We start from the raw sequence: 144,179 nt of genomic DNA on the forward strand, positions 1-144,179 counted from the left end.
TTATAAAGTTTATATTGTTTTTTTCCTATTAAAATCAACCTCAATAGTAATTGCATAGGTATTTTGGACTTTTTTCATCCCTCTCCTCTTGTAAGAGGATTCTAACACAGGGGGTCTACTTGCATCTATGTCAGAAAGTTAAAGATCAGGGGAGATGATTATAATTACCAATCTTCAGGGGAGGTTTCAGCAACAATCAAAAATATCACGGGAGATTTTAGCAACAATCAAAAACTTCAGGGGATGTTTCAGAAATTTATCCAAAAAATTATGCCAATCTATAGGTTGGGCCCGTGCCTCCCTCCCTGCTCTGGCTTCTGGGGTGTTATGGGTATAGAGGACCGATTTGGGTGGCTTGTTGCCGTTGGTATGTTATCTGGTTCGCTCCAGCATTGATGTGGAATTGGATCCCGCAACCACCTATTTGGGGAAAACAGTGATGTGTCCCCCCCCCCTTGATCCAGGCTCGGGCCTTAAGCCCAAATTTTAGGACTGGGCTGACCATAAACCCGGCCCATTCCACCCGACTTGCACCCCTAACCAGCAAGCCCAGTTGTCTTGGGCCAAGAAACAACCAGACCCATTTCCATCACCAACCAAGTGAATGAGATGAGAGTTCCAAGTCCAGATCTGCTGACCACAAGATGCAGGCCACAATATACATCGGGAATATCTCTCCTATTTTAAGTTGTCATTCATATATGTTCTCATATGTACGGCTGTAGTGTCTAATGGTCAGGATGGTGTTTGGATCCGCTGACCACAAAATGCTCACTATATCTTGTGCACAACACACTACAGCAGCACATTGGGAACATCTCCATGCTTTGTGGTCAGCATACGGGACATGAGAATCCACCAATTGGGAGTTGAAGAGCACAGCATCCTCGATGGAAAAATTGTGGGTCCCACTATACCAGTCACGTCACGAAAGGTCTTCACTTCATTTTTCCTATGAAACTGTCTCTGCAAATCTGCTATCTCTTAGCTTATCTTTGGATTTTTTTGGGGGATTATTGCTGATAAAGAACAATTTTTGGGTCTTATTATCAATAAAAATAATCTTTTTAATATAACTTCTAGAATAAGATAATTTTTTTAAAAAAATATCAAATAATGGTATAAATACTGTTCATCTCCTTCCTCCTTCAGACCACTGAATAAATCTCCCTATACCAAGTACAAGAATTTTAGTTGATTTAAAAGTTTTTAAACACCAAAAACTGAAAAAAACCTCAATACCAACTACTCAATGATGGAGCCAACTTTGTTTAGCATGGCTACACAAAGGTCCGAGTCCAGCCCAAAATGGTCCAAATTATTTATCGAATTGGACCTGATCCATCTATAATTGATTCATATAGGACTAGTTTGGATTGGACCAAATCCGGTCCAATTGACACCCCTAGTAAGAACAAGGTTATTTGTTTGGAAAGATAAGGCAGGAAGCAAATTGCTGTGGTGCTCGTTGGTATGTTAGCCGGTTCGTTCCAGTATTGATGTAGAATTGATTCTTGCAACCACTGATTTGGGGAAAGAAGGGATTATTAGTGGTGCGTGACAAAAAAAAAAAAAAAAGAAAAGAAAAAATTAATGTCACATTTGAGAGTGCTTATATTAAACTCTTATTGGACTTGTTGCTTATTAGAAGCCAAAAACATCCAGAAATGCCCGAATTTACTCAGTGCAGTTTTTAATCTAAAGTTCTAAACTTGATCTAACAACGCATATAGTCTGAGATGTTGACCATACCTGAGACAATGTACTAATGTGGTATTTTGCATTATATTGAGATAAAGATTCCATCAATCTTATTTCCTATCCAAATGTTGTATTAATATAACCATGGCTTGTGAACATGGGCCAAGTCGGGTTCTGGTAGAGGCGTAAAATGAGCCGTGCCTGGTATGGCACGGCCTCCAAGGCTGGGCTGGGCTGGGCTGGGCCAAGGGTTTTTGGCCCATGGGCCATGTTCATGTTTGAATATAATTTTTATTTTCAATTTTATTGTAATTTTTTCAACTTCATTTTATTATTTCAGACAAACAATTGTATACATCAATAAAATTTTAAATTATTGTCTATCTTGTTAATTTATTTTAATTTTTCATTATTTTTTTTCTATTTTTTCTTAAAAAGATCATGTTGGCCTGTGACTTGACCTGCAGCCCAGCCCAACCTACAGCCCACTAGGCCCAGGCCCTGCCCGTGCGGGGCTTCCCTCTTAGGGAATTTGTACCAGGCAAGCACAGTTTGCCAGGCCCATGGATCAGCCCGACATGACCCACATTACACCTCAAGGTTCTGGGCTTATGACTTATTCTTTAAATTTAAATTAGGGTTCGACTATGATATTAGAAATATATGATGGTATTCATCAAAATGTATTTCTAGTATTATAGATTTGAATATATAACAATATTAATATTATAAAACATATGATGTATGTATAAAATCTATGTTATACATTATGTGGGCCTGGTCAGGCTATAAATGATCACCCCTACTTTTACATAAAAGCATGCTTGAGAGTTGAGATTTTATATTGCATTGATGTGAAGACAATTGACATATGGTCTATAGAGATAACTCCTGAGCCACTATGTTTTCCATAGTACTTGCTTGAAATGGAAGGGCCTTTTTTTTTTGTGTGTAGTTGGCTAATGGGATTTCGTTTCTATACTCATGTTCTTTTTTCCAGATTTATGTGAGTTTTATAGAAAATTTATTTTCCCTGTACTCGGATAAGTGATACCCATCTCCCAGGTGGACTCACATGGGGGGAAAGTTGACAACACAGATGGGAAAGAATTGTATCTTTTAATAATGGTTTTTTATTGCTAAATTGATAATTTTCTTATTTTCCTAAGAAATAAAAGAACATGGGTAAATGCACTTGCCAGATAAATATTTCCTAAGAAACACTTGCTCAGATAAATAACTTCCCAAAAAGCAAATGGGGTCATAAAATCCATTAAAACATGCATATAGTGTTTTTATGTGTATCTTAATTTTTTCACCATTTCTAAAATGTGTCCCAATGTCTTTAAAAACTGCCTTTCTGATATTCTTTGCGTTTTTAATATGTTCAACCATGCTGAAGGAATTGGATTATGGATGCAATATGGGTGGGTAACTACAAATAGGTATAAAACAATACAAAATATAAGGTTTTGCACTCTACATATTTGTATTTGTACTCTTCCCAAACAGAGCCTTAAGGATGCGCTCTCTTCTGTCCATACGTTGATTTTGATCTTCCATAGGATCTTATTCTTCTCCTTTGATAACTATTGCTTCTCTTCCTGCCATTGTTTCTCCTATACGACCCATGGTCCTTGGCTACTTCCTATCTGTTTTGTCAATTGCAGATTATTTCCTTTACACAATGCATGAAAGTTGATTTCGAGTTTCGACGATAGGGGTGTTTGATGACATTGTTATTTTTGTTTTTAAAAATAAAAGCAACTGCCACATCAGCAAAATTATATTGTTTTTGCCAATATGGCAATTGTTTTTATTTTCAAAAACAAAACCAACCATGTTGTCAAACACCCCTAGATGTCGAGTTAGATTCTATCTCATTGCGATTTCCTTCACATGCTTCGTCATCCTCTGTCATTCTTGAAGCCAAAAACTTGATTTGGTGTTTTCTTATGCAACACCAAGTTATTACTCCTATGCTTCCAAAAGCCCATTTCATGAAACTCAAGACAGATCAAGCACAATTTACCTTATGAGAAGGGACCTGAAACTTTCAAAGTTTTGCTGTCACTAGGGTTTATTTAGAGCCTAGAGTGATGCTATCATGGATAGCAGGTTCTCATTAGAACTGTCAATGGGTCAGGCCTGGTTTGTGACAGGGTTTACCAGTCCCGAATCAATTATTAATCAATTCCATAAGACAGACCCAAAACCGGAACCAATTATTAATCGAGATAATTGGGTCCGACCCGATTATACCTTTTTTTTTATGAAAATAAAAATTACCATTCAACCACAAAAAAGGATAACAAAGTTCTCAAAAAAGGACTGCCCAACCAACAAGCCTCTTCAGCAAAAAACTTACCCCGACACAAAGAGATTCTTCGATCTAGGAATAAGAAGTTTAAACTTTAAAGCTACTAAAGAGTCTGAGAAGACAACAATATTGCCGGGCCAAGTCTGATCCGGTTATACTTGACATCTATAATACAACCTTAATAAAATTAATTGACAGTAAAATAAAACTGTTTATATTTTGATAAAACAAGTGTTTTTAACCAAAATCATCATATGTACTGTATGAAATTTATCCTTTTAGACAAAATATACAACAAGAAAAGTAGAAGACCTTATATATTATTAACTATATACTCGGTTCGGGTCTTAATCCATTCAGAACGAAACGAACCGGTCCGGGTCCTGACTCAATTATTAATGAGGACAAAACCACAGACACAACGCAACATAATCATTTTAGTCGGTCCGGTTCTATTGAGTAGACCCAACCCATTGACAGCCCTAGTTCTCATGTATACCAAAACCCACTCATTCTCAACTCTCAACAACGTTATTCATTGAATGTGGGCCTGGTTAGAGCATCCTAGGCCCGTTCCCAGACCTTAGTAACTGGGACAAGCTCTGTACAAAAATGTACTGAGGGCAGGACACAGTGATGCACGAGAGCAACTGGGCCAGCCTGGGGCTACAGTAGATGTACATGGGCAGCATGACACATCCTAAGCCGAGCCTGGATCTTTCAGCAAAGAGTAGTCCAGAGCTGGACCTGTCACATGTTGCCAGAGGCTGAGACTGCCCTCCAGATACTGACCACCCTAAATCAAATCAACTATGGCTTGTTTGTTTCTTGTCACTTCACTTCAACTTAAGTGGACCTCACTTTTATATTGGATTCCAAAAACATAGCCCCATAACGGCCCATGGGCTCCTTCCCCCACATAAGCCCAATAAGACTTCCATGGCCTTATCCCTCAGTTGGTTTTCTTTTTCTTTTGTTCTTTAGTGACTTCAGTTTGTCTGTCTTCCCACAAAAACAATTGTCAAATCCATACCAGAAAAGGCCCAATATTAGCACTTGGCTGCTCCTTCTCCTGGAATACCTGATCAGCTTTAAGTGGGTTGAGGCCCACACTTCTCAGGTGGGCCCTGTGGTACTGCAAATCGTGGGCTTCTTCTTCACTTCTTTCCCCCATGATAAAACAATCATACCCGAATGATTATGCCCGTCAGATTGGGAGACTCCTTTTGATATTATTTTAATTTAGGTGTGTTAATGGAGGGAGAATCCACCATTAATGCGACAGATCAGGTGGTTACCATCATTAAATAGAACCCAATTTTGGAATAAAAGATCGCCTTTTTAGATAGAGTATGAATGGTCCCACCCGACTGCTGTACTCCATCTATCCATGCAGAAATTGTGACCGTTTGCTGCCAGCTTTCAGCATTGGGACCCACATTTCGCCTACTCTTTCACTCTTTTAATTGTGAAAACCATCATGCAATAGATGATGGATCAGTGGAGTTGTCAATGGGTCGGAGCTGATTCGTCCCGAACCGATTATTAATTGGTTCCGGGCCCATAACCATCCCATTTTTTATTTGAACAACCCGATTAAACCCTACATTATATTTGAGATCTATAATTACCTTGATAATAACAACCAAAAATTTTACTTTTTACAATATAACTTTAATAAAAATACTTGTAAAATAGTAAATTATATATACTGATAAACCAAATATTCTTAATCAAAATTATCTCATATATTATTTGTTAAATCTACCCTTTTAGACATAAAATATAATCAAAATTACAAAAAAACTAAAGAACCTTTGCCTTTCAATGACTATATAATTGGTTCAAATCTGAATCGGTTTGGAAAAGCAATAATCGTTCTCAAACTAATTGTTAATCAGAACAAAACTATAAAAGCAGAATCAATATAAATTATAATCAATTTGGTCAATTGGTTTGTGCTGGATAGACCTGACCCGTTACCATCCCTAGTTCAGGGATCCATTATCTTCCATAGAACTTCTATACACGTGGCACCCACCAACTGGATGGCCACCATTGGGAGTAGCTTTTGACCCGAACCGTATGCCCGCCAGATAGATACGGGTTATTTCTGTGCTGTTTGGTTGGTAACTCTCAGTAGCCACCCGCCATGGCTTCACCATTTAATCTGGTTTTTGAAGTGACCCGACCCGAGTTGTTTGCTTCGGTAACACGGTCCGAACCAAAATATCGCGCTCGCCGAGATAAGCGTGATATCTTTGCACCGGGGAGCCCGCCATTTCTCCCTCCCGCGCTTAATATCCCATCATCACCGTCATCATCATGATCACATAATTGAAAGACGTGGTCCCACTGGAATTCATCCAATAAGATAAGAACACGTATCAATCCTGTCAGCAGCCGAAGAAGTCCACGTGGGCCTGTCCCCTATGGATGGGACCCACACCAGTAACCTCGAAAAGGGTCCCTTCAGAAGGTCTGGGCCCCAGCGGAGGGAAAACGAGACCGTACGCCGAGCATTAAATTCGAGCACGTGGCGGTGCCTGCGGCGTACGATGAGCGGGCGATCGCAGCCGTCGATCTGGAGGAGTGTGAAGACCGATGCAGCGACGTGGTTTGACTCGCGACGCAGGGCTGTCAAATTAAATGGCAATCGAGGGGTTGGCAGTGGAGAGGGTTCGAAGCGTCGACGTCGCCGATTTAATCGTTCCCTCGTTACTCGGGCTCTCCTCGTTTCCCGATCCTCCGCTCCCGCTGACACCGACACTACCGGTCTCCGGGCCTCCTCATCTCACCGTCTATTTGTTATGCTTCAACGGCCCAGATCTGTCTATTCCTAAATCGCCGTCTTCTCCTAGACGTGTTTCACGGAAGACCCTGTTACCTCGATAGATCTCACCCAAACAAGAAGAAAGCTTGCAACGAAAAGGAGGCGCGGGAGGATAAATAAAAAAAATAAGGATACTGAAATTTTAAATAAATACATGTTCCCTATATTGCCCATAAATCAAGTATTGTCCAAACAAAGAATGGGCAGACACTATGATATTAGTTTTAGGGTTTTGAGTTGTGACCAATTCAAGAGTATAATCACAATTCTCCCCAAACATTTTTTTTGGTGAAACTCCCCCAACATTTAACATCTTTATCCCGTATCGGCCGATATGTATCGTATCAGGAGCCTCCTAATACGTCCCTACAGAGGATATATTGGGGTTCTAACCGGTTCAGGGGGTGGAGGTGTCTTAAACCATCCCTAAACCGATTTTAAAAAAATAAAATAAATAAAAAGTAATATCAATACCACCCGATACACCCTTACCGGCGTATCAGGCATATTGATATTTAGAACCTTGAATCCTTGTATTGGTTTTAGTGAAAGTCATAAAAATTAAATTTGATCATGTAATGTTTGTTTATATTTTACTTTTTATTCGTAGACATGCATAGCACATGCCCTTACACTATATTTAGAAAAAAAATAATGTCATTCACAAGGAATTGATCGATCGACAAGTATGTTATATTAAAATAACTCATGAAACCTTACAAAATATTGCATTCATAATTTGTTGGTTTGAAATTTTAGACAATAAGAGAAATTGTAAGTTTTTTGTTTTGATTTTTGAGCCAACGGGTGATTATACACAAGGGATTCTCATTGTTTGGGTATGGTTAATTATCAACAAAAAAAAAAAGATATATGAAAATTTACTTGAGATCCTGATTATTTAAGAAAGGGAGAACAAATGTAAGGTTAATGTGAATTGGGAAATTGGTTAATTGGCCAATTTGGGGGGTGTTCGACAATATGGTTGGTTTTGCTTTTGAAAACAAAAACAACTGCTACATCAGAAAATTATATTGCTTTTGCTAAAGTAGAAGTTGATTTTGTTTTCAAAAATAAAACCAACCACAAACACCCCCTTAGATGTTCCCTTATCTAATGGTTACCCATGTTGGACCCTATCAACATTAATTTGCAATTAATGGCTAAAATAAAGTGGTTGTTCAATGAGGACATGTGGATTATTCTAAGGGGTAGAGCTTGAAGAATTTGAGGGATACAAAGCTTACATATCACTAAACATTAGGCATCATCTATTAGGACTGGAACTGCCCATGATGTGTGTAGGGAACCCTCTAGACTTGGCTGGATTTTCAATTGTCCAGTCCACATCAGCAATGTAACCCTCTTGTTTCAGCTCGTGGTTTCACCAACAAATATTCTCCATTAAAAGTTTAACTTTTCAATATAAAACTTGAGCCCACAAAAAGTGTTCAATTTGAACAAATGGCAAGAGCTTTTAGAAAAAAAGTAAGCAGACCATGAATATACAGTGGAGAAGGAATAAATGAGTACTCTTGAGCTCCAAATTAATATGCCACATGGAAGATTCTTGGTTCATTTAAGGAAGCTCACTAAATGATCCAACCAACAGACCCCATGCAGATAAACCCCCATAGGGTGGGACACACAGTATTGCATTTGTTACCATTTGAGAGTGGAATCAGACATAAAGAGAGAATGGGAGAGAAATGGTGGTCTGTTGTAACTGTTTTACTGTTTTTCTTTTTCAAAGGTTTTAATTATTGTTCATTACATTTACAAAATTAGCCCTGTCTACCTAATCTTAGGCCCTCTTTAAGTATGGGTAATTAATGAAAAACAGAAGACAAATATGAGGCAGACCTCACCAACATTCTAGGAGTGTCACTTCACTTATATAGTAATAATAGAAAAGATATATGAATTTTATATTGTCACCAATTTCCATTAGCATTTTCAACTTGATATTTATTATTTTTCCAATTGTTATCTCATCAAAGCCAATACTGTTAAAAAAAGTTTTTTTTAGCTACAGTCAGCATTTGTTGTTTTGTGCTTTGTTATCTAGATTTAGGAGATTCGTGACAATTAGACAGACACCAGCGCCTAATTGTATTAATTAGTTCAAGCAGCTAGCTAATATGAGCTGGACATGTGAATTCACATAATGTGATTGTCTTCATCTGTTCAGTACAGATCATGCTCCTAATTACATTATAGGATTAAGGGTTCAAGAAGGATGAGCTCTTAACTTGAAGACAGATAATATAGAAGCATCTGAGACCAAGGAACTAGTTATCTATCAAACCCATATACATCCCCACAAAACAAAAATGAAAAAAGAAAAGAAAATTTTGGACCTAAAACCCAGCATTACAATTGAGATAAAAATGTGATATTCTCTATATAATTCCAATAAAAGCATCTTAGAGTACTAATTAAGCACTGAGTAATATTAATCTATCAAATCTATACATCCTACCAAAAGAAACAGAAAAGTTGGACCTAAAACCCAGTACAGTATTCCAATTGAAACTACAAGAAAAAAAATGTGATAGGCCTATTAATTCTTCTCTCCATCCTTCCAATTCTATGAGGTGTTTTGGAAAAACCTTCTGCTACAATAAAACAAAATGATCAAACCTAGACATATTATAATTAAAAAGAAAAAACTAGACCCTTGATGTCCATATAGCTGGTTCCCATAATATTAATTAGGTTTTAAAGGTGAAAAAATAAAAATAAAAAAGAATTTCTTTTTTTTTTTGGGGGGGGGGAGGGGGTCACAACTTCACATTCACCGTGGTGAGACAGGGCTTGGTGGTCAACCGTACGAGGGAATTTAAAGCAGGGAGGGAGAGGCTAAAAATAATAAGGTAATGATGATAGAATCATAAAGATGGGTGGTGAGCTGTTCAAAAACTTTTGGATTTGTCATGTTGTGGTGAGCGTGTGAGAGATATTGTTAACGGGAGTAGCAGGTAAGAGGTCGGTGGTTGACCGGCAGCAACAGGTGTGAGTGGATGACGACCTGGGAAATGAAAGAAAACATTCAGATAGGGTTAGGAGCTGAGGGACTGCCTACTACTGTGCTTAGGGTTTAGGTTAGTTTTAGTAAGCTAATTTTAAGGGTCTAAATTCTGAAATGGAGAACACCCCCCTTCACTCAAATATTAAATCCCACTTACTGATTGTGTTGTGTGTGTGAGTGAGATGTCTTTCTTCAAAACGAGGTCTCAACCCTTCTACTCTCTCTCTCCCCTTGGAGAGTCTATAAAGCTTTCTGGGTTAGGGTTTTATAGAGGGAAAAAGGGTTGTTCTTGGTGTTGTTGCTGCTGTTGAGGGGAATGTTGGCTGGCTCGAGGCTTTCAGTTTCAGGGGTAGCTCTCTGAAGAGAGGTGAAGGCGTCGGACCAGGCTTCATTCCCCTCAACCATGATTATGTGTTGGTTCTGCTAGCTGTTACGCCCTCTTCAGCCTCTTCATGGTGTCTCACTCTCTCTCTCTCTTGTGCAGTAGAGATTAGAGATGTTTCGTTTAGGTTGGGTTGAGGGGAATGTTGTCTGGCTCGAGGTCACGTAGGTGATTTTGTAGATTTTCCTATAGTTTTTCTTTAGAGTTCTATGGAAAGTTTGGATTCAATCCCTAAGTGACCTCGGACCAGGCTTCATCCCCGTCAACCAACATATGCTATCTTCTCTTTTCCATCTATCTCTGTCTCTCTCATGTTTTCTCTCAAGGTGAGAACACATCAAACTTGTAATCACAAATTCTCTCTCTCTCTCTCTCTCTAAAGCTTTGAATTTACAGGAATTTTCTTTGATTATGAATTGTTGATTTGTTTGATTCTGGCTTGCAGTGAATACCATTAACAAGGTCACTAGTGCTCATCATTGACTTTGTGTTCTTATTGCATATTTCAAAGTAAATCTTTCTTATGGGTGTCTTCATTCTACCAACTGGACTACATGCATACAGCTCTCTCTCCCTCAAGGTAAGAAGTTGCAGAAATTATGATTTTTTATTCTAATTTGCTGTGAATACTACGAACAAGGTCACTACTGCTCATTGACTTTGCTCTTGCATCTTTCTTTTTATTCTTTTTATGGGCTTGCTCGTTTTATCCACTGGAATACATGCACAATGATCTCTCTCTCTCTCTCTCTCTCTCTCTCTCTCAAGGTAAGAATTTTTGGAAATTTTCTTTGATTATGAATTGTTGATTTGTTTGATTCTGACTTGCTGTGAATACTATGAACAAGGTCATTAGTGCTCATTGACTTAGTGTTGTTGCATCTTTCTTATAAGTAAATCTTTTTTATGGGTTTATTCTATCAAATGGACTACATGCTTGCAGATCTCCTCTCTCTCTCTCCCCCAATCAGAGAAAGCAATTCTTCTTTCCTACTCGAATGTAAATTATGATTTTTCTTTTATTAGCTACCATGGTTTTCTCTTGATGACTTAAATATCCATTTATCTGGACAAGATGCACGGTTCAGTAAGACCTGATAGATTGAAACTCTCTAGCCTGCATGCTACCATAGGTTTGTAGGCTTCTAAGGCTTTACAACAGTGACGCTATTCTTCTAGCTAGCCTGTTGGGTATCAGCTTTTCATATTTACCCATTTATCACCACAGACTACACCCAGGTAAATACTAAGCTCTCTCTCTCTCTCTTCTCTCTCTCTCTCTCTCTTTCTCTCTCTCTCTCTCTCTCTCTCTCTCTCTCTCTCTCTCTCTCTCTCTCTCTCTCTCTCTCTCTCTCATCTAGACACTCAACAAGCCACCAGTGGGAAGACACACGATCGACTTCTGATCTATGGAACCAGTCATTGGAAGAGAAGTCTGATCTGATGAATGAACATTAAACAGACAATACCAGCAGGCATGATGAAACCCTTGATCGGTAAACATTTATTTTCATTGAATATGGTATTTGATGCATTTGATATCTTTACATATTTAGACTATTCCTGTCCTGATTTGCAAACTGTGATTGTTAAATTTGGACTATACTTTCCATTCTGAGTTGTTAAACTTCCAATGAAGGTGCTGATGACCACGGGATATGGAAACTAAACTGTTGAATTTACTTGTTTTTTTTTGTTATGATATTGTGACTTGGGAGCATTTAAGTCCCCAAAGTCATGTGGAGTCAATGAATGAAAGAGATGCCATAGATAGATTTTAACGATAAAAGAAGCGAGTTTCGCGGTTACCAGATTTTGGGTCTTCCTCCTTTTCTACTTGCTGCATCTCATGACGAATCATCAGCCCGGCCATGACTCTGTCTGATGATGCCAACCCAAGTACCCAACCCAACAAGAGAGAAAGAGAGAGAGAATGGTGCATTAATGAGGATTGTAAGAGGTTGAAGCCTGTAGGCTTTAGTTTCCCAGTTTCCTTCCGTAGAAAAGCTCCTGATCAGCAATGGCAGTTCTCACAGTACTGATGTGGCCTTTGAAAAACCAACATCAACAGTTGAATACATCAGTTTTGAGAGAGAGAGAGAGAGAGTCTTGTCTTCTTGACTTGTGTTTATTATTTTTTTTTTCTTTCTTTTCTTTGAATTAATAAATGACGAAGATCTGACGTTTCTTGGAAAATGAGACAGAAGTCACAGAACGCAAGACTGGGTATCGTCCATGACAACAATCTTCGAGAAGAAGACCATCACCTTTTCTCTGGACAACTTGGCCATCCATTTATTATATCAAACTCCATATAAAAATACATTTGAAATCTTATCTTCAAGCTCACCAATGAATTTAGTACATTTTTTACATCCTCCGTGACATGAAATGATCTTTGTTTGCATGTTTGCCGTACTCTCGAGTAGTTGTATTGTTTAATAGATTAGAAGGAGAAGAGAGACAAACAGAGAGAGTCACGAGCATGTATTGCCTAAGGCAAGCAGCCTACGTGTGATAAACGTTAGATGCTTTGTACTCTTGTCTTATTCATTTGGGTTGAGACTGCTTCACTGTAACTTGTTCTTTCCAACTACTCTTGCTTACTGTGGCTGATACTTCATTCACTGTTCATGAGTTCATCATCTCTCCTGCTGTCTGTATTTCTTCTTCCTTCCCTCTCCTTCTTCTTCTTCTTCTTCTCCTCCTATTGTATGGATGAAACTGATGATGAAGTATGTAGGTACGAGTCAACAGATAATTGACTGCACGGTACGTTTATAAGTTACCCTAAATTTGGTGGAAAATGCCAAGAAATCGGACTACTCAAGCTGATGATTTAAGATCATCAATATTGGTAAAGTGGGTCCTACCCACATACTCTACTTACTATGCCAGTATGCCACACAGACCAACTCATTGATCCTGACCTTTCATCCGTTGCCTCTCCTTGGGCCCACTGGGGTGCTGCAGCACTGCATGGTCCCCACTCCCCCATCCCACCACTCGTACATATTTATCTTACTGTGTAAAAATAGAAACAACTTGAGATGCTTTCGGAAGTCTCAGTCGAAACTGGAAACAAGGAGAGAGCCAGAGAGGTGGGTTGATGATTACTAGGCTTATTGGGACTACGTGACGACTATTTCTTTTCATCTCTGTAAAGATTCGATGATATTTAGTGCACACACAGAAAAGCTTTTTTGATATTCATCTCATCATCATTTCGCTTTTATCATCAGTGATCGAGAGATTTTATAATTTATACAGTAAGTAGACAAAAGAACTTCACTACTGAGCTAGTAGTGACGGAACTGACAACAAGAGAGACTACTGCATGATAGAATTAAGAATTCTTTGGCCCAGCTTTACTTGGGTGTGTCACCGTGTTATATATGGTACAGTCAGAAGCTTTATGTTAGGTTTTTGACTCAACGTTTTACTTATTGGCTTCAACTATAGTTCTTTTTTCTTTTTGTTTTTTGTTTTTTGTTTTACTTTACGCCAGCTTCATCTAGAGTTAACTTTCATTAATTTAGAAAATACCCATAATATAATGTAATTAAAAATTCAAGTATTAAATTTATTTTGCATTTTACCTGTTTTTTTTCTGTCTAATTGAATCATCAGAGACCTTTTATTCAATACTTGTGGTATATATATTAACAAATTTCCACTACTTTGGAGATAAAACAAGACCAGAATACAAAGAGATCAAGCTATGTCTTTACTCAACTATATAAGAAAGTTTTGAATCATCAAGACCTAATTGTTTTATGGAAATGTGATTGTACAGGACCAATGGGGCCACAGCAAGAATTTGAAAAATAGAAAAGAGAAAACTACAAACAGAACATAAAGATCATGTAGTTTATGGAAGACATGAAAAACAACATAAAGCACTAATGTCCATAGAGTAGAATGAAAAATTCAAATTATTAAAAAATCCAAAGAAAACGTGTCTTCCCAAGAATAAGACTTCCTCAAAATCACTTTCTTAATTACCAAGAGAAACACTTTTTGATTCTTTCCATCTCATAGAAGGATCCCTATAGTAGTAGTACCAGAAAAAGCCATGAATTACAAACCTATGTAGAACCACTAACCCAATAATAATTATTGGCTCTTACCTGGTCTGAAGGAATTGTGTCCAACCAAGTGCATTTTTCAGTTAAAAGTTAGGGTTTAAGATTTAGGGGTTTAGGGTTTGTGGTTTAAAATTTAAGGTTTTTATATAAAAATCAAGAGGTTGTTGGGTGAAACTTGAAAGCATCCGACCATTTCTCCCCAATAACCAAGTAAAACATCAACAAAAAGATATCCAAAAGCATGTATTTATAGATGCAGAAGAAGTTTTCCATCCTATAAGAAAACTCCAACAAAAGGTGATAATAGTTTTCATAAATTGTCCAAAAAATTAAAGACTTATTGGGTTGTCTTGGAATTCAATGCACAAAATTCTAACGATTTTCACATTGAATTTCATCAAGTTACTAAAATAACTCCAATAAAATGTAATCTTAGACAGTTGCAGGGAAATCATAGCAATCTTCTTTTTCTTGGATCATCGATTATATTAATACCCGGCATAGACTTCAATGGACCACTGGATTTGATGAAACTATATTTTTTCTTAAACCAAAATAACTCTTTCATCAACTTCTCCAGCCCAAATCTGTTGGTAAATCTTTCGTATCACACCTAAACTCAAGATCTAAATTAGACCCTAAACCTATTAGTTTGAAGCCACTTGTGGAAAATATAATTATATATGATAGATGACACCACAAGAACAAATAGAAAAAGAAAATGACAACGAAAAACAAGAATTTACATGCTTTTTTCATGATTATGGTCAGAAACAAATAAAATAAATCACTAATATCCAAGGAGACTGTAATAAAAATCCAAACCTATAAAAGTCAAAGAAAACTCTCTTCCCAATAACAATGCATCCTTCTCAAAGCTACATATTATAACACTTATCTCATCTCACAAAAAGGAAATTACCCAAAGAAAAAAAAAATAAGAATCTAAAACACAGGATGCAACTTGTGTAGAATCCCTAATAATAAATGAAGAACCCTCAGTGAGGAACTAAAGTCTCACACCAAAAAGATATCCCACAGCATGTACAAGGACCATTTTTCTTATACCAAACAAAATACCAAGAAAAAAATGGTATTAATTCCAAATAGGAAAACTACCCAAAAAGACTTAATGACTTTCATTGGAATTCAAAGCACAAAATCCTAACAATAACTTCACTCTTTCATTCACAATCACAAAATCATTAGACTACAATATATTAAATGCACACAACAAGCAGCAGAAGTAATCTCAAAAAGTAAATCAGTTTTTCTATTTAATACTCAATATCAAGAATATATTCATTTGTAAATTCCTTCTAAACTAATAGCTCAGAATCTTTCAATAAACACAAAGCTCTTTCAAATTTTATTTTTATTGCAAAGAGTAATTACACAATAAATTTATTTATACAAAAATAGATGGCAGGTAACTATGATCCTGGAAAGACTAAAAACAAGCACAACATTAAACAAAAATAGAGATGAGCTTCAGTCAGTGCAAGACCCATTAGAACACCGTTCAAATTAACAGTCTTTAATTATAGCCTTACATTGAGAATATCTCCGTACTAATGTGCTTTATTTTATGGGGAGATATTCCCAATGCAAGGCTACAAAGGCTGCTTGAACGGGCCTTTGCACTGACTGAATCCAGTTTCACAAAAATATGCTTAAAGTGATCATATATGTCATTTTCTTTCCATTTAGCAGTTTTTTAGGGATCATAAGGTTTTAAAAGTTAAAATCGTGATGAGTTAGATGACATAGAAGATGATATGGCAAATTTGATTACTGATAGTTACATGCATTTTACTGATATAATTTCTTTTTTTTTAAAGAAAAGGATAAATTTCACTGTCTCCCCTATGTTTTCAGAAAACTTTCAACCATGCACTTCCCTTATTTCTCAAAAAAAACAAAAAGATGTTCTTCACCTCCTATGTCCCATGAAAGGGAAGTGTTCAAATAGAAATACCTTAAACTCAGTTGGCAAAAAAAAAAAAAAAGATCACTATAAATGCCATTTTTATAGTTGAGTCAATACAGCACAACTTGTATTGTGATAAAAACTAAATTAATGAAATCACAATGCACTCATCACAATAAAAAAAAAAATCAATTGGTTCAAGGTTGATTTAGTTTGAATTTTAGGTAGTTTTTCAATAGTATAAGCACTTTGGAGTCATTTTCATCATTATGATAAGCCCAAACAATACTTGGTTCATGCAAAATTGATACATTAAATTGCTCTATACTGTTTATGTCCATGACTAATTTCAGTGCTCTCTCTAGATTCAAATCAATGGGTGTCAATGGATGCATTATTGTTTGGGTGGCTTATGTATTTGACTTTGGTATATATGAAGAAGAAATTGAGCAGAGCTACTAAAGTGCAATTTATCCTAAATACTTATTTTGTACAGCTATTGAAAGGTATCTGTCACGTTTGGTCTTAGGGAAATATTTAAACAGTTTATAGTAATAAATTATGGTTATAATCAGGATCTTGTACATGCATATTTTCCCTGCAATCAATATTTAATGAATAAAGAACTATAATCTATTAAAATTTTCAGAAACCACCTTGGTTCCATGGTTTATATATGACTATTAAATTTAGGGTTCGAGTATGATATACTGAGAAGGCATAATATCAGAAAAACTTGTAACCAATCAACCCGTATCATAAAAATGGTAACCAACCATGGTATTTATCAAAATTCACCAGGGGTGGGATTGATTAATCAAAGCTTTTCCAGTATTACCTCTTTCTAGCAGCATAGATTTTCCATTAATATCTACTAAATAATAATTTTATTTAATTGTGTGTTGCAAGTTGAAGGACCTAGAAGGGATGGGGGTAAATCAAAAAGGACATGGGTTGAAGTAGTAAGAAATGAATTAAGTGCCCATAATTAACAAAGGATATGGCATTCAACAGAACGAAACGGCAAAACAAGATTCATGTATGCTGTAACTGACCCCAAATAGTTGGTATAAGGCTTGGATGATGGTGGTGAGCTAATTATGTGTGTAGCATTATATATAATAAATCAACCATTAAAATAAGGACCATTGTTAGATGTTTATTTCGGCTCGATCCATTTGAACAGAAAACTTTTCAATCTGAATGAATATTTTAGCTATATATATTCCTGCGTCTTTTATGGAGAAAACAAACTCTGCCACCAGCTTTACATGGAAACATAGAGTTGAGACTTAAGATATCAAAGATAACATAATTAACATCTTTGGATTGAGGAGATGGAAAGATATTCTTACAATCAAATGAATATAATAAAAGGGTCCCCATAGCCTGAGTACTTCATGTTTTATCCATCAAGAGTCAAGACCCTCTTACCAATGTGATCCATTTGGAAGATTATCAATCTTTATGCTATTCTGATGAAAGGAAAATATATATATATTTTGGAACAGAGTGAAGCTAAATAAATGTAATAATTTATTGAAACTTTCCTTTTTATTCATTTACTTTGTATCTTTAACTTCTAAAATAAAGTGAAAACTTTAGTGCTTTCCCATTTCAGAGGGTCAAGATGTACCTGACAGGACTTTGATAATTTCATTTTCTCTTTTTTCTTTTTTTTTATACAAACTGATAATAATTTGATTGATGAAATCCAAAATCCCCACGTACCATATTTGGACTCTAATCAGATCGACAAGACAAGGACCTGATATGGGATCAAGTTATGAGTAATATCACCACCAATCGATTTGACAAGATAAGTCATTACATATTACAAAGGAAATTGATTCAGTGAGCCTTTTTGCTGGTTTGGATTGAAATTTGAATAAAAAGTAGTTAAACATTTTTTTTTTCAATTAATAACCTCTTAGGTGGGACCCATCTCCTGGTGCTCATATAACAAAGCAAAATCAACAATATTTAGGTCTAAAGGCGACCTATGACTATGAGGCTAACAGTACTACCATCATTTAGGTCAACCTTATTGCAATAATTTTCACCAAATAAAAACCTTTATGCAGTAATTAATCTCCCTTTTGGATGATGTGTGGGTTCATTTAATATTGACTCTAGCATTTTATCAAACGGTTATGATAGTGTTTTAAGATCCATTTATTGGCCAGGTCTGGTCCTCCTGTCCTACATCGACAGCTTTAATTTGGTTAGAGAAACCTTGGGCACAGGGGAATGTCCGAAGGTAAGTATTGAGAGCTTGAGCATCTTGAGCACACAGGCATGAACAAATGATGTGCAGTGCAACGCATGCGCCAGCATTGTCATGATAAACTATTGATCACTTAAATCTAGGTATGCCGTCTATTGATTAATTAATACTTGTTTGGTAAAAGGAATTAATATTGATGCTTCAAGCTTTTAAAGCCTACTGTTACAGGATTTTCAGCATTTAAGGGCTAAAATTAATGGCAGATAGATTATAGACCATCAGTCTGATGGGGTTTCTGTCTATATATGTAAGTTGTTCTATGGTTTCCTTGCTTAACATCATGAGCACTATATACCGCACTTGAATTATATTGCATCTTTTTCTTCCTCCCTTTTTGATCTCAATCCTTCAAAACTGTAATGGCTAGACCTGATGTGGAAACAAACATGGACACCCATTTTAAGCTGTCACTAACTGCCACTTGTATCTGCTGCATCCTTCATATATAGCAAACTCTTTTTAAATTTTGATTTAGCATATTAATTAGTTTCATTTTTACTTGTTATAATCAATGTTTTGTTAACATAAATCAAAAGAATATCAAAAACCCATCATTAATTAAATACTCTAAAGTAAACAGGAGGATCATATATACTCACTTTGGTTGCTGTGAATCCTCATCATGAAACAATCAAAATTTTTGTACCACTGCCATTGATTGCTTTAGTGAATTGGGAATTGGGTGATCTTTTTAATTAATTAGTGTCTACTGTCGCCTCTTAATGTCCTTGCTATTTGAGACCATCATTTTTTGAACAGTTAGAGAGCTGAGTGAGTTGTATCAAATATCTTCATTTTTAAAGTTGGTGTTCACCATTAATTATTATGTCTATCATCATGTACAACCTTATGAGTTTGATCTGATATCAATTTATAGAAGAGTAATGTTAGCCAGTTCTGGGGTCCATGTTAAGCCCAATTGCATCACAATGTGATGGATGTACAACTCAATGAACCACAAACTAGTAAACAAATAGGATTAAAGAGCTTGGTGGCTATTTTCTTTCTCTCCTTATATCACTCTTAGATTATATTCTTAACTTAGTCCATATATAAGTAGTGCAAATATCTATAGCCATACCAGTTGGGTAAGTGTGAAATCTATATATACCCCGTGATCGATCAGCAAGCAATAGAAGACAACAACCCAGAAAGCAAATAGAAGTGATTCACCAAATTAAAGTTGATATCAAGGAGGTAGAGAGCAAACTTATCGGAGAACCAATCAACCAATAAAGGTTCTAAAAACTTTAAATGGAGCGCTCTCCAAATATTGCAAAAGATTATTAGTTCTCATTCGACTAGTCCAAAACCAAAAGCAAAAATCTTTTCTGGCATTATATATAGTAGTCTTCTTAAATGTAACTAAAGAACTTTACCAAAAAAAAAAAGTGAAGAAACTATGTGAAGATCAAAATATATCTTAAGGAGAAGCACATAAAATTCTTTTCTATAACAAATTTTATCATAAAAAACAACAATTAATCGTTGTTGAAAAAGGGTGCAATGGCTGCCTTCTGGATGTTTTGGTCAAAAGGATTAGGCATTGATTTACTATTTCGTTTTCTTATTTATAACATCAAAGGCTCTCTGTATTAAGCTTTGAATGATTTACAGCCCGCCCCCTGAAAAACAATTAGCAAATAAGATGGCTTTCTCGTAGCTAGAGTACTGAATAAAACTCGGAAACAGTCTTTCCAAAAAACCCCCAAAGAAACAACTTTCTCAGGACCTAATTAAATAAGTTCCTTACTAGAATAATCCGTGCTGACAGGCTTAATTAAGTCGTTACTCTTATTTATTGCACTCACATCCATATCCTCCCAAAGTGCTTTCTGTCCTATGATCCTTAATGCATGCCTTCAAAATTAAAAGGAGGATCAAGTCTGATTGACTAATTAGTATTTAATTGGACGAGAGAAACCACATTTGTTAAGACTGAAATTGCCTATTATAAGGTTTACTGGGTGCTTTAAATTCCGGCCGGTGAAAGATGGATGATAGCTAGGCTTGTACTGCTGAAACTTGTTTTTACATCCACCTAGCTACCAAATAATCGCCAACTGTAGTTCTGTGGGCTACAATATAAAGCCCTAGACAAATCAATCAAGCGTTCTCTCACTGAGATTCCTTAACTCATAATAAACTACTAGTGTCTAGATGGGGACCAACCATGCATTTCTGTTCAATGGAAGCTTGAAAACAATTTTACCTTAATAATTAAGCTTTGCTAGCTATTATGCTTTTGGATGTACATGCCCACAGCAAACTCATAAAGATTACTATATTCATATAGCTTCTTTTTTTTTCTTTTCTTTTTTTTTTGTAAACTATATCTATACTCATATAGCTTCTAGTTAAGAGGTTTGTTTAATTTGGATGAACTTGCTGTCTCTCCATTTCTTTTGTTGAAATGAGGGAAAGTAACCTTGACACTTATTATTGAACAAAGAAAACTTTGGCAAATATTGGTTTCCATGCATATGAACCAATATGAAGAAAAAAGCCTTCCAAAGAAAATGCAAATGCATGGTAATTAAGTCAAGAGGGAGGAAGGCAAGTCACAGAACAAGTGAGACCACCTAGCTACCTAACCTACTATACTGTGTCAATTTTGATGGTTCTCATCTAATAATGCGCATGGTTTATCTGATATGGTAGTCTAAGAAAATAAGTTATGTACTGTAGACTGTAGAACACATAGTACTGAAATTAGAGAGAGAGAGAGAGAGAGAGAGAGAAGCAAGAGTATACCAGCAGCAGCAGCTAGATGCAGACCCCCATCAACGTATTGCATGGGTTTCATTTCATGAAGCTACGATAGCAGCTTATAAGGCGGATTGTTTCAGACTACCTGATTTTAAATGCAGCCATATATCCATGTGGGTTAGCAAAGAATTGTTGATCATGCACCCGTTTAAAGTTTAGACCACCTTTGTCGTCCTTCTGATGCTTGGCTTACGAAGGCAGGCCAGAATGAAAACCGGTGTGGTGTAGTCTTGTAGCAATTGGCCCTCTCTGCGTCAGCATTATTGCTGTGGAGATTGCCCTTAGGTCATTCTTTAGCCAGCCTGCGCTTTTAATTAGAACGATAGGTCATGCATGTTCACCAAGAATGATCTCAAATTTGATCTTGTTCTTTTGAGATTGGTCCTTTTAATGACATTTGAGGATGACTTCCAGAGCATTTGCATTGGAGATTAAAGAGGAAAATATCAGAATTCGTTAACTGGCCTAAGAAGATATGGGTGTCAACTAGATTTCAATCTCTCTCTCTCTCTCTCTCTCTCTCTCTGTTTTCAAAAACAAAAAATCAATCTCATTTCTTTTTTTTTTTTAAATTATTAGATCCCAATCTTATGACTCAATATTGCCTCTTATCTGAAAGACCTTCACTGAATCAAACTCCCACTTGAACACACTAGGCAGGATTTTTAACTTTTTCCCCTTTTTCTTTCCCTTCGGGTCATTTAGCCGGTTGGGACTTGAGCCTCCCTTGGTTGGGTGCTGTAGAAAACTAGGAATTTCAGGAAATAGGAAAGCTATACCAAAACCTACTGAGTACTGACTCCCTCTCTTCTGGGTCATACAGCTCCATGTATTGACCAAAATTCTCAGAAGGAGAGGAAGCTACTGGCTAGTAGTGACTTCATTTCATCAAGTCCGCTTTAGAGACTGTACTGGAGGCTGCATCCTCTTGCCCGTTTGTTAAAGGCATGTAACTCTGACATGACTAAAGCCAGAGAAGGCTCTCCTCGGTGCCTACACATCTTGACTATTTTCAATCATTTCTTAGGTGATAAGCCATTTATAAGGAAAAAAGCAATTTCTGAGTTGTCATAACATATGATACAGGTAATTATAGATTAGAAGGCACAACACTGAATGAAAGATCTTTATGAATAATATTAAATAAATAAAGCAAACGGAAACCACAAATGCAGAACAGTGAAGTAGCAGAATCCTCATCTTGACTTCTTGAGCTCCAAGCAAGCCCACTATGCATGGACATAATGTCAGATTGGTAGTTTGGTACCTCTCTCTCTCTCTCTCTCTTCTTTCTTGTTTAATATATCTTTAGTGCATAGTTAATACTTAGAATACAAGGCATCTAACACAACAATGTATTCACGCGTCTAATCATCATCATCATCTGAAAAGATATACACATGGTCGGGACTGCGAGTAGGATGTCCATCAACAGATACCAAGTACTCCACCTCAGAATTATGTGGAAAGCTATACATTTAATGATCAGTTGATAGTAATGGGATGTTAGATCTCTGGGTATTTAGAATTATGATGATAATCAGTTGTTAATGGAGAGCAAGAGGAGCGTCTTTGGTTACCATCTGCAACTGCTTCTTTCAGAAAGGGATATAGAGCAGAAGGGTATTGGCTATTGGGGATCGTATATAATCCCTCCACTCTTTCATTGGAAATGAATGCCTTGTCTCCTTTAAACAGGTGAAGGGAGCACCAGAAGTAGCACTGGCAAGCCTGTGGACTAGACAGACCTGCTCCTGTTTCCTTCTGTAAGCAAATTATATGGAGGCCTGCCATCATCTCCTATGGAAGATGAATTATTCAATACCATGTAAATTTCCTTCTTACTACTGTTGTCTGGTGAAAATGATGCAATTATACTACTTGAATATTATGATTTTTTTTTGTTTTATTTAAAACATGCTTATATAGTACCACAATATGATAACAATTTTAGAAAGAATATATTGTTCATGATTGGCTAAAGATAAATGGTATGATCTTTTTTTCCCTTGATATTTGTTCTGGAAAGACTACTGAATTCATTATTCATTGTTCATGAGACCATATGGTGGAAATTTGACCCTGTAAATAAAGTGATGGAGATTAGATTGGAAGGAAAAGGATCAACATCAATATTTCATGGCTAGAATGCCTGGTTGTTGCAATTGAACATATCCAATCGAAAAAGAAAATACAGATAAATGATTAACAATCGAACATATCCACTGATGATCTCGAACTCGAACCTCTACTGTTTTCTAGTCTAGCAATACCTTGGTGTAGATTGTTTGTTTAGATGTTGATGGTTTTCCCCCCTTCAACCAAGATGAACTGTTAATGGCGTCTACTACAAGTTTTGGACAACATTACAACTAAATCACAAAATGACAAAAATATGCATACATCACCCCTTAACTTTCCATATTTACTCAAAATTCCTATCGTCCCTTGCAATTCGATCCACCCATGACCCATATACAAGACCAATGAATTGTTCCTTTTTTTATTTCAAATTCACTGTTACTAGTTTTTTCTCTACCACGCGAAATCCTTGTTCACCTTTTCAGGTAAATTGTCCTCGCAAAAACCAAAAGAAAAATGTAGACATATGTTTCTTCTGCTTCTAACATTTTAGCTCCTAGATAATTTAAACAGTCTACCAAACAAAAAAGTAACTTAAATGCAACTTCTTGGAACTTGTCACAGGCCATTTGGTCTTCATGCTACATGACTGTAACTCTCAAGGCAACTACCCGACATGTTATTTCTGAGATAATTTAAACACTTACAAACCTTGTTGATTTGTTATAGACCATCCGGTCCCCTTTTTCATATGCTACATGTACGTTTGCTCATATAAAACCTCTTTGTTTAAGAAGGGGAAGTGATAGAACTGCGTATAGTCCATATTAAAGAAACATTAATTGGCTTGACATCAATAAATAATACCTCTGGAGAACATTAAAAAACAATGATGATACTCGTGATTACATTGGAATGGAGGGCTAAACCAAATAACTGCCCAAGAAATTTGTTCATTCAATATCTTAACAGCAATATATATACAAAAGCTTTGCTTGGAGAGGGTTAAAGGCAAAATTACATCCATGGATGGGAAGGTACCATTCCCAGTACCTCTTTTCTTCAGTCTTGGCATCTGGGATTTTAGGATCTACCCATAACAGGGTCAATGACCAAAGTTCACTAAGTTTATTCCAGCATCCTTCATTTCTCCAAACAGGAGTTATTGTTAGCTGACCTCCATGTCCAGTGTTGCTTTGCCATAGTGGCCATATTGAGCCAACAATGACAAATCTTCAGGAGATAATGTGAAATCACAAGTACTCAAGTAGTGCCGAGCAGCCCGGGCCCTGTGAATAAAGATGAGTCAGCATCCAACGATGTTTTGGCATGTAAGATTTTGTTTAACAAGAACATACCTGCGGCTTTTTGTCCTATTGTTTTGTGATGAACGAGAAGCTCCTAACCTCGAAATCTGACCCAGGGAAGACATGTACTCATGGAGCGCATCACTTTTCAGAACCGAGTAAGATCTTGGAGGAATCATTGATTGAATTGTATTATGGAGATGCAACATTATTTTGCTGCATTACAAATGCAGACAAAAGGTAAATTACTGGATGACAATAAATCACACATTCAAAACAAAACCCCCAAGTAAGAAGAGCAGATGCTGAGAAAAAATTATGCCCATTTGTAGAGCTCCCATGCACCACAATAGTGCTAAACAAACACTTGATCATTGGATATGGCATTTTTATCTGGAGATCATCTCATTAACAGGAACATCTCTATGATTGATGGCCATCCATGTCAACCTTTTCTATGCTTTCTTGTTGTCAGGAAGGGTAGCGGAGCATAGTTATGGATCACAACTAGATCTTTCTAAACTCAAAAAGATTAGCTCTTTACCTTGTCGCAGAAACTTTACTTGGTCGCCCAATTTCCCAAAGCCGCCTGCTACATGAAGTCTGATTTGTGCTTATATCCTGTCTGACCAGCTTACCCAAAGCCATTGTGTTAGTTGCACATGTTAACATCTCCCAGGACAAATCCAATCTGTGCTCAGAACCTAAATTAGATTCCACAGCAGCATTTTCCTTCTCAAAAAAGCAAAGGCCATGTTCTGCAATTGTTGATGTCATATCCAGTTGGTCATGGCACCAGCAGAATGCATCAGGTTCCACACAAGGCACCATTGGTGGAGCCAAAGAATCCTGCAGAAATGGCTCATTAGCAGGGTGACCAAAAGTCAACACTATTTAGAAAAGTCCACCACCACCACCGAAAAAAAAAATTAAAGTTATCCTAACACAAAATTTTGAGAAGCTAAAGATCCCTTACACTAATAAGCAGTTGGCAGTGACGAAGCAGTATGTCAGCTTCAGAAAATAGATTGGTCAATCCAGATGCAAGTTTTACAATCTGATATACATGATTATGTTCTGACGTAACATAGGGTTTCAGCTCTTCACGACAGCTACGTAATTTTTTCCATGCCTCCTTGACTGGATCAGATGCAAACCTAAAACTTTTTATGAATGTGGTACCCTTGTAGAAATCCATTCGGCTACACTCATCCATGACTTGATATCCTCTGCTTACAGTTGCCACATCTTCATTTTGAGAATCCCCTATCTCCTCATCTCCTTGAACAGACACTGCGTCTACATCAGAGATATTTCTCAATAGGGTTTCTACATTCTTATCTAATTTAGCTGTAGTATCTTCTATGTTTTCAACACCCATCAAGGACATGCTTTGAATTGACCTGGCATTACTTGTAGAATCTGCTTCTGCCATTACAGTAACATTACCACAAGATACCGTCCCACACAATAATCCCCCTCCACTGATTTCTGTTTCAGGAACAAATGAAGATTCCGGTACACATGAAACATCAATTGATTTGCATGTATCTTGTTGATCACTTATTTCTAAACATTTATGGAGATTTTGTTCTGATATTTCCCCTTCAGAATGATGTAATTGACAAGTGGCAGATGGGTCTAAGTAATTATGAGTTGCTGCTACATGAGAAGGGGACCTAGCAAAGCTACCTGGTAAGACTTCAACTCTTGGATCTTCTGACACCTCTGGAAGTTCCCCATCTAAGCACTCATCTCCAGATGGGGAAGACATTATTGCATTGTGTCCCTGCCTCACAATTCGCCGAGTGAACGTAACTGGGGAGCCAGATGAATCGGAGTCACAAATCCCATTGAATTGAGTCGTAAATATATTTTCATCATGAATGGAGCAATTTCTGAGCATCACTTCCTTCTTTGCCTTGATACTGTCTATTTCGTTGTTGCCCACCCCAAAGGCATCCTCAACTTCCTTGAGTGCTTCTTCCTCCACATCCATTAAGCCTTCATTTTCCTTCATCATGGACAATGACTTGGTGATCTCATTCTCCACTAGCTTTGATAATTGAGAAGAAAATTGCCAAGGGATTATCTTTGGCAAAATCCAATGCCCAGCCTCAAGATCAAATGGCAGTTCTCCATATGCACAGTGCACTTTATTGCCTGAACAGTTCAAAAGACTAAATTACAAATCTCAGCAGTGAAATATAAATAGCAAAAGGAATGAAATTTTAATCAAAGAAATGACTGAATGTACATTCATATGTGACAGATGCCCATAGTCTATCCATAAAAAGATCATCGCCAAATAAATCCACTCAACCATCTTTCAGTTTGTACTTTTGGGTTTACTAATATAAGGAAAGAATTTCTGTATTCTTTATGGTCTTAGGCTCTTAGTAACAGCAATAGATCTTCCATTTTCCACCCTACATGAATAAATAAACACCAATGTTTTAAAACATGGAGGCGTGACGCGAGGCGTTCCACTACCTAGAGGCGTGAGGCGTAGTTCAGAACGCAAGAGGCGTAAGCCTCCCAAACACAAGGAGGCGTAAGCCTCCTTAAGGGGGGGGTTAGGAGGAGGATGAAGAGGAAGGGGGGATCTCATTTTTTCTTTATTTTTAATAAAAATCTTTTACATTAAGAAGAATAAAGATGCATTTCGACAAGACCCCCCCCCTAACTCAAAAAAAACAAATTGGGCTGCATCGAAAAGGGGGAGGGGGGGTAGCCCCCCAGCCGAAGGGGCAGGTGGCAAACCACTTTCTTTCCCCTTATCTTTTCTTCCCTTCCCTTTCCTTTCCTTTTCTCTTTTTTTCTTCTCTTTCTTTTTCTTTCCCTTCCCTTTCTTTTCCTTTCCTTTTTTTTCTGTCTTTTTATATCAGATGTCCATGAGGCGTACGCCTCAGAGGTGTCAGCTCCTCTGCCATACGCCTCAGGGCGTTTTGGGAGCACCTCCATGCGTACGCCTCCCACGCCTTTTAAAACACTGATAAACACAAAGTGCTTGCTACTTTGCTTCAATCAAAATCAACATGACATTTTCCCAAATCAAAAGTCTGTTCACTCTATATTTATAATAGTAAAGCCTGTTACTTTGCATCACAAACCCAAAAATACTGAGGCATATATTCTTTGTTAAATCTGATTAAACATTTCAAGAGAAAAATGCAAAATGACTCCATATTTTGTATTTGTCTCAGTAACAGGAATCCCATGATTGTGATCTGCAAGGAAAAATATTCTAATTATGAAACTAATAGTTAAAACATTTTCATGTGCATGACTGGCAAAGTAGAGGGGCAAAAAGATGACAATAGTTGAGCTTCTATAGGTTTTTAAAGTAACATGTATTTATTTCTCTCTAGTCATTAACCTTGTTGATGTCTTTTTCCCTGGCACCAGAACTGGAGCAGCAGCATGGTTTTCCGAATATCACCTTGGCAGCATTCAATAAACCTCTCTATTAGTTGTGGTTGAACATCAGCTTTTTCTGCAGTACAAACCTACAGAGCATTTAAAAGATATGAATCCCAAAAACAGGGTGGAGAATTCCATATGAAAGATGCTGAGAAAAAGCATAGAAAGCTCTGAAAGTTTTTACCATGTATATGTGAGAAAACAGTTCCTTCGGTGATGGAATTGTAAAAGACACCTCTAGTCTATCCAAATGATCTGGCAGGAGAGGATCCTCACCTGCAATTGACCAAATTAGCATTCTGAATAACAAAAGGTAGAAATCTAGAATGTGACTCAATCTTAAAGTTCCTAATTGGCCAGAACTCTTACAATTGCTTGTTAGTATAATTGGACGCCTTGCTTTTTCAGCAAATTGTTGTATTGCAGAAACAAAACCACGATCTTCATCAAAAACGATATCTACATCCTCAAAAAGGACCAATGTCTTTCTTCCACCATGAGTAGATGCAGTCCCATTCTCCTTATAACCATTTGCATTATTTGCAGACTCAATCATTGTATTCTCCGCTTCTTCCTCATCTGTTGAGTTCAGTTCAATTACCTCACTGTCAAGCTCTTGGGATGCTCTGCTATGTAGTGGAGCTGAGGAAAGTCCCAAGATAGGATTCTTCAATGAGCCCATAGAATTCTTTGTTGACCTGAAGAAGTGTGAGTCATTTCATCAACAAAGAAGAGAACAAAGTTTCTTCAGGAATTAAGTATATGTTCTATAATGTTTCACAACTTACTCAGGTCACATAGCACTACAATTTGAACTCAGAATAGGAACCCAAAAATATATGGCAGGCAAGATAATATTTATGTCTTTACATCTCAACAAATATGTGCCTCCCTGCTTCTTCTATCTTCTGTTTTTTATGTATTCTGTATTTTTTTACTAGTCACCCAAAACCATTACATCTGAATCCCCCCATCAATCTTCCCACAAATCCTTCCCAAATAGAGCAGACTTCAAGCTATATATCTCTTCAGTCAATCCAGTGATTTAAGAACACAAGACACACAAAAAAAAAAGCACAAAGGGCATTTTGCACCCAAGGCACGAGGCAAAAGGCAAGGCACAAAGTAAAAAAAAGATCAAAAATTGCAAAAAAAAATGTAAAATTAAAAATAAATTATGAAAATGTTAAAATAGGCATTAATTAGAAATGCAAACTTTAATTTTAAACTAAATATTTAAAAAAAATGTATTAGCTCAAATTAAAAATGCAAATAATAAAATCAAATATAGCATATAAAACATATTCACGTATGTCAAACTTTCAACTTCATCATTTCTTTCCAAATTGCACTATTTCAAATAGGCAATATGATGTTAAACATATCTTATTCCTAATTCTACAAGCTTCTTTTGTGCCAAGCCCTTTAGAGGCAAGCCCAAACAAATCCATGTTATGGTCTAATTTCTTAATCCCTACAAAAAAAATGGTTTTATAATTTTTATTATCTTTTACTAGGAAGAATGAATGAATAACATTAGCAAGTTCGGATAGAAATAAAGAGTGTCATTGTTAAAACAAAACAAACAGATGTGTCTGAATGTATTTATAGTTTTCATAGTGTCATTAGCAAGTTGAATTCATAGTTCTCATTAAAACAAATGAACAAACAAATTAAACAGATGTGTCTGAATGTATTTATGCATGTGTTGAGATAGTATCATATACCATGTCATTGTTATGTAGCTATTTATTATGCAGCTCGAAAAATAAAGAGTCCCATGTCCCATAATATTCACCTTAGAACATAAAAACACATATAGCATTACCGTGTTTTCAGGAAAAAATTGTTCAATACCCAAAAGCATTCATAAGTAAATATTCGATCTGATCAAGTGGTCAGAAGTGTTCAAGCTGGTTGACAAAAGGTTCAATTGAACATTTTGACATAGTCTATACCACTTCAAACATAGGTAAGAGGAAAAGGCTTTAGAGCTGAAAAGCATGTAAACAACTTAAGTACAGCCAATAAGAAATCATTAGCCCAAGAGAGTACATTGCAAGCTTTAGAACACACATTCATTATGGAATGTTTTGCTATACCATTTAAATCTATGGGATTCTACTGCCTCTTTGAACTTTTCCTTCATAAGAGCTCCATTTCGCCAATCAGATGCACTGACCTAGCAAAGCAACAGGTATCATTTTTCATCAATACTATACTTATTAAATTATGGTTAAATTGTTAAACCTTTAAAATATTCAAGTTTGAATTATCAGAAACTGAAAAAATCACATCACAGATGAAGTAATGTCATTATGAACAATTCAATTAGTACCTAAGGTCCATGAATCAGGCCCTAAAATAATTTAAAACAAAAAACAATGCATCTCAGCTAAATGTCTAACATCATAAATGGTAACAAGACTGCTAGATAGAAATAGAATCTCAATTCTAGTTAGAATAGGTAACTCAACCACGGCTAAGCTAATATCTCTTACATGGAGGTCCCGAAATTCAGTATCTATGGTTTATAGGACACTTAAAATTTAGGAGGAATTCATCCAGAGGAAATCATCTACCAAATCAGAGTTTAGATTTTCAGCATCCAGAGGAAACTCCTTGTTCCATTGGATTCCTAGGTGAGCCAATTCCATTTTCTTTCAAGAAGGTTTTGAGGATTAAGCTATATTGGGGCTTTTCATTACTGAAATAAGGGTTTTTGTACATATTCTTAAGTGACCCAATTGAAGGTACAAGTATTTTTGGGTTTTATTGTACTGAATGTTGGGAACTGGAACTTTGAACTTGCATATACCCACCATTTTCTATACCAGTGTAATAATACTTTCACTGTTATTATTATTAATTGGGGGGACAGAGGGATTTGGTGAATCTAGTTACATTGGTATTCCAGTTAATTAGAAAGAACCAGAAGAATGAAAACAAAGATAAAAGACATGGTGCAACACTGGGTGGCCTCATCTGTGATCTGACACCATAATAAAGGTACAATTGGATTCATAGTACAAGGATAGGTAGTAAACAGGTAAATTTGACAGGCATTCTAAAACCAAGTTATTTTCCCATCCTTGAAAAGTTGGTATTTCTCCTGCTTTGATAACTTCCAAACCTCCCCCTCAAGCTTTTTTAATAGGAAGTGTCTGAAGCAACATTTGTTAGGCTCAGAGAAAATAATCTTTTGAGAAACAAACCCTGAATCTACTCCACCTTAGGAGAAAGCCATCTTATGGATCAAGTAGTCGACAAACTCCCATGATAAATGGTTGTAGAATTTAAAAAGAAAAATCTATCTTGCACATAGTGATATGAAATTTGATCAATGTCATGAGGGAAGATAGGGCAGGGTTAATAATGGACTTGAGGGTAGGGAGGAGGAAGTGGCAACTCATTTGCTGTTTGAGAATGATATCCTTCTTTTTTGCAAAGATGATCAAATGCTTTTGTTGAAGTTTGACCTGCCATAGAATTCTGTCTTGTTCGTTGACTGTAGAGTAAAGTAGACAGCAAGAAGTAGGAGAGGAAAGAAGAAAAGAGAGAAGAGAGAGAAGAGAGAAAGGCTGGTTCGAATTAGGGAAAAAAGTGAATCCCTTGATTCGGCCAGACCTGTTATTATATTATTAACTTATTGGAAAAGACTTGAGTGCCCTTCTTTAAGTAAGAGGCACTCGAACTAATATAACAGTACACATCAGCATTCTCAACAAGTACAAAGACTGAAATACCCCTTCACTAACACCACTAACACTCCCCCTCAAACTGGTGAGTATATATCATATAATCCCAGCTTGTTACATATGTAGTCCACTCTCCCCCGACTCAAGCCTTTTGTAAACAAGTCTGCCCACTGGTTTCCCGTACTAACATATGCAGTTTCTATCACCCCATTCAGCACCTTCTCTCTCACAAAATGACAATCAACTTCGATGTGCTTGGTTCTTTCATGAAACACTGGATTGGAAGAGATATGAACCGCTGCCTGATTGTCACAATAGAGCTTCATTGGAGTACTGATGTCATATCCTATCTCCTGTAGAAGGTTCCTCAGCCACACTAGTTCACAAGCAGTATGTGCCATGGCCCTATATTCTGCTTCTGCACTGCTTCTTGCCACAACTGTTTGCTTCTTACTTTTCCATGTTACCAGGTTACCCCCCAGAAAGGTGCAATAGCCTGTGGTAGATCGTCTATCAGACATAGAACCTGCCCAATCAGCATCGGTGTATCCTTCTACTACCAGTTTTCCACCACTTCTGTACAGCAAACCACGACCAGGAGCTCCTTTCAGATACCTCACAATCCTTAGCACTGCATTCCAATGTGGGACCAAAGGTTTCTGCATGAACTGACTCACCACACTAACCGCAAATGAAATATCTGGCCGAGTAATGGTTAGATAGTTTAGTTTGCCTACAAGTCGTCGGTATCTGCCAGGCTCTTCAAACACTTCACCTATATCACTGCTCAGCCTCGTATTTGTTTCCATAGGTGTCTCAGCCGGTTTAGTACCCAACAATCCTGTTTCTTCCAGTAAATCAAGCACATATTTCCTCTGGCACAAATTAATGCCATGCTTAGATCTTGCTACCTCTATGCCCAAAAAGTATTTCAACTTGCCAAGGTCCTTTGTCTGAAAGTGTTCCTGTAGGAATGCCTTCAATCTATCAATGCCCATTTTATCATTCCCAGTCACAACGATATCATCCACATACACCACCAATATTATTTTACCTGTCGAAGAGTCAAGACTGAAGACAGAGTGATCAACTTGGCACTGTTTCATACCAAACTTCTTGACCACCTCACTGAACCTACCAAACCATGCTCGAGGGGACTGTTTAAGTCCATAAATAGCCTTCTTAAGTCTGCATACCTTACCATCCTCCCCCTGAGCAACAAACCCGGGTGGTTGCCCCATGTAGACCTCCTCGAGCAAATCCCCATGCAAAAAGGCATTTTTGATATCGAGCTGATGGAGAGGCCAACCAGACATAGCTGCAAGAGAGATGACGACACGAACTGACCCTATCTTAGCAATCGGGGAGAACGTCTTCGTGTAGTCAATGCCATAGGTTTGGGAGTACCCTTTGGCAACCAGCCGCGCCTTCAGGCGCTCAACACGACCATCTGGCAAGTACTTAACACTATACACCCACTTACAACCGACAGCCTGCTTCCTAGGAGGAAGAGCGGTGAGATCCCAAGTGTGATTATGATGCAAAGCAGAGAGCTCTTCTTCCATAGCACGGCACCACTCTGGAGAGGTAAGGGCTTCCTGGACATCCTTAGGAACAACCACGGAGGATAACAAAGATATGAACTAGCGATGGGAAGCGGAGAGGTGGGTAAGTGAAACAAAATTGGAAATAGGGTGAAGGGTGCAAGTACGCTTACCTTTCCGTAAGGCAACAGGAAGATCTAGGTCGGAGGCTGGTGTCGGAGCTGGAGCTGGATCTGTCGACGGTGATGAAGCTGGAGGAGCTGCAGCCGGTACACGTGGGCGATGTGTATACACGTGACGGATGGGTGGACGGTCAACCAATGGTGGCACCGGAGGCAAGGACGTAGGCATGACTGGAACCAGAGGAGGTGGATCAGCCACAGGAAGAGGAAGAGGAGGTGGTGATGTGGGGGAAGCAGCAGCACTGGACCCCACGAAGAACGGAGTAGACTCGAAGAATGTAACATCAGCACATACCAAGGAACGACGAGAACTAGGATGATAACACTTGTACCCTTTCTGAGTTCGGGAATAACCAAGGAAGATACACTTCACGGAACGTGCATCTAACTTGTCAGTCCCGGGACTCAGATTATGAACGAAGCAGACACACCCAAATACCCGAGGAGAAAGCGGAAACGAAGACATTTTGGGGAATAAGACACTAAAAGGAGAACGACCATCAAGGATAGACGTGGGCATCCGATTAATTAAGAAACAAGAGGTGAGCATTGCATCGCTCCAAAAAGTTTTGGGAACATTCATGTGGTGCATGAGGGAGCATGCCGTTTCTACAAGATGGCGGTTCTTTCTCTCAGCAACCCCATTTTGTTGCGGAGTATAGGTACATGAAGTTTGGTGTATAATGCCATGTTGATCCAAGTATTCTCGAAAAGATGAAGACAAGTATTCACGACCATTATCAGAACGGAAAATTTTGATGTGAACACCAAATTGATTGCGGATCTCAGCATAAAATTTCTGGAATATGGAAAATAATTCACTTCTTTCTTTCATTAAATAGAGCCACGTCATTCTTGAACAGTCATCAACAAAAATAACAAAATATCGGTATCCATTATATGACATCACTTTATAAGGACCCCAAACATCTGAATGAATTAAAGAAAAAAGACTCGACACACGGTTATCGACCCTAGAACGAAAGGGAACACGATGGTGTTTCCCAAATTGACAAGACTCACAATCTAAAACAGAAAGTTGACTCAATGAAGGGACTAAGGACTGCAACACTTTCAGCGAAGGATGACCAAATCTACAGTGCCACTGGAGAGGAGAAATGGATGGCTGAAGAGCCGTTGACGTTCGTCCACCACCATCAAGATAATACAGTCCACCGGCTTCATGCCCTCCACCAATCTTCATCCCCGTCTTGAGATCCTGAAAAACACACATAGAAGGGTAAAAAGTGATGGAGCACTTAAGGGACTTGGTCAGCTTACTAACAGACATAAGATTAAATGGAAGCTTAGGTACATATAAAACAGAGGATAGGGATACAGGGTCTAGGTCAACATTACCAACACCACAGATAGATGACGTGGAGCCATTAGCAAGGGTAACAGATTGTGATGTTGAGCAATGAGTGAGAGATGAAAACACACCTGGAGTTCCCGTCATGTGATCGGAGGCTCCAGAGTCAATAATCCAGGGGTTGGGTGTGGATGCCAAACAAGCCATACCTGAGTGTGCAAAGGAAGCTGTGTTCTGCTGCAACTTGGATTGAACAAACCTCTCATACTCATCACGAGGAACACTCACCATCTCCTTGCCTAGACCATCTGAGGGAATAGAAGGCATCGGGTCAGCTGACCGTTTCTCCTGTGTAGAGCTAAAACTGGTGTCACTAGTCATGGCATGGTTGGCCCACGTCGAGGGAGGACCATGTAAGTCATAGCAGTAGTTAATGGTATGTCCATCCAAACCACAGTGAGTACACTTCCGTGGACCCGAGCCACGTCCTCTACCACGAGCTCCCCCTGAATCTCTGCCTCCAGTACGACCACCACCACGGATATGTGTAGATCCACCACTACCACTCCTGCCAGGCTGGGTTCCTCGAGTCCCACTTCTGCCACCTCGGCCTCTTGACACTGCAAATGCTGATTTATCGGAGACATTAGAGTCCATAGATCCAATGGAAGCCCTCCGAAGACGAGCAAACACCTCCTCTAAAGATGGAAGAGCAGATCCCCCTAGTATCTGGGCTCGTACAGGTTCATACTCAGACTTCAGCCCCACCAGAAACCGTGTCACATCAAGCTGCTCTCGCTGTTGCTGTTGAACTTTGACATCTGAAGTGAGAGGATGATAGACATTTAACTCATTACGGATATTCCTCACATTGGCATAGTACTCCTCAAGGCTCTGATTTCCCTATTGCAGATTGAAGTATTCCTGATACAGTTGATATACCCTAGTGGTATTATCCTGCCCTGAATACAGTTTCTTAGCATGATCCCACACCTCTTTGGCTGTGTCAAGAAACATGAAGTTCACACTGATTTTGGGTTCCATACTGTTCCACAACCATGTAATGATCTGTGCATCTTCCTGTTCCTAGTCTTCATACTCCTGAGAATTAGCGGGGGGTTTCTCCTCTCTTATATGCTTCACTTTCTTCTTCGCCTTCAGAAAAACCTCTACAAACTTGGCCCAAGGGACATAATTCTCTCCATTCAGTTTAATGGAGGTCATTTGGACATTCAGGTAGTCAGTAGATATCATGACACTAGGTTTACTATCACTGTTATCTGCCATTGCCGAACTCCCTTAATTCTGAGCACTGAGTTAGGAGCACTACACACTGCACACTACACACAGACACTTCACCGAAATCTGCACACTGATTTCAACAGCTGAGAACTGCAACACCACAAACCCTACTCACCGAAATCTATACACTGATTTCAGCAGTATTAAATGCTGAAAACTACAACACCACAACCCTTACTCACCGAGGTCTACACACTGATTTCAGCGATATCAAAAGCTGAAAACCACACTTGTAACACCACCAACATTAATCCACAACTATAGGAAGCTTCACCATTCAGTAGACACTATTGCCATTCGAATCACACACAAACCAGAATAAACCCTAGCATAAACCCTAGCATACTGCAATCTGAAAACCCATCATGCGAACTGTACTACACCTCTCATGTATTCCAAAAAAAAATATATAAAAAAAACTTTACCTCATCACCTGAAGGCCAACCATATGAAGGGCTGAGACACCACTGCACCACACATACCAGCCCTAACTAGGGCTTAGAAACCACAGCAACCAATCACCAACGACACAATCGGAGGCATAGAGACCTCCTAGGGAAGAGGGCGATCACTCCTTTTCAGCCCTTTTCCCAGTCTCCAACTCACAACTGAGAACCCCAAGTGAAACCCTAATTCGAATGCGCAGAAGGCAGAATTCTAGCAAGTCTGATTTGGTGAACCTAGCTCTGATACCATGTTGAAGTTTGACCTGCCATAGAATTCTGTCTTGTTCGTTGACTGTAGAGTAAAGTAGACAGCAAGAAGTAGGAGAGGAAAGAAGAAAAGAGAGAAGAGAGAAAGGCTAGTTCGAATTAGGGAAAAAAGTTAATCCCTTGATTCGGCCAGACCTGTTATTATATTATTAACTTATTGGAAAAGACTTGAGTGCCCTTCTTTAAGTAAGAGGCACTCGAACTAATATAACAGTACACATCAGCATTCTCAACAAGTACAAAGACTGAAATACCCCTTCACTAACACCACTAACAGCTTTGAAAGAATTTCAGGAGGAAAAATCCTTTGATATAGGTAGGCTGTAGGGTATCTAAATGGCCAATGAAATATTTAGGCTCCTTTGGGTGGGAACCCTAGGACCACCAATTTTTGAAATCCAGTGGTTAACAGGATAACCAAGAAATTAGATTCATGGAAGAAAAACTATATTTCCCTAAGGGGCATCGTTATTCTTATTAAATCCACGCTGGCAAACCTCCCCATCTATTTCTTCTCAGTATTTAAAACTCCAATATCAGTGGCAAAGAAATTAAAAAAGTTAAATGAGAGATTTCCTTAAGGAACCTGGGGATACCAAGAGGGACCGTCTCATCAAATAGGACCTAATCTGCAAAAATAAGAGAGAAAGGGGGTTGGGAATTGATAGATTGGTGCATAAAAATTCAGCTCTCCTTAGTAAATGGCTTTGAGATTCCCACTCAAGCAAGACAACCTAATGGTACAAAATAACTGGCACTATTCATGGCCAGATTGTTAGTGGCTGGGATGCCAAGGCAACCGTTGACCTATAGAGCAACCCATGCTTCTCCTTGGAAAGACATCCCTTTGATGTATCCTTCATTCCTTCAGCATGTTCACTATGACTTTTCCAATGGCAACAAAGTGAAATTCTAGGAAGACCTTTGATGAGGAGACAAACCTTTGAGAAAGCTTTCACCTACTATCTATGCCCTATCCTCGTTCAAGAATAAACCCATTTCCCACTGTGCCCCCTTTTCTAGATTGGATCTTTCTTGGAACTTGGGTCTTAGAAGGCGCTTTAGGCACTTTGAAGAGTCTCAAGTTATTGACTTCACTACTCATTTAGAGGGAGTTCTCCTTGATCTCTCAAAACCCAATTCCAGAATTTGGACTCTTTCTACCTTGACTTCCTACCATTGCTCCTCTAGTTTTTTGGTCTTGCAACCACCCCTCTTGCATGCTTTTCCAGATAGGTCCATTTGGCTTGGACCATCTACTAACCTCCTTCCCTTCACTTCTAAAATATGGGAGAGGTTGTTTGCTCTTTTCAGTTGTAGGTGGTCTCATCCAGGTGATGATTAAAGCCACTTCAGGACCCCTTTCTTCAACCCATCCAAGAAAAGAGAAAAGATTATGTGGAGATGCACTAGGGGAGCAATCCTTTGGTCTGTATGAGAGGCAAGAATGTGAGAGCTTTCAAAGATTTAAAGTCAATTTTAGGGCCAACCATGGAAAATATCTCTATAAAAGTGGTCAATTAGATAAAACATTGGAGCTGTTTGCAGCTTTCACCAAGGATGGCATCCTTAGAGAATGGCAGATGGTGGCTAATTCTTCTTCCTACATTGAGGCTGGTTTGGACTGCCTAATATTATACCAAGTGAAGCTTAATTTCGATGGCTGTAGCATGAAGAACCAAGGAAATTCAGATATAGGAGCTTTTAGAGATAGTCAAGGAACTTTTTAGCCCTCTATTCTGGACCTGTTGGCATTGGAAATTCCACCAGGGCTGAACTGCTTTCCCTGTTGCAAGGGCTTAGGCTAGGCTACCAAAAAAGAAGATTAAACTTGAGTAACTTGATAATTAAAGGGGTTCCTAAGGTAGTAATTGGATGGTTGAGAAATGACAGGCAGAGAACATGGCATCACCAGCACGATTTGAAAGAAATCAAGTGCCTAGGAAGGGAAATGGTTATCTCCATTCTATGGGTACATTAATCTGCAAACAGCATAATTGATTCACCGGAAAAACAGAGTATTAAGGGGGAACAGCTTTTTTGGGGGGTGACATAGTTTTACTAGAACAAAACTTTGGGATAGGTGACATATGCAAGCCTATAAAAACACCAACTAATATCATTCTACATATTATTCTTTTATCACAATTAATAATGTTCAAGTTACCAATCCAAAAAAAATGGTCAACATCATGAATCAATGGATTCATTGGCAAAAAAAGTACTCCAAGAATATGCCACCCCTCAACAAAACCCCTTGGAAACATTTATCCAAAAAAAAACAAAACCCCTTGGAAAGGTGAGCCAATCCCCCTAAAACTTTCCACAAGCTTCCTGCTAAGACTTACCAAAACGTTTTTAGGAACTTCCTAGAAGACTTATCAATTTGCCAATTTGTAACATGATCTCCTCCATACCACCCTTGATATGACAGTAATAAATTTGGTGTTGAAACGCCACCAAAGAAATGCATCTCTGCAGAAATCCTATACTGCTTCCATGAAAAACTTCCTACAATGGGTGCTCTTATTTAACCCATCATGAAGTCATCCTTCTCCAGGATTTTATAACTCCACATATGACCAACAAGCCTGGAAGGCAATAAGCTACTCAACCCAATTGCAATCCACATCTGGAACTCAATTAAAGCAGATGGCCAAACATTTACTATGGTCAGAAGATTAGTTTAGGTTACTTAATAGAGAAATTGGATTATCTTCAATTTTTTCAATCCCTTATGCTATGTTTGGTTTGAAGGAAAAAGTAGGGAAAGGAAGGGAAATGTAGGGAAACCTATACATGATTTGTAAAGGTTTCCCTACTTTTTCCTTTAAACCAAACACAGCCTTAATGCATGAATATGGAATGTCACCACAAAATTTGTCTATGAATCAGATCCTTCCATAAGTTCTTCAGTACAAATAACCACAGACCTGTAAGAAATGCAAGACTAAGGAGAATTTGTCATCAAGCAATTCCATGGGTCTTTACTACAGATTTAGGAAAGTGTAACAAGCCTTCTAAGTCTGACTTCTATGATTTATGGTCGCATAGCAGATCTGGGTATTATAACATATTTTGGAGTTATCAATATGAGAAGTTGAAGAAAGAAGCTTCAGTACAAGTGTTGAAGTTTTCAATGGTGACTGGATCTTCAAGGAAGCTCTTCTATTAATTTAGGGTCATTAACTAAGATCCTAGAAGTAGTAGCAGCCTTTTAATTAATTTGAGTCCTAATCTAATTAAGATTGCTTGTAGGTTATTTTAGTTTTTATTTGTCATTTATTTTGTTTTATAATTATATTGTAGTTAGGAGTCCAAAATTAGAGTTAAAATTGCTATACATGTCAGATTAAGATTATAATAGATGCATAGGTAGATCTTATGTGTTGTTTTTTTTTTTTTTTTTGCTCTGAGTTGTGTAATTGGACTTTTTTTTAATTAATAAAGAGGAGTTCTCTTTTCAGATAAGAGTTCTGATCTCAAAACTCACACATTTTTCCCCTTCATATTATTTTATTTATTGCTCCACAGTGATGTAAACAGTACACATGAACAGCATCATGTTCAATAATACTTGATTCAGCTTCAATTTTCTTCCATGTTTAATTTTCAGTAGCTCTTACATTTTATCTTCATTACTAAAATTATCCAGATGAATTAAACTACAATTTATTTAACAAACGTAAGCTTGGCCTCAAACAACCCAAATGAGTTGTTAACTTCTAAAACAACTCAAGTGTAGTTGTTCACTTCTAAACCTATCAAAAATATAAAAAACGAAAAAAGACATTACCCAATGTTGGTTCCAGATATCTGGGTTCTTGGGAGGGGTAGACTGCATATAGTCCTAACCTTTGGCAATGTTTGTCGTAAAGTGGCTGCCCTCAGAATCAAATCCACATTCTCATGCTTGCCAGCTCAAAATGTTACCATAACACCAAGTAATGGCCCCTATCTATCAAAAAATCTACAATCCAAAAATTAATAATAATAATAATAATAATAATAATAATAATAGTAAGGAATCTTTTGTTTTTCTAGGGTTTCTTTATTTTGGCATTTGAAATAGATGACTTGACCAAGATTTCTTCATTTCAGCAAAAACTGATAAATTTATCATAAACGAAGTTCAATATACAGGCTCTCAAAGGGGCAAAAGGAAGGAGGAGACATCAATCCAAATGAGATGTTGGAAACATGTTGAGTAGAAGGAGAGAAAATAGAAGATAGATAAGGCAGCTATGGTAACTAGTTTGCTGTTACCTGTGGTGGACGTGGATCAGATATTTGAATGCCTTGATTTGGTGGTGTGTTTCTTGTTCTGTTTTAGTTCTCTTGAGATCAGTAAGTATTCTGTGGGTTGAAAGTATTATTGTAGTGTTTGTGCGGTGCCAGCTGGTTTTTGCGTTGGGCCACAAAGTCTACAATATACAGGTTTTTTCTTTATTTTAATATATCTTACTTACTATCAAACAAAGTTCAATCTTTAATAATGCCCACCAAAGCATTGATATTGCCTATAGTTGCATTGACATATCAACAATATTCCATGGACATCATGCAACTCCAGGGATTTTTATTGGTAACTAAGAGAATACTTTAAGGATCAAGGATACAAAAATGATTCAAACAAACAGACCAAAGAAACAAGGGAAGCAAAGAAAAGATAGGAAAACAAGATGAGAAAAATAGAAGCCACAAGGTTAGTGACCTGCATATGATGAACATACTATAATGCTCTCTAAGAAAGCAGCACATATGACGAAAATAAATCCAGCTCCACAAACTTATGTCCCTTAACACCCAGTACTAAAACTAACCCAGAAACCAAAAAATTCCAAATCACAGATTCCCTACTAATCACAAAGAGAATATTTTACTTCTGCCTTGTATCTATCTTTTGACATTTCCCCTCCCCCAACAGCTGCACAGTCTAGAACAGCTAATTTAGTGAAAGCAAAATCAGATTTTTAATCGACTTCATCATAATTGTCTCATTAAACATCACCATCCTACAAGACAAGCTCTATCTTCTGGTTTCAATTTCTCTGTCTTCATCTTCTGAACAGCCATGCAGTAATACTAAAAGCACTCAACCGCTTTTAGTGACCTCCAGATATACAAAAAAAAAACTAATTTTATACTCAAATTGCTTAGTGATAAATTGATTCCATGTGTTGGAGAGTAAACTCCAGTGAGGCAATGGTCAGTCCTCCAAAGGTCCAAGGCAATGGCAGTGTGAGATCATGAAAAAGATGAGAGAAGGGAAATTGGAACAGTAGCAGGAGAATGAGGAGAGGAGGAAAGAAGGAATATGGGTTCTCCCCTCCTAATGGGTCTGATTGGTGTTTTATTAATGGATCACCCTGTTTAGATATGGGGACCCAATTTATAATATTTTGGGTCTCTCATATTGTAGAATTCTCCTACATTTTGTCTTTTTTCCATTTTACCCTTTAATTACTATTCTGGAATGTTCTAACACTTAGCTAATGCAAATGGCCCTCAATTAGATAAATAATTGGTCTAAAACAGTCCGCTCTGACCCAGGTTCAACACTGGGTCAGCCAGGTCAAAGTACTTTTGTAACCCCATTGTCTTACACCATGATATATATATATAAAAGCAAAAACTGGTCTTTTACTCAAATTGCTGAGTGATTAATTGATTCAATCATCTGATCAGTTTTGTGGTCAACCACTGTAAACCTACTTGGCCCCATTTTTGCATCACGCATCAGTGCTATGTCCTTATCTGAAGAAAACTGTTTATTTCTATCTTCAATCCCCAACATACCATCACCCAAGGAGAAAAATCATAAAACCAGTTACCAAAGTATGAAGATTACCAAGACCTCCCTCTAAGCCACCTCATTCAATAGATATCCCCTCCACTGGCCAAAAAAAATAAATAAATAAATACTTCAAGGATTATGTTTCTCCAGTCTCTTCGGAGACATCTGATAAAATTGGAACGATACAGAGAAGATTAGCATGGCCCCTGCACAAGGATGACACGCACAAATCGAGAAATGGTCCAAATTTATTCATCAAAAAAAAAGGATTATGTTTCTCCAAGTGCAAACAATAAAAAAAAGTATAGGTGGGAGACACAGCTTCAAATTAAATGGTAGATTTGGTGGCAAATGAAATCTCAGTATACTTCAAGGAAAGCCTGATATTTGAGTCTCCCAAACAGATAATTCAAGGATGACGCCATGGTATAACATTAAACAGGAAAATGCATGTATATTGGCATGGGAATAGCTTCTTGGCTTCTACAGTGTACTCAAGGATGGCATGGTGAAATGATATTTAATACTAAACATTTAACTGATGCATAATCATGATTGTCCAAATACATGCATGTAAACAGGTGTACACAGACATATATGCTTATATATGTGTGGCAATGTTTAAATGCATCTTAAAGTATTTGAAATAAATCAAATAATAAATGACCTAAAATCCCAACAATAAACTCAAGTTGTACCAACAATAGTATGTGTTGCTTTAAGTTTCAAAACTACCTCAATTACTTGAAACCCTTGTTCTTCAGCACAGGCATAGATAGCAGCAGATTTCCCACACTGCAGAAACAAAAAGTGATAAAACATAAAATAAACAACCAATACAAACCAGTAACATTAAAGGATGAATCGATAGTGTCTCAATTGCAGTACAATAAATACAACAACGAAAAGACAAGCAACAACTACATAACTTTTACACGGTGCAATGTTTCTTTTAAACTAGCAGCAGCTTTAATGTTGAGATGAGGCAAAGCTAGAGGCTGATTTATGCAAGCTAGGTATGATTGACATCTTTACCCAGCTTGATGGGGAATGTTGAGATGATTTGTTTTGTTTTATTCTTGCTTACTTATTGATTGTTGTTTTTATTTTTAATTCTTTATGTATTGGCAGCAAATGGTCTTTATTATGACTTTTTAATGTAATTGGATAGAAACATTGCTAGCAAAATGACTTATTGGGTGAAATCCCTGAAGGCCTTTAAGGACTTCTCGGTTGACAACATCATGAGAAATTAGAAACTTGTAGCCAGCTCTTCCAGAATAAGGAACACTATTAGCATACTGCATACCATGGTCTCCTCCAGCCCTCAATTCCATCAAATTAAACTTTGATTATTGCAGTTCGGGAAACTTGGGAGCCTCTAGAATTGGGGGAGTTTTCACAGATGCTAATAACAGCATACTTGCCCAGTTTTTAGGACCTGTAGACCATGGTGACTATTATACTCAGACTGAACTCATAGCGGTCAGCCAAGGGATAAGACAACCCTTAACAAATCTTGTGGTGGAAGGAGACATGAATGTAATTGTGGGGTAGCTATGTTGAGAATAGGTATTTGGCCAGGGGCATTATTGTCTTTGCATCCTATTTGTATTTGGGTGCCCATATAAGGGCACAAATATAATTGTTCTTCATTGATATAAAAAGAACTTTTGGGTGTGAACAGTAACACACCCTCTTCTCCCATAACTCTCTTATTCCTCTTCTCTTCTCTATTCCTCTTCTTCTGTTTATCTCTTCCTCCCTTACTCTTACAACTTGGTATCAGAGCGGGAAGGAATCTTGGAAGAGCCTTTTTTGTCAACACTCGAACTCAGGAAGACCTGCTGATGTTAGACTGCCGCTGGATGACATCAGCAGTCCGTACAGGCTCTGACAGCAACTCTTGAAACTAGCTCAGTTTGCTGTGCCCTGATTTTAGGGATTTTTTGGTATGGTAATCATCTTCATTTGATGCTCCTATGATTTTTTCCAGTTTTTACAATCAAAAATTACAGAAAAATACTGGTTTGATGTTTGGATTTTTTTCCCCTCCATTTGAGGTTGGTGCTTGCTTGAAACCTGTTGTTCTTGGGTCGTTTGACCCTTCTGGAGGTATAGGAAGTGGTTCCACATTTTTCTGAGCCCTAGTTTTTTGGGAGACTTTATTCTCCTCATATATTGCCATCAATTCAATTTTCGGCCTCCTATTGGACTCCAACCAAGTGTTGCCCTGTTTTAGTGGGTCTAGTGTGTGTCAGTTTGTTGTTGCCTTGCTGGAGTTTTGTAGAGCTGTCAAGAAACCTATCCAAGTCAAATGGAATTGCCTAAGAGAGCAAAGATTGTTTCCAAGTGCTCTCGGGCAATGTTGATGTCTCTAGTGGTATGATAACCACAGTGAAACTTGGTGGAACCAACTTCCTAGAGTGGTCTCAATCAACCAAGCTTAATATCGAAGGTAGGGGTAAGCTAGGATTCATTATTGGCAAGGAGGGGAAGCAGAAACCTGATGACCCCAAGTTTGCCAAATGGGAACAGGATAAATCTTTGGTTATGTCATGGCTGGTGTGTTTGATGCAGCCTTATATTGCCCATAGCTACATGTTCCTCTCCACTACCAAGGATGTTTAGGATCGTGTTACAGCCATGTACTCCCAGGCAAAAATTGCAGCTTGAGACTACCAACTCTAGAGAGAAGCCTATAATATGCGTTAGGGGAGAAAATTGTAGCCATGTATTTCTCTTCCTTGCAATCTCAATGGGAAGAAATGGACCATCTGGAGGCCTTGGAATGGAAGAATCCCAAGGATGGTGAACAATATCGAAAGCATGTTGTAAAGAACCAAGTGTTTGATTTCCTGGCAGAGTTGAATGCTGAGTATGATTTTACCTGACAGCATACCTTAAGTGCAAATATCGTTTCTCTTGCTATGCATAATCCTTGGTACAAATAGAGGAGAGTAGAAGGGGTGCAATGGTGCAAACTTAAGTGGTGGACCATTTTGCTTACATGTCCTCCAAACCCAAGCAAAGTGTAAGAAAACAGGGTGTTAATGAGTAAGCCTGATGAAGTGGTATGTGAATATTGCAAGAAGCCAAAACACACCAACGACAGGTTTTGGAAACTAAACCCACATTTGAAGCCTGAAAAATTTAAAACAAAGAAGGGAAATGCTCATCTTGCTACTGTTGGAGTTGATTGTCTTCCTAGTGTACAGGCTCCTACACATGATCCCTCTGATGTGATGGAGAAGATCAAGATCCTATTGACTCAACTTAAGAAGTTTGGGTCCTCTACCTTTGCTGATTCTAGTAATCCTTCCGATGCTTTTGTGAAAACAGGTACTGCACTTGCTTGTCAATCTTCTTCTGCTAGCTCCTGGATTGTGGACTCTAGAGCTAGTGCACATATGACTAGTATGCCTTCCCACTTCACCTCTTATAACTTGGCCCTAGGGGAAGGCAAAATCATTGTAGTTGATGGATCTCAGACTCCAATTTCTAGTATGGATGTGAAGTCAAGCTTACTCATGATCTTTCCCTAAGCTCTATTCCTCATGTTCCTCAATTGTACAAAAAACCTTTTATCTATTAGCTCTCTTACCAAATCTCATAATTGTTAAGTGGCCTTTTTTCCCTTCTCACTATGTTTTTCAAGACTTGAAAATGGGCAGGGTAATTAGAATTGGACATGAAGCCAATGGAGTTTACCTTTTTAATCAAATCTCTGAGCAAAGATTACTATGCTAGACCAAGTCATGTCAAAAGGAAAATCTAAATCTTTTGAAGTTGTGACATTGTCACCTCGGTTATGTGTCTTTCAAGTCCATTAAATTTTTGTTTTCAAACTTGTGTCATTATATATTCAATTTAAGTAATAAATGTGAATGAAGTCTATCATCTCTCAAAACAATGTGGAACTACATATCTTGCAAGTAATAGAAAGAATGATGTTGCTTTCAGCTTAATGCACACTAATGTTTGGGCCCATACTCCATTCCTTGTATGGATGGCTATAAATATTTTATATTGTTCATTGATGATTACTCTAAATATACTTGGCTATACCTAATGAAGAGTAGAGATGAAGTTCCTTCCATTGTTCAAAACTTCTTTAAAATATGGAAAAGCAATTTGAGATGAACATCAAGATGATAAGGTCTAACAATGCTAAGGAGTATTTTGAAAAGCATCTATGTTTCTTACTTAAAGAAAAGGGGGCAATTCATCAAAGCTCATGCTCCCATACTCTACAGCAAAATGGTGTAGTTGAGATAAAAAACAGACATGTTGAAGCTGCCAAAGGGCTACTCTTCCATATGCATGTGCTAACCCGCTTCTGGGAGATGCAATTGAAGCAACTATGTATTTCATTAGCAGACTTCCTTCACGAACACTTCGCCTTCAATCTCCTCATCAACTTCTTTTCCTTAAAGATCCCATTTTTCGTCTACCTTGTTTATGACATGAGTCCTCATCTCAAACTTGACTATAAATCTATCAAGTGCATTTTTTTTGGGCTACACTCCAATCCAAAAGGGGTACAAATGCTTTGATCTCCCACTCTAGTTGACGGTATGTATCTAAGGATGTTATGTTCCTTGAGTCTACTCCGTATTTCTAGCTCACTCGTCCTCTTAAAGAAGACAGTGTTAGTGAAGATTAGAATCCCCTTTTGTTTTCCTGTTCCTACCTCTATGAATATTCCTGGTCCATCTTCCTCCCTTCCCACTTTAAGTAACAGCATTCCTACTCCTATTCCTCCACAACGGTCCTAGCAACAATAGTTCATAAGGCGTAAAAGGAATGATACTCCTACGGCTGAATGTCCACAACAATCTAATCACCCACCTCCAGGTAATTCTAAAAACAACCCTTAACTTCTTATTCCTGCTGTTATTGAGCTTGATATCTCACAGTCTAACCTTGACCTTCCCATTACAATTCAAAAAGGAAAAAAAAAAAAAATCACTACTTACCCCATCACTATGTTTCTTATGATGCTCGTTCAGCTTCCTATATTCTTATATTTCTACTATCTCCTTTGTTTCCATTCCCTATAATGTTTCAAATGCAATGCAGTCCCTTAGTGGAAGGATGATATGAACCAAGAAATGGAGGCTCTCATAAAAAACCACACTTGGGAGTATGTTCCTCTTCTTGAGGGTAAAGTCCCAATTGGCTACAAGTGAGTGTATACTGTTAAACATCAAGCTAATGGATCAATTAAAAGATACAAATCTAGGTTGGTAGCAAAAGGGTACACCCAAACATATAGGATTAACTATCAAGAGACTTTTGCTCCTATAGCCAAAATGTATTACATTTGAGTCATTATGTCTCTTGTTGCACATTATCCATGGCCTCTATACCAAATGGATGTGAAGAATGCCTTCCTCAATGGAGATGAGGATGTCTATATGGATCTTCCCCTAGGGGTAAGCTTCAAGAGGATGTCTATATGCCTTCCTTTTGCAGTCTCCTAGAGATTGGTTTGACAGATTCAGAAAAGTTGTTCTTAGAATCGGGTTCACTCAATCACAAGCAAATCATACTCTGTTCATAAGAAGGGCTAATGGCCTAGTAACTCTACTTATAGTGTACATTGATGATATTTTTGTCAATGGAGATGATTACTCTGGGATAGACCAACTAAAGTCAATTCTTGCTTCTAAATTTGAGATCAAAGATCTCGGGAATCTTAGATACTTTCTTGGAATTGAAATGGCAACGTCAAAGGGAGGGATCTTCACTTCACAAAGAAAGTATGCCCTCAATCTCCTTCATGAGATCGAGAAAATGGGGTGCAGCTTGTTAAAACTCCCATTGACCCCAATCATAAACTGAGTGTTGATGATGGAGATATTCTTCCAAGCAAGGGTGTCTACTAGAGACTTGTTGGTCGGCTTCCTTACATGTGTTTGACCCAGCCTAATATATCCTATGTTGTAAGCAAGGTGAGCTAGTATATGCATAACCATAGAACTTCACATATGCAAGTTGTCAACAAGATTCTTGCTTACCTAAAGGGATGCCCAGGCAAAGGAATGTTGTACTCCAACTAGGGACATCTCAAGGTCTAGGCTTATACTAATGCTGATTGGGCATGTTCTATGGGTGATAGAAAATCCACCTTTGGTTATTGTGCTTTGGTGGAGGTAATGTTGTATCTTGGAGAAATAAAAAACAATTTGTTATTGCTTGATCTAATGCTAAAGTTGAATATAGAGCTATGGCTCATGGTGTATCAAAATTACTATGGCTAAAGACCTTGTTATCTAAGATTGGGATCCAAGTTGAAGCCCCAATGAGACTATATAGTGATAACTAAGCTACTATAAACATTGCTCGTAATGTTGTCCAACATTACCACACAAAGCACATTGAGATATACACTTCATTAGAGAAAAGATAACCAATAGAGTGTTAGACAATTGTATGCCCTTAGCTTCAATCAGAGATATGTACATTATGAATTTATTGTAAATGAATTAAAGTACACATTTGATTCATGTTCCTGTGGTGTGTTTCTGTGTAATACCCTTAAACTGGACACTTAATGAGACTTGTGTTAGTTTAGAATGTTCACAGCCATTGGGTAAGTCTAGGGAGATTTATCTTGCCAATGACACTGGTGTGCTGCCAACTGTTGGGGTGGCTTGTCTCAGCTACCAGGGTGAGACCCAAAGCACATGCGGTGTAGGATTAATAGAACCTTTGAACCGGACCAGATTTCCAGTATTGCCCTGGACCTTGGAGATAGATGAGCAAAACTAGAAAGTTACACCTAACCCCTAGACTCGATTATGATACTGCACTAGGTGTCGGATTGGGCTGTCTTTGATGTACCAATTAGTGAGATCCTTAGCGGGGATCAAAACCTAGGTATGTTGGGACAGTCCGAGAATTCATCTGAGTGGGTGATCATAGTGATAGGATCAGCCCCTTTGTCGGACAAAGGTAATGATCGGGGATGCACTCTCTCTAATGGAAACCAAGACTGCCGGCAGCCGATTTCAATTGTTGAGATTTTGTTTTGCAAAATATATATATATATATATATATATATATGTTATGGTTTCGAAATGATTTGCAAAAGGTTTTAATTCCCGGGATCCATGTAAGCAGAGAGTGCAACACTGTTCCTTGCAGTCGAGGGAGAGGTTCTCCCTCGTCGGGCAGTGTTTGATCATTATGGGCTGAGAGGTTAAGTGTAAGACCATTGAGGATAATACCTGATGGGCTAATCTTGCATCTGCCCACAGTCCCTGGGTGTTACAAGGTGGCTTGGCCCAGGGACCACTTAGGGTAAGTGTTGGGCCCATAGAGCCCATAAGATGGGTTTCAAGGGTGTACTGTCCATAACAGTGTATTCGGCCAGGCCTTGTGACAAAGGCTGGGCTGAACCCATGTGGCTGATGTGTAGATCAATGTTTGGGTCCCACGCCTTACAAGGAAGCCCAACTGGGCAGCAGTTTGGAAGGCTAAGTGAGTACATAACCTTAAATGGGCCTTAAGCCCATTTCGAACTAGGTTGATTTGATCAATCAATTAAAATGGGTGAATTCTGAGATGGATCAGCTGATAGGATTGGGCCTAGACCCTATCCACTTACAGAGTCCAAGATCTAAATGAGATTTAGATCTGGAAGCCTCCTAATTGGATTAGGAGATGGCTGATCTGATCTGCAGATAAGATAAGGGTTATCCCTTATCACTTAAAGAGACTTCTAATCCAAATATGATTTGGATCAGCAACTCCTAATAGAATTAGGAACTGATCCCTTTAAGATTATGAAAGGAGAAAGGGGCGGCAACCTTTTTGGATTGATGTTCAATTCTCTTCAGAGTTAAAAACACAAAAAGAGAGAATTCTGCACCCTGCAAATACTCTTGCCGCCTCCTTACTGCCGCCACCATTACCTTTAGCTCGATCTCTAGTTCTTGGGAGAAATCAAGATCTGATCTTGATACCAATCTTTTGGGAAAAGATTGATTAGAGCTGTACTCACAAGCCATCCAGTTGATTCTTGCGAAGGGTCAAGTTCTTTTGGAAGAACATTGTTGATTATGCTTCACCCTGCACTGCGCCATCTTCAGTGGGAGCATACTTTGGATCCTTCCTTGGGCGTGAACACCTCCATTGGGAGATACTGTTTCTCCGTATCAGGTACATCCTCCCTCCTACTCCTTTTGGTTCAGATCTGGTTTGGTTCATGGTTCAAGATTGATCCTTGAAAAATATGTTTTTCTAAAATAGGGAATTCGATTCCCTGCAAAGATGGGAGAAAATTTTTGAAATTCGCCCAGTCAATTCCGCAAGACTTGGGCGTCCATGTGATGGATATCCCATCCCTTCATAGAGAAATATGTGTGCCTTTTGTCAAGTCAAAATATCAACTTGCTAATTGTCTACCAAGGGTCTCCACAAGCTGAAACATGATAGAAGCCTAAGCAAGTTGGGCATGATAGATATCTATGCTCAGCTTGAGGGGGAGTGTCAAGAATATGCATTTGGCCAAGGGCATTAGTGTCTTTCCATCCTATTTGTATTTGGGTGCTCATATAGGGGAACAAATTTAATATTTCTTCTTTGATAGAAAAAGACCTTTTGGGTGTGAACAGTAACACACCCTCTTCACCCGTAACTCTCTTCTTCTCTCCTCTTCTTCCTCTTCTTCTCTTCCTCCCACATTCTTACAACTTGTATCAAAGCGGGAAGGAATCTTGGAAGAAACAGTCAGCTGATTGAAGAGTTGCAAGTGGTTTATAGGTGGACCCCAAGGTTTCCCAATTCTGATGGGCTGGCAAAAGGGGGAGCAACTAGAAATCATTCATTTTGGGGATTGATATGCCTAAGAAGCGGTATTTTAATTGTATTTATTGTAATTGTGTACAGATAGGGCCATCTGAGGCTAGTGGTTAAAAAGGGTGATGAGCATACTTATTTTATTGCATTCTTTCTAAAAAAAGTTATAACAAGGTACTTTGCTAGTTGTCAATCAGGAAAAAAAAAAAACAGAAAAAAGAAAGAAATGGTTAGTGAACCTAAGAATGAAATAAGATACTTGGAGTTGTTTTGTTTATATTATCCTCTTATCTTGTTAAATTTGAATTGAACTTTGTCCATCTTTTTGTTTAATGTAATATTATTTGTTCAACAAAAATAAATAAAATTCAACAGAATCCAGTCTATATAGAATGCATTGGTGAAGGCAATTAAAACCAGAACACATTTATCAATTTTAAATAGATATCATTGAAAATGCAGTAACTCTAATTTTCTTCAAATAGAAGTACACAACTAAAAACATTACCCCAACTGGTCCCAGAACTAAAAGAACATTTTTGAGAGCATCGCCTTCTTCCATGGATTCAGTATCCGAATCATCTTCAAACCAGCCATGATCACTGTCTTTACTAGAACATTCATCTTGACTAGTAGAAGTTTTATTGGTTTGAAGATCTCTTTCATGCCACAAATGCAGCCATTCACTAAGAAACTTTACAGATTCACTATTTCCACATACCTGTTTGACCAAAAGAGGAAAAAACTATCATAATGTTACATTTTGTTATATGCTTAAACACAATAAACAAAAGAAAAAGTAAATCTAGGATCTGATGTGACCTCAGCAGCCTTTCTTGGCTGGTACTTAGTTGTCCATAAATTACCATCAGGCAGTTTGCCACAATCCAGGTAGTATGATGCCATCCTGTGTATGCAACAATATAACCAAAAAAAAAAAAAAACAATTGTAAAATTAGAATGGAAACAGCTTCTTGTTCAAGAATAACAACTGGTACAACCTTTAAAAAGGACTATGTAGAACAGAAAGAAGTAGATAAAGTATGACAGACACCTAATTAAGTAAAGGAAAAAATGGAACAGCACACCCAATAAATGTGTGACAGAGACGAGAACTGACAGGAGAGGTTGGGTATGCAAATTAGATGTGGAGAAGGCATGTGATCATGTGGGCCAGTCATACCTAGATGACATATTGGAGAGATGTGGGTTTGGGGTAAGATGGTGAAAATGAATTAAAGGATGTACACAAACAATTCCTTTTTTTTGGTAGAGAGTACACAAGCAATTCACTACTCTATCATGGTGAGAAGCTGATAAACATTCAACTCATTCCGTAGATTTTCCAAGGTAGCATAATACTCCTCTACACTCTTATTACCTTGTTGAAGAGAAAAATGATCTTGATATAGTTGATAGATCCTCGCCACATTGTCCTGCCCGGTAATACAGCTATCGGGCATGTTCCCAAATTTCTTTTGTCATGTCCAGAAACATGAGAATGAGATTAACACTAATGTTGTTTTCCATACTATTCCATAAGGCAGTCACAATCTGAGAATTTTTCTATACCCATTCACTGTACCCCTCATACCCACTCTTGGGATGATCTTCCTTAACATATTTCAACTATCCTCTTGCAATTAAGGAATTTTCCACAAATTTGGCCCATGGTACATACTTAGTACCATTGATCTTAATAGTAGTTAACTAAGTGTTGATAAAATCAGATTGCACTACTACAGCAGACTAGGAGCTACTACTAGAGGTAGCCATAAGGAGGATAAGACAACAATCAGCAAGAAGCAACAACTATGATCACCAACAACAAGAGGAAATAGGCACTACAACAACGTTAAGCCCAAAAAGGTTATTACAGTACCTTGCTACAGTGGTTTGTAGCCCTAGAGACCAAGAAAAAATCTCAGATGAGCACTTGTAGGATATCAAACACTTCACGCACCATAGGAAATAAGTTCCCAAACCACAACACACCAAACTAAACACCAAACACTATCAAAAAATAACTACACTCAATACACATACTTGTACTTACGTCTAGGGCAGTAGCAAAGAAGGGCTTAGTACACCATCAAAAGCACCTTAAACCAACCAACTCATGGCACTAAAACCTCTTTACCTAAGGGACGACCAGTCTTTTTAAGTCCCTTTCTGTTGTTTGTCTCAAAAAGAAAGAGTTCTCAACTCCTAAAGCGCAAAAAGGACGTGTGAGCAGTGACAGTTGAGTTCACTACTTTGATACCATCTTACAACTTGAGAATAAAGGTGGAAAAGAGAAGAAAAAGAAAGGTAAAAGATAGAGAAGGCTGTCTTCTACAGAAGAGAACAAGAAGAAAGTGAAAAAGGGTCTCCAGGTGCAGTGTTTTAAAAGCGCATGGTGCAAAAAAAAAAGTGTGAGGCAATTTCAGGCACAAGGCGCGCACCTTTTTGAAGCAAAGCGTAAAAATACAAAAAATGCCAAATTTTTCAAAAAAAATCAAACAATATTAAATAAAAAATATAAACATAAACTTTAAAATAAATGTTTTAAAAAACCTATTATCTAAAATTAAAATACATAAACATAACATGTAAAGCATATTCAAATGAAATATTAAAAATAAAATCAAACATAAAATACATTTTCAAGCATGTAAAATTCACAATCTCTTTTTTTCTTCAATTGCATTACTTCAAATAGCTAATGTGATGTAAAACATCTTGCATACCTGACTCTATGAGCCACCTTTTTTCTTTATCAGTAACAAGAAACTTTATTAATGATGTGAAACTATGTGAAACTTTAAGTACAACAAGAGTGGGGAGGTAAAATGTCTTAACTCCACACCAACAGAATACATTGGAAGAAAGTTAAAAATTAACCCAAAATATAGATTCCCTATTCACCCCTTGCTTGGCTAACCCATCAGCAACTGAGTTAGCAGTCCTTTTCACCCAGCTGTATTGCATTACCAAACCCCTACTCAGCCATTAGAATTTTTTCCTCTCATTGTTATACCTCCACAGACCACTGTCTTCTTCTTTTAGCCACCTAATCACCACCTCCGAGTCACCTTCAAGGACCAAACATCTGATGTTCAAATCTTTCACTCTTTGGATACCTTCCAGGGCTGCAAGAATCTCAGACCCTAAGAGAGTCTCCCTTCTCCAATTGGGCCTGAGAACATGGCAGTAATAACCCCATCCTCACTCCTGAACACTCCCCCAATCCCAGAAGGCCCTGAATTCCTTAAGCAACTACCATTTTTTATGAGTAAAGACATAAAATTCATTAATAGAGAATTAATGCAATTACAAGCTTCCCATGGAGAGGCACGAGCTGTGTCCTCTCCTAATAGCAGGAAGAAAGACAAAAGAAAACAGATAACAGAAAACAGATACCAGAAAACAGAAAACAGAAACCAGAAAACAGGAAACAGATTAAATCTACAATTGAGCACAATATAAGCTTTCCCTGTTTACCCCTTGCTTTGCAAGACCATCAGCCATAGAGTTTGCAGATCTCCCCACCCATTGTATTCTCACTGTCAAGCTCCTTGTCAAGCAGTTGAGTTTTTTAATTTCATTCTTAAAACACCACACTATAGAGTCCAGTTTCCTTAAGCAACTACCATCAATATTCAGTTTTATGAACCCAGAGGGAGGAGGGGTCCAAGAAGGGCTACAAGTCCTCTTACATAGGGCAGAGGTGGCTATCTCTTTCCAATTGCTTACCAAATCAGACTCAATGAGCCACCTTTGTACGAAGCCCCTCGAGGCAAGCCCAAACAAGTCCATGTTAGGGTCTTAAATTCTTAATCCTCACACAAAAAATAATGATTTTATAATTTTAACTGCTTTTTAAGAAGATACTTTATTAGGATTCATAGTTGTCAAGGCAACAAGGCACCTTTGGAGGCTTGCCTCGCCTAATCGCCAAGCAATTTTGTATGTTGTGTTAAAAAATATTTTTATATTCTTAATTTTTTAAGATTATAATTATAAAATAGACATTTTTTATAAATGAATTATGAAATAGACATTATTAAACTAAAATATTCATTTTGTCTGTTTATATATTAATTCCTTTTTATTATTTTCTTATTTGTTAGGGTTTAATCAACATAAACATTGCTAACTGTTGTATTGAACCCTCAAAGACTTCAAAACCTGAACCAATAAGGAATAACTTAAAATTTTGTCTAATCAACACATCTTTCATCTTTTCTTTTCTATTTTTCTATAACAAAAATAGGGGTTCAGCCCTATATTTTTTGAATTTTCTTTTCTTCTTTTTCTTCTCATGAATATGTTGATTTTCTATACTTTAACATGAATTGTATACTTTTCTTATGAAAATCATGGATAATTATTAAGGAAATACGGTTATGGAACCTACCCTAGGATTTACTTAAAAAAAAATCCATTAGGTAGGCGCCTAGGCAACTAGGCAACAAGGCGCCCCCTATTACCTACCCTCGTGTTGGCGCCATGAAAACTATGTTATGATTAATGAATGAACAACATTAGCTGATTTGCAATATGGATTCCTTGTAGTGCAGCAAGCAGTTCAGTCCTTGTAGAATCTCCTTCCCCCACCAGTCCCAAGAAAAGTGCCAAAATAATACCATCCTTGCCTCTCACCACCCCTCCTACTCCAGAGGGGCCTGGGTTGCCATGACTATTACCATCAAAACTCAACTTGAAAAAAGTTTCCAGAGGTGGTGCCCAAGTTAAACTTGCCCTATCCTTCTTGGAGCTGCCATTGGCCACCGTAGCCCAGTTTCTCCAAATATCATTAAAAGAAAACTGATGAAAGCAATCCACTGGTTTTAGCATTTAAGAGACTGGTTTTAGCATTATTACATGTACAAGAACAAATTTATGGTGCTTTAGGAGTACTATACTTATACTACACTTGGAAAACCTAACATTGTTAATACATATAATCATGGACGCATACAAACATGCATTCATACATACATATGAACACATGTCTGCTCAGGTCAGGTCATGTGCTCATGTTGGAGTAAGCCTAACTCAAACTTCAATCAACACAACCGTACCCAACAGACTAACCCAAGACAAGTTGTACCCAACAGACTAACCCAAGACAACTTCAAAAAGTTCTCTGGGAAGATATACCAATTCAGGAAGGGTATGTCAGGTTGGTGCTAATGTATTTTTTACCTTTCTTTTTTTCTGTTTTTTTTCACTTATTTCCAGTGTAGGGAGCAGTGTTCAGAGAACTAGACCGAACCAGCCAGTCCAACCCAGAAAAGCATGAACCAGTCCATCGACCAGTTCATTCAGGCCCTACAAACTGGGGGTGATAAGAACCAGCCAAACACCCATTCCAACCAGTGAACTGGTCCTGGTTGATAAAACCAGCTGGTTTTTCTTCATTTTTTAGCATCTATCCTAACTTCTAGAGGCCATAATTTTGCGTTCGCCTCAATCATCCAATTGGGGTGATCTTTTCTTTTGATGTTGGGTAACTTTTAGTGATCTATGCATCCCAAGGGCTGAAGGTGCCTTGCCCTATATTTTTGCCAAAAAATGCCTTTTTGGCCTCAAATCTTAATTTTAATTTTTAGTATTAAAACAAAGGGTTGACCAATTCGATCCAGCCAGTTGAACCAGTGACCCATGACCAATAGACTTCTAAAACAACATAAAGTTCAAATCCTAATGTCAATCAAAAGGAAACACAATTTTTCGGCAGAAAAAACATGTTTTGCTCTGAAAGGCTAGACACTGAGTGTATTTAAACCAAATAAGACACAAATGTAGGTTCTAGATTTTAAATATGACAAAAGAATGCAACCATTTAAGAAAGAGGTTTTGGAAACATTTTATTGAGAACAAAAAATAGAACTTGTAGGAACACAAATGTTAAAATAGCCATAGGACAGGGAAACTAAAGCATATCTGAACACCATGAACTAGTTCAGGAGACTACTAACCTCCCCTGGAGGGACTTGTTCTGCAGTTCCATATCCGAGTTACTGAGACAACCATTATTTGCAGTGGAGAACCCAATATCATCCTTTCCATAAGCCTGCAGATATGCATGTTGGAGGACTAAATGTTGTTATCCAAGGACACAATCACACACAAAGGTTTATATGATCATAGTAAATTCTTAAGAGAGAGAGAGAGAATGATAAATAAGTAAGTAAAATCATGCATATACTGCTAATACAGATAAAACACACCAACAAGTATACCACTTCCAAGTACTTTGACAGTTCATAATGTGCCACTTTCCCATTAACAGATATAGAAATTGTCACTGACATCGCAGGCATATTTTTTTCTTGATTAATAGATTTATCCAATTGTAGCTCATTCTGAAGAAATGATGTTCCACCATAATCCGAAATAGGAAGAAAATTATCAAACTTTAATGGCTTGATAGAGCCTTCAAACACCGATGAGCATTCATGTTCAGGAGAACAACTGCTACAGGGCTCACAAAATGTCCAATTTTTCCAATCAAGTAAAACTTGATCATCCTGTACAAAAACACATTTAGAAAGAAAAGAATATTAGCCATACATGGAAGATGAATCAACATATTAATTTTTGAGTTCACCATATAATGCAAACTACATAAGGTTATAGGTCATAGTAATCAGATTATAATAATATCATTATATATAGGTAACACAAAAAATGCTGTACCTGAAGCATGTCAAACACATGAATAGGACCACAAGTAATGCTTTCATCATTTTGCAGAATGCAACACCCCTTACTCTCCACAACTGATGTATCCACATTTTCCTGAAATTTTTTACCTGCTTTCCATGATGAGAAAAATGGATGTATTTGCTTTCCAGAAAATAACCGTGCATTTTCCTGAGAAAAGAGTAACAAAAGATGGAATAAATAAGTAAATAAATAAAAACAAATAAATATGTGGTGACAAGACCAATTATCAAAATATATATATATATATATATATATTTGGTGACAAGACAAAAGTTAACAAAAGGATAGTAAAAATATTCCCCTGCAAAATAAAGTAAATATATAATAGAACATGACCAATAAATACCAATATGTCGAGGATGGTTACACCTCCATAAAATGGAAAAAAAAAAAGAAAAACTCACTATGGTCATTTAAAAGGGAAAAGGAAGTGGATAATCAACTTCTATTTCTTTTTTGATAGGTAATGATCATATTTTTATTATTATTCATGAGAAAGGAGGAAGAACCCCCAAAGTCTTTCAAGACTAAGGCCAAGAAAATAACAGGTATTCAATCTTCCAATAACTGATTCAAATGGGAAATCCTTCCAATCAAAACTCTGACAGCTTTTTTCCTTTCAAAGGCACCAACATACTGAAAATGAAAATAGGTTCCACAAGATCCTTCCATGAGAACAAAATCCCCTAAGAGATCATCTAGGCACCAACATTTGAAGATCTTTGGGAATGACCAACATCCAATTGAAGAGGCTTCTAAAGATCTTCCACATATTATAAGAGAATTTTCAATGCAGCATCAGGTATGGGTTCAATTCCTTTGAGGATTCAATGACCCGCATAGGACTCAATTACTATCAAGTATCAAGAACTTGGATGCTAAAATAAGGTGGTACCAAGATTTTGTAATGATTAGCTATCCAGAAAGGATACTTTGAATGGCACATTTGCTTCTTGTATCCACTTCCAAGAGAAAGCAATTTCCCACCAGGCCAATGAGAGAGCAATGGACTAACCTAGAAGAGGCCCTACAAGTTCGAAATCCTAGCATCCTCCATGCTGGCCCTTAAACAATTATATGGAAAGTGACACGGGAACCTGAATCAGACACACGGGGAGATGGCACAGAAAGAAGAAAAGACAGTGATTCCAGCACTTTTATAGAAAAGTATAAATTGTTAAAATAGTTTGTACGACTGTATCTTATGAATTCTAACAATATATACCTACAGAAAAATGTCTGAAAGTTTATATTTGTTACTTAATAACATTTTATATGAAAAATTGCATTAATTGTGTGCATTAACCATTCATTTATGTCAAATAAGCAAGGAAAGGAAAATGTGAGATGGAAGTATCCCTATAGAAGCCATGAAAAGTTGGGAATTGTCTGACATGAACACTCCATCCGTCTAGGAGAGTCAATGCAGCACTCCTTAAAGGTGTTTGGTTAAGTCAAGCAATCCCAGACATTATATATCACATGATTAAAAAGTACAAAGGCATACATGCTCCAAGTTAAAAAGTCCCAGGGCTACACAACTCACAAATCTCATAAGCAAACTATACAGGGAAAAAGGAAAGAAAGAGAAAAGAGTAAGAACAAACCTAAATATGGTAATGATTGCAGGTCAATCTACTTGTGGAACTCTTGGCTCGAAATTCAAAACAAATCAAGTGATGATAAATGTAAACAATGAAGATGAGAGAGTTTGGGACCCAATTCTAGGGTTCTTTCCACTCAAAAGTCAAAAATTGACTCTTATTGGAGGCAAGAATATGTGCTTTCAATAGCATTTAATTACATCACTTAAGACATTGTCCAAGCACACTTTTTTTTTCTCATGTGGATCAAATGTGGATAAGACTTTTACACAAATCATATAATTTCAAGGGGAAGTGATACAGAAAACCACCTGTGCTTTATGCAACACTAAATGGGTGCTGTTGTCTCACCTACTTCAACATTGTGATGCTCAAAGAATTAGTCACATTTTGTTAAACATTTTAGATTAAAATGGATTACTCCTTGTAAAATCCTCTTTTATTGATGCTTAGCCAATAAAATATATAGTAATAAGGGCCATGCCTTAGGATTCATCTCTGCCAATCAAAGTGGAACAATTGGTCTTCTTATGATCAATATTGATTAGGTTCCAGGGTTTGATTTTCAACTACTTCTACAACAACTGGAATCACCTTATTTTTGAAGTTTCAAATTGTGCATAGTTGTATATGGTGCAAATGAAATCATTTTGAACAGACCATTTGATCTTTCTGTAATCTGTACAGTGTTTTGGCCCTTTTGATACTTTTTACCATCAATATGACCATAATCTATCCTTAGCTATCAAAGTGGTAATACTAAGTTGGAAAGTTGAATACATCTGGTATTGATCAAACAGTAGGTTGAATGCATCTGGTCCCTTCATCAAAATCTTCAATCACCTTGTTTTTTCAATGAACATAGCTTTGCAATCAAGGCCATCCGTATCGGTCCGATATGGATGTATCGGTCCGATACGCCACCGTAGCGGCATGTATCATATAGTATCAACCGATACATGCCAGAAGTGTATCGACCAGCGTCTCACAAAAAAAAAACGGGGGGAGCGTGACTCGAACCCAAGTGAATGTCGACTACCCAAGCGTGCATGTACATTAACCACAAAGCCATTTGTTATTTCATGTTAATACATGTACTAAAATAACTTTTATTAAACTTATTGTTTACATGAAAATAAAAAACAACATACATTTATTTTCAAAGACTTCAACTATAAATTAAAAAGAACAATATTCAAAATTAGTATTTTATAAACCAATGGAATAAATAATTTATAAAATCCACATATATATATCAAAAATGAATATTAATTTCAAAAATTTATACAAATAAAATATTCATAATAGAAAAATTATTTTAATACTTAAATTTTATAAATTTGCATATGGTATATATATATATATATATATATATATATGTATCTTAAATTTTTATAAATTATTAATTTATATTTTAATTTGCATTAAAGAACAACGTATTTATTATTTACAAAAATAAAAGTATTGTTTACAAAGTATTTGAAAATCTAATATAAATTGAATCTATCAAATTCCTTAATCTACATTTTATATAAAAAATAATTTTTAACTTCAAAATTTTATAAAAATAAAATATTAATAATGGAATAATTATTTTAGTAATTAAAATTTATGAATTTTCATATGATATGCATTTTCAAAATTTTAATAAATTTGATATATTTTAAGTTAACATCATATATTTTTACAAATTATTAATTGATATTTTAATTTACATTTTATAATAACATATTTATTGTTTACAAAAATATAAATATTATTTATCAAACATTTAAGAATTTTGGTTGAATTTTTTGTTAATGTTAAAAAATAAAAATAGAAAAAAAATGATATAATAATTCAAATATAATAGTTGCATATGCTTTATGCCTTACACTTTAATAGATAATAAAATAATATTGACTTTGCCATGTATTAATTTGTAAAAATCTATATAACATTTGTATCCATGTGTTTCCCAAGTGTATTTGTATCTGTATCCGTATCCAAATTGTTCGATACCGATACTTTAATCCTTGGGAGAACATTGAGCTTATATTATTAGAGAATTTTTTAAGATCAGAGGGAGAAAATTAGGGATACCATATTCTACATGGAGAAGAAACAACATTGAAGGAGGATCACAAATAAGGTAGAAAATATTCAAGATTTTTCTGCCATGAACCATGCAATAATGGACAACTCCAAAAGTAGCATGCAAAATTATCCTCTGAGGCAGAAATAAAGTATAAAGTTTTCAAAGCGAAAGGTGAGAAGAATGCATTAGAATGACTAGTACAAATGCGGAATGAGTAAAGTAAGAAACATGGAATGTAATTGCATCTAACAAAATGCAGAGTGCTGCTGGTTTCTCAAAATTGTATATGGTGTCGAAGGCAACCAACCTCGGCTGTTATTTTTGCCTCCAATCGCAGATCAATTACTGGTTGTGGTGTATGTGGACTCTGTATATCTCTATCCTCTGCACCATCAGACTTGTGATTTATTGGTAGCTGTCCCCTCGAGTGACCAGGTGATAGGCCTTCACAGGGTATGCTATTCCTCTGCTGCTGCTGCTTCTTCAACTGCCTAGGGCTTCTCTTACCTTTTAAAAAGATATAGAGATCAAAATTCAAATATCATTTTTCTCTCAAGAAATAAGAGGAAATGAATCCAGTATAAAAGTAGAAGGAACCAGAAGAAAAAAGAGACAATTCAATGATTTTGGTATGCACAATATAGAAAAGAAGTTCAGGTTTCATAATATTCTGTATGGCAGGTTATACTAATCATCATTCATCAAGCAAGGTGCCAACCAGCTGGTTGGTAAGGTCTCCGGCTGTGTAGCCCTTCAGAAGATATCAAAAAAAAATCATCATTCATCAAGTACAATAAATTATTCCAATTAGGTTTTCTGCACATCCATGTGTTTGGTTCTCATTTCTGAGATTTTAGGGCTAGGTATCATTTAAGACATCTTAAATTTAAGTTCTAGCTAAAGAGCTCAAATTTCAGGTTCATTCTCCATAAATTGGCAAACTTATTTTGACCATAGCTAACCAGTAAGAGTGATCATGGGCTGAGCTTAGGGGTAATCATTTCTAGCCCTGCCCAGAAATTTCTGAGCCAGCCTGGGCCAAGTACTTTAGGTCCAGTCAGCAACATGTATTATATATAGCATATATTTACACATATATGTGTGTGTTATTTTATAATATATTTTATTATATATAAATGTTATACATATGATATATATGTTATATAATATAAGATAATATATAATATTTAATACATAAAGGCATAGGCCCAAAGCCAAAGTTCAGGTCTTACCCGAACTGAACTTCAGGCCTACATGGGCCGGGGCTGGACAAAGATTATGGGCCTAAACCTTAAATGTATATATATATATATATATATATATATATATATATAGTCGGGTAGTGAGATGCACAGGTGTTGTTGACAAAATTGTCGCAAGAGCCTTATGACAATATCAAATGGAGCGACAGGATTCTCTGCAAGCAAAAACTCTGCACACATTGTAAAAGGATGGGAATCCAGCCACACATTGGGAACACCTCCCAATGAGTTTAACATACACGTACAGAAGATGTTCCCAACGTGCGGCTAGATGTTATGTGAGCAGAGTTTTTGCTTGTAGGAGATTCAGACTCTCAATCAGGCCAAGTGGTACCAAGTCCAACCCAAACTATTATTGGGATGAATGCCATTAGATAAATTTGTGTTAACTTTTATTATTTATCTTAATTTTTACAATTTCTATTACATTTTATTAGTTTTATTACTATTGAATGTGATGCATAGGCTTTGTTAAGTGACATTTAGACAGGAGTCTTAGGACATTCACAATTGGCCCAAGCTGAACCTTATCCATTTTAGCATTATTCTAGGGTTATGTATTGTCTAATAAATTTTAATAAAAACAAAAATCTAGAAGGTATTAAGGAAGGGGAGAGTTTTTTATTATGTTAATTTTAAAAACTATTTTTATTTTAATTAAATTATGTTTTGATTAGTTTGTACCAATTTTAACTAATAAAATATAGTTTTCTAAGTCTATTGACGATTTTTTATTGTTTTTATTAATGATTTAAAATTTATTTTTTATAATTTTTTATAAAATTAATTTTACTAATTGTAGAGTAAGTTTTTTTTTATGAATGATAATAAATTTATTAATTCAGAAGCGGATTTAGAGTGTGTTCATACAACATCCCAGGGAGAGGCGCGAGCTGTAGCCCCTCCTTGAATCTTACAAGTAGGAAAGATAAGCAAGAATCACAATTGAGCCCAAAACAATTATTCCCTATTTACCCCTTGCTTAGCTAACACATCTGACAAAGTATTTGCTAATATCCCCACCCACTGTACAGTGACCAACATATTCCTTGTCAACCAACTAAATTTCTTCATTTCATTCTTGTAACGCCACATAGCCTCTTCAGGATTTTTCAACCAACCCACCACCACTTTGGAATCCCCCTCGATTGTTAGGTGTTGTACCCCCAACTGGTTTGCAAATTGCACCCCTTGTACAGTAGTTAAAAGTTCTGCCATGATGGAGTCCCCAATTCCCAAGGGACCTGAGTAGAGCAACAAAATCTCTCCCTTCTCATTTCTCAAAGCACCCCCCATTCCGGATAATCCTAGATTACCCATGCTACTTTCATCAAAGTTCAACTTCAGTGAGCCTTCAGATGGAGGAGACCAGCTTGTAATTGATTTGTCCTTTAGAGATGAACACATCGCTACTGCTGACCAATTTCTCCAAAGGTCATTAAAGGAGAATTGATGAAAAATTTCCAAGGTCTTCAGCCAAGGTATTGCCCTATTTAACACATAGTCTTTCAATTCCTGACTGATCCTTTCCTTTTCTTGAAAAATTCTAATATTCCTTTCTTCCCAAAGAGTCCAAATCAAGGCAGCATGAGCACATCTCCACATAATTCTCCCTATTGTTGTAAGCCAATAAAAGGTAGAATGGTTGAAGAGCATGTGATCTTCTGCTGGTAGACTCCAACTAATTGTAGAGTAAGTTAATAAAACCAAGTTAGTTAATTTATTTTAATTAATAAGTTACTTAATAAGTTAATCATGTACAGTAAGTTGTTGATTTTTAATTTTCCGTTATATTTATTTTTCTATGACTTTCCAATTTTTAATATTTTCTCAATAAATATTGCTTTTCATATGTTAAAAAAATTCTATTATTTTTAGTGAAATTTTATCTTATTTTATCAATTAATTAAAAAAATTAAGTTTCTAATTTTTTATTTTCTGAATTTTTTTGTCTATTAACAAAATTGTTAATAATTTCTCTATTATCTTCTCTTTTTTTTCTGATTCTTCTGTTATTTTCTAATTAACAAAATTATTCTTTTAGTGAAATTTTCCCTTATTTGCTCTTCTCAAAATTGCATAATCGGGTCAAACCAATCAAGCCAGATTGGTCTAGTTCAGTATGAACCGGTAATTGAAGCTAGTCGGTGGACAGTTAATAGGGCCGAATTGAGCAAACCAAATTGGTCTAGTTCGATATTGGTAATTGAAGCTAGCAGGTTGGATGGGTTTTGGGCATTCAAATAACCCGACCCATGAACCTCATCTTCTTGATGCATAGCGATTTTTAGGCCCTTGATCCATTTCTTATTCTGCTTTCTTCCTCTCTTGGAAAACTAACAAAGCTAGGGAAACAACCTAATCGATTTTATCTACCACTCAATGCTTCAAAAATTAAGTTCATTGTAATGAAGTTATAAGTCAAAGGAGACGATTCATGTTCAAGAAAATACTTTAGAAAATTAGCAATGGAATTTTCACATAATTTATATAAAATTTTTTAGCGAATTTTTAACAAAAAATTCTGAAAAAATAATAAAAAAATATTTTATTGAAAATTTAATTCATAGTGAAATTATATGTAAATCAGTCCTCAAATATTAGGTGTAAATTTGAAGATTAGAGGGAAAAAAGGAAGAAGAGAAGTAAGAGCAGCAGTACAAGAGAAAAAGATGGCGAAAAGAGAAGGAAGAAGAAGAAGATTCGAAATTATCTTCCCTTTCTCCTCTAATCCTTTTTATTAAGAATTAATGTTAGAGTAATGACAAGTTTGCCCTTAAGTAGGCGGCCAGCTAGGCGGTAACATAAAGAGATTAAACAAAAGGAAATTGTTAACAGGCCCATTAAGAGAGGCCCATTAACCAACAAAAAAAGAAAATATATTACAAGAGAAAATACTAGGACCCATTCGGCCCAGTCTCTTTACACTCCCCCTCAAGCTGAGCATAGATGTCAATCATGCCCAGCTTCCTTATATAGTGTGTCATTTTCCCTCTTGGAATTCCCTTGGTCAAGATATCAGCCAATTGTTCGTCTGATGTGATGAATGGCAAACAAACTTCTCATAAGGAAACTCTTTCTCTTACAAAATGTCTATCAACCTCAATGTGATTAGTTCTGTCATGCTGAACAGGATTATGTGCAATGTTGATAGCTGCTTGGTTGTCACAGTAGAACATCATTGGCTTCTCATAATCAACCCCCAATTCTTCTAAAAGGGATCGTAGCCACAGTAATTCTGATACACCATGTCCCATTGCCCTGTATTCTGCTTCAGCTAAGGATCTAGCAACTACAGACTGTTTCTTACTCCTCCATGACACAATGTTCCCAGCGACTAGAGCACAATAACATGAGGCGGATCTCCTATCATCAATACATCCTGCCCAATCAGCATCAGTAAAAGCTTCCTACTTCATGTGTCCATGTTTGGAAAATAGAATACCTTTCCCTGGATTACCTTTCAATTAACACAGAACCCTTTCTGCAACAGCTAAATGAGTATCTCTAGGAGAATGCATAAATTGACCAATAACACTTACTGCATAGGAAATATCTGGCCAAGTCATGCAAAGATAATAACAACTTACCAAGCAGTCTCTGAAACACCCCCTTATCAGATAAAAGCTCACCATTTGTAGCAGAAAGCTTATGATTGGGACCAATAGGAGTGGAGATTGGTTTAGCTCCAAGTTTACCAGTCTCAGCAAGGAGGTCAAGGACATATTTACGCTGAGAAATGAAGATACCATCCTTAGACCTAGCAACTTCAATGCCCAAAAAATACCCAAAATCTCCCAAATCCTTGATCTCAAATTCAGAGTTGAGAAATCTTTTTAGTTTACTTACCCCTTGAGTGTCATTACCCGTGACCACAATATCATCAACATAAACTATCAAGAAAGTCACCAGAGAGCCATTTCTCTTCAAGAACAGGGTATGATCAGATTGAGTTTGTGTGTAGGCAAAGGAGACAAGAGCAGCCCTGAACCTCTCAAACCAAGCCCGAAGAGACTGTTTAAAACCATAAATAGATTTCTGCAGTTTACACACCTTGCCTTACATTCCCTTCCCATACACCCCTGGAGGCAAAGACATATAGACCTCTTCATGTAGGTCTCCATTCAAAAAGCATTTTTAACATCAAACTGGTGTAGGGGCCAATCAAAAGTAGCGGCTAGAGATAACAAAACCCTGACTGAGGTCATCTTAGCTACAGGAGCAAATGTCTCAAGATAGTCAATACCATTCATTTGAGTGTAGCCCTTAGCAACCAGCCTAGCCTTAAACCTCTCAATAGATTCATCAGAGAGATATTTAATGATAAACATGTTAGACAGTTTTGTATGCCCTTAGCTTCAATCTGATTTGATGTACTTTTGATATTTAGTGTAAATAAATAAAGTGCATGTTTGATTCATGTTGTTTGGTATAATTATGTGTAAGACCCTAAAACTGGACACTTATTGAGAGTCGTGTTAGTTTTAAATGTTCACAGCCATTGGATAAGTCTAGGGAGATTTATCCTGCCAAGGCTGATACTGGTGTGCCACCAAGTGTTGGGATGGCCTGTCTCGGCCACCAGGGTAAGACCCAAGGCACATGCAGTATGAGATTACTCGAATCCTTGAACCGGACCAGATTTCCAGTATTGCCCTAGACCTTGGAGACAAATGGGCAAAACTGGAAAGTTACACCTGACCCCTAGACTCGATTATAATACTTCACTAAGTGCCAGATCGGACTGTCTTTGATATGCCAATCAGTGAGATCCTTAGAGGGGGTCAAAACCTGGGCATGTTGGGGCAGTCTGAGAATTCATCTGAGTGGGTGATCATAGTGACAGGATCAGCCCCTCTGTCGGACAAAGGTAATGATCGGAAATGCACTCTCTCTGATGGAAACCAAACTGCCGGCAGTTGATTTCAATCGTTGGAATTTTGTTTTGCAAAATTTATATATGATATATATATACATACGGTTTCAAAATGTTTGCAAATGGTTTAATTCCCAGGATCCATGTGAGTAGAGAGTGCAGCACTGTTCCTTACAGCCGAGGGAGAGGTCTTCTCTTGTCGGGCAGTGCTTGATCATTATGGACTGAGAGGTTAAGTGTAAGGCCATTTAGGATAGTACCTGATGGGCTAATCTTGCACCTGCCCACAGTCCCTGGGTTTTTATAAGATGGCTTGGCCCAGAGACCACTTAATGTAAGTGTTGGGCCCATAGGGTCCATATGATGGGCTCAAGGGGTTCACTGGGCTTCTCAGTGAATTCGTCTAGGCCTTGTAATAAAGGTTGGATCGAACCCATGTGGTTGGTGTGTAGATCAATGCTTGAGTCCCACGCCATACAAAGAAGCTCAACTGGGCAACAGATTGGAGACTAGTTAAGCACTGAACACTTAATGGGCCAAAAGCCCATTTCGAATTAGGCTTATATGATCACCCATTTATGGGGCGGATCTGAGATTAAAGTTAGCAAAAGGATTGGGCCATTAACCTTATCCACTCTGAGAGACCAAATTCAAATCAGATTTGAATTTGGTAACCTCCTAATAAGATCAGGAGTAAGCTAACTTAATCTGAAGATAGGATTAAGATCATCCCCTATCCAAATACTGATTTGGATTGGGATAACTCCTCCTTGGGAGGTTTCTTAATCAAGAAGAAAAGAGGAGAAACCCTAAGAGAACAAGATCAGAATTTGAACATAGGGTTTGTGTGCAAGAAATCATCCTGCGAATTGAGATTGGATCTCATACACACTCCAAAGAGAAGAGAAGCAATTTCAGCCATCTTCGTCTCAAGAGTTCTCCAGCCGCCGCCATTTTTCTGACAAGATTCGATCTTTGAAGGAAAGAAATCAAGAAATCAGTTTTTGATATTAGTTTTGCATAAAGAACTGAAAAGGTTTGGGGCTCAGAGTTTCCAGAGGATTCTTGCGAAGGATCCAGTGTGTAGGACGCAGTCTGCTGGTTCCGTTCCACATACAACTGTGTCATCTTCAGCAGGAGCGGATCTTGGTGTCCTCTTTGGGCGTGAACACCAAATTTGGGAGATATTTCTTTGGATCAGGTATAATTCCTCCCTTGTCTTTGGTTCAGATCTGGTTCGATTATGGTTCAATTAGGATCCTTGAATATTGTATTCTAAATTTAGGGAATACGATTCCCAGTTGGAAGAAGGTAGGAAAATTTTTGAAATTCGCCCACCCATTCCACAATCTTTATGGCGTCCATACGATGGATCCTACCATTCTTTCAAAACACCCATTTACAACCCACCGTTTCCTTCCCTTCAAGCAAGTCAACAATATCCCAGGTATGGTTCTTATGCAAAGCATCCAATTCAGCCATCATAGCATCCCTCCATTCAGGTTTAATAAGGCTTCCGGTACGAACCTAGGTATCACATGGGAAGAAACAAAAGCAAGAAAAGAGTAGTAGGAAGGAGAGAGAAGGTTGTAAGACAGGTGTTTGGAGATAAATTGGGTTGTACACTTCCGCTTGCCCTTGCGGAGAGCAATAGGAAGGTCAAGGTCTGGGAAAAATGTAGATGGGTCAGAAGAAAGCTGATCTGTTACCTCAGTAATGATGGAAGGGGCAAGAGGCTCTTCTGTAGGAGTGGAAACAACCTGCCCATGTCTAAATCTATGCCTTTGATACCACCTTTGGAGAGCAGGATGAGGAGGAATTATAGGAGAATGAGGTGGAGGAGGAGAAGGAATAGGAATATCAGAGGTAGGTCCAGTGGGAGAAGTAGACACCTCATGATAGGACTCAAGAGGAATGGGAAGAGGAACAGTTGGAGACATAGCAAAGGGCTCTTTAGATTTCTCCCCCTTAGGAGAAATGCTAAAGAAAGGAGTCAACTCAGCAAATGTGACATCCCGAGATACAAAACGGGTGCCACTAACTGGATCAAAACAGCAATATCCCTTCTGTGTGGAAGCATATCCCAGAAAAACATATTTACGAGCTAGGTTCAAACTTGTGCCTTTGATGACTGTGAATATACACATAGCAAGTGCACCCAAAAACACAGGGAGGAAGAGAAAAAAATCCTCATCCGGGAAGAGAAGGCTAAAGGGGGTTTTGAAGTTAAGAACCCAGGAGGGCATACGGTTGATCAAAAAAGTAGCAGTAAGAACAGCATCTCCCCAAAATTTTATAGGAACATGGGATGCAAACAAGAGGGATCTGGCAACTTCAACCACATGTTTATTCTTCCGTTCCGCCACCCCGTTCTGTTGTAGAGTGTAGGAACAAGAACTTTGATAAATAACCCCAAAAGTTTCAGGATAGGCGGAGAGGGTTTTCTCAAAATACTCCTTAGCATTATCAGAACGGAATATTTTGATCCGAGTGTTAAACTGGGTGAGGATGAGTTCATGAAATTTTTGCACAATAGCCGGTACTCATCCCTGCATTTCATGAGATAAATCCAAGTGTAACGAGAGTAGTCATCAATAAAAAGGATAAAGTAACTGTAACCCCCCATAGTGGGCAAATGATATGGCCCCCACACGCCATAGTGAACAATATGAAAAGGAGAAAGAGATCTTTTATTGCTTATTGAATAAGAATGTCTACAATGCTTTGCCAATTCACATGACTCACAATGAAGACTCGATAAAGACACTCCCTTAAACATATCTGAAAACAAATGACTCAAAGCAGAAAATGACAAATGACCAAACCGAAAGTGACATAACAAGACTTTGTTAACAGACTCTAACAAAACCGACTCTAAGGCAACTCCATGAGGTGGTCCAAAAGCTCAATCCGGTGTCCAGCAAGTATATTCCGTTCGCCTCATGGCCACTCCCAATCATCCTCTGAGATTGTAGGTCCTGAAAAACACAATGAGTGGGAAAAAAGGTTATGCTACAATTCATGGATTTAGTTAAGCTGCTAACAGATAAAAGGTTTGTGTTAATTTTAGGGACATGAAGGACAGAGGATAAATAAAGGGTGTCAGAGGTCTTTATATCTCCTTTACCAGAGATGAGAGAAAGAGACCCATCAGCAAGGGATATTTTCTCTTTGCCAGAGAGACAGTGATATGAGAAGAAGAGATTAGACAGGCTGGTCATATGGTCTGATGCACCAGAATCAATAATCCAAGGGATTTTATGATTATTTGAAACTGAAGCATGATTTGTAAAAGCACAAATACCTGAGTGAGCAAATGCTGATGAAGATGATGTGTTGTTGTTGGAAGAGTGAGATGAAGAAACAGTAGCTTCCAAGTGATTTAGTAGCCTCCCATACTTTTCAAAATCCGCCTTCATTGCTGCCAACTGCTCAATGGTTGATTTTTCTTCACTCTCCTTATTTCCTCCTTCAGGTACTGTAGCAACATTAGCTGTCTTAGGCTTTCCTACCTGACTACCCTTCTTAGAGTTGTTGTTATTCTTAAACCTATCAGGAAGAAGCTCAGGATGAAGCTTCCAGCAAGTGTCCTTTGTATGCCTCGGTTTCTTGCAATATTCACATATCTGCTCCTTTTTCTCAGTAGGACCCTTTGACTTTATTCCAGCATGTGCAAAGTGTTCTGTAAGTGGACCCTGCAACTGAACCTGCCGCCTACTCTCCTCACTACTTATCATAGCGTATGCCTGGGAAAGAGTAACCTCATCTCTGGCCAGGATATTTTGCCTAATGATGTCAAACTCAGGGTTGAGTCCAGTGAGATTCAAACACCCTATTTCTCTCCACCAACTTCCTATACATTTCAGCATCATTCTTACTCTCCCATAAAACTGTCTCCATAACATCAATTTCTTGCCATAGAGATTTCAGTATAGAGATAATGCTAACTTATATGAGGTTGCATAGAATTGACCAACCATCCTATGACAGTATAGTTCTCTTGCATCCATCTCTCAAATTCAGGGTTTGACTCTTCGGGTTTCACTTTACTACTTGTGAGATACCCGAGTTTTCCTCTACTATAGACATAAATTCTTATAGACTGTGCCCAAGCAAGATAATTTGTCCCATCTAGCTTGATTGTGGTCACACCAGTCAAAACGGAATCTACCAAGCCAAGGCCGGAAACCGGCACTTTCTTGAACTCACTTCCGTATGGCTCCATTAATCAAACGAAAATCAAAGAACCAGAAATTTTGTCTATATAAACTTACTTGAAGTCAAACCAGAACCCAGATGCTTGAAAACTAGGGTTTTACTCCGTCCAGTTGTTGGGGAGGAAGAGAGAAGATGTAGCCGCTCCTACCAGAACTTCCCAATCTCTTCCAAACCTGAACCGCCCTCCTTTAGGAGTCAAAAGACACCTCCCAAGCTCAGAGTGCCACACCCAAAGCTTCACCTTTACCTGTACCTTCGAAAATCTCTAATTGGCTAGGTTTTTGGGCAACAACAGAACAGCACCACTTCTTGGCAATATCCAGCCAGATTTAAACTCTCTAAACCCTCTACCAACTAGGCCAAAGATCCTCTAAACTATAGAGAACCTATCTCTCCATACACTCTCTTAATCTAAGGGTGTATGGGAAAAGAGGAAGAAGAAAAAAATGAAGAAATACACCTACTCTGATACCAAGATGTAAATCAGTCCTCAAATATTAAGTGTAAATTTGAAGATTAAAGGGAAAAAAGGAAGAAGAGAAGTAAGAGCAGCAGTACAAGAGAAGAAGATGGCGAAAAAAGAAGAAGAAGAAGATTCAAAATTATCTTCCCTTTCTCCTCTAATCCTTTTTATTAAGAATTAATGTTAGAGTAATGACAAGTATGCCCTTAAGTGGGCGGCCAGCTAGGCAGTAACATAAAGAGATTAAACAAAAGGAAATAACAAGCCCATTAGCCAACAAGAAAAGAAAAGATATTACAAGAGAAGATACTAGAACCCATTCGGTCCAGTCTCTTTACAAAATTAATGTTTTAACAAAAACATGTTAATTAATAGTGTTTCTGATATTTATTTTCAAGAGATATTTGTACTAAAAACTTATATAACAGATTTGACAAACCAAACCAAATCAATCAAGATCTTTTTGAATCGATAACTAAATAAACTAGGGTAATCTTCTGGAGTTACGTAATGATCCAATCCATTAGAGTCATCTTAACCCATCTTGTCACTGTGTTCACCAAGCGAACATTGTAGTGTTTCAACTTCAATACAAATAGTGAATGTGTGGGCCCCACAATGTCCCAGGTAGATATATATATTATAATAATATTAAAATATTATTTATAATTGTAATAAGATTTTTAATTAATTATTAAATTTTATTACTTTATTTTTTTCTTATTTTGAATATTTGTTACTCATCTTATTTCAATATTTAAGTTTTAACTTAAACATTAATATTTTAATACATTGGTGAAACTTAAATGCATGGATAAGGAAGGTGGAGAGCAATAGAAATAGAAATAGATAGATAGAAAGAAAGGGGGAAGGGAAAGAGATGTTAGAATTAGATGGTTTATTGTTCATGTGATATAGATTAGAAGGTGTTTTGGGTAGGGGAGATAGCTTTTTTTTAATAGATGATGGGGGAGATAAGGAGGGGAGATGGTTTAGGTGATTGGGAACGAGATGGCAACATAAGAGAGCTAGGAAGGGTATAATTTGGAGAGAGAGTCAATGAAGGAGAAGGTTCAGTTGGGGAATGGGAGAAAGGAGAGGCCTGCTGACATGGCCTATTTTGTTATATATATATATATATATGCCATATCCATTGTTAAATTATTGGCGCAGTGGCGCTTAAATCAATTTTAACTACTTCTACCCATATCCTTTTTTTCCTACCCCTAGCCCTTCTAGCCCCATAAATTCACAACAAATAACTTCTTACAGGTGTTGTTGATGATCTTCTGCACACATGACCGAACCATCTTAGTCTATGTTCACTCATTTTATCACCTATAGGAGTTACTCCTAGGTGATACAATATATAATATAGACATTTTTATATGTATATAAATATATATGATCAATAATATATTAGCAGATTCAGGGCCAGGCCTAGAGTATGGGGCCCAGGGTGGGGCTAAACACAAAATCTAGGCCAAGAATTATCAAAAAAAATATCTAGGTCCAAGCCTAGAAATTTGTAGGGTAGGCAGGGCTGGGCTAGAAATAACAGAAATGAACACCCCTAGAAATCAGATGAAATTATGCCAAGAAAAGGGTAGAAGTTTAAAAGCACTTCCCATGCACAAAGAAAGATCTAGTGTGTATGTTGGCACTCCTATAGGAATGGTTTTAAAGATCTCTAAATTTGTCACAAAAAAAAAAAAATTATTGCAACTTGTAAAAGAAAAATGAATATGATTCTAAACCACTCTCCATATCCTCCCATGATCCTCTTTTTTCTTTTCCTTCTTTCACCAGGAAAGTTAAGCTAGATTGATGTGCTACGGGACCTTTAAGAAGAGCCATCACCTCAATTTAATTGGCTTCCATGATGCCTATTAGGCTGGAGAAATATTGGCTCTTCCATCAAAGTTTTCTCCAAAAATGCCACCTTAATTTTGTCAAGCAGGAATAAGCAAGGAACAATCATTAAACTTAAGCCCAGGGAACCCCTCGGATTCATGGGTACTTATTTGGGAACCCCAAGATGATGGAGCTTTTAGGGGAATAGAACTGGAGGAAGTCTCACAAGTTGTCATTGGATGGATGCAGAAGTTCTGATGACCCCTGGTGTCTAACATAGGAAAGAACCATGCTCCTAAATGCCATATTTTTTAAATAAATCAATATGCATAGGGAGCAATTGACTCACTCAAATTGCCTCCTTCTAGAAAATCATTTTCGTCTTGCTCTTTTTGTTGTCTCTGCTTAAGTCTCCTCTCTGAAGCTTTCAGGAAGAAATCAGATCCTACACAAAAAAAGAAAAGAAGAAAATGCATGTGTTGTTAATCTAAATCTTAACCATTCAGTGCTACCATGTCCACAACCTCAAAACCAATTCAACCCCTGGAAAAAGATGTACTCTAAACATGATGTCCACATACCGGAAGTATGAAGGGATTGTCTATTTCCTGTCCTCTGGCTCAAAGATTCTTTGCCCGTAACAGGAGCCTGTGAATCAAGTTTGAGAGAGATCAACGCATAGCTGCAGGTAGACATCTATGATTCAGATAAATGATCAACATACACACAAAAGGAACCACGGATTGAAATACTTTTTAAGTACAGTCTTTCACATGCTTGGGAGTCGAACCAAATGAAACAAAACAAATGTAGATGCATACAAAGTTGCAACCATTGCAAGAGAGTTACTACAATACCTTTTTTCTTTCATAAAGACACCTTAAATTAGAGGAAATAGGAACAAGATGAGGACAAGCTTTACACTAAAGAGTGTTTTTAGTGTAAAAATGGTAAAAAAACAGGGAAAATATCAGAACTTGTGGGGAAATAGCATCATTGTTGAAAATTTTAAGTTTCCAACATCTTGGGTTTATATATTAACAAATTAAGGATATTACAACCAAGTCAAACTCAACCTGAATTGGACAGAGTCTTAGCTGATTTTTTATCCTCCTAATTAACCATGACTCTTGACCAGGTTGGCAATATTTTTTTTAATCAATTCAGCAACTCACCCAAGTTGACACCTGGTTTTCCAATAGGGTACTAACTAATAAATAATAGATGAGCCAAACTCTGTAGTCTTAAGACTTAATTCATAACATATGTATGATATGCAGTAATATAAACTATAGGTACTAAAAGGGCAACTTCAAACCTAAAGAATAAAAAGGGCCATTTTTTACCCTAGACTTTGATAAAAGGGCCATTTGTAGGCAAAAACAAACGACGTTGACAGATCCATTAGACAACATTATGTGGCACTCCTAAAGTTTGAAAAAGGCCACTTTCGACCCTAAAGTTTGAAAAAGGCCACTTTCGACCCTAAAGTTTGAAAAGGGCCTTACTTCAGGGTCTAATTAAATGACCCTAAAGTATTTAATTTACTTTTTTTTATAAATGAAGAATTTATTAGAGAAAGAAAATAGAAGCAACTTTTACAGGAGACACTTGGAGAGACATGAGATGCAACCTCTCCAACCCTACAAACACTTAAAAAAGATTACAACTGAGCACAACACAAATGTTCCCTCGCTGCCCCTTGCTTTGCTAAATAGTCAACCATAGCATTAGCAGATCTCCCTACCCATTGTATTCTAACATACAAGTTTCTTGTCAAGCATTTGAATCTTTTAAGTTCATTTCTGAAGCACCAAGCTACAGTCTTTGAATTCTGTAACCACCCCACGAACACCTTAGAATTACCTTCTATTAGTAACTGCTTCACTCCTATCTGTACAGAAAACTGTACCCCTTGTAGTGCAGCTAAAAGTTCTGCCCTCAGGGAGTCCCCCTCACCTAAAGGACCTGAAAAAAAAAGAGCCACAGAACCACTTCCATTCTGTGATAGAACAAGAATCGGAAGAAATTGATGTCCCTTTCAACTGCGAAAATAGTACATATATATACAGCCTTGTAGATACTAAAATAGGAAGAAAATCAACTACCTCCTCCAAGAATAATTCCTATAATCAAGCTATTCCTAATTGGGCTAATACTCCATAATTACAGCCTATAATTACAACCTATAATCTCGTAACACTCCCCCTCAAGATGGAGCATAGATGTCAATCATGCCCAGCTTGTTACAAATATAAGAAACCCGAGCTCCATTAAGAGCTTTTGTAAAGATATCTCCTAACTGCTCTCCAGTCTTCACATAAGCTGTAGAGATCAAGTTTTGTTGAATTTTCTCACGAACAAAATGACAGTCTATCTCAATATGTTTAGTTCGTTCATGAAAAACTGGATTCGAAGCAAATATGAATCGCAGCTTGATTATCGCACCATAGCTTCGCTGGAACTGAGACTTTAAAACTGACCTCAGTTAAGAGTTGAGAAACCCACATAACTTCACACGAAGCTTGTGCCATTGCTCTATACTCAGATTCTGCACTAGATCGCAACACCACATTTTGCTTCTTATTCTTCCACGAAACCAGATTACCACCAACAAAAACATAATAGCCAGTAGTGGACCTTCAATCAATCTTGGAACTCGCCCAGTCCGCATCAGAAAAACACTCAATATTACTGTGACCATGATTCCGATACAGTATCCCTCATCCAGGAGCTCCTTTCAAGTAACACAAGATTTGTTCTAAGGCTGCCCAATGATGCACTGTAGGAGAGGACATAAATTGACTTACAATACTAACTGAGTAAGCAATGTCAGGACGAGTCACTGTGAGATAGTTCAACTTTCCAACTAATCTTCTATATCGTTCAGGAACATCAAAAGCATCTCCATCCTTTGTGAATTGCTGGTTAAGAAGCATTGGAGTACTGCATGGTTTGACTCCCAATTTCTCAGTTTCTGTTAACAGGTCCAACACATACTTCCTCTGAGACAGAAAAATGCCTCTTTTATTCCTTGCCACCTCAATCCCCAAAAAGTACTTTAGGTGCCCCAAATCTTTAGTATTGAACTAGCTCTGCAAAAAGGATTTCAAGGATGAGATTCCTTGTGTGTCACTCCCTGTGATAACAATATCATCTACATATACAATAAGTAGAATGATGCCAAATGTGGACTGCTTATAGAAAACAGTATAGTCAGATCTGCTCTTCCTCATCCCAAACCACTCTACTGCCTGACTGAATTTTCCAAACCAAGCTCGAGGACTCTGTTTTAGTCCATACAGCGATTTTCAAAGACGATAAACTTTCCCAGACTCCCCCTAAGCAACAAACCCAGGTGGTTGCTCCATATAAACCTCCTCCTGAAGATCTCCATGCAAGAAAGCATTTCTAATATCAAGCTGGTAAAGTGGCCAATCATATGTAGCTGCCAGAGAAATAAATAATCGAATTGAAGTCAATTTTGCCACAGGGGAGAAAGTATCAGAATAATCCACTCCATATGGCGAGCCTTTTGGCGAGCCACTGATCCATCAGAATTAAATTTGACTACAAAGGCCCACTTGCATCCAAACGCTTTCTTACCAGTAGGTAAATCGACCAGATCCCAAGTACTATTCTCAGTCAAGGCATTCATTTCCTCAAGCATGGCATCACGCCACCCAGGATGGGATAAGGCCTGGTGAATAGATTTGGGAATCCCTACAGAATCAAGAGAGACAACAAACGAACAAGAAGTAGAGGACAAACGATCATAGGTAACATAAGAGGAAATTGGATAAGTACACTGACGTTTACCTTTCCAAAGAGCAATAGGTAGATCAATGTCACTGAGCATTGGATCTGATGACGAAGAAGAGACCGGTGCCGGACTTGTCACAGGAGGATTAGGTCGTCGAGAATAGACTTGAGTAATAGGTGGTTTTGGTTGAGAAGGTGGTGGTGGTAGTATTGAAACAACATTAGAGTCTAGAATGGTGACATGATACACTAGTAGATCATCATCCTCTTGTGGACACACAGGTGTAGATGGAGTGGTAAAGAAAGGAAGATGTTCATTGAATGTAACATCAGCTGACACAAGATACCTGTTCAAGAGAGGAGAAAAACACCTATACCCTTTTTGGAGACGAGAGTATCCCAAGAAGACATATTTTAATGACTTGGGGTCCAATTTGGAAACTTGTGGACGAACATCACGAACAAAACAAGAACATCCAAAGATACGAGGTTCAACAGGAAACACAGATTTATTAGAAGACAAAATCTTATAAGGAATCTAATCATTTAAAACAATGGAGGGCATGCGATTAATCAAAAAACACACTGTAGAAACAGCATCAGCCCAAAACTGTTTAGGAACATGTGTTTGAAATAAAAGAGCCCTGACAGTTTCAAGAAGATGTCTATTTTTCCTCTCAGCCACTCCATTTTGAGATGGAGTATCAACACAAGATGATTGATGGAGTATTCCATTCTGAGCCATGTAGGTCTGAAAGGAATCAGAGAAATATTCTTTGGCATTATCACTTCGCAATGTTTGTATAGACACATCAAACTGGGTTTTTATTTCAGCACAAAAGGTTTTAAAATGTGAAAGCAACTCAGAACAAGATTTCATTAAATAAAGCCAAGTCATACGAGAAAAATCATCCACAAAGGTGACAAAATATCGAAATTCAGTCTTAGACATAATGGGACAAGGCCCTCAAACATTTGAATGTACTAACTTAAAAGCATGACTAACCCTTTTATTAACTCGAGAAACAGATGATAGACGATGATGTTTTTCAAATTGACAAGACTCACAATCTAAAGAAGATACATCATGAAACTGAGGACATAATTTCTTTAACAGAGGTAAAGATGGATGCCCCAACCGACAATGAGCTTCAAAAGGGGATAAAGTACTGGAACAGGCAATGGTCCGGGGTTCCTGGGTATCCAAAATGTACAGACCTCCTGATTCTCGTCCTTTACCAATAATCCTCTTCGTCATAAGATCCTAAAACAGACAAAGATTAGGAAAGAATGAGATACAACAGTTAAGAGTACAAGTGAGTTTGCTAACAGATACCAAATTAAAAGAAAATTTTGGTAAACTCAATACGGATGACAAAGAAAGTGTTGGTGTGGGATTGATAGTGTCAGAACCAATGACAGAAGAAATAGAACCATCTGCTAAGGTGACTGAAGAAGGAAAAGTGTGTGATTAAAAAGTGGAAAAGAGACTAGGATTACCTGTCATATGATCTGTTGCACCAGAATCAATGACCCACTGAGAGGAAGAAGAAAGAAGACATGTATTGGTTTTACCTGACTCAGCAAGGGCAGTGATGGACTGAGGAGTTCTTTAATGCCTCTTGATACTGGGTAAATTTCGCATACTCATCTGCAGAAATTGTCATGGTCTGATCTGACGATGGATGAGGAGCATCACTCGTAGTTACAACATGAGCTGACTGAGACCCAGAAGACTTCTAGTTTTTCTTTAGCAATTTCTAGCAAGTCCTTTTAGTGTGACCTGGTTCATGACAATAGTAGCAAACTACTCCCCCTGTGTCCTGAGTTCCAGCATTCCAACCACTATTACTGCCACCTCTGCTACTATTCTGAGAACGAGACTGGACAGTTGATCCACTATTCTGACTGACCAGTGCACTAGGTTGTTGTACAGGTGAGGTATGGGAACTAGTATTTGTACGAAGGACCCTAGTAAAGACTTCCTTTAAAGAGGTAATCTCAAGATTAGACAGAATCTGTGACTTAGCACCATCAAATTGAGGATTAAGGCCAGCCAGAAAACTCATGATAGCCATCTGTTCACGTTGAGTCTACTAAACTTTAATATCAGTACTGAAAGGTAACAAGGCGTTCAATTCCTCATAAGTGCGTTTGAAATTCATGAAATAGGTCTGAAGAGACTGATCCTGTTGTTCAGCCCGATAGAATGCCTTGCAAACATCAAAAATACGGGAAATATTTTCTTTACCAAAAAACAGAAAAGCCAAATATTCCATTAGTTCTTTTACAAACTCACAGTGAGAGACATGACCGACGTACTCATTCTCAATAGAATTACGAATTTGCAAAAACAATTGAGCGTCAACCCTTAGCCATTCAGTACAAGTCTCATCAGTAGGAGGGTCCTTAGTTAGATGGTTGTCCTTAAAGATACTTCGTAAATACAAACGAACAGTCTTACTCCAGTCTAAATAATTAGTTTCGTTTAGTTTTTGTTCAATGATTTTAGACAGAATGGGAATAACACTAGGCATATCCCAGTTCTTCTGTTCAACCGCCATCATAAACACAAGAAAATAGACTTTTGACAACCAGCAAATCCAATAAAACACACTTAAACAGAATCGGCAGCAGATGCAACACCCAAACAGCAAGAAATCACAACTGGCAGCACCGAAATATCAACTGTATAAAAAAGAACAGAGAAGAAAGACTTTCCTGATGGGCAAACAAACACCACAGGAGTAACACCGAGGCTGAGGCGATCGTCGGAAAAGAGACCAGTGAAGGTGGGTCCGTCACACGCGCCTCCACGCTCCGGCGCGTGACGAAGGGGCAGAAACTGGTGGCGGCGCGTGTGGCTCACTCGCTGGGTTTCCGGCGATGCGACTTGGTGGGTAGGCCGATCTGGGGATTCCGCTTCCATTAGTAGGGGCAGTGAGATGCAGATGTCACTCGGAATGGATGACCTAGAGATCGCAGCTGCTGCTCACTTGAGCAGCAACAGGAAGAAAACCAGAAATTAATTTCAGACTGGGATTGGTGTCTCCAGCTCTGATACCATGTGATAGAACAAGAATTGGAAGAAATTGATGTCCCTTTCAACTGAGAAAATAGTACATATATATACAGCCTTGTAGATACTAAAATAAGAAGAAAATCAACTACCTCCTCCAAGAATAATTCCTATAATCAAGCTATTCCTAATTGGGCTAATACTCCATAATTACAGCCTATAATTACAACCTATAATCTCGTAACACATTCCTTATAACCCATCCCATCCCAGAAGGGCCTGGGTTGCCCAAGCTACTCCCATCAAAATTTAATTTCAGGAAACCTTCAGGTGGGGTGGGGTGGCGGTGGAGGGGTACCCAGCTCATGTGCAGCATTGTCTTCAATGAGGAACTGCTTGCCACTTCTGCCCAATGCCTCTATAGGTCATTAAAAGAAAACTGTTGAAATAACTCTGAAGATTTTAGACACGCTATAGCCCTATACAGGATATAGTCCTTCAAACCTTGTTGGCTTCGCGCCTTCTCTTGGAATATCCAAGCATTCCTTTCTTCCCACACTGTCCAAAGCATTGCTAATCTTGCAACCCTCCACATTATTCTTCCTCTTCAATCGCGCAAAGCAAAAGCAGAAGGGTCAAAAGGTAAGCTTACATCTATTGGCCTATTCCACCTGCATCCAAAAATCAAAGAGAGCCAATCCCACAAATCTGCTGTAGCAGTACAGAAAATTAGCAAATAGTTGCAATACTCACCATGGGATCTGCAAAGGGTACACCAATTAGGTGAAATGCAGAGATAGCATCTTCTCCTTTGTAGATTATCCAAGGTGTTTACTTTCCCATAAAACACTTCCCAACAGAAAGCCAAGACCTTAGGGGGAACAGATTTGCACCAAACCTCCTTAAAAAGGAAAGGAGGAGCAGACACTGAACGACAAAGGGCTTTGAAGAAGGAGGCACAAGAAAAACTACCTGAGGACACAAGAGTCCAAAGCCTTTTATCTGATTCCATGTGGTCCAAACAAACCTTTTCAAGGGTACTCAATGGGCAAGTAAGACTCACAATCTCCTCATCCCTTAGACCTCATCGGAACCCAAAGTCCCAAACTGGAGTCAATGGAGAACCCAAAGGGGAGCAAAAAGAAGAAACAGGCTCGTTCTTGTACCGGGAGATAGTGTATAAAGACGGAAAGAGGTCCTTCAAAGGGGCCTCTTCAACCCAAATATCTTCCCGAAAGAGAACTAAATTACCAGTACACACATCATACCTGAGAAAATTGTTGAGTTGAGGGAGAACACTATGAATTGCCATCCGAGGTGTTACCAAAGTTGCCCTCCAAGAGACCCCAACATCCCATCTGCTCTCCGTGTGGCCATGAATACTTCCTATCACTTCGACCCACAATCTTTCTCTCTAATGGCCATCTCAATAGCCATTTTCCCAACAAAGTCGTATTTTTTTGCATCATATTCCCTATTCTTAGACCTCCCTCTTCTTTACTCCTGCATACCACCTCCCATTTCACCAGATTATCCTTCTTACTTTCCCCTGATTCCCAAAGGAAGTCCCTCATCAACTTTTCTATCTTCTTAGCTTCTCTAGAAGGAATCCTAAAGACTAACAAGAAATAAGTTGGTAGGTTAGATAGGGTGGCTCTAATTAGGGTAATCCTATCCCCCAAAGAGATAAAATTCTTTTTCCAAGAAACCAATCTCTTCTTAAACTTCTCCAAAACCGAGCACCAAAAGCTGCTCTCCCTAGGGTTTGCCCCTAAATGAAGCCTAGGTAGGTCATGGGCCAAGTGGCTACAGAACACTCTAAGCACCCTGCGATAGCCTCCACCTCTCTATTATCCAAATTTATCCCTACCACACTGTTCTTTTCTAGATTGACTCTCAAACTGGACATACTTTCAAACCTTTGCACCAACAGCTTTAGATTCCTTGACATCTCCAGGTCCCTTCCTTCACCAAAGACTATTATATCATCTGTAAATTGAAGAAGGGTAACTGACACTCCAAACCTGCCTACTTTCCAACCATTTATTAAATTCTCCCTATCATCCTTTGAGATCATTCTACTTAGCACATCAGCTAACAAGGTGCAAAGGAAGGGCAAGAGAGGGTCTCCTTGCCTTAGTCCCCTACATGCTGGGAAAAAATCCTTTACCACTCCATTAATCAAGATAGAGACGTGACTAGAGCTCACACAGCCAAAAATCCACTGACACCACCTTTCTCTAAAACCACACTTCCTCATAACTTGTAAAAGGAATTACCAATCCACTAAATCATAGGCCTTTTCTAGATCAAGCTTACAAACAAATCCCTTCTTTTTGGATCTTCTCATTTCTTCCAGGCATTCATTAGCTACTAAGATTTGGTCTATAATTTGGCACCCTTAAACAAAAGCCCCTCGGTATCTGTTGATTAGGGAAGGAAGAACCTCTTTAATCCTCAAATGACAACACCTTAGCTAAGATTTTGTAGATACTAGTCACTAGGCTTATTGATCTAAAATCATTTGGGAGGAAAGAATCAATCTTCTTAGAGACTAAGGCCAAGAAAGTAACATCAACACTTGGGCTTACTATATAGTTGTCTGCAAACTCTCTAAACACCTCACAAAGATCTTCTTTCAAAATCTCCCAATAATCTTGATAAAAGGCCATTGTAAATTAAAAAATTACACTAATTAAGATAATTAAGTAAATTAAGAAATTAAATAAGTAAATTAAATTAGTTAATGAAGAAAAGTTAATTAATTAAATTTAATAAGCTTATCGATCTAAATAAGTAAATTAAGCCAATGAAGCAAAGTTTTAAAAACCAACCCAAAATGGAACCACTTTGATCATCAGTTTCTAGGTCAACAATTCGATTGTTTGGTCCGAATATATCAACCCATGATGCTTTGAAAAATAAAAAAAAGACTCAAAAACCATGTAATGGGTCGAACAATTTAGCGATTACACCGTTTGGGTCAACAATTTGTTGACCAAGTTAACAGTCAAACTATTCGACCCAAGAATTGGTTAATTATCTAGTTTCATTTTATACCCAAGCAATTAAACCATTCAACCTAGGAACCAGTCAATTGCCCAATTCCATTTTATACTTGGCCCAGAATTTTTCAAAAAAGCATCGACTTTGTTAACAAACCATTGTTCGGGACGATTAAACTGCTAAATGTTTGGTCTAATAAATGGTTTTCGAGACTTTTTTATTTTAATTATATTTTACTTTTTAAAAAAAAATGTCATGGGTTGATCCATTCGGACCAAATGACCAAAATGTTGACCAAGAAACTAGTGGTCAAAGTGCTTTCATTTTGGGCCAGTTTTAAACTACCTTGCTTAATTGATTTGATTTACTTATTTAGATTGATTAGCTTTGTTTATTTAATTTAATTTACTTAACTTTGTTTCCTTAATTAATTTAATTTATTGATTTAATTGCTTAATTTACTTAATTATCTTAGTTAGTATAATTTATTTAATTTAATTAATTAACTTAATTAAATAAATTAAATGCTTTAGGGTCATTTAATTAATTAATTAAGTAAATTAAAACTTAATTATACTTTAGGGTCATTTAATTAGACCCTGAGGTAATTTACTAAATTAATTTTATTAAAGTGGCCCATTTTTTAACTTTAGAGTCAAAAGTTGCCTTTTTCAAAACTTTCATGGTGCCACATAATGTTGTCTAATAGATCTATCAACATCGTTTCAAATGTTGTCTGTTTTTGCTGATAAATGGCCTTTTTTATCAAAGTCTAGAATCGAAATTGGCCTTTTTGCAAAGTTCAAGGGTTGTCAAAGCCAAAAATCCCATAAATATATAAGGGTCACTACCCAGTGATAGCCCTGGCCATCTAGGGTTTGGAAGGGATAGACTGGATATGAACCTAACCTGTGGTATGTTTTGCAGCACAACATTACATGGCTGCTCTCGGACTTAAATTCACTTTCTCATGCTTATCAGCCCTAGATTTGAATATAAGGCGCATTGAAAGAAAAGAAGATTCAAGTTCTTTTAGCATTTAATTACAACTTTAATTTCATCCAAGTTCAACATGAGACCTAGAGTATTACCTCCAACCAAGCTCAGGCTCAGCACCTTGGTCTGAGTATGGAGATTAAACCGAAGCCTAAAGCCCAAGTTTGGGCTTGTTCCAAACTAAACTCAGCTAGTAAGACTTGGCCCAATGCTCATCCCCACCTTCCACAATCAACTGTTCGAGGATTGCATTTTTAGTGTCCTAATTGAGAATATACTAGGAAAAAAGAGAATTACAAGGGCATTATTACATTAAAACCTTTGTTAACTATGACTTATCTCTTCTTTTTTCCAATAACCAAGACTAAGCTATTGTAACCATAAGGAAAATAAAACAAATGGAAATAGTATTTGTGCTGATTTATTGGCACTCGTTGGCCAAAACTCCCTTAAGTTTGTCCAACTTATGAAGTAGAGGTTTCATGGTATTGCTAATCAAATAAACTTCATGAGACAATTTACAAATTATCAATTCAGCATCCAAGCTAAAAACCATGGCTTGGTGATTCTCTACCAAATGCTCCCATGGGTTTCAAAGTTTTAAGCATCTTTTTCTAATATCCATCTTTTGTAACTTTTATCCAAGGATCCTAGCTTCAATAAATGCTCTATATATGGTCTTAAACATGTTTACGGATTCCATTCTCAGTTTCTCAAATCCCGAAGGTATAGTCAATTTTCAATAGCTTCAAGTGCATATTCTTTTGGCGCTTTCGAGGTATGTGATGTAGGACAGTAGTCCTAAGGGAGCGAGTGACTGAAAATTTAAAGTAATGACTCAATAGGGTAAATTGCAGCTTTGTGGGAAGTTTAGTGGAGCTATCTAAAGGTTTCTAGGTCAAATTGAACAATTAATCAATTTCTCCTTGGATCAATAGAATTTGACAGAATACCAACTAATGGGAGTAGGGACCTGCTACCAACAGTGTCCCAATAGGCCACTACAATTGTACACTGGGAACATCTCCCTTGTCATTCGTGGGGAGACGTTCCCAATATGCAAATGCAATTGCCAATTGGGACATGTTGGTAGCATATCCAAACTCAACAAATGATGGAGCAATTGGTGGGATCTCTACCTGGTGGAAGCAGAAATTTGGGATCAAATCCCATCGCCACCTGGGTTGGGGGTTTATGGGTATGGGGATGGACTACCCCCCATTTTGTATAGCCAAATGAGGCCATCGGGCCATGAGTACAAAAAAAAATGAAGCAATAAAAAGTGGAATTTGCAAGAACCAAGAAAGTATATTTATTAATGTAATTTAGGTAATTTAATTTGAAAGTTATGGGTAGTTTGGGCACAAAAGGCCAACATCCTTCGTCATGAAAGAAAACCCAAATTTTCTAAAAATTAAGGTTTTAGTTGGGATTTTGGATAGAAACTTTGTAGGATGAACTATAATGGAGAAAAATGAAGAGCAACTAAACTTGAGAGGGATTTGGACTAATTTTATACACAAAGACCAAGGAACATTTTATTTTGGGCTATGATGTAATTCATTTAGGGAGGAGCTAAGAGAGTTTATCCCTTCCCCTCTCACTCTATTCTTGTACTTAATATTTGTTTTAATAATATTTTGCCTTCGTTATTGATCAAAAAAAGACCAAAATTCCAAGGAGAAAAGGAGTAGAAAATGTTAAAAATATGGAAATTAAAAAAGAAAAGGAGAAACTTAGGCTGTATGGAGAGGAGTGATATTAAGCCTTGTTTAGAGCTAAAAGAGATGTTAACAAGAACATTTAATTGAACTTGTAATAGAGAATTGGAAGAGAAGAAGAAAGAATATATAAAAAGAAAAAGGGAGAAAAGATGGAAAAACTCTTCAATTCATTCTCTCCTTCAAACACGGCTTATAATACATATAAATATAATTATATAGAGATATAGGGCTCCGCTCACTGTTCAACAGAGTTGCCACTAGCAAGTTTCAGCCCAAAGAAAACATCATAATTCCTATTCTACTTATATACAACCACTAATAATACCAGCACGGCAAGGAGTTGTGCAACTCAAAAATCCTGTACATCAATTTGTTCTTTGGTAGTTAGAAATGAGTATTATAAGCAAAAACAGAACTATAGCACATGCTTCCAAAAATATCTGTGTACTGCTACCCAATAGTTGATTCTACCCCATAGAGCCTTTACCCATTAGTCGTTCTAGTTTTTCTTTCCAAACACAGTCCACACTATGGCTAAAGGCACGATTCCCCAAATTACCTTTCCTTTCCTACTCAGCCAGAGAGGTGCCAGCTTCTTAAGGCATCCACCACATTCTCTGGAAAATGCCATTGAACCCCAAAAATGTCAAGCAACCTTGCCCACAACCTTCTAACAAAACTGCAGTGCAGAAAAATGAGATTCACTGTTTCCAGGTCCTCGTCACAAAAATTACAAATAGCATTATCTACAACACAGCCCCTCTCCATCAAATTATCAGCAGTCGTATACTTGTTAAGAGTAACAGTCTGTTGCAGAAAAGCAACCTTAGCAAGAGCAACCGTACTCCAAATCCTATCCCAAGGAAAATTACTCTCCCTGGGTACACACAATCATCTTGTTATAGAAAGATTTAACTGAAAAAGACCCCATCTTCACTCCAACGCCGAACCCCTTTATCACTACCTTATCTGTAATTCCTATTCTACTTATCCTATGACTATGAAACTTTATACAAAACATAAATGAGACTCAAATAATATAACTATCAGACTAGATCACTAACATTAAGTAGATTTACCAAAATACCACTGAACCAGAAAATTACTCAAAAATCCATAATGCTCTTAAAGTTGATTTGAAGACCACCTTGATGCCCACAATCCACATCAATATGCTTAATCTATTTACCAAAGTATGGGCTTAATAGTAGATAATGTAACTCTCATACATTTTAGGATGGTAATATGCAATCAAGATACTATTATTTAGTTGTCTCGTGATTTTTTATAGGTCATAGTTGTCTCATGACTAGATAGGAGATTCCAAACGATATCAAAAAAGAAAAGAAACTACAGAAGTTACATTCCAACTTTAACTGAAATTGTACCGAACTCTTTTTATCGTCATGGAAAATTTAGAAAGAAAGCAAAGACAGAAATACTAAATAAAAGAAACCAGTTTTATTGAACTTGTTAGAGTGCTAAGGAAATTGATCTAGTGCTACTCATGTGAACCTTTGCATCAATACATCTGCAAAAAGGATAATACACCAATGCTACTTCTGTAAATTAAAGGGCCTAGTCTTTTATTCTTTTTCTTTTCTGTAGGCCATTACTTGACTTGAATTCAAGTTCACCTAAACAATTCATACATGACCCTTTATTTTGACAGCTAACATTCCAAGCATTAATTAAAGTAACCATCTTGTGAAAATGCAGGTCATAACTGATGGTACAAAGCAAACAGTAAGGCTGTTTCTGGATTTTTTTTTTATCAATGGCTGTTTCTGGATTAGGGTATAAGGATTCTGGAACTTGCTACTTTCAGTGTTCATTGTATGGTTCTTACAAGCAACCCCTGCAGAATATGTGAAGGCAAGGAGGGACCCAGCCAGCCATTCAATTATCCACCAAATTTGTCCCGCTTTTCTACTTCCAACATAAATGTTTTATTGAAGCTCTTTTCTGGAATCTGCATTTACCAGTTACTAGCCATCCAAAGCATTCTACATACACATCACTAAATGTAAACTATACCTCCACGTTCCACCATGATCCTTAAGGCAGTAAACAGGATGTGATGAGTGGTCGATACTTGATGAGAGCGGATTTGGCCCTCCAATGACATTATGGCACATGGCACCCTCATGACAACTAGGTGCAGCTCGGCACCTCACAGGCAGCTCGCCACCAAGCAGCCCGACACTCCACAGGCAGCTCGCCACCTCACAAGTAGCTCGCCACCAAGCAACCCGGCACTTCACAGGCAGCTCGCCACCATGCAGCCTGGCACCTTACGGGCAGCTCGCCTCCTAGTCAGACCGACCACCGCAAGATAATTCCAAGGATCTCACCATCGTACCCCGCGTCTTACAGGATCGTACCTTGTAACGGCTATATTAGCTCACCCACTCCCCGATTCAGGCGGGAATGGACAACCTTATCGGTTGGTGCCGTTATCCCCACCTAACACGGAAACGGATCCCATCACAGCGGGGATCCAGGAACTACTCCACCAAACGCGCGAGGACTCCGGTATATAAAGACCTCACCCCCCAGGGGCGAAGGTAAGAAAAAAGATGTGTAATCTCTACTCTCTAGTTCTCTCATAATCTGATATCATCTTCAAGCTCACAACTAAGTGCTAACTTAACCATCTTGACCTCGCCGGGTAAGCCACCCGGGTTCTCTGATTCATCTCTTCGAGGTTCCTCAATTCCAGTCGTTGCTGGTAGCAAAATCATCTCCAGCAGGGAGCAGCCGGATTGCGCTACATCAATACTCATTACTCTATTGTGAGAAGTCTCTTCGCTCCAAGCCTGGTTACGACACCATGGGCGCCCCAATGCTTACCAATTCGATCCCTATCTTGAAGGTATAACCGTATAAGTATAAACTATACCCCCACCTACCTCTCCCCCAAGAACTTTTTACTCTCGGTTGAGCAACACAATATTTACCTTAGAAATTATACCCAAAAGAACCATTATAAGCAAATCTGGAGGGGTGCATTAAAGGAATTCTTAAGTTTATCAAAAATATTGACAAATTTAAGCAGAACTATGACAAAAATAACCTAACTTTCACCTTATTAGCAGCTCTCTGTTGACCCGTTGCGTTCCTCTTCCTCTTACTCTTACCCTTTCTCGACCTCCCACAGTATTCCTCGCCTTCATCTCCCTCTTCATCATCTTCCACTTCTACTGCTTGTATCTCCTCCTCTTCCACTTTGTTAGGTTGAGGCCGGTGCCCGAACAGTGTTGACTGAATCAGTCGATGACGAACAGGTCTTTTCTCAGAATGCTGGAGATTTGCCCCTTCGCCGTCGGCATCGACGACGGCAACTTCCTCGACTGGTTTCTCCATTGGAAACGCAAGAATAAAGCCACGCAAGAGAGAGAGAGGGGGTTAATTTCTGCAATGGTTGCTAGGGTTTTGAGAGAAATTGGGGATTTCAGCAAAGGGCTTCGTAGGAAAAACGTGATCTGAGAGAGAGAGAGAGAGAGAGAGAGAGAGAGAGAGAGAGAGAGATGGAGGGAATGACGGACGTTGTTCCCGCCTTTGAGAAGGCTTCTAGTTGGTACATACGACTTAATAAGAGAGCCTTCAGATAAAAATGAACTTTTTGCCATTGGATTCGTCTTGTATAGGGTATGTGCGTACAATAGATTCCAATCTGACGGAGAAAGAATAACCTTATGTGAGGAGCCACTAAGTACAAAATATGAATATTGCAAGAAATATTAAAAAAAAAAATAGCTTAACTATAAATCAACGTTCATAAGAGGCGGGTATGTTTCTGCCTTTCTGGTCTGCTTCTTTCTAATTTTCCCGCGGAAATAGCTTAACTACGCCGTTGCAAACGGATTGAATCGAATCGGAGATTGGTGAATCCAAATTTTGATTTGTTTTTATATCTGAACTCGAATCGGATCGAATCGAATTCGGATTGCAATCGGGTATTAAATAGTTTGGTTTTCCTTTCTTGAACAAACTGGTGCGGCATTTTGTAATAAACGTCATCCAGTATATTAGTGTGTTAGTTACGGATCGATGTGTCAAAGTTTAGTTTTGTCCCCAAATCTCTTCCCTCATTCTGTAACTGCTTCATACGTAGGATTCTTTGGAGAGATTTCCTCGGAACTGAAATCCAATTTTTGTGAAATCTATCTTCTACCCTTAGATTTCCTCAAACATTTTTAGGATTTCTAAGGCACTCTTGGCTTGGTTGATGTCAGCCTTGCATACTAGCAGACAATGGTATGCAAATAGCATATAAGAGATGGGGGTGCGCCCTTTACATAATTGGATTCCTTTGATATTCCCTTTCTACTCCTATTCATTTATAAGGTATGATAGAATCTGCATATTTATGATGAATAATAGATAAGGAGATAATGGATCTCCTTGTCTAATCCCATATTTTAGGGGGGAAAACTCTTTCCTGTTCCCATCTTATATATATATATATATATATATATATATATATATATTTTTTTTTTTTTTATTTATTTATTTATTTCCCTTTTCGTTATATAGAATCTTATTGTAGGTGAGCATGTGTTATGTGTGATGTCTTTCAAATAATATAATTTCTCTCCCTGATTCAGAAGAGGAAACAGAAAATGTTTGATGTACTGCGGGAGATAATTGGAAAATGTGACATTCTAATTCAGAAAGTAGCATCAACGGAAAATGTAGCTGACCCATTAACTAAACCTCTAGCAATGAAAGTATTTGAGAAACACGTAGAAAGTACGAGACTCTAACTTGTACCCGATTGGACCTAAGTGCAGGTGGGAGCTGTTAGACAATGTATGCTCTTAGCTCCATTCAGTTTGATGTACATTATATCATTTATTGTAAATGAATAAAGTACATAATTTATTCATGTCATTGTGCTATGTTTTTGTGTAATACCCTTAAACTATACACTTATGAGACTCGTGTTAGTTTAGAAGCTTCACAGTCGTTTGATAGATCTGGGGAGAGATTTATCCTACCAAGGCTGACACTGATGTACCGCCAAGTTGGTTGGGGTGGCTTGTCTCAGCTGTCAGACTGAGACTTGAGGTACATGCAGTGTGGGTTTTCTTGAAACCCTAAACCGAACCAAAATTCCAGTATTGCCCTGAACCTTGGAGATAGATGGACAAAACTATAATGTTACACCTGACCCTTAGACTCGATAATGGTATTGCACTATATGCCGAATTGGGTTGTCTTTGATGTGCCAATCAGTGAGATCCTTAGAGGGGGTCAAAACCTAAGTATGTTGGGATAGTCCGAGAATTCATCTAAATGGGTGATCATAGTGATAAGATTGGCCCATTTGTCGGACAAAGTGAATGATCGGGGATGCACTCTCTCTGATGGAAACCTAAACTGCCGGTAGTTGATTTCAACCGTTGAACTTTGTTTTTGCAAAATATATATATATCATGGTTTCAAAATGCTTTGCAAAAGTTTTTAATTCTCGGGATCCATGTGAATAGAAAGTGCATTACTATTCCTTGCAGTCGAGGGAGAGGTCATCTCTTGTCGGACAGTGTTTAATCATTATGGGTTGAGAAGTTAAGTGTAAGACCATTGAGGGTAATACCTGATGGGATAATCTTGCGTATGCCCACAGTCCTTGTGTTTTCATAAGGTGACTGGACCCATTGACCATTTAGTGTAAATGTTGGGCACATTAAGATTTCTTAGTGATGGGCTCAGGGTTCACTGTCTCTTACAGTGAATTCGGTCAGGCCTTGTAACAAAGACTGGATTGAACCCATGTGGTTAATGTATATATCAATATTTGGGTCCCACGCCATACAAAGAGAGTCAACTGGGTAACAGGTTAAGAGGTTAAGTGAGCACATAAACTTATTGGGCCTAAAGCCCAATTCGAATTGGGTTAATTAGATTAATTAAATAGGGACAGATCTGCGTTTTGGATCAGCAGATAAGGATAAGAGGATAAGTATTATCCACTTAAAGAGTCCAAATCCAAATAAATATTTGGATCAGGAAACTCCTAATTTGATTAGGATTAAGCTGATCTTAAACTGCAAATAAGATAAGGGATTTTCCTTATCACTTAAAGAGTCCAGATCCAACTAAAGATTTGGATTAGGAAACTCTTAATCAGATTAGGATGTTGTCTCTTTAGGGTTATAAATAAGAAAGCAGAGTGGACATGCAAAAGAACCTAGAAAAGACACAATAAATAGCAGAGTTCTTCCCTGTTATTGCCGCCCCAACCCAGTTCGATCTTTACTTATGGGAGTGATCAATAGTTGTTCTTGATATTGCTTCTTGGCAGAAGAAGCAATCTGAAGTCGTGCTCACCAGCCCTCTACTCCATTATCATTGAAGAATTCGGTTCTTACTGAAGAGTCGTCATGTTAATACTGTTTCACCTCGCATTGTGTCATCTTTAGTGGAAGCAGGTTTTGGTTTTTTCCTTGGGCGTGAACACCTTCATTAAGAGTTATTGTTACTCCGTATTTGGTATATCCCTCACCTCCCTTTTGGTTTCAGATCTGGTCTGGTTTGGTTCAAGATTAATTTTTGAAAATACAGTTTTCTAAAATAGGGAATGCGATTCCCAGATGAGGGAGAGAAAAATTTTTGAAATTTTGCCCAACCTTCCTATAGGGTTCGGCCATCCATATGATGGATCTCTCATCCCTTCAATTCCCCCCCCCCCCTATTCTCACAAATTTTTATATTTAGAGTAATATACAACCATTTTTAATCCTATGGAGATTAATCAAATCTCAATTCAAAACCCTTAGAGATGTCTTTTTTAAATTTCAAACCTTTCCCAAAGAGGAAACAAATATTGTAGCTTAAATGATCAAAAAAGAAATCATGTGAAGTAGTTGATTGTTAAGCTCCAATAGTCAATTGCTTACCTTAACGTTGTTGTTATTGGTAGTTGACTATTAGCTCATGGATAATTAGCTATTGGATAATGGACTATTGAGTTACACTAGTCTTAACCTATCAAGGGTAGTCAACTATTACCATTATCCAACGTACGTAGACTCCTAGTGCATGAGAATCATCTTCTTAGGCCTATAAACTTCAAATTTTCACAATTAAGTTAAATGTTGAATTCGGAAAAAAAAAAAAAAAAAACTAAGAACCTATATTTATAATTGGTGTAGGTTTGAGTTAACCTCATTGTAATACATATTGCAACTAATTACATCAAGTCAAGAATAAATAAGACAAGTATTTGGAGCTTGGTGTTTCCTTCTTCTTCTTCTTGTACATGGTAATAATTCTTTTTGCTTTGAGAGTATTCAATCCATTATTTGATATAACTTTCTTTGTGTCTTAGATCAGTACTGATTTCATCACATCTTTCAAGTTCAACCAAGAAAACATCTAATAAAACTTCACACTTGTCTTTCAAATTGTTAGTACTTCAAAAAGTTTGTTATCATCAAAACACAAGGTCAAAATTTATCGAGAAAATTTCTTAAACTACCCTTACGGTTTAGCTAATTGATAACTCTACCGTTATAGTTTGCATATTATCTTATAGTACCCCTAAGTTTGTTGGCAATTATCTAAAACCTCCCCTACCATTAACTTGTTGTCACACTCCGTCACATATGACATCACATGACCAATACTTTTTTTAAAAAAATTCAAAAAATGCTTGTTGGAATTAGTGGTTCTTCTCTATCCTCTCCCTCCCTTCACCTCCTTTGCACATAGTGGACTGTCAACAAAGTCGTTGTTGCCGCCGTTGTAACCTTTGCAAGCGAAGGTTCTTCTCCTTTATCTCACACTCTCTCCTCACCTCCATGACCTTTCCATCGCTCACGATTCCCCCTGTCTCCACCTCCTTTTTCACCTAAAGAGAGAGGCATTTGAATGAAGGTTTATGATCTTCAAAGTTTGCTGAGTTGTCAGCCGAGAGGATCTTATTCCAGAAGAAGGCTTGGCAGCTATGAAAGTGGACAAGGGACGAGAGAGCAAAACAGAGGGAGGATTTGAGGAGGGGATAAATGTGCCATGCTTCGGTGCAAAGAATGGAAAAACACCATGGTTCATCTCTATATATTTTTCATCTTCTTCGGTCATAGTCATCTTCCTCTTATTGACTTGCATCACCATTTAACTAGAGAAACAGAGCACTCTCTCTCTCTCTCTCTCTCATTGATGCCAGTTAAAAGGTCAGTTGTCGGTGGCGGTGGTGGTAATCCAAGTTCAACATGCTTTGGTAGATTACAGGGTAAAGAGATGTTATAAGTTGAATGATGATTGATTATAGAGGGAAAAAGAAAAAGCCTTTTTCTTTTATTCTTTTTAGGTTGTGAGGTGAAAAAAGAGGGGAAAAGAAAATAAAATGAAGGACATGAAACAAAGGCCACACTCGGAGCAAATGGTATTGCCAGCCGAATGGTCGAAAACCACATCGATGTGTCGCTCGCAATCAGAGCAGTATGTGGACATGCTGAGTCACCTGCAATTGCGACATCACTTGATGTCGATGTCTTATCTCTTATTGCCCCATGACACAACTCTAGTCATAATATTGAAGCCCCTTGTATAGATTAGATGACACATGCTCCTGGTCCAATTATGACTATTGCCATGTAGGGGTGGTGGCCACGAGCTGAGCTTCTTATGAGCTATTCGAGCTCAGCTTGGCTCGGTTAAATTTGAGGTTTGAGTCAAGCTCGAGCCTGATATATAGGCTCGTTTGCTAACCGACCTGATATTGAGCCCAATGAAGCTCAGATTGTAAGGTTCATGAGCCTAGTATAATAAATAAATAATTTTTTATTATATACATACATACATACATACATACACATACATATACATATACATATACATATATATAATAAATAATTTTTTATTTTATATAATAATACTTTATATATAGTATTTTTAGTTTTTATGTATAATAGTAAATAATTTTTATAATTCTTAGTTTTTTATATATAAAATAAAGGGATTTTTAGATTGCACTCCACCTCAAAATTATAATTTGAACTGCATACCTACAACAATTCAAAATTATAAATAGCTCCACCTATAACACCCATACCCGCCCGTGAATTGGCATCAATTCCGAGCTGGCACCTACCCCACCTGTACGGCGGATCTAGGAATTCAGGGGTGGACTAAACAATAAAACCCCTAAAATACAAACATTTTTATATGTATATGTTTTGTTTTCTAGAAAAAAACTTGGCTTACAATCGAGCTTGAGCAGAGCCAAGCTTGAACTTGTGAACTTTGAACTGAGCTGGGCTCGAGCTTGAGATCGAGGCTAACACAGTTACAGCGAGCAAAGCTTGAATAGCCAAGTATTCGGCTTGGCTCAACTCGAATCCACCCCTACTGCCATGGGACCTGCACTTGAACCTACATTTGATGAGGGTGAAGCCGACGAGTTGTCTAAATTGGGCATCTCATTCATTGTTTATTGGGGTTGTTGCTCTTGTTGGTTTCTTCTACTATTGAAGTGCACGCCGAGATGGCATATATGGTCACAATCTTAAGAGAGTTGGGCATGTGGTTGAATGTTTGTCAATCCGTTCAGATTCAGGGATGCAATTCCATTCTCTGATCGATGAACATAGTTGGCAACAGCTGCAGAGACGATTCCGTCAATTGATGTTGTCAAACCACAAAAGGTTTAAATCAATTTACATTAATGTTTCATTTTAAAAATTTGAAGGCTAACAATGGGTAAAATATTATTTTTCATCATTCCGTTAATGGACGTTAATGGCAAGGAAGATTTAGGCCATTTTTGGGAGTGCTTATTGAAAAAGTGCTTATTCGAATAAGCACTTATTTGCATTTGGCACCCAACTTTTTCAAGTGCGTTTGGTAGCATTTTTCTCCAATAAGCATTTGTAACTATTTTTGTCCCTCATTTTCTTTCAAATTTTACAAAACCGCGTTTATGAAATCATTTTTATGAAATTACTTTTATAAAATTCAACTAGGGATAATTTTGGAAGAAATATTGAATAAGTGCTTATTGTATAAGCACTAAAAAAGAATTGGAAATTTGGGCTTAAAAAATAAGCCATTATTTCGAGTTTTTCTCAAGCATCAATAAGTGCTTAGTGGTGTGGTCTCGACCCAAATAAGCACTTATTTTGATTAAGCACTTATTTTTAGGCACTCTCAAACATGACCTTAGTCAATTGTCAGAAAACTTAGGGGTACTCTAAGACAATATGTAAATAGTAAGGGTAGAGTTAGTCAATTAGCTAAACCATAAGGATAGTTTAAGAAATTTGGCCAAACTTACCTGATTTGCCAATCTAATATCCCAGTTTGATTTCAATTGATGAAGCTTCTAAATCTCTCAAATTGCTAACTTTAGACACTTAAGCAAGCCTCCTCTTATATTTTAGAATCAATTTTTAAATTTTTTATTTCAAGCATAGGAGGCCCATCTCTCCCATGTTCTTAATTGGGTGGTGGCTCCCCGATTTTTAGCAATGAAGTGAGACCTCAATTCTTTTGGATTTTTCATAATCACTCACATGTGATAATCTAGATGAAGAACCCACATCTTGTGTGGATGGGTTAGGAACTTGTTTGATTATATGAAGCAACTGGCCTCTACTTGCACCACCCCTCATTGGATAAGAACCCTACCTCTACTTATACCCCCATCCTGCTCCCCCCTTTTTAGACAATGAGTTGATTTAGACGAAGAACCCACTTCATGTTGTTATTGGGCTAAGAGCTAACCTAGAAGAATAACCCACATTCTATGTGCATTAATTGATAATATGATGAAGCTTAGTGCTTGGAGTTGCACCACCTTCCTTGGATCTAGTACCTTTTGTCCAACCATGTGGCCTAATGGAGAATGATCGGGTTCAAGCCCCTCCAACATACAATTAAGAAATAAAATGCTTAGTTGTAAGTTTCATTGATCAAGTTTATGAGAGTATAATTGCATTAATTGTACATAGGGGTGTTCATTATATGGTTCAAATCGTAAATCCAAACCGAATTTACAGTTTGGTTTGGTCTAAATTTATAATGGTTTGGTTCGATTCCACGATTTTAAAATATACGGTTTATGGTTTGGTTTATTAAATTTTATGAACCAAACCAAACGGCATTAAAATAAATATATATAATATGTATCAAAATTGTTAATAATATATAAATTAATTTTTAATTTTCCACTTCTTCTATTCTCTTTGATAACCCAGCCTTTTGCCCTTTTGGTTTTTAGGTTTTCTTCTCAGAGAAGAAAACACCTAATGATTGAACGATAGTCAAGACTCAATAGACAACCTCAGCCCTCCCTTCCTCTGTTCCTCGTACTTAGAGAACATTGACAATTTAGTGTTGTTGGCTTGCCACTGCCGCTGATTTGGTTCGGCTTGCCGCTTTCCGCTTCATCAGAGAACGTCGACAATTTATTCTTTGCGGTAAATACTCTCTTTTTCTCTCTGTTTCTTATTCTCATTATCTAATACAATGAAACCCTAACCATTCTCTCCAACCCACTATTTTCACCGATTCACCAATCACCACCGGTCATCTCTCTTATAACGAAACCCTCTTCCTCTGTTCATCTGAACCCTTCAGAAGTTGAGAGAACCTAATAAGCTCCTAATGGTTATAAAAAGGCATTTTTTTTTTATATTCCAAGCGCAATTTCTATAAACAGAACATTCATATTCTTCACAACCTTTATCCTTCTCAGCATTTCCATGACACATTGTGAGCAATGCAACACAAATCTCATACTTTTAAAACCTTAGTAGAGATATAAAGGTTCTCTAAATAAATCCTATTTTGCTTCAAATAGGTAATGTTAATTTTTCTTTTTCTTTTCCTCTTTTTCTAGGAGAGAACAATAAGTGTTGTGTAGTACCATGGGGTCCCTTGAAACTAACATATTGGTTTTTTCCCATCCCCGCAACCTTAAAGAAATAGAGTTTCAGTTGCAATTAATGGAATCCGTTTTTGTTTGATTGTGTATTGGCATCTCTCTCTCAATATACATACATACACACATACATACATACATATATATACATATATATCTTAACTAAATATTTTTTCCCTCTTATCTCCTCCTACATTTCTTCTTCTTATTCAAAAGGATAAAATAGAATTTTTAAATTAAATGACTTCACATGTGCATTTTCATTGATGGAGGGTTTGTTTAAGACTAGTATTTTTAGTTTTCATTGATTATTATTTTGTTAGCTTGCAAATGATTTGTAGGGACAATCGCTTTGACTTGCTTATTATGGACATGTTTTTTGCAATGACACACATTTTGTATACAACATCATATTGGGGTTCTTATACAATTAAAGTGCATAGAAAAAAAATACCAGTTTCTATGTGTGGGTCCACAAATTTGAAATGTGGATCCCACAAAAAAATGATGTGTAGGCCCCATTCATGAAAAAACACGCAGGACTCATATGGTATTATTCATAATTATGGCACATTAAGGATAAGTGTATGTGGGGACAATTGATGGCAATATAGGTGGAACCCATAAGCACCTGATGCACTACCATGTATGTGAATGGAACCCACCCCTGTTAGGTCAAGTATCAAATATGCACTGACAGACCCATGTCAGCAATATGCTTTTCTCGACACTGCCAAATGGTCTTTGAGCTATCGTGGATTATGGTCTTTTAACAAATATATGAATAATGACTACAACCAAATGATTTTGGGCTACAAAGATCTTTATGTAAAAGTTCACAATGTCTGCTCGTTGTTAGATATTTTGGAAGATCTTTCAAAAAATACATGCCAAACAACACCTAAGTGTTGTGTATTGGCACTACTCTCTTTCTCTTTCTTTCTCTCTCTCTATCTATCTCCCTCTTAATCGAATCAATATCAGTTGGTCATCGTTTTTTCCCTTCTTATCTCCACCCATTTTTTTCTTCTTCAAAAGCATAAAATAGGATTTTTAAAATTTTAAATGACTTCACATGTGACTTTTCATCGATGGAGGGTATGTTTAAGTCCATCAGGATTATTCCACAAGGTATATTTAAGTCTTTTTGAAAAATTCAGTGTACACTTAAGTCAATTTATGAAAAGTTAGAGTATATTTAAGACTTTTACCCTCACTTTTTTTTGGTAAAAACTAAGTTGTTATTATCATATCTAATTACAGATATCAAGCATAATCAGGTCTAATTACGTTAGGCCTGATTATTCCGATTAATGATTGGTTTGCCTCTAAGTTTTTGACTATTGAACCAATTAATATTTAGTTCGGGACTGATCCACCTTGTCCCAAATTCAGACCCATACACATATTTAATTAAGATGCATTTTGATGTGGACAATCTCTAAGGGTGCAGTCCAAGCTTAGACTAACCCAACCTGCATTATATGGTCTGGGCTTGTATCAAAAAGTTAGGGCTTTTTTTTATTTTTTTGGGCTGGTCCTGGTCTTTGGGTAGTTCAAACTTGTTTAATTCGTAAGTATACATGAATGTGTATATATATATATATATATATATATATATATATATATATATATATATTAAACTATACATATACATATACATTTTGACACAGGCGCATGTGGCTGCGCCCAATGGCAGGTCGAGACGTGTTAGGTGGCAGTGTTAGAACAGACCCAATTAGGGCGTGCGAAAAAGAGCTCGACGTGCATTCCGGAACCAATGGCATAGCGTCACTTGGAGACCTTGGATAACCGTACTCCTTGCGTACAGACCGCATCCGGACCGTTCAAGCTCACCAACCTCCTAACAACCTAAAGTATAAATAGTAGGTAACCTCTAAAGGTAAAGGATTGGAACTTAGACTCTCTAACTAGCACTTGAGAGCTCTTGTGGCCATGTCTGAGTGCTTACACCTCAGACCTTGTCCACCTCATACCCTTCATACTAACTTGAACGTCGGAGTCTCCACCTCAAGCACCGACTTGAGGCCTCTGACGCCCTCCTTCATTCACTCCTTGCAGGACCGACCTACTAGTCCTCGACCACCTCGAACACCTCGATCACACCTCGGCTTAGGAGTGAATTGACAATATTGTCCTCAACCCATTCTGAGTATCAACAATTGGCGTTGTCTGTGGGAATGTCGCTAAGACCTCCCTCAACTAAACTCCTATAAACCAAAGAGAATGAACTCCTAAGACTAAGCTTTAGCCGACATGGCAAGAAACACCAGGAACACCCCAAACCTGGTCACGATGGACCAGTTTCAAGCGGTCCTCAAAGGGCTCAACAACCTCGCGCAAAGGCTAGACGAGGTGGGGGCACCCGGCAGGAGGTCGCCCTCAAGGCAGCCGCTCCGTCGGAAGCCTGGGGCACCATGGAAAATCTGTGTCTCTGGACCCCTTAGCCATCATCCCAGTTGGACCCAACAGGGCCAACCCCTCAAAGTCCGATAGCAGTCGGTGCGCTAGTTAGCCGCCAAGGACCTCACGACCCGCTAGCCGAAGAGGGGAAGAATTAGCACAATCTCGCGATCACTGCCGATATCTAGAACAACATCACCACCGCCGAAGAGTGAACTCCTGGGATGAAGGCAGACGGTCTGGCCATCATAGCCCCTTATTGAGGGCCAAGGGCCGATGCCGCGCCTCTCCCTCACGCGTCTCAAACCTCCAAGACCTCCTAAATGACAGGTAGGCCAGAAGGAACGGACATGGGACCGCATCAAAATTTTCGAGGGTACGGGCCAACCCCTATCAAGTCCGAGAGGACCAAGTCGGGGCCCAGGCCACACTCAACCAACGAATTGCTGACCTCTAAGCACAGCTTAGAGTTGTCAAGGACAAGTTCCGTCAAGTCAGAGAGAGCTGAGTAGAGGCCTTAGCCAGCTAAAGCCATATGTCCGAGAGGATGGATGCCCTGACATGCTAGACTTTCCAGACGACCTTCAAAGGGGCAGTCTGCCGATGGTTTTTTGGGCTCCCTCATTGCTTTGAGGATTTGTTGGAGCAATTCGCCAGCCTCTTCCTCACTCACTTCATCAGTAGCAAGCGATGCCAAAAGAGTGTCATTTCCTTGATGGCCATTCGACAGAAGCACGACAAGAGTCTGTGGTCCTACATACATTGACCACTTCAAGAAAGAGGAGCTCGAGGTCCGAGACCTTGACTCCGTAGTCTCCATGTACGCCGCCATTAACAGCTTCCTACTCGACTCGACCCTCGAGTGCTCGGTAGCCAAGACCCCACCGAGGAGGCAACGAGCGGTAATCATCAGGAAGGAGAGGCCGACCACCACCAGGGAGGCCCGAAGAAGAAGAGAAAGAATGGAGACAACCACAACAAAAATAAGGACCACAAAAAGCTACCAGCCTCGACCCTGGCTTACAACCAGTATACGCTGCTCAATCCACCTGAATGCAGATCCTCATGCAGGTCAGGAAAGAGGAGTACGTGAAGTGGGCAGAGAAGATGAAGAGGAACCCCAGGAGGGGAAACCCGAATAAGTACTACAAGTACCACCGTGGCACCGACCACGACATCGGGGACTGCTACAAGTTGAAAAGCGAGATAGTTTCTCATTCGGCACAACCACCTCAAGTGGTATGTCAGGGGCGAGGCCGAAGCCTCGTCGTCCTAGTAGTAGCAACACCAACAACTTGCCGAAGTCATAGACGTCATCATCAGGGGCACGACCTCAGGCAGAGCCTTGGCCTCGGCCTACAAGGCCTACGCCTGGTAGTTGAGCATCCAGGGGCCAACCCCCAAGAAGCCCTCGAATTCACAAACGAGGACTTGAAGGGGCTCACAGTCCCCCATGATGACGCGTTCGTGATCTCGGTCGTCGTAGCAAACTTCATGGTGAAGAGGATTCCGGTAGCAAACTTCATGAGGATCTTGCAATTAACCATCAACTCCTGGACCCATATGTGAAAAATTAGGGCTGAGAACAGCCCCCATCAAACCACAGATTCAGTCCAACCAGTTTGGTCCAATTTGGTTCGAATGGATCTAGGGTTTGATTTTAATTCAAGATTTAATTCAAGAAAGATGATCTGAAATTAAATAACTGATACAAGACAATCAAGAATCAATAGGAAGGTTGTTCATAGGACTGCTACCCTGCAAAACAAAAATTGGACCGTAGCATGCAGTTTCCAAAACTACAAATCGCAGATGGCAGAACCCATATCTGCGAAAACTTCTCCACTGCGCAATCTGCTTCAACTTTGAATGGAATAAAATAGAAAACCTATTTTCTATTAATATTACATCAGAATTGAATTCCTATAGATTCCGTCTAAAAATTAAAAATAATTAATTACAGACCAAGAATGAAAAAGAACAGCAGGTGCGCAAATTTCTTGCGCCATTAAAGAATTCGATCTCCACCGTATGAACAACCCAAAATCAATAAAAATATGTAGAACAATTCTAAATATAAATCAGATTTATAAAGATTTAATTTCAGATCAAACGCCCAAAAACTGGGAACCAATTTCTCAGAAAACGCTAACTGCACAAATCAGGTAAAACGCCTTCTGCCCATTTGTGTAGATCCAGATCTGGTTTAATTTTGGTTCAAGATTTGAACCTAGCTCTGATACCACTTAAGGGATGAAAGATCCATCATATGGATAGCCGGACCCTGTAGGAAGGTTGGGGGAAATTTCAAAAAATTCTCTCTCTCATTTGGGAATCGCATTCCCTATTTTAGAAAACCGCATTTTCAAAGATCAATCTTGAAACCAAACCGGACCAGATTTGTAACAAAAAGGGAGGAGAGGGATATACCTGATACAGAGTAATGGTAAACCCCCAATGAAGGTGTTCACGCGCAAGGAGAAATCCAAAGACTGTTTCCACCGAAATTGGCCCGATGCAGGATGAAGTAGAATCAACAGGACGACTCTTTAGCAATAATGTAATGGAGGGCTGGTGAGCATGATTTCAGATTACCTTTTCTTCCCAAAGGTAATATCAATAACTTTTCTTGATCACTCCCACAGGTGGAGATCGAACTGATAGGGGCGGCAAAAGCAGGGAAGAGCAGAAAACAGGAACAGTCAAACTCCAGATTTTTCTCTCTGTGTAATATGCGAACTAAGTATTGTGTTTTTAGAGGTTCGCTCTACTCCTCTATTCATTTACAATAAATGTCATAATGTACATCATTTTGATTGGAGCTAAGGGCATACACTATCTAGCAACACCCACTTGCACTTAGGTCCAATCGGGTACAAGCCGGAGTCCCAAATTTTCCACGTGTTTCTCAAATACTTTTTGTGTTAGTGGCTTAGTCAATGGGTCTTCCACATCCTCTGCTGATGCTACCTTTTAATATCAATGTCATGTAGGTCCAGTGTTGTCATACAACAGCGAAATGGGTGATGTGCTGAATTCCAAATTCCAGAATGAACACTTTCATTCATTAAGCAACCTCACTTACGACAATGTGCTTGTCTTGGGTTATGGACTATTTAGTACTACTCAGGACCCTTATATCAAAGATGTAACCAGATATAGACTTTCTATCATCTGGATCTAACTGGGAGTTAATGTCAATATACTTGACGATCTGTAGTAAACTACCATCGGATACCAGACAAAACTCTTTTTGTCATCCGAAGGCATTTCAGTATGTTTTTCACAACTGTCCAATGTTCCTGTCTTGTGTTATATTGGTATCTACTTACCACACTCATTGCCTGAGCAATGTTAAGATGAGTGCACAACATGGCGTACATGATGCTCCTTAAGGCTAAGGCATAGGGAACTTCTTTCATGCCCTCAATATCCTCAGGTATCTTGGGAGACATACCCTTGGAGAGAGTGACTCTGTGTTGGATTGAGTTGTATTTCATATACCAATCAGTGAGATTCTTAGAGGGGGCAAAACCCGGGTATGTTGGGACAATCCGAGAATTCATCTGAGTGGGTGATCACAGTGATAGGATCAGCCCCTTTGTCGGACAAAGTGAATGATCGGGGATGCACTATCTTTGATGGAAACCTAAACTGCCAGCAATTGATTTCAACCGTTGAAATCTGTTTTGCAAAATATATTTATATAGAAATATATATATATATATATATATATATTATCGTTTCAAATTGTTTGCAAAATGTTTTAATTCCCGGGATCCATGTGAGTAGAGAGTGCAACATTGTACCTTGCAGCCGAGGGAGAGGTCCTCTCTTGTCGGGCAGTGTTTGATCATTATGGGCTGAGATGTTAAGTGTAAGACCATTGAGGGAAATACCTGATGAGTCCAGATCCAAATAAAGATTTAGATCAGGAAACACCTAATTTGATTAGGATTAAGCTGATCTTAATATGCAGATAAGATAAGAGATTTTCTTTATCACTTAAAGAGTCCAGATCCAAATATCAGGAAACTCCTAATGGGATTAGGATTATCCAATGGCTGTGAAGATTCTAAACTAACACGAGTCTCATATGTGTCCAGTTTAAGGGTATGACACATAAGCACACCATAATAACATTAATTAAATATGTACTTTATTCATTTACAATAAATGTCATAATGTACATCATTCTGATTAGAGGTAAGGGCATACACTGTCTAACAATCCCTAGACCAATGACCTAGTCGAGGACACAAACTAAACTATTTTGGAAGGGTTGATGACCATACTTGACAGAGCCAAAGGCCTATGGACCGACAAACTGAACATCGTCCTGTGGGCAAACTGGACGACACCTTGGACAACCACGGGATAAACCCCATTCAACCTAACTTATGGCACCGAGGTCATCATCCCAGATAAGATCGGCCAGTTGACGCTTCGAACCGAGGCATACAACGAAACTAAGAACAGTGAAGAACTTAGAACAATTTTAGACCTGTTGGAAGAAGTTCGAGAACAAGTGCAGATAAGAGTAGCAACTTATCAGCAGAGAGTATCTCATTACTACAATTCAAGGGTGAAAGAGAGACACTATTGAGAAGGAGACCTCGTCCTTAAAAAAGTCATGGTGTTAGAGCCCGGTGTAGGCAAGTTTGGCCCAACTGGGAAGGTCCCTACAAAGTCAATAAAGTTGTCGGCCCCGACACATTTCGGCTCGAACACTTAAATGGAAGACCAATCCCTCGGACATGGAACTCGGAAAATCTCCAGATGTATTACCAATGAATGTACTCCCCAAGTGGTTGAACAATGCTAGTGCAAAGTTCCACCCCCTCGGCCCCGTGTTTTAGTGTACAAGTTCTTACTTTTTACAAGCGGCCAAGATCCCTCGGCCCCGTGTTTTAGTGTACAAGTTCTTACTTTCTACAAGCGGCCAAGACCCCTCGGCCACACGACTGGCTGACATGTATAGCCTCCCCCCAAGGCCCCATGCTCTGATTGGATTGTGGTCGGGACACGGTTTCTTTACAAATTGAACGTCCGCCTAGCCTTCACGCTAAGGCAAAGAGTAACAAGGGCCTCGGCTGCAAGCATCGACTAGTATCCTCAACCTATAACAAACAAACTAAATACCTTGACAAGAATGAAAAGATAAGCCAAATCGGCCAAGGTATTACACCCCTTGCCAAGATCTTCAACGACAACAGGCCACCTTGGCTTCACAATACTTAGCGTGACAAAGGTCAGGTGGAACACAACCCTCAACACCTCGACCTTGCACAACCAACCCTTAAGGGTACAAGGAGCAAGTCAGGAGAGCTTATGGCAACTCCCTTCCCTCCTCGTCAAGGGAAGGGGCCCCGAGTACCTCGGTGGCACAACTCAACCTCAACCAATGTCCTTTAACTTCCAAAAGCGAGCGACTAAGTAACAGGCCACTTCGGATAACGACTTTTGCTACTTGTGACATTTCGGAGGGGGGCATAGACCCCTTAGCAGAGAGAGAGAGAGAGAGAGAGAGAGTGGGAGAGAAGAGAAGAGAAGAGGCAAAAAACAACAAAGGGACAAGAAATGTAAAATGGTATTCCATTAAATATTCACTTCTTAGCACTTACAAAAGTTTTGGCCTCGAACGGAAAGGTCAAACCCCTTTACAAAAAAGATGAACAAAAAAGCAAAAAAGTGAGTCGCCTGAGTCCTCGGCAGCAGCAGAGTCAACGGGGGCCTCAAAAGGAACCTTGGAGGGAAGGGTATCGCCGTCTAGGAGCACCTTCAACTCGTCTACCTGGAAGTCTAGCATCAACCTTAGCAACTCCTTTTTTTGTATGTTCAATCCCTTCTAGGTAGGCTTCGGCCATGTAGTCGGCGAGGCATTTTTTGTACTCCATCGTCATCTTCTAGACAAGGACGACGTGTCTAAAGTTTGTCTCGGCCTCTGCCACCTACGGCTCGGCCTTCGTCGATAGTGCCTCGGCATCCGTAGCCCACTTCTGGGCCTCTAATGCGACCCCATCGTGACGGGCACGCTTGAGCTCAGACTTCTTTAGTTGCTCCCTAAGCGTAGTGGTTCGAGCCTTCTCCACCTTCAGGTCGTCCTCCAGCGTCTGCCAGAGCCGAGAGGGTCTCATCCCGGCTACTCTCAACCGAAACCACCTGCATAGCGAGCTGCTCATTCTTCTTCACAGCCTGATCCAAGCGATCGAGGAGGAACCCAACTCAGTCTCCTAGGCCGACATAACGCTGACAGACCTGCAACAATTGCATTCCCATCAGCGAAGTTAACCAATAAAGCAAGAAGGTAAACATGAGCAAAAGTTATCAACAACTCACCTTGACTAGAAAGTCCAGCCCCTGTTCCCGGATGACGATGGGGTCCACGTTCATCATACCGAGACGATCCCCTATGGGATCATCCCATTAATTAAAACTCTACCGACCCCCTCGGCATCAATAGAGTCCCCTTCCTGGACATTCCATTTAGGGTGGAACACTTGTGTGAGGAGTTCCCCCCTCTCTGGCAGGCTTCGATCAAAATGGTGGGGTGGACAAAAGCCCGATCGTGGGCCCCTTGGAGCAACAAGGGCCTCCTTCCTTCACTCACCTCTCTCGGTCAGGCGATCTTTGTGCGCTAACCTCTTCCCCGGAGGGGATGAGGTGCCTCGGCCGGCCTCTTCTGATCGGTCTCCCTCTGACGACCCCCTCCACCAGCGGGGGCTTGAGGCCGAGGCCTCCTCTCAACTGGCGCAGACATCCTCTCAGTAGGCCTCGACTCCTGCCTCCCCGATGTGCCCTCTGTCGGGGCTTTCTTCTTTGCCAGAGCACTCTCCAACAACATCATCTTCACGTCCATTGGCATCTCTACAAAAAGACGAAGCAAGGTCAATACCTCCAAGTAAAGCAAAAGACTGACGTGTCAAAAGCCGGCAACAACACTTTTCCTTCCGAGGGGAGCATAATGGAGCCCTGTGAAAACTATGGGAAGTTCCACCTCCACTAGGGATTTGGCCCGAAACATCCCCAACACGAGTAGATGGGTTACAACGATGGCTTCATCGTCTCGGAGTAAAGGATTGGACTTCTCGGCGGATAGGTGCATCTCCTGTTAGACAGTTTTGTATGCCCTTACCTTCAATCAGAATGATGTACTTTATGAGTTTATTGTAAATGAATAAAAGTGCATATTTGATTCATGTTCCCATGGTATGTTTCTGTGTAATACCCTTAAACTGGACACTTAATGAGACTCGTGTTAGTTTAGAATATTCACAGCCAGTGGATCGGTCTGGGGAGACCTATCCTGATAAGGCTGACACTGTAGTGCCACCAAGTCGGTTGGGGTGGCCTGTCTCAGCTGCCAGGGTGAGACCCTAGGCACATACAGTGTAGGATTAATTAAATCTTTGAACTGGACCAGATTTTCAGTATTGCCCTGGACCTTGGAGATTGATGGGCAAAATTGGAAATTTACACCCGACCCTAGACTCGATTATGATACTGCACTACGTGTCGGATTGGGCTGTCTTTGATGTACCAATCAGTGAGATCCTTAGCGGGGGTCAAAACCTGGGTATGTTGGGACAGTTTGAGAATTCATCTGAGTGGGTGATCATAGTGATAGGATCAACCCCTTTGTCGGACAAAGGTAATGATCGGTGATGCACTCTCACTGATGGAAACCAAGACTGCCGACAGCCGATTTCAATCGTTGAGATTTGTTTTGCAAAGTATATTTCATATGAGATATAAAAATATATATATATTATGGTTTCTAAAATGTTTGCAAAAGGTTTTAATTCCCGGGATCCATATAAGTAGAGAGTGCAACACCGTTCCTTGAAGCCGAGGGAGAGGTCCTCTCTTTTCGGGCAGTGTATGATCATTATGGGCTGAGAGGTTAAGTGTAAGACCATTGAGGATAATACCTGATGGGCTAACCTTGCATCTGCCCACAGTCCCTGGGTATTACAAGGTGGCTTGGCCCAGGGACCACTTAGGGTAAGCGTTGGGCCCATAGAGCCCATTTGATGGGTTTCAGGGGGTGCACTGTCCATAGCAGTGTATTCGGCCAGGCCTTGTAACAAAGGCTGGGCCGAACCCATGTGGTTGATGTGTAGATAAATGCTTGGGTCCCACGCCATACAAGGAAGCCCAACTGGGCAACAGTTAGGAAGGTTAAGTGAGCATATAAGCTTAATGGGCCTAAAGCCCATTTCGAATTGGACTTATTTAATAAGTTAAATATGGGCGAATTCTGAGATGGATCAGCAGATAGGATAGGGTCTTAACCCTATCAATCAGAGAGTCAAGATCTGAATATGATTCAAATCTAGAAACCTCCTAATGAGATTAGAGAAGGCTGATATAATCTGTAGATAAGATAAGGGTTTATCCTTATTACCTAAAGAGAGGTCTGATCCGGGTTACAAAAGCAGGAGGGGGCGGCAGCCTTAAGAAGACACATAATCGGATCCTCTTCAGAGCTGAAATAATAGAAGAAAGATTTCTGCAATCCCTGCAAAAGATCTTTTTTGCCGCCTCCTTCTTGCAGCCACCAGACATCGAGATCGATCTCCAGTTGTGGGAGAAGTCAAGATTCGATCTTCACATCAGTTCTTTGAGAAAGAATTGATAGGAAGCTGTGCTCACGTGCCATCATGCTGTTTCTTGCGAATGACAGAATTTTTGGAGAAGAATACTGCTGATTCTATTCCATCCTACACTACGCCATTTTCAGTGGGAGCAGTCTTTGGATCTTTTTTTTGGCGTGAACACATTCATTGAGAGATATTATTTCTCCATATTAGGTATAATCCTCTCCTACTCCTTTTGGTTCAGATCTGGTTTAGTTTATGGTTCAAGATTGATTTTTGAAAATATGATTTTCTAAATAGGGAATGCGATTCCCGGTTGAAGGGAGAGAATTTTTTTTTTGAAATTCGCCTCTTATTCTGCAAGGTTTGGGCGTCTATACGATGGATCCCTCATCCCTTCATCTCCCCCCAGCCCGACCTAAATGACCAACCCTCGGGAATGGAAATGAAGAAGAACTTGCTCTTCAAGTTTTGGGCGGATGAAGGGTTGTCTATGGGTTGGCCTCTCCATGGGTGGAAATAATACATGCCAGCCTTGGTATCTTGCGACCTCAACATGAATATAGCAAGAAATAACTTCGGCATGAGGTCCACATCCTGAAGCCGAGCCACCACTAGCTTGGCAATAATAGTCCTAAGGGCATTAGGGGCTAGCTGGCTAATGGTTACCCCATACCACATCAGCAGCTCGGAGACCAGAGGATGGAGGGGAAATCTGAGGCCGAACTCCAGGAAGTGCTGATAGATACATATTTCGCCCTCCTCTGGCGTCCTTGGCCGATCACCGGTGTTAGGAACCTTAATCTATAGGACTGGGGAATGTAATATCTTCTAGCCAATAGACCTGTTCGTGGACTAGACTCGGGCTTGGCTTTTGCCAAATTTTGAATGGGGCTCGGCCCGAAGCCCAAGCCTGACATAGTGTCAGCCAAGCCCAAAGCCCGGCTCGTGAACAGGTCTACTAGCCAAGGATTTCACATGTTTCAAGTCAAGAGTACTGTTGTACTCTGAATGTGGCAGATGACATATCATCACCCATTGGGTAGCATACTCAGCCACTATTCTCTTGCTGGGCTCAGGAACCTCTTCCCCCTCTACCACTTGGGGGGACCCCTCGGCCTCCCTCGACGTCGCAAATGCAGTGCTCTCACAAGGAACGTCATCGCCCCATTGGTCACACTCGGCACCTTCGGGGGTAGTCCTCTCCCTCAACACATCAACCTCACGCCTCAGAGCTAGGACCTCGGCTACCGAAGAGCTTTGGCCGGAACTGGCGTGCAAGGGGGTCCGATAAGAGCTTGCTCTCGAGAGGTATGATGAAGTGTTTACCTATGTGAGGACGAAGGTTGGGAAGTTCTAAGGAAAGCGAGTAAGTCGAGGGGTCTAGGAAGCAAAGGTCTCTTGAAGGCAAGGGCACTCGAAAGCAAGTGGCGAGAAAAAACGTGACTAAGGCCCCTATATAAAGGAAAATGGATGGCCCAGATGACACCCAATCCAACGACTGTGCAGCAACTGCCCATATGGTCTTATCCGCTGACCGACAAGCGTCGCTCGTCTGGGGAAGACGAAACGACACCGAGCGTACCGACCAGTTCTCTCACCGCAAGTCGCTGGTTCACCCAACCGTGCTAACCTAGTGAACGTATGACCTTGCTCGCCTCGATCCCGTCTCCCCTACAGGCACGACACCATAACCCGTCACGGACACGACCCTAATTCGTCAGTTCGAAGACCCGTGTCACGCACGACTCAGATCTGGCACCAAGACCCGTTTCCTCAACGGATCGCGGGCTGATGACGGCGAGTTCCACCCCGTAGGCAGTTAAGTCACCAACTTGAGCACCCAAGTGCCCTGCCCTCGGCTCCCACGGCCGAAGCCGAGGCCTCCACGGACTTGCGTCTACACCAGCACGGAAACAGGGTAGGGGGTAAGGTTTCCTCTCGTCCACCTACAGCAATGGCCTCGAAGTCGAGGCCAAAGCCTCCCAACAGAAGGAGCCTTTATAACATCCCTTAGAGAAGGGAAGGAAGATCAAGCCGATGCCACCGCAAGCCACGTCATTCTCCTCCTCGACAAACTAAGGTCGAGGCCCTTACCCAAAAGGACCAACGACGCATCCCACCGCACAATTGGCACACTCCCTTTGGCCAAAGCCGAGGCCCTCAGCTCAGAAATCCACCACGGCCTCAAGAGTGGGGGGCAAATGATGCAGGCGCGTGTGGCAGGGTGACACATGTTAGGCGGTAGCGTTAGAATGGACCCAATCAGGGCACGCACAGAACAAAGCTCGGCGTGCATTGTAGAACCAATAGCGCAACATCATTTGGCGACCTCGGATAACCACGCTCCTTTTGTAGGGACCGCATCCGGACCGTCCGAGCTCACCAACCTCCTGGATGGCTCAAGTATAAATAGAAGGTAACTCTCTCTAGGTAAAGGATTGGAGCTTGGATTCTCTTCCTAGCACTTATGAACTCTTTGGCCTCATTTGAGTACTAACACCTCAGAACTCGTCCACCTCATACCCTTCATACTGATGCCCTCCTTCATTCACTCATTGTAAGACAGACCTACTAGTCCTCGGCCACCTCAGACCTCAGACACCTCGGTCACACCTCTGATTAGGAGCGAATTGACTTGTCCTCGATCCATTCCGAGCAATAGCATCAACACATTTATATTCCATTTTAGTGTGGACTGATTGACCAACCTGAACCCGGCACCAAGTCCAAGCCCAATCAGACAGTTCAGACTTGAACTCGAACTCCAGCCCGGCTCAAACTTTACTCCCAATTCTTAAGATTGGGCCCGTTGAACTTAATCCCGACCCAGCCCGCCCAATTTGTGTCCGTAAGAAATTAATAATCTCCTTTGGGGGCCCATTTTGAGGATTTTGCGCTATTGCCTATTAGTCTTCAGAATTCAGAAACTCAGAATCGCAGTTCAATGCATCACAGATTCACAGTCAACAAACTGCACACGTCAATAATCAGACCTGCTGAGTCCCTGACATGTCCCACCAACAGTTTGGCTAGTCCGTGATTTTCTCCAACCCTTTCCAAACTGCGCCCTCCCGCTCTATTCATACAATTTTTATTCACGGTTCAGCTCCTGTGCAGCTCTACTCCTGCGCCAAATTTCCATCGTCCATGGGTCGTGCAATTCAAGTCTGAAACGTAAGGCTGTGTTTGGTTCGAAGGAAAAGCCGAAAAGGTTGAGATTGAAGGAAAAACTACAAGAAAAGGTTATGAATATATCACCATGGGCCCACAAGCCACAAATCCATCGTCTGATGACACTGGATGATTGGGCCCAAGGAATGGCGTGTCCATTTGGTCTACCCTCAAAGGCATCTCTCCAAACAAACCAACAATAACTTCTCAAAGCCACAAAGCATCGTCACATTCCAAAAATTCCAGGTTTGGCCAACTGGCAATATTGCGAAAAAGGAATCGTAAAGTAGGCTTTACTTTGGGGTTGGGGTGGTAACTGGTACCCCACTACAACCATTGGATCTTTGGCACCTTTCACATAGATGTGAATTGAAGTGGGGCCTACAACAGGATCTTTTTTCGGCCGGTGGGGTCCATTGGCATTTACTCCCTATCACCAATTCAAACTTATCTATGGCATTTTGAACAATTCGGTGGTTTCTAGTCTATTATTATCCCATAAAAGGTATATTAAATTGATGGTCATGATCAACTCATTGTCCTCATCTAGGGATTCCCATGTCAACTGTTTTGGTGGGAAAATGAAAAACTGATTTTTCTTATTTGTCATAAAATTTGAATTAAGGGTAATTTGGTCCACCAGAAAGATATTCAGGGCTCCATGCGACTCGTCGATCGAGAATTCAGCTCTTGTCTGTACACAAATTAACAATTTCTGTTCCTCACAAATGAGCGCTTCAAATGCACATCCACCGTGCATCGGGAACATCTCTAGTGAATAAATAACAAATAAATACGGGAAATGTTCTCAATGCATTATAGGATGTGCGTGTGAGGCGCCAGGTGTGAGGATCAGAATCGATCTCCCTTTTCCTCGCCTTTAGCTTCTCTCACTCTTCTTGAAGTTCCTTCTCCTCTTCTACTTTACTATTCTCCGCCTCCTAAGAGTTGTGACCTGTGAGAGAGCAGGCGAAGCAAGCAAAACCAGTAAAACCCAGAACCTCAAACCCTTGAAAACCCCATTCAAATGCCGAAACAGACAAATCCATTTCCCTTCTTCAGCTTCTTCTTCTTGGTTCTGACGTCGCATGTGGCTGTTGTTACCTCCAAATCAACAATCGAGCCATGCTCCAACTCGAATTCCTGCAATGCCCTCGTGGGGTACACCCTCTACACTGACCTCAAGGTCTCCGAGGTCGCCACTCTTTTCCAGGTCGACCCAATCGCTCTCCTGCTCGCCAATGCCATCGACATCTCCTACCCCGACGTCGAGAACCACATTCTTCCGGCTCGGCTCTTCCTCAAAGTGCCGGTGATTTGCTCTTGCGTCGATGGTATCCGCAAATCCGTGGCAACCCGTTACAAGACTCGGCCTTCCGACACCCTTGCCAACATTGCTGACAACATCTACTCTGGCCTCGTCTCTGCCGATCAGCTCAGAGATGCTAATTCGATAGCCGATCCGTCGGTGCTTGATGTTGGACTATCTCTTGCTGTTCCCCTTCCTTGTACTTGCTTCAATGGGACGGATAACTCTCTTCCTGCGGTTTTTCTTTCTTACGTTGTGGGGCCTCTGGATACATTGGCGGGAATAGCTGCAAGTTATTCGACGACGATAACGGATATCATGAATGTGAATGCTATGGGCAATCCATCAATAAAAGCTGGTGATATTATTTCCGTTCCATTGCCCGGTAACTTCATATTTTCCTTTTTCACAGTTTTAATGGTGCTCACAAGTTGGTTCTTTTGAAACCGTCTCACATAAAGCTATGCCTTTTTAGTGTGTTTCTTCTTAATGGGTTTTGCTTAAAAGCATTGCAACAGTCGTAGTTAACCACTTATGAAGTAAATGTGTGTTTTTCTGTGTTTCCTTGTTTTGGATGTCTGAGTGTTGATTAACAGGAGAAAATGTTGGTTTATGACTAATTTTGTTTGTGTAATTGGTATTTTTCTAATTTGTGGATAAGTTTATTTACAGATGGGTCTTTGGCCTCCCTGTTTCCTGTGTTTCTTCTATTGCAGCATGTGCTTCCAATTTCCCAAGATATTCGGCGGATTTTGGGTTGATTGTTCCAAATGGGAGTTATGCCATCACTGCAAGTCACTGCGTACAATGCAGTTGTGGGCCAGGGAATCTCAAGTAATCCAACAATTTTATACATTCTGATAGTGTTCTTGTATTCTCAGTTGTTCATATGATATATATTTTATATTTATTAAAAAACGGTAGTCTGTAATTCTGTATGTTAATCTGTTTGGCTGTGGGTTTCCTTCAGTTTATACTGCACACCGGCTTCTTTGGCGGTTTCTTGTTCGAGCATGCAATGCAGAAACAGTAACCTCATGCTCGGGAACGTGACCGTGCAGTCCAGCAGTGCAGGTTGCAATGTTACTTCTTGTAGTTATGGTGGTTTTGTAAATGGCACCATTGTCACAACGTAAGCTTGCTATGGGCTCATGCTGTTTTCTCTTCTGCTTTCTCCTTTTGACCGAATGCCCCCTTCTATTTATAGATGCGATTTTTTTTTTCCATATAAGGTGGAGTTATGTTGGTTGTTGAATGATTCAGTTCTATCTTTTTTTACTTTTGCAGGTTGTCAGTGTCTCTTCAACCTCGATGCCCAGGTGGATGTTGATCTCTTGATTGAAATGATTGCTTTGTTTATTTGTAATTATGGATGCTTTGTTTTTTTATACTTGATTTCTATGAATTATGCAGGGGTTCATCAATTTCCTCCACTGGTAGCTCCACCTACCTCTGCGATTGGTGGTTCCTTATTTGCTCCAGCATCTGCACCTGCACCTACTGAAGCAGGTGGTGTGGGGCCAACTACACCTAAGACTTCTGTGCTACCAGGAGTTAGCTCCCTTCCTGGCTTTCCTCCAGCAAATGCCCCTGCTGGAAGTACTTCAGATGCACCTCTGTTGATAAGACCATTATCAAGTTTTACTACATCAACTGTTCTATATATATTAATGAGCCTGATTTTGTTGGTTGTCTTGTAATTTGTGCCCTCATCAGCTGGCTACTGGCACATGGGTTTTGTTCCAGCCTCAGTTGCTTTGTTTTTAGCCAGGTCGACTGTTGTATTTTACTGTTCAATTTTTGCCTTGATAGACTGATTTCTGGACGTTTGAACAGGAATTTTGTAGTTATTTTCCTTGATATTTTATCAAATTTGGGCATTTTCCAATATGTAATTTATTTTCATGAATCATTCAGAGTTTCAAAGCAGTCTTCATTCTATTCCCTTGAGAAACTTGTGTGGTTGCAGGTATTACATCCAACATTCTCTTTTATTATTGCTTCCTTCTTAGTTATGTTTCCTGTGGGCTGTGTTTTTATATCATCCCCTTTTGTCCATTAGAATTTTTTTTTGATTGATAACGATAAAAATTTTATTAAGAATTATAAAGAATGAAAGTGTGCATAGACAAAGTATTCTGTGCCTGAACTGCCCTGTATATGAATTTTACATTAAGTTCCCCATTTGAACCTCCCTCCCCCAAATAGATGATCCCTTAGAGCTCTTTGCCTGGACAAAGCATCAGCCAAGCCATTGGCATTTGGCACTTCTAGCTTTCGAACTAAATGTTGCATTTAGTTCAGTCACCAGTTTTCTAATTTTTTTTAATGAGCAACAAAGAGAATAATTCTATTAATAAAACCGAATATTACATCTTATGGTTACAAAGCTGAGAGCACAGCTATGCTGTCAGCTGTCCCCCTTCCCAAAATAAAGAATTTCTATTCACCCCTTGTTTCCTCTAACTTCCCTTAACAAATACCTGTATCTCCATGTTCCTACTTGCTGTTGTTGTTAGAAAACTAACCAACCATGACTTTAGAATCTCCTTGCATCACCATGCTTTTTATAATTGTGATTTGCCCCATCCTTAACCCTTGTAAAACTGCAACAGTTCTGCCCTTGTAGCATCCCCATATCCAATAAGGACCAAGTGAAGAGCCATTATGGTGCCATTCTAGCTTCTAATGACTCCCCAATTCCTGAAATTCCTGGATTGCCAAGGGTACATCCATCAAGATTCTTCTTGATGAGAGGGTGTGGAGGAATCCAATGGATTTTTTGTTATGTTTAATTAGCAATTTAGTATTAGAGGCTTCTCAATATAACCAATGCATGAGATTTATATATATATTTCCCATCATATGTTATCCCAAGACAGAGGGCTCCCTTAAAACCAGGTAGGCCCGCTTGCGCTTCCTTTGCCTTGAATCTCTCAACTGTTGCAATGGCAGCTATCCTTTCATCAGTCTCGTCAGGATCCTCGGCAGGGCCACCCTCTTTCCCTTGCCCAGATCAGAAGCAGGAGCTTAGTCACATTGGTCACAATTGATCCCTTTCTTCCCAAAAGGAGAAATGGTGCCTTCAGCCTACTTACTAAGCTGACAGTTATTCAGTGTTTCTCTCTTATCTTTGGGGTTGGTTATTTAATTATAATCCTGAGCACCCTTCCTATTGGTAGCACAGCTTATTTACAATAATTTCATATAAGAGTTTGCCTGTCCCTACGCTCTTTTTCTTTGATGTACTAGTTATCAAACAGAAATAACCTTACAATTTACAATATGATTCGATTCATCCCTATGATTTATGATACAATTATGACTTTTAAAACATTCGTAACTTCATGCAAACCAAGTTTTGTTTGTGGTAGCATGAAGGTCACTTCAGGTAATCAGGTTGTTGCCAAATACTGATGGGTTGCATGCCTAATGCACTCAAAGCATAATGACACTGAACAGAGTGACTTTTGAGTAATATGCTTGAATCAATATATCTTGATGGCATGTGGTAGTATTTATTGTGGCTTCTCCATCATAGAAAGGGAACAATGAGGGTATACCATTGTTGATCATAGCGACTGCTAAAGCTCAAGGTGATTCTTGTAGGGTTTGCAAGTCTGTACACTTGTGGCAGTGCATTCTTGATTCCTTTGGTTTTAGAGACATATGGTTATACATTTAATTTCTGATAGCAAGCGAGAGCGTTCATGGTGGCTCTTCATCTAGGGAAGTTTAGAAGTTCTTTTTTTTTTTTTTTGGAATTTGGTGATGCACCCGAATCCTCCATAGGGGCCATTTGAGTAGTGCAGCACCACAAATAACCCCCCTCCCCAAATTTTGGTGGTAGCAGGATTCCAATTCTGGTCTCTGCTGGAACAATCCAGCTAACGTATCAACTGAGGCATTTAAAAGGTTGATCATGGCCTATATTATTGGTCATATTGAGTATGTCAAGTTCCTATTGGAAGTTTGATGGTATGGGATGATTGTATTAACCATTTCCCTTTTTTCACCATATTTTGTTTACTCTGATTTTCTCCAATCTTGTGTTCTATCTTTTGGGATTCTCAGTATTTTTAGTCTATCAGTCATGTTGTCTATATCTGTGGTTCTTATGGCATTCAATCTTCAATGTCCTGATACATGTAGTTTTGTCAAGGTTTGCTGGTTAAAATTCTACATAGTACATACTATTTATATTGCTTCTGACCAATTTTGGTTGAATATCCATATAACACTGTCCAACGTAATTTTCTTATTTAGCGTGCCAATCTGATCTCAGTTCATCAGATATTTAAATTGAGCTCCAATTTTTGACCACTCTTATATCATTGTGACTTGATATGTATTTTAGACATGTGATGATAGAAACCAAGCTTGCCAAGTTCTCTAGACGTCTAGTTAAAGCTGAAGAAGGAACTTGCTTTCCCCTTCCACTCAGACTCTTTATCTTTAACTTTGATCCCTTCTCTCTATCAACAACATCCTCATGTATGTACTGTTCCATTTGTGCAGATCTTTTTGTTTTAGCAATTTGCTTTTAGCAAGTGTACACATATCCCTTCGTAAAAGTTGGGCTCTGATAAAGTTATCATATGGTGTGGTCGTCAACAGTTGGTTATTTGTTTTTTGAACCTTGGCATTGGGTGGTTGAAGGATTCTTGTCTTTTTGCTTCAAGATGTTTTACATCTTTGTTGTGGCCTGAATGTAAAGTTTCTTTTTCTGCCAAGAGTGGGTAATGCTGCAGCCCAAGCTGCTGCAAGTGGCATTTATGTGGAGGGAGTGCTTCTTTACTCCTCCAAGCTTGGCTGTTGGAGATCAGTCTGCAAGACTGGTTAACTTGTCTTTTGGTGTTAGAGCTTTTTATGGTATTGGTCTTTGTAGGCTCAGATAGTTGTAGGTGTGTCATTATTGTGGTTGTATTGGTTTATCTCTTGTGTTTTCTGTTTGTTCTGTTGTTTTAATGAAATCTCTCTCTCTCTCTCTCTCACTCACTCTCTCTCTCTCTCTCTCTCTCTATGATAAAAGGGCCACAATTGTAGGTTCAGTTGTACAACTTGCTTGTGTGCGGACTCTAGAGTAGATTTGGTGGTAACTCCAAAAGTAGAATGATCATACAGCTTTTGTTAAAGTTAGCAACTTAACATCCCCTGTTGCCTCAACTTTTACTACCTAGGGATATACGTGAACTTGTTTTTCTTTTTGGTAATAACGTGAACTTGTTGAGTTCTAGCTATATTGTGAATTGAGTTGTTATTTATATATTCTTCTTATGGGAGTGAATATCAGTACAGTTTTGAACAAGACAGGTTAGAATGCTGTATATTTTATTTGTTTCTTCTTTCCCCTAGTGTTCTAGTTATATGATTTTATCATTATCTGCAAGCTGCTGTTTCTAGAGCTAGACATGAGGTAAGGAGTTAAGGACAAGTTTGGTGGCACCGTAAACCTGGGACTGAGGTAAGATAGTGTCCATGTTCTTTTTAAACCTGAGCTTTTGGGTCTAGCGGAATTGATGTCAGGGAGGTAATCTGGTATAAGGTTGGTGGCTTTGTTTATAGAAGATTTTTTTTTTTTTTTGAAGGATCCATAATAGTGTGTGAATTGGGCAAAAATTGGAATCATTTATGAACGATGAAGATGGAGTATGCAAAAGTAAGCTTCTGCAGCTTTACTTTCGAATGGTATTCTTTAGTGGTGTTTGCCCAAAGATTATTTCTTTTAAATGTAATGCAGGAACCAGCAGTACCAAGTTACCAATCCACCTGGTTGTGCAAGGTTTTTTGGATAATTGTGTAGTTAGAAACAACAAACATAATTAAATTTCCAAATTCGGACGGGGTATTGTCTATATATTCTTAAAATCCCACTGAATCCGTTTCTATCATTTGCGGAAGCTACGGGTATATTTGATGAACATTGCCAATTGAACCAGACCTTGCCAGAGATCCTCAGCTGCCATCCTGTTTTGTCTTAGGGTCATTTTCTTCTGTTGTACTCAATTTCTCAAGTCATCTCTCGTTAGTGCCGACTTCTTTCTTGGCTTGTAATGCTTCGGAGAAAATTAAAAGACCTTGGCAAGCGTTTATGAAAGCTCTTTTTCTTAAGAGAGAGAGAGAGAGGAAATCAAAAATCTAACCAGGTGTCCAGGCCAGGCGTATATCAACTTTTAAGCCTTTTACGGCCAATGGTTTAATGCCGCTTGGGAGGGATTAATTGCAGTGGCTTCTGGCTTTCCCAGGTGGGCCTCACATCGACAGCCTATAAGCTATGTTGGTGAAAATCCGGGAACCCAAATCATCTGCTATCTACTCATGTCAGTTGTTTGAAGGGCTGTCCGTTTTAGTCTCTTTGTTTAGCTTTCGAGAGTGCTTCAAAGCAGTTGAATCAGCAGTCAGCTTAGCCGAATCTTCAGCTCAGCACTCCCAAGCATTTGCTGGCTTTCTGGGGTAGGCCTAAGTAACATGGACAGTCTATAAACTATGGTGAAAAATCTGGAGAGCCTAACTGACCAAATTAAGTCATTTGAAGAGGCAAGTACTGTCAGCATCAGCTTTTTTTAAATAGTTTATCCAGAGTTCTTCAAAGCGGCTTAACGAGCTTAGCTGAATCTTTAGCTCACCCCTTTGGGTTTCCTTTTGTTAGGGCTATTTACGGGTCGGGTTGGGTTGGTTTATTGGCGTTTTTTCAACCAACCCGACCTGGTCGGTTTACCTAGAAATAAAATTGAAACTGACTCAGTACTAAGTAAAACCAATCTGGTCGGTTTGAATCGGTTTGGGTTGGTTTTGTGAATGGTTCTCTCGCTGTAAACGGTAAAGGAGATTCAAGTCTAAAAAAGTAAAGTCTGGATGCTTGAAAATTAAAAATGATTTGATGGATTAAAAATGATATTTTATATATCAAAAATTTTATATATAATATGTATATTTCTGAAGTAAAGCTGATATATATAACTGAAATATATCATATATATATATATATAATATCTGAAATATATTATATATAATATATATCTAAATCAGTTTGGGTCGGTTTGGTTTCGGTTTTCACACAGTGAAAACCGAAACCGAATCGAACCATCGGTTTATGTTTTTTTGTAACCTAAAACCGATCGATGCCGAAGAAAAACCGGCCAAATCGGATTGGATCGGACATGATTAATCGATTTGGTTGGTTTGGGTCTTGTTATGAACAGCCCCACCCTTTGTACTGCATGGACGGTGTTAACTCATTTTGAGGTTGCATCACATATCCCACTCGCAAGAAATTCATTCTATATCACATATTTTCTTTCACTTCATTTTGGTTGTTCTCTAGTTTCATAGTTTCTATTATGATACCGAAAAAAATTGTAAATTGTAATCAATCATCTAAGCGACTAGTATCATAAATGTGGTAGCTTGAATTTATGAAAATTCATGGGGTTTTGATTGGTCAAAATTTTATAATGTCTTTCTGGTATCATAAGTTTTGTTAATAAAAGTTATGGGTAGGCCTATCAATGGTTCGGATTGGACCCCATAATGATCCGATCCAAAATGTTCCAATCCAAGATGGGTGTTTATCCAAATGATTATAATCCAACTGATCTAATAATAAGTAGTAGTACCTTTTGGTTTGAACCCAATCCAATTTAATAAGTAGTACTTGACACCCGAATCTAATTTAATTAATCCAATGACGATCCTAGTTATGGTCTTTTGGCTTTGGTATAGTCTGACAGAATCGTATTCTAAAGTTGATGACCGCTAGATGCTGTTGTCTGTGCCTTTTTCCTTTAAAATAAACTGTTCCTATATTCTTAGAGAAGTATTTTGGAGCTGAATATATTTCTATTCAGAAATAACTAGCAAATTACAATACTTCTTCCCTGCTCATCTTCTATTTGATGATATGTAATCGTTTCTCTTTGAGAAAAAGTAAAATATACTGTATTGATTGTACTTGGGCTGTAACTTTCATCATAATAACCTAAGCCATGTCCCAATAATTTGATATGTGAATATTACTCAATCTAAATGGAAACTTTTATGAAATGGTTGTAAAGTGGATAATCTGTTACATGAAACAATGTTGGGGAGTCAAGAAGCAATGTATCTAAGATCTGAGTGTGAAACACATATACTGATGAGGATAGATGGAGAAAGTAGAAATGATGGAGTGAGAAATGAACATACTTGAACAAACTTACGGTTTCAGCCTGGGTCTGAATCCAACATATGTATGTTATTTTATGGGAAAAATGTATACCAAAAAATATTCATGGGAAAAATCTATTCTGCTAGAAAGACATGATAGTAGAAGGGCTTTGACCAATCAAAACCCCATGTGAATTTGATACCTATCCCTGGCCTGGCCTCAGCTCGGGTCATGATCACCCACCCCTACTTATAAATAGTTCGAATAAGTGATAAAATCGAGATAGGATTAGCTGAACACCTGTCAGCTGGCTGTGAAACCAATAATAACATCACACCAAGTGATAAAATCCAGATAGGATTAGCTGAACACCTATCAGCAGGCTGTGAAACTAATATGAGGCCCATAATCATTCAACCTCTTAATATGGGCCCCATGTATTTTATCACTGGTGTGGAGTGTTATCATTGGTTCCGCAGCCTGCTATACAGTTAAATCGTTCAACTAATCGAAGGGAGAATATGCCAATATGGCTAAGTATGGCGCTAATGTTGAAATTTGACAAAGAAAAATGGAAGGAAAACAAAGCGATCACCTTGCGAGTTTAAGCATAAGAGTTTAGAGAGAGAACATCATCCGGCTCCATTTGTCAGCTTGTCTCATCTCCTTTACTGTACTTTAGTTGGTTAATCCCATCGTAATCCTACCAAACAATGGGTTGGTCGATGGTCCTCATCCTGCTCTAAATTTTGGTTTATTCTGACTGGGCAAAGCTTCTGAGACAAACAATCCAATCACTGCTTGATCGTTAAACAGCCCGAGTCATGCCAGCCCTAACACGACACAAAACATGATAAAGCATTTCGGTGGGTGATGGATTTGATAGTAAGGAGTTGAGGGGGGAAGGATGAAACTGGTTGGTTTCTGGCCAGATGAGTTCTTCCCAGGGTCCTGCTTACAGCCTTTCACCAATTTGGACCCATACAAGTCTTCGCCCATAAAGGTCGAGCTGAGCTATCCATGATCTGTAATCCCACAGATTGGCCTATTTCTCTTAGTTCATGGTTAGATCTATTCATGGTTGGGTGGTCTGATGGGCTGGCCCAGCCCGGTCCATTTTTTATTGGGGTTGGACAAAATTTTAGGCCCGTAGGCGCAGTCTCTAAGCACTGGGCCCAATTATTTTTCAGGCCAGATCCAGGTTTTCTTAAATAAGCCTGGTCCAATGATATTACATATATTTTTAATTATTACCAAAGTACCAATTTACAATTTAGAAAATATGAATTAGTTTATTGATTTATTAAATTATTTTCAAATTAATATAATAGGTAGGTGTTTTCATGTTGACACTGGGCTCTAGACTTGGACTCAGACTCGGGCCTACATATTTTCTGTTAATAAAGAAGCAAAGTCTGGCCGACCTGAAACCGACCCAGCCTGACCCATGAACAGTTTTGTTCACGAACCCTATTAATCTGTTGCAAAATCTATGTGGTAATGACATTTCATTGGACAACTTTACATATCCATTATCCACCAAGAACTTTGAGGAGATGGTGTTAAATGACGAATTATTTTAAATTGCTTTATGTGTGAAGCAATTTGGACAGCAAGAGTGTCAAAAGCAAGGGAAAACAATTGCCTTTCTTTTTGAGAAACTGAGTGGTTGCAAATTCTTTTGCTCCAAGCATGATTGTTAACTGGTCTAGACATTGAGACATTGGTGGGCACCATGTAATCCTCTGAGGATTTTTGATGTTCAGGTACAGAGTACAGACTCAAGCCCACATGCTTAACAGGAGGAACCATTTATTTATGATTCTATTGGTGAACATTGTTGGGTTTTAGGAAAGCAAGTGACTGCACCGAGGATGGAGACTTAAGAGAAATTTATGTTGAATACGTCTTTCATATAATGCAATATAATGCTCTCCTTTTGATGGCTATTTCTGAGAAAATGACTTCATTCCCAAAGACAAGTATTAGTGAGTTTGGAAACTGAAAACCAGGAACCCAGAGGGCTATGATATCTTGGTTGAAACATTCTCTCTCTCTCTCTCTCTCTGGCTTCTGAAACATGAACATTCTCTTGAAAGACCCATTTCATTGTTCTGCAGATGTCAACTTGCAAAGGTCAAAAAAAGTAGCCTAGGCTTTTATACGCCACTAGCAATTCAGAAATTCCTTGTGAATATCTAAGCACATGGGTTTCCCACTCGAGCATCTCAGAGTGCAAAAAAGACGTTTTGTTCTTTTTTGTGTGTGTGGATTGATTTTCAACATATCCCACTTCTCTCTTGTTCAAAGATCTCAGATGCTTTCTTCACAAAAGCTGGCTACCCAATTACGTAGAATGCAAAAAATCTGTTCATGAAACAAAAATGTCAAGCTTGGTCAACCAAAAGAGGGCCATTCTCGATTGAAGATTATCCTGGGAGTCAAACCCATGTAACCCATTGAACTAGTCTATTTGCTTGTTTATGGTAAATTGTGTGAAGAAGTTGAAGATCATGCCTTGAGCATTTGAAGTAGGGATGCATTTGGAGCCCTAATGGGAATTCACATAACATTCAAATATCCAATCATCTTTATTTCAAATAACCCTGATAGATTCAATATAATATAGGGTTGTCATCTAAAACTCCTTTTAACTTTTACCCATTTCTCTCAAACTTTATGGTGACTTTTCAGAACCTCCTGAGACCCTCCCTCTCAGAGAATTTTAATAACCTAGGGAATTAATTATTTTAATAACCAAATTAACCCTGTTCCTTTGTTAAATGATTGTTTTAAAAGAAAATACGTAAAAAAGACAAAAAAAAAGACTTCTTTTGCCCTCCAACCCAAAGGTCCCAAGCCTATTTTTATGAAGAGAGTTTCATGGCAAACTCAAATGGAGGGATATATAGTTCAAGTAATAACCCTATAATTAAACTAATAGTGATAGATGTTTACTTGCTGCAATGACATGAATGGCCTCGATTTCCCTCTTCAAATTTTCTATTTGCACAATGGGACCCTCCTACATGAATGTGTTCATAGATGACAAGTGATTCCAAAGCAACTCTGAAAATCCTATGGTCTACTTTGTCTTGCTCATGGAAAAGCAATTTAATTTTGTTTTTCAGGGTTAAATATAACATAAGTTTACATCTAGTTGCTTTGTTATACTTGTATACATAATCTAGACCTTTCAATCCATGGTCCTATCATCAAAGAGAGCCGTCTGAACCTGGGATTTTAAATCCAATAACAAATTCAATACTTGGGCTTGTTTGGACTTGGCTTCCTGGAAGGTTTTCTGTGTGATGATATCCAATTAATTTATACTGAGGAAATATACTGGTAGGTGGTTCTACCGTTCTAAATGTGAAATAAAAGAAAGTTTAGGGAAATGCTCCATTTACTTTAATAAGGTCAAACAAGGCAAACACATTAATGGTCCACTCATAATGCCTGGTCTATATGCAATTTTCAGTGCAATTTCATTTGCTGGTGCAAAAGTATAGATTCTGAATTTCTGATTTAATTTTGTCACAACCTTTACTACCTTAGTTTGATTGTTCGCAAAGCAGATGAAGTAAAATTTTGGTTTAAGAGTTTCAGCAGAGGACAAATCTTTGGCATCTAAACCGAACCCATGGGCAGCACATATAGTGAGCCCACCCTTTGTATTTAAAATAATAAGCAAGACAAGGATTTTCCTCTGTTGCTTCCGCTGTGTTTTAATCAGAGAATTGATAAACCTTTTTCTTTCACTAGGAAACTGTTTTGAAATTGACTGCTTTTTCATAAATAAATGTGTGTGTGTGTGTTTTACTTCAAAACTTTACTACATCAATTTGTCTGTAACTGTTTTTGGTATTACATATTACACATTACAAGGTGATTTAGGGGTGGGGACAGAGCAGGTTGAAGGTGTACTGACCTTACATGGAGAGCCGGCAGTTAGGTGGGTTTGATCCTATGCCTATATGCTCATTCGGAGGGAAGCCATGTGACTATTTCAGCTATTGATTTATAGCTCCAACCCAAGAATGAGATTATGGTATAATACACAATTTGCTGCAGATGAAGCTAACCGAGGTTGTGTTTGGTACCATTGCTGTTTTTATCTCAAACGTTTTGGTTTAATCAGTACAAATTGCTGTTTTTACCTGAAACATCAAACTATAAAGGTCAATGATCAGCCCCATAAATGCATTTTTCTAGTTGAAGTGACTCTCATATGTGATACGACAGTACATATTTTTCACCAATTTGTATTTGATCAACCCAAAACGTTTCAGGTAGTAACAGCAATGGTACAAAGCTGTAGCACAACCCAAATCTTGGATCCAGTTTAATTCTTTTTGTCATGATGATCAAGGAAGAAATTATTATACTCGTTTATTACATGCACCAAGTTCACAAATGTGAATAGTTGACATTAGGAATCCAGTGATTTGATCTTCGAAATGAGTCAATGTCATCAATGGAATGGATTCATGCAGAATCAAAACCAAATAATTGGAATCAGTAGCCAGTATACGAATCATGAACTAAGAACGAATCAAATCTGTTGGACAACAAATAAGAAATGCTGATATCTCACATTTGATTCCCTTTAAATGCTTGGCTTTGCTTGATGTTGAAATTTCCTTCACTTTCGGCTTCCTTTCATGAAGTGTGCTTCGCATTTAGAATAAGAAAATGAGAAAGAACACTTGCTAGCTACCTTTCGTCAAAAGTTAAAACTCTTTCAGGTATCAAGTATCAACCCCTCTAATGAAATTGATCAAAGAGATATTGAACCCAACCACAGTGTTGTTGCTTCCTTTGAATTGTTTTGGTTTGAAAGAGGGGATTCCTCATCAAAATACCAGCTTGAGTTGGGGCTTGAATGGATTTGGTTCATTTAGATTTCTCACAAACTGGGATTTTCATTGTCTGCTTGTTCTAATTCTGTTTTCCATGAATTGATCAATTTCTTAAACTTTTGACAGGGAGTATGTTGTGAGGAGCAAAAGCCAAAAAGGCAAGGACAAGATGATCCAAATCTGGAAGTGGGTGTTGGCAAAAGTGAAGTCTTACCCATTGGAAATATTACTAAAATATGGTCATGAGCTCATGGCATACCTCACACTGAACTCCATTTCCATCAATTCATCAGCACTTTTTGTCAAAAACAGCAGCAGCACATCCTCATAACAGTAACCCATGTCGACAGAACAACAATTCCAAAACAGTATACCCATGAAGAAATTGGAAAGGGAAAGAAAAGCCATACAAGACTAAACAAAACCATTAATTCAAAGATGGCAATTAGGTAGAGCAAACTTCCTTCACCACCCAGTTTGCAGGGAGATTGAATATTTCTTATGACTTATTTCAATCTTAGAGGAAAACCCATTAATAATTAAGAGGCCAATTAGACAAAGCTAACTTCATTCATCATCCAAAAAAAGAGGTTGATGGAAGTTTACTTTTCATTACAACTACAAAATTAGCTGCAAAAGGAAAGAAAGAAAAAAAAAAAAAGGCTAACTGGGGTGGAGCAAAACAAATTCACAAAGCTCCCTCTGTCATTCCTTTTCTTCTATCAGTCAACTGGAGCAACCGAGAGGCTAGCTCCATGGATTGACCCTGTTCTTCAACAAGCGTGGAAGGAAAAAGAGCCACTGTGGTGGTGGTGATAATTGCTCTCCCTCTCAATTCTCCACCGGAGATGGAGAAAGTCATCGACGGAACAAGGTAGCCTCAGCGGGCCGGTCGAATGGTACCCATAAACCTCCTGTGCCTTCTCGAGCAGCCGCTTGAAGAGGGGGTGATAGAGATATGATATGGGTATCACAAATCTCTGCAACTCACCTTCTTCATCTTCCAGCCCAACTGTCACAGCCAGCCACCCCTTCTTCACCTTCATCTTCTTCTCCTCTTGCGTCTTGCTCTCTAATGTCGTGTACTTGTGAGGAACAAACATCTGAAGGGTCCGAGGGTCCTAAAGCTGAGGGCTAAGGCCTGGAATTCAGTTGGTACGAAGAGAAAGGTAGGCATGAACGGTTATATATAGGGAGATTGGTAGGTTTGGTCTCTCTCTCTCTCGTGTTGATTAATTAATACTGTACGTTCAGCTGGTTCGTACTTAATACGGAATCCCATTTTAGCTTTTCTTGCTCTCACTTTTGTTACATGGTCCTTATTCGTTTGTGGTTTTGTTGTTTCTTTTGTATATTCCTTTTATTGTTGTTTCTCTTATTCTATTTTCCCTTCTCCTATTTTAAAATTTTCTGAATGGAGGACAGGTCGCCAAGAGGGTGTGTTTGGGTCCACCACACAAGTAGGATAATGACCAAGAGATCTCCTTTTTCTAATAGGTATATTTCATATTTTTAATTCATTATTTTGCTTTTTACAGTCAATCTGTTCAGTTATTTTTCCTCTTTCCCAAATGGGATTCCTGATTTAGTAGCATCTTTTAATTCCTAGCTAGATTAATTAACACCAAAATATGCTTCATGCTTGAAAAGAACACCAACCCCCCCTCTCTCTCTAACTTGGTTTCTCATTTAATAGAATTTTTAGCTCATGCTTGGAAAGAAAGATGTAGCTCTCTCTCTCATACCAGCTTTTGCTTAATTAATTCATTATTTTGCTTTCACAGTCAATCTATTTAGCTAATTCGTCCTCATCCCCAAATGGATTCCTGATTCAATAGCATTTTTTGAACTCCTGGATTAAAACTAAACATGCTTCATCCTTGAAAAGAAACACCCAACTTATCTCTTTAACTTTGGTTCCTTGTTTAATTAATAGCATTTGTTAGCATACAGAGTAAACACTAGTCATGCCACATGCTTGGAAAGAGTAACTACTCTTTCTCTCCAAACCAGCTTTTGCTTTTCCTCAATAGACAATTGAAGACTTGGAAGCAAGCCGTACTGATGATGACTAAGAAAATACTTTTGTATAATTAATTTGGGCTGTTGCCATTTTCTGACTGCTTCACTACTTTTGCTTAGATGCTCGGGATCTTTTCCTAGTAGGATGGCGAATTGCAAATTCAAGAGGCACAACCTTGTATGAGGGGTCTGACTCAACCTTTTCTGTCTCACTAACTGACCTATATTACAATATTAAAGGGAATCCCTTAGTTGTCTAAGAACCAAATCAATTAATATGATATGGTTTTACTGTAGCATCCAATATTATTATTGATAGAAATTATGGAATTAATTGGCACTGAAACTTTTGCCAAACTCTAATGACCGTGGATCTATCTTGATCAAACTTAAATAAGTACCCAAATTCCAAGAATATTAATCAAAATTCAAGCCAAGACAATGGGGCTTCAAAGTTATTTGATGATAACCTCTGATGCTATTGAAATATGGGTAGCTTGAGTTTGGAACTATGCATGGTTTATATATTAATCATTTTATCTTGGGGTGGGGTTGTTGAGAACTGAGATGACATCACATATTCAAATTCATTCTCTAGAATGAAGAAAAGGTATGCATTTCATGTTTAAATAATTATTAATACTAATCAAAAGTCACTCTTGAAACATTTTTGGCAAATAATTAATACTTATCTAAAGTAGACTGTACAAGGAAAAGAGAGGCCGAGCAGTTAATTGGGAGGATTCATGGAGGTGGCTCACAAATATTCGTATCTAGCCAAGCCACGAGTGGTCTCTCTCTCTCTCAATGAAAGACTCAAAAGCTAAAAGAAATAATTGAGTGACTCAAAGGTGGTGAAGAGGGGCCAATTAAGTCATCGATCAATAGCCGTTATTGGACGGTGGTGGCGCACTGTCTTCATCCCTACACTCCGCATGCCAACCTTTCAATTTCATTCATTCATTCTTCTTCTTTTCAATACACAGAAGATATTAACTAAGAAGCCACAGGGAATGAGATCCCCAAACTATCAGCTTAATTTTACCAAGGGGCCGTTGCCGTTTGATAATCACTGAAGTAGCTGAACTAAACGACTTATTCTTTTTGTCCTTTTATCCACTAAAAGACAAAGATACAAGTCATTCACTTCAGCCATTTCCACTGTTATATATATCAAAAGGTTCCAAAATCCAGTCTTCCAATTATTTCTATGCAATTATTATCTACTACAAACTCAACTAAAATCAACCCTTGTATCACACATTCAAAAGATAATAAGAAAAATCGTCCCCTTTCTCTCTCTTGGTGGTGCTTTACTTTGACTTCATCTCCTTCCAAAACATATATTTGATTCTACTCTCTAGCTATCTCTCTCTACGTGCTTTTCTTCTACTCTTTTCAGTGCTTGCTCGGCAGCTACAATCTCTCTCTAGAGATTGTTTATCCTATGGTTTTTAAAATCGGACTAGATTGTGGTCGGACCGGAAAAACTGGGAACTGGTCACTTGATCGGTTCTGTTTTTCCTCCAAATCGTTTTTCCCCTCAAAACTGTTGATTTTGGTCAGTAAATCGCTGAATTGGTTGATTAATCATTCGAACGATTTTGACCGTTTTCCAATTAATTTTTTTTTTGTCAAAACGAGCTGACTGTTCAGGTCGAACAGTCTGACCGTTCAAACTGTAATCGAACCCCTGACCGATTCGTTTTTAAAAACCATGGTTTACCCAAAAAGGTAAAATAAATGAAAATTGTGATGAAAAACTGATAAAAAGCAATATAGAGACTCCTTGGGTGAATCCATAGCAACATAGAAAATAAGCTCATAGAAATCCTAGCCTGTGATCGACTAAAACAATATTATTACAACCATATGAACACTTTTCTTTTGTTTTGAACATGTTAGAATCCTTTTCAATCTTTCAACCTTAACCCCAGATAGTGATCTTATTTTCTTTTGGCTTTTTTTAATTTGTTCCAGAGCTTGCAATTCTTATTTCATCACAGGCAAAAAAAGTTTGGAGGTCTTGGTGGGTCCGGGGCTACAGCCCACAGGACCTGAAGATGGATCTGCATCCCAATAACTTGCCAAGTGTCCTCTTGTCTAATGGATTGAGACCCATTATTGAATGTACCTTGACTGAAACATTGGTTCTTCCACAATTCTTAAAGTAGCAGAGTAGCTGACCTTTATGAGGAAGACAAGTCATTACTTGTAGGGAATCATTTTAATTTTTAGGAGGAATTTGTCTCCACCTTCCATTTAAATGCAGCAGAATCATATGGTTATAATGTTTCTGTTCATTCTGACTTTTGGACCAGTTATAGGTGGCTAAGTTGTAGGCGATCCTGACACATATTTAAGGGCTCCTGTGTCCCTAGACTCAAAATTTAACCAAAAATGAAATAGACTGAACAGAGTTCTCTCCCCACTTCACTGGGTTTTCCGGCCTGAGGCATTTCTTGCTAGACCCATGACCCATCTCTATCCAAACCCATTACCCATATTTTCCAGGTTTGGACCTTCTAATAACTCCAAATTAATATTAAAATGGATTTCAGGAATGATTTGGTCAAGACAAATCCGAAATCAATTCAGGTAAAGCATGGATTATTCATGTGAAGAAAATCACTTAATACCAGTCCCATCTGCAAGTAACAATGAATCGGCATATGCATTTTTGTTTATCTTGATCGTTCCCACAACCTACTCACAGGGTTGGGCCGAACCTGATACTCCCCAACCCGGACCCACCCTTAAATAGAGTTAGTTGGTGCAGGCGTTGATGGGGCTTAGAATTTAATGAAAAGTCATGGAGAATGGAGATGTAATCATGTAAGACATGAAAAAGAAGTTGATAAATATAGATTAAATAAAAAAATGAGAAGTTTTACAGTATAGAATCATGTTTTGTTTTGTGATGATAGCAAGGTTTTTAAAATTGGACCAGACAGGGAACTGTTCTGGGGTTCAGTTTCTGGGTTGAACGGTCTGATTGTCTGGTTTGAACAAACGGCCTGTTTTGACAAAAAAAGGCCAAAAATCATTATCCGAGTCGATGATTCGCTGACCAAATAAGTGGTTTTTTGCCAAACAGTGGTTTTGGGGTGAAATGGAGATGAGCGGTTCCTGGTTTTTCTGGTCCAATCCGGTTTTGAAAACAGTGGATGATAGCACTGTACTGCTATAAATCTTGCATATTCTGGCTGTATACGTTGCACCATAAAACTAATGTATACTCAAGCAAGCAATTAAGTCTGTATATGTTAGGTGCAACATTTACAGTACTAAATGTGCAACAGTTACAGCCTTCAGTGCTTTGATGGTTGTACTAGGAAAATAGTTGAATAAAAAGCTTTGCAATTAAGATAGAAACAACACTTGGAAATCTATACAACACTACTTCAAACAAGATTAAAACAAAGAACACTTGAATCATTGCTCGATTGAGACCAACACCAAGTCTTAACAAGTTGAAATTCCACAAACCTAATTCAACCCATATCTCATTAGGGCCGGGGTGTTTCAAATCCGTCCAGTAGCATCGGGCCAGATTCAATCCTCTTGCAATCTAACCTACCCACCTTATCCTCATATGGGGGGGGGGGGGATTTTTGAATCAGAGATCAAATTTGGGTTGGTATTCTAACCTCCATGATTCCATCCCATCTATGGTCCAAAATCTTGATCTTGACCCATGACTTGGTGGATCCCTTGTGTTCTCTCTCTCTGGAAGACTTAAACCATACGTTCACCCAAGTCCAATTAGGTCTGTAGACAGGACACAACCACCTACAATGAAGAAACATGGTCAACCCAATTCGTTCATATCTCACTGATTTGCTTTCAGCTTGTCAAGATATGTCAATCAATGAAGAAACATTATCAATGGAAATAATATTGAATGGCCGACCTTAGTCTTCTAGACCATCATCACAGTCCTAGAATTCAGAAAAAAAGAAGAAGTTAATCACTTACCAGAAACTTGGTAAGAGAACAGAAGCAGAGAGTAGAGAAGTCAATCAATGAATAAACATTGACAATGAAAACGATATATCAATCATCTATCATAGTCTTATAGACCATAAAAATAGAACCCAAGCGAGAAGATGGAGAAAGGGGATCGCTGTACCAAAGAATCTTTTAAGTGACTAAAGTACTTCCAAAACCCTGTGGAAATGTATGCCCACAAAGAGGGAAAGCAAAACCCACCTATGAGAAAAGAGGAATATCCGACTTAACCAACTTTTTCCAAGGATAAGAATATTTCATAAGGCTATGGTAGGTTTCACTCTTGGCTTGATATTTTTCAGTTGGGGAACCATAAGCAGTTAGAGACCCGAACCCAAATACCCATGTTCAATGTCCAAGTTTATGCCCGCAGTAGAATGGTTATATTAATGGGTCCGGTTTAGATTTACGGTTACCCAACCGGATCGTGGTCGTGTGGTACCATGAGACCTAGTCTAGGGATGGGCTAAATCTTCTTTCTATTATGTTAATTTGGATTGTTCTCTAGGCTCTAGCATAAGTTGTATCTCATTTATTCTTCTTTTTGTGATCCGTTTTCTTTACATCTCTTGGATATTGATTAGCATTATGGGTCTGTCATGCTATTGTTTGAAAGCAATTCCATCCGATTGGCTAGGAGTGAGTCGCTTTTGTTGCATTTTGGTTTCTGGTATGTGTTTGGTTTCAGTCAGTTAATTTATGTTTATGTTTGGCCCTGTTTGGCCAAGAGATAAGATAATACAACAAGGCATCGTGAGAGAGAGAGAGAGAATTCTGCAGGAAAAACAGTTTTAAGGCTGCCCGGTTCTTAAAAAGTTGACTTGGTCAAACCCATCTCTATTATATCACTGTTTAGAAAACTGGACTGGACCCGTTAAACCATGACTTAGGATCTTGGTTGATTCTGTCATATGCTAAGAACCATAATTCATGAAAAACCAGTCAAAACCTGTTGATCGGCCGGTTTAATTGAAAAATCGATGAATTAGTCCCTACTTTATAGAACCCACCTGGTCACCAAATGAATACAAGTTTCAAAATGTTAATGGCAAGATTTGAACCTAGACCTATTCACAGGATGGATTTTGGGCCCGACTTTACATTGTTTCGGGCTTGGGCTTCAGGTCAGGCACATTCAAATTTTGACAAAAGTTAAACCTGTCTATTTATATCATCTTATTGTTACTAATCCATCTCTTTATTTGTGTGCATTTATAACTTTTTAATGTATACATTACTTCAATGCACATGCTTTTTCAAATAAAATGTAAGTTAAGAGAATTGAACCATGACCATTTACTTTAAAAACTAAGGGTCTGTTTGGTTCACAGTCAGAATTGGAACTGAAATCCTTCGGAATTGAAATCAGAATGGTCTATTCTTATAGTGTGTTTGGTTCAACTAAGAATGACAATAGAAATTAGAAGCAGCTGAAATGAGATTTCATTCCCAAGAGAAGGAGAGGGAATAGCTATTCCCTCAAATGGGGAAATTCCATTCCAACCGGAATGAAAATGGGATTCTAATTCCTGCCAACCAAACATTTGGAACTAGAATGACCCGTTTTGATTCTGATTCCAATTCTCTATTCTATGAACCAAATAGACCCTAAGGTTTTAATCATTTACCCATTACATTCAAACACACATTTATGTGTGTATATATGTATATATTATTGTGCTACATCACGTTTCAACAATTCAACCTCTGCATTGACCATGATTGAACCTCTAACCCGCAAACATCTCCCTTTTTCGGTTGTATGCCCAGTCCCCGATTCTTTCAATATTGATTATACGAGTTATACCTGTGAAACCTTTAATATTGTTCTAAGCCCCGTGAAAGCCATCTGGTCTGCAACTTGGTTGCAAGCATCAAGGTAACGACAGCTCGATACCAACAATTGGGTATCAGTGATTATCCATAAGATTGATAGTCACGTTTTCGATTGCCTGGATGAATCCCAAGTCGAATGGTCTGACCATCTGAATCAACGACAGTTAAAAAACACTGTTAATTATTTTATTCAATTAAAACAAAATAATAAATCATTCAGTTCAGCATATCAAATGGCCCCTTTCCTTCATTAATTCGATTTTCTTCATTTATTGCCTTCCATGATCTTTCTTTTTTCCTCTGGATAAGGAGCTTTTCCATATATTCCAAGGCCATTAAGAAACTCCTGCATTCTCTCTTTATCAATATTATTAAATGTTTTGTTTTTTCTATTCTTTCACAATTCCCTAGATAAGCACCATTTTCTCCCAAAAATGGCTGAGGTGTTTTCCACATCTTGGCTATCATGGCTTCATCATCCTTATCCACCAGGATCAAACCTGGAGTTTTGGGTTTTTTTTTTTTTTAAATGGTTGAACCATTCAACCATGCATGTCAAAACGTTTTTGTGTCTGCATGGTTTGAGTCTGACAACTTTATGTTCAAGAGATGCTTGATTAAGGTTGCATTTGGCATTCCTTAAAATTTTAAGGATTTATCTCTTTTTTTAATTAAAATACCCTATGAATACTGAATTTTTAACAGAAAAAAGGAGATAAAGCTTTAAAAATAAGGAATGCCAAATGCAGTCTAAAGAACTCTTAGAAACTATTTTTTATTACCAATGAAAAATAACTAGTCTCTAAAAAATTAGCCTGTGTGTTGCCTGTGGCTTCCCTCTAACTTATGGCATTAAAGGTTTTTTTTTTAGGATCCGTTTGGTTCGCAGTTGGAATCGGAATCGGAATGGTCTATTTCCATAGTCTGTTTGATTCATGCAGGAATGATAATGAAAATTAGAATCAACAGTAATGAAATTTCATTCCCGAGAGAGAAATGGGAGAATGCCATTCCAACAAGAATGAAAATGTGATTCCGATTCCGTCCAACCAAACGGTTGGAATCGAAATAGCCCACTCCGATTCTGATTCCATACCCCAAATCAAACGGGGCCTTATTTATTATTATTTTTGATAAACAACTTTCTACGTTGTAACTTATAAGAAGAGAAGAGGTAGCGCCAACCCTGGCCTACCCAAAGTGTTGAAATTATGTTATTCATATCAAACATATCAGAAATTTTCAATGTTAGCAAACTTTAAATTATAAATACCACAAGTGTTACTCATTACTTGGATGGCTAGTTTATAATATTATACTTGTGATTCTGATATCCCATTCAAGAGTGCCATTGTAAAAAAGAAAGAAATTGGGCAATGATAAAAAAAGTAATTCATAAATATGCATTTCAATATGTCTTTCCATAGGGGTGTGAGTGGATCGGTTTTAGGTTGGAACCTGCTCAAATCAAAATCAATTTGAACGGATTGGATAGACCAAAATATGATACATTGAATTGGATCAGCCCAGACTTTTAAGGTTCAAAGCATTTATTGGATTAGAATGAACCAGGTCCATCCGTATAATGAATTTATATTAGATTGGGTCGGATTAAAATGATATCCAATCCATTGATAGAAGATGAGAATATAGGTGTCAATGGATCAGGTTTGGGTTAGGAACCAATTTAAATTAAAATCAATTTGAACAGATTGTACATTTCAAACATTAAATTGGATTGGTTCAAAATTATCCAAAATATTTATCGGATTGGACTAGACCCGATCCATCTATAATAAACTCATATTGGACCAAATCCGGTCCAATTGACACCTCCATATATAATATAGCTATGCATAAAAATATGGTGATACCCAATGTTTGTCTTGCCCATCCAGGGTCTTGGGAGGGGGGGGGGTATAGGCTAGATTATTGCTATCGTCTATAGATAAAGTAAAGAAACACCATATATTCATGTTTGAGACACCTGATCATAAATTGGTTGATTTGTGGGTTTATTTCCACCACAAAAATAATTTAATATTTTAGCCAAGCAAGTATTACAAGTGGTGGTGGTATTTCATATCATAGATCTTTAGAATATTTATTAGCATCATTTATATGTGATGCTCATTTCTTGGCCAAAACAAGGCATATGTATCATTGACAGGACAATTACCTAAAATTAATATAATTGAATTGCAATCAAGTAATTTGACTACTATCATCATGAGCATATAAAACGTTTCAATATTATCAACTAGTAAGCATATATACTTTAATTGTCTTAGCCCATGTTTGGAAGTGCTTATTTGATAAATAAGTGTTTATTCTAACAATCTGAGTGTTTTGGAAAAAGTGTTTATCTCAAGCAGGGGTAGTATAGGTATTTTCAAAATGATGTTTTAACAACAAGCACAAAACCTTTGCTTCTTGAAAACAGGCTTTTTCCATGAATAAGCACTTGTTGGGGCTTTCCTTTTGATAATTAATTACCATTAAAACATTTTGTGTTTAACCATATTAAATTATTTTTTTTTACAAAAATGTATTTATTTACTATATGTTTCAGAATTAAGCTATTAACTTGTGAATATCTAAATGGGGTTACTGTAATATATTCCAACATTTAAAGCCTCTTTCTTTTTTGGTTTTTATAGGGAGTGGTGTGCAATCCTAATTGCTCTCTTAATTTTTTCTAGAAAAACAAATTGAAAATTTCAATATATGTTCCATATGACTGAAAAGATATCTCTATTAATATTTATATAAATAAAATAGGGAATTTATAATAGAGATAAAGTTCTTAAATGGAGATTATAATGTTGGAAGATTGTAGGTATGGACTCATTGTTGGATGAGTAGTATTCTTATAAAATATATGGATGGAGAAGGCATCCCGTTAGTTAATTAAATAATTCAAAGTTTTGTCTAAGGACTTTAATATTTTTAAGTATTAAATGAATGATAGATTGATTATGCTCTCAACTGAAAAAAATGAAGAATTTGGTAAAAAAATTTTCATTTCTAGAAAATCTCACTAGAATATAAATTTCTAGATTATCTTACAGTGATTTTTTGAATGTTAAAAAAGAAAATGCTGGTTTAGCCTTTTTTAAATTTTAATTGTCAAGGATGTAATTATGTCTTTTCTTTTCAAAAGTGTCAATCACATTTGTTTTCAAAAAAGAGTGTAGATTTAATGATGCATAAAACACTAACTTCTACACCCCAAGCTTCCTAATCAATAGGAAGTCAAGTGTGTGAGAGAGAGAGCGAATACAATCCATATATAAATGTTAAAAACATGCCCAATGGAGATGAATCATACTTTTATATTTTTGTTGTCAAGGATGTAATTATACCTTTTCTTTTCAGAAAATGTCAATGGCATTGTTGTAACTTAAAAAAGGGTTATTTACTACAACACCACCTATAGTTTCACCGATTTACTTAAATTAAGCCTATCCTATAGTTTTCATTTTACTAAAGCATCCCCTATAATTTGCAACATATTTACTTAATTGACCTTTCATTAAGAACTATTTGTTTTGTTGTCTGAAAATAGTAACATGATCACCTGAGTGAAAACTTTGAAAATGTTTTAAGGCCATGGGTCCATGGTTGTTTAATACAAAAGTACCCCTAACACTTCTTTGTATTAAAAAAAAAATTGACCAAACTTAGCCAAATAGAATTGTTGCTAGTGTCTTACTAGAGTAAAAAATGGCATTTTCATTTTTATTTTCTTTTGATTAAATTTATTCAGATGGACATTAGCGTCAAAGTTGTTATTTTCAACTTTCATCCAATAGAAGGTTGATTAAGTAAATCAATTGCAAACTATAGGGGGTGTTTTAGTAAAATGCAAACTGCGAATAGATTTTAGTGAATCCATGAAAATGTAGGGGTGTTTTAGTAAATTAATGATCCATTTGAGAAAAAAGAGGGTAGATTTTCACGAGAGATAAAACATCTAATTTCTACACTAAATCTTCCTAATCAAAAGGAAGTAAAATGTGTGTGTGTGTGTGTGTGTGTGAGAGAGAGAGAGAGAGAGAGAGAGAGAGAGATTACAATAATACAATCTAAAGAATGCTAATTTTAAAACATGCAAATGGTTAAGGGAGATATAAGATTTCCTTGGAAAAAAAAAACTTCATTCTTGTTATGTCCTTTGTTAACGTAACCATGATTACATTTTCTTCTTCTTTCTTCTCCTTCTTCTCTTAGGAAAGACAATTCATCTCAATGATGGGGCATAGGACCTTCAGGTGATTAAGAACATAAACAAAAAGCATGAAAGTAAACTTATAAGAAAAACAAGGATGAGAATGGCATCTTAGAATATTCAAGTACTTTATGGGAAGGAATTTTCAAGGGGTGTTTTATGTTAGATGGAGAATAAAATGTAATCAAGCTTTAACTATGACTCAATTTATTGAAGGTATGGGCAAGGTGCCACCTGGCTAGTTGGTAAGGTCACTTGGGATTGAATCCCACTTGCACCAGGGTTGGGTGGATTTGGGGCAAGGTTTTAAAAGGCTAAAGGCAGAGGCAAGGCAGTTGGGTGCTAAAGAGGCAAGGTGTAAGCCTCGTACAAATTTAATTTTTAAATGTATATGCACATACATACATACATACATACATATATATATATATATGCAACAAATCAAAATTATTTTTAATTTCCTTATAGATTTTTTAAATACATTTTTTTCATAGTTAATTTATATATTTATTTTTATTAAATTATGTTCTTTTTAATGTGATACTTTTTTAAAATTTTTATTTTACATTTATAATCCTTTTTCACCTAAATAAAAAATAGATCTACTTAATTTATATATTTTAGATTTTTTAATACAATCTAATTTATAAATGATGAAGAACTAAAGTTAGCAAAAGAGGGGTTCTATTGGAGGGAGGCCCAAAGCAAAATTTGCTTGTACAAGGACATTTTTATTCATTATAATTTGATTTGGAGAAAAGAAACCCTATTCTAACATGTGCATTTAGTAAGAGAAAAAATAAATGACACCTTTTGGGGGGTAAAAAGAAATATTATGGGAATTTTTAGTATAGATTATTTTATTATAGTTATAAACAACTAAATAATCCTTTTTCTTAAATTTTATGAGGGATTATAATTAATTTATAATAGGGCAAAATTTCTTAAACAACCCTTATGGTTTAGCTAATTGACCAACTCACCCTTACTGTTTGCATATTGTCTTAAAGTACCCCTACTGTTTCTAACAATTTTCTAAAACCTCCCCTACGTCATAAACCGTTCACATGTGACACCCATTGACTGATATATTCTTCAAAAATCCCTAAAATACCATTTTGTCACAAAGAACTCAAGGCACTAGATCGGGAGTAGGACCATATGGGGAACTCTTCTTTCTCCTAGTTCATCAGTTGGGATTCGTGAGTCAGTGATGTTACAGAGAGACATTCTTTGTCGGTCTTCATTCTTGGAGGCTTAATGTGTCTTCATTTGCATTTTGTTAGAAGGGAGGAAAAAAAGAAGAGAAAAAATTAGAAACCCAATTCATCTTTCTTCCCATCTCTTCCTTCCCCCCTCCCCCTTCCTACTTCTTCTTCCCTTCCTACATTTCTCGCTAATATCTCCTCTCTTATCTTCCATCAGTCTCCTCACCACAAATCCTTCTTGTCCAAGCTTCTTTATCGCAACTTTTGCTTTCGTTGTTTAGACGACACAATTTCTATGACACCAAGGACCACCAGATCCGAAAATCATTGGTTGTTTCCAACAAATGCTGGCTCCTCTGATGGACCTCCCAAACTTTGAGATGCATTTACCACTCTAAGTTCCTCTACTTGGGTACTCTCATAAACTCCTGTGGGATTGATGGAGATGTTGATGCATGCAATCTTGGCGGGTGCGGGTGCAAATTACACATTTTCGATTTTAAAATGTGTCTCTTCAAATTCAAATTTAATTTTAAAATAAATTGTTTTCATTTCTCGTGTCTCTTCTTCCTCCTTGTGCCTCTTTGAACAGGTGCACTGTTTTGAAGAGGCTTCTGTCTAAAAGGACACATCTATGTCCATTCGGGTCTGAGACCAATCTATAAAAGAGTGATGGTCGACCTAGTCTACACACACACACACACACACACACACACACACACCATTTTTTTGACATTCTTGTTTTCTCTGAGAAATCTGAGCATTAATCTTCAGTGGTTCGCGAAGGTCTAGTAAGCGAGTGCACACCTACCAGTGGCTTGTGGGCTATTTTATCTTGGCGACCGGTTTGCGATCACCCGGCTGCACCATAGGGAAAAATACATTTTTAAGTAGAGTGACCAAGTGGCATGACTCATCCCTCCATCTTCCTGCAATTCCTAGTTTCGAGTTCCTGCAACAACTTCACACCACTACAACTTTGGTTTAGAAAGCGATTACCGATAAGTTCCATCTGCTCTCTTTACTCTTATTACAACATTCTTAAAACCGCATTTATGGAACCTATCTCTACTAACCCCTTCATGAGGAACCAGATACTATCAATAGTTCCTGATTTCTCTAAAATTGAACCCTTCAATGGAACCGACTACAAGTGTTGGAGACAACGCCTACTGTTTGCCTTATAACAGTTAGGGGTAGCTTTTGCTCTGACTGAACCGAACCCACTAAACATGGAGGAACCAACCCGTTATGTTGTTGCAGAACATTGGACTACAGCCGACCACCTCTACACCAACCATAACCTAAGCTGCTTGTCCAATGAACTGTATAATGTTTATTTTTCCTATAATTATGCCTATGAAATCTAAAATGCATTGGACACAAAGTATGCTCTAGAAAATGCTGGAAATAACAAATATGTAATTGCCAACTTCCTGCATTTCACCATGAAAGAAGACATGGACGTGTTTGCCCAAATAGATGAGTTCCAGGTTCTTGTGGGGGAACTGGCAAGGGAAGGCATGGTACTTCCAGATAAATTTATTGCCGGTTCTCTTGTAGAGAAATTGCCACATACATGGAATGATTTCAAGACCAGTATGAAGCATAAGAGGAAGGACACTACTTTACACCGAGTAGTGGTCCGAATTAAGATTGAAGAAAAGAACAAAAAGAAATATGAGGACTAGTTTTCAAAAACCAATCCGATGGAGGAAAAGACTACAAAATTGAAAAAAACTTAAATGTGAAAAATGATCAGAAATTCAAGAAACAACAAAAGAAAGGAAACTGCTATGTATGTGGCAAACCCAGACATTACAAGAAGGACTGTCGCTACCGAAAGAAGGACTCTGAGAAACTGAAAGTCAATTTGACTAAGGATGTTATCGCAGCCATGGTAATTGAGGTAAATTTAATTGATAAGCCGAATGAGTGGGTACTAGACACTGGTGCTACCAAGCACATCTATGGGGACCGTAGTTCCTTTTATGAGTATACAACTCAGACTGAAGGAGAGCAAGTCTTCATGCGAAACTCACAAAGTTCGAAGGTTATTGACAAAAGAAAGGTGCTCCTGAAACTGAATTCAGGAAAAATTCTAATGCTGAATGATGTGTTGCATGTGACGAAAATCCGACGGAACTTGGTATCGAGAGCACTCCTCAACAAAATAGGACTGAAACTCACATTTGAAGCAGACAAGGCCGTGCTGACTAAAAATAATGTATTTATTGGAAAATGATACTATTATGAATAAAGCTGCTGCTTCTTCTGCTTATATTGTTGAATCTTTTGATATTTGGCATGCTAGACTAGGACATCATAGTTCTCATTATTTAAAACATTTATGTAAATTAGGAGATTTGAATGTTCTTATTAATTTTACAAATGAAAAATGCCAAGTATGTGTAGAAGCAAAATTTACTAAGAAACCTCATAAAAGTGTACAAAGAGAAGTTGAATTGTTACAACTTATACACAGTGATTTAGGCGACCTAAAATGTCATGAAACTAGAGGAGGAAAAAGATACTATATAACATTTATAGATGACTTTTTTAGATATGCAAAAGTAGTTCTACTTAGATCAAAAGATGAGGCTGATCAAGCTTTTGTAAAATACAAAACTGAAGTAGAAAATCAGTTAGTAAAGAAAGTAAAAAGACTTAGAATAGATAGAGGAATTGAGTATGATGGACAAACCATTAGAAAATTCTTTGAAGAAAATGGAATCATACATGAAACCACAACTCCCTATCAACCTGAATCTAATGAAGTTGTAGAAAAACTTAATAGAACACTAAAAGAAATGATGAATGCAATGCTAGTTAGTTCAAGTGCACTTCTGAATTTGTGGGGAGAAGCAATCCCAACGGCTTGTTACTTATATAATAGAATACTACATAAGAAGAAATGACATATTCCTTTTGAACTTTGGCATAACAGAAAACTTAGTTTGAACTATCTAAAAGTTTGGGGCTGCTTAGCAAAGGTTGGGATACTTGAACCTAAAAGAAAGAAATTAAAACTGAAAACCTGTGATTGAGTGTTCATTGGTTATGCACAAAATAGTGAGGCTTATCGGTTCCTTATAATTAAAACAATTGAAAATATTATAAAAAATAACACAATAATAGAGTCCCGAGATGCAGAGTTCTTTAAGCACATATTCCCTTAGAGAAAAGAAACATTAAATAGGGAACCTTCCCAAAACCAAGTTAGAAACCAAGAACAAGTGAGTACTCAAGGAATTAATACTTCACTTAGGCAAGACCTAGACTTAAGAAGAAATAAAAGACAAAGAAGAGAAACAAACTTGGGTGACGGAATGTTTACATTTCTGGTGGACAAGGACCTAGTAACCTATCATGAAGCTGT

The 144,179-nt window shown here is 38.2% G+C and overlaps 3 protein-coding genes, 1 long non-coding RNA gene and 1 other non-coding gene across 8 annotated transcripts; 3 read left to right on the plus strand and 2 right to left on the minus strand.

Moving 5' to 3' along the window:
- The first annotated feature begins 9,777 nt into the window (after positions 1–9,777).
- LOC104609640 (uncharacterized) lies at positions 9,778–12,909 on the plus strand. Its single transcript, XR_737301.3, has 2 exons — positions 9,778–10,593; positions 10,713–12,909. It is a non-coding gene; the product is annotated as an uncharacterized LOC104609640 (long non-coding RNA).
- An 11,341-nt stretch (positions 12,910–24,250) lies between these two features.
- Positions 24,251–90,714, minus strand: LOC104609641 (P-loop containing nucleoside triphosphate hydrolases superfamily protein). Of its 4 annotated transcripts, none has more exons than XM_088896261.1 (19): positions 90,175–90,714; positions 79,349–79,606; positions 75,162–75,228; positions 74,930–75,025; positions 62,215–62,414; positions 58,197–58,373; positions 57,728–58,027; positions 57,476–57,570; positions 52,332–52,416; positions 52,018–52,230; positions 43,437–43,496; positions 30,256–30,335; positions 28,523–28,851; positions 28,338–28,429; positions 28,110–28,239; positions 25,707–26,893; positions 25,275–25,579; positions 24,782–24,946; positions 24,251–24,712 (listed from the first exon to the last, which is right to left on the minus strand). In XM_088896261.1, the coding sequence occupies exons 1-19, from the start codon at positions 90,451–90,453 to the stop codon at positions 24,592–24,594; spliced, it is 4,239 nt and encodes a 1,412-aa protein (XP_088752387.1). In that variant the 5' UTR covers positions 90,454–90,714; the 3' UTR covers positions 24,251–24,591. The 4 variants fall into 4 exon arrangements, with proteins under 4 accessions (XP_088752387.1, XP_088752388.1, XP_019055365.1 ...); XM_088896262.1 differs by having other exon boundaries at positions 57,740–58,027; positions 90,175–90,710; XM_019199820.2 differs by lacking the exon at positions 79,349–79,606 and having other exon boundaries at positions 90,175–90,702.
- On the plus strand, positions 42,851–42,953 carry LOC148803023 (U6 spliceosomal RNA). The gene has a single exon (XR_016081680.1). It is a non-coding gene; the product is annotated as a U6 spliceosomal RNA (small nuclear RNA).
- Positions 66,118–74,923, minus strand: LOC148803024 (uncharacterized). Its single transcript, XM_088896263.1, has 2 exons — positions 71,350–74,923; positions 66,118–71,023 (listed from the first exon to the last, which is right to left on the minus strand). The coding sequence occupies exons 1-2, from the start codon at positions 71,948–71,950 to the stop codon at positions 70,986–70,988; spliced, it is 639 nt and encodes a 212-aa protein (XP_088752389.1). The 5' UTR covers positions 71,951–74,923; the 3' UTR covers positions 66,118–70,985.
- Positions 90,715–113,990: 23,276 nt separating the features above from the next.
- Positions 113,991–116,438, plus strand: LOC104609642 (lysM domain-containing GPI-anchored protein 1). The gene is made up of 5 exons (XM_010276008.3): positions 113,991–114,869; positions 115,201–115,318; positions 115,455–115,616; positions 115,772–115,803; positions 115,898–116,438. Exons 1-5 carry the CDS (start codon positions 114,203–114,205, stop codon positions 116,182–116,184), a joined length of 1,266 nt encoding a protein of 421 aa, XP_010274310.1. The 5' UTR covers positions 113,991–114,202; the 3' UTR covers positions 116,185–116,438.
- Positions 116,439–144,179: the final 27,741 nt, after the last annotated feature.

This window comes from Nelumbo nucifera, chromosome 1, assembly GCF_055504915.1.
Source record: "Nelumbo nucifera cultivar China Antique chromosome 1, China Antique-T2T, whole genome shotgun sequence".
NCBI classification, from domain to species: domain Eukaryota; kingdom Viridiplantae; phylum Streptophyta; class Magnoliopsida; order Proteales; family Nelumbonaceae; genus Nelumbo; species Nelumbo nucifera.

Excerpts from the sequence above, each read along its gene's own strand:
- LOC148803024 (XM_088896263.1), bottom strand. The coding sequence starts at position 71,950 with ATGTTATGGAGACAGTTTTATGGGAGAGTAAGAATGATGCTGAAATGT. Across the intron at positions 71,024-71,349 it reads ATCAGCATTTGCTCACTCAG|GACCTACAATCTCAGAGGAT; the intron begins GTATTTGTGCTT and ends TGTGTTTTTCAG.
- LOC104609641 (XM_088896261.1), bottom strand. The coding sequence starts at position 90,453 with ATGGAGAAACCAGTCGAGGAAGTTGCCGTCGTCGATGCCGACGGCGAA. Across the intron at positions 25,580-25,706 it reads ACTGCCAACTGCTTATTAGT|GATTCTTTGGCTCCACCAAT; the intron begins GTAAGGGATCTT and ends CCATTTCTGCAG. Across the intron at positions 24,947-25,274 it reads AGTAAAGTTTCTGCGACAAG|CAAAATAATGTTGCATCTCC; the intron begins GTAAAGAGCTAA and ends TTTGTAATGCAG.
- LOC104609642 (XM_010276008.3), top strand. The coding sequence starts at position 114,203 with ATGCCGAAACAGACAAATCCATTTCCCTTCTTCAGCTTCTTCTTCTTG. Across the intron at positions 114,870-115,200 it reads TATTTCCGTTCCATTGCCCG|CATGTGCTTCCAATTTCCCA; the intron begins GTAACTTCATAT and ends CTTCTATTGCAG. Across the intron at positions 115,319-115,454 it reads TGTGGGCCAGGGAATCTCAA|TTTATACTGCACACCGGCTT; the intron begins GTAATCCAACAA and ends GGTTTCCTTCAG.